At 43.1% G+C, this 103,037-nt stretch overlaps 1 protein-coding gene across 1 annotated transcript; it reads left to right on the forward strand.

The window, feature by feature from the left end:
- Nucleotides 1-3,142: 3,142 nt before the first annotated feature.
- Nucleotides 3,143-78,367, forward strand: LOC137377589 (SH2 domain-containing protein 1A-like). Its single transcript, XM_068047381.1, has 4 exons — nucleotides 3,143-3,589; nucleotides 49,345-49,408; nucleotides 65,233-65,350; nucleotides 75,668-78,367. Exons 1-4 carry the CDS (start codon nucleotides 3,456-3,458, stop codon nucleotides 75,712-75,714), a joined length of 363 nt encoding a protein of 120 aa, XP_067903482.1. The 5' UTR covers nucleotides 3,143-3,455; the 3' UTR covers nucleotides 75,715-78,367.
- The last annotated feature ends 24,670 nt before the right edge of the window (nucleotides 78,368-103,037 follow it).

Raw genomic sequence — 103,037 nt, forward strand, 5'->3', positions numbered from 1 at the left:
AGCAACACCTCCTAGTTTGCAATCCACCGCACTCTACACAACAGGAGCAACAGTGACATCTCCTCCCCCAAGGACAGGGCAAAGCAGTCACAATGCATTCAGCTTGCTCCAGTCTTTTATGCCACCTTTATTCCAACCAGGCTGTCCAGTTACAAACGGGTTACCGGGTGACACGCCCTTCAGACTTGGCTCATAACTTCTGTCAGGAACCTGGGCACAGTTGCAGAGGTGGCATACAAGAGCCATGGTGCAACCAGTGCTGGCATCTAGCTAACAGTTGGTGAGGCCAAGCAACGCTTGTGCTTCCTGAACCATTTGGGAGGCGCTTTTCAGTAAATCGCCGAACAGGCATCCAGATTTGATGTCATTTGCCGAATGCTGCATAACTTGGTTATCTTCAGGGTCCACCAGCTCATACCACCGTTTCGGCAGCAAGAAATGTGGAAAGAGAACCAGCGTGAGGAAGAGGAAAATCAGGAGCAGAATTGATCAGCAGAGCTGCCAGAATTTTCAATTATCAGTTTATCCAAGAATGCTTCACAGGAACCATCCCTCCCATGCCCAATAACCAAAGGTCCTGCAATCCTTATTAATACCATTCTCATTACCACCATTCAATTGCCTTCGTTCAGTCCAGCCTTATGCGTCTTGACCTGACAGCTCTACAAATATTAACACCAACACTAAATCCAGATTAAAAACCAGTTTATCAAAGTACTAAATTCCATCTGTATCTACCATTTATCAGAAATAATTAGGAATCACCATTGTCCATGCGCTTTTTTCCTGTCTTCTGTGTTCGCTAACCTATTATAATGCTCCTACAAAATGTTTCCCCAATGGCTACAGCTTGGAAGTTGGAAGACTGCTGAGCTTCCTTCAATGACATTTCAAATGGTCATAGTGGGTGAGTATTGGGCCTTGAAGGCCTGGCAGCAGATTATATCATCTCAGTGGGGGCCGGGGCAGTCTAGCCCAGGTAATTGTTTGCACCAACAACGACAACTACTTTAGCGCCATGGCAGGGGAATAAGTATGTGATCATCCTGAGTGAGAACAGCAGGTACTTCTCCTGTGGAGCCAAGGCCACTCTGCTATGTTGCGCATCAGCACTGTTCCAGCTCTGTGTGATAACAGAATGCTGGAGTGATTTGATCCTCTGGAAGCCCTTGTAAACATGGCCCCAACACCAAGATGGCAGCCATATGAGTTTCCATGGCAACAGTGTGAGCTGCCATGGAAGCTGTCAGAGATGTCAGCAGAGACTCCATCGTGGTCAGTGCCATGGCACCACAGTCATGTCATGAAGCTATCGTCTCATTTCATACTAGACAGAATGGTCCCCATGCTCTGCACAAAGCTATGGCACAAATTGGAGCTGGACTCCTACATTCTCTTAGCCACTGTCTGCAAGCTCGCTAGTAGTCTGCCCAGTGCCGCTGGCATTTCCTTGTGTAAGTCCAACAGCCTTCTGCAGTAGCCTGAGCCCTCAAAACTAACATCTGAGGAAGCTGAGGCAGTTCTGCAGAAGGGATGCTGCTGCAGCAGCAGAAGAGGCAGTCAAGGACGCTAAATGGGTAGAAGAGCACTGAAGAAGGCAGAAGCTGGAGCTGCATAGGCCTTTGCAGGGACCAAGGTCACTAAAGGTAAATGCATGGTGGCAAGACTGGATGAAGAAAAGGCCTCTACCAGGATTATTTCTTCCATTCAGGGCTATTACTGCTGTTAACTGGTGCTTACTGTCACCTTCCACCAAAATAGGACAAAAATGAGCGAAAGGGCAATGATGAAAGTTTCTCCAAAAACCCTTGGGGATATTTCTCCACAAAAAGAGATGAAAAGCATTCATTGAATCATAGAATGGTTACAGCACAGAAGGAGGCCATTCAACCTGTCATATCCATGCCAGCTCTCTGCAAGAGCAACTCACCTAGGCCCACTGCCCTGCCTTTTTCCTGTAGCCTTGCAAATCTTTTCACTTCAGATAATTATCCAGTTTTCTTTTGAAGGCCTTAATTGAATCTGCCTCAAACACAATTTCAGGCTGTGCATTCCAGATCCTAACCACTCGTTGCGTAAAAAGGTTTTTCCTCATGTCACTGTTGCTTCTTTTGCCAGTCGCCTTAAATCAGTGTCCTCTGGTTCTAGATCCTTCAGCCAATGGGAACAGTTTCTCCTTATCTACTCTGTCCAGACTCCTCATGATTTTGAACACCTCTATCAAATTTCCTCTTAATCTTTTCTTCTCCAAGGAGAACAGACCCAGCTTCTCCAATCTATCCATGTAACTGAAGTTCCTCATTCCTGGAAATAATCTCCAGTGCCTTAACATGTTTCCAAAATTGTGGTGCCCAGAACTGGACACAATACTCCAGTTGAGACTGAACCAGCGTTTTATATATAGCTTCCTTGTTTTTTTACTCAATGCCCCTTTTTATAAAACCCAGGATCTCAAATGCTTTAGTAACTGCTTTCGCGACCTACCCTGCAACCTTCAATGATTTGTACACATATATCCCCAGGTCCCTCTGCTCCTGCACCCCTTTTAAAATTGTACTATTTATATTGCCTCTTCTCGTTCTTCCCACCAAATAAATCACTTCACACTTTTTTGCTTTAAATTTCAGATGCCACCTGTCCACCCATTCCATCAGCCTAAGTCCTCTCGAAGTTTGTCACTCTCCTGCTCACAATTCACAATACTTCCAAGTTTTGTGTCATCTGCAGATTTTGAAATTGACTCCTGGGGGACCCCATTATATACCTTCCTCCTGTCTGGGAAAAAACTGTGTTCACCACTACTCTCTGTCTCCTCTCACTCAGCCAATTTCATACTAATGCTGTTACTATCCCATTTATTCCATTGGCTCTAAATTTGCTGACAAGCCTGACATTTGATACTGTCTCAAATGCTTTTTGGGAGTCCATGTACACCACATCAACCGCATTACCCTCATCAACCCTCTCTGTGAGGGCATCAAAATAAAATCAATTTAGTTAACGATTGCCAAACTTTTCTTTAAAGAGTGGTACCCCTTTAAAAATACGTTCATTGAGTTTTTCATTTATTGCATCTGGAATCCACGTCAAACTTTGGTCATACTGTGCAAAAGTGGTAATACATTGGTGTGATTAGACACTTCCAGCAGTAACTTCAATGATTTTGTTGGGCAAACACCGCTTCACGAGTTGGAGATGCATGATCCAGCGTTTAATATAATGAAAGTAATGGAAAGTAACTAATGACACATCCCGAGTCTCCCTCTGTGTTTTAGTGAAATGGGAATTGTAAGTCATCTGTCCTGTTGTAGAATCATGTCCCCACGCGTCAATGTGACGTGCTATTTTGAGAGGTTGTGAAACAGCTCATAAAGCTCGCATCCGCTTCGATCGCTGCCAGAGCCTAGCAAAATAAAACTAAATCCACGCGTAGCGGCGCTTTGAAAACGAAAAGAATGGACCATCCAATTTATCACGGAAAAATCAACCGAGAGCTCGGGGAGAAGCTGCTGTGCAGGAACGGCAAAGACGGGAGCTACTTGATCAGAGATAGCGAATCTCTCCCTGGGGTCTACTGCCTGTGTGTCTTGTAAGTACCAGCGCTGTAACCGGTGCCTCAGATCCCAGAAAATCCTTGCAAACTCGCTAAAGTCACTGGAGAAATGCAAATTCCCCGCTAGGTGAATAGCAATCGAGTAAAATCTTCCCCACCACACATGCATTGTTCTTAAAGGGACCTCCAGTCCAGGGATAGTCACTGCTTGATTGCAGAAAGAATCAAGCATGACATAACGCAACAAAATTCTCCTGCGAGTTTTTTTCTAAAAGAACAGTAAGACGATCAATTATCAATTTCAAATAATAGTTCACCGATGAGCTTCGAATACTGCCGCTTTAACTAAAATCCCGAACTTACTAGGCTTTATTTTGTCCCATTGCGGAGAGTTGTATTTGCTGTCAGCCTGAGAAAACAGCAGGAGCTCACTCTACCCGGTCTTGACAATTCAATCCAAGGAAGAAGGTATCTTGTTACCCGGGATTTGTCTTTTGCCGCAAATTAAGAAAATACAATTCCGAAGAAGGGTCACTGACCCGAAACGTTAACTCTGCTTCTCTTTCCACAGATGCTGCCAGACCTGCTGAGTGATTCCAGCATTTCTTGTTTTTGTTTCAGATTTCCAGCATCCGCAGTATTTTGCTTTTATTTAAGAAAATAGAATTGTTGTTTTTCAAAGTTAACCCTTAAAATAGCTGTAATTCAAATCTGTTTAAAAACATTGCAAAAAAGTATTTTTCCCACTGATTGGGCATTTTATGCAAGCACCAAAACTCTGGAATGCCCTTGCATGGAATCTGCATTTTTGAACTGACAGCAGAAATAATGTAAGTCATTACAAGAAATGAAAAAAACCTACGTCTGCTGGAAATCTGAAATCAAAGAAAAAATGCTGAAAACGCGCAACAGGTGCATTAGCATCTGAAACAGGAAATGCAGATGAATGCTTTGGTTGGGGAGTCCTCGGATGGATCTCCATCAAAACATTAATTAACCTTTTTTTTTCAGTTTCAAATACTGACAGACGTGTTATTCTGAAGGCTTCTGCGTTGCAGGAGCGGGGAAGAAACAGGAGGCCGGTAACTTGCCTCTCTGTCCGCACTGAGGCAACTACAGAAGTGAGCTTCATGATCCGAAAGAAACAGATTGCAAACCCCCATTTAAACATGAATGCAAATTTGACTAATCTGTGTTCCTGACGTGAAGCTTCATCCACTCCAAGCACATAGAATTATCCAGCACACGAGGAGACCCTTCGGCTCATTGTGCATGGGCCAGCTCTTTTGATGTTAGAGTTTGAGTGTAGAGTGAGTCCTGCTGGATTTTTCATATATGAAACCAAGCCTCACAGTATTGACTCTGAATGAAAAATAGAGAAAACCCCGCTGGGCCCGTTGACCTCAGTGCCCAAATTCTCTGTGGGTGAAACTTCACGGCAAGTTCATAAAATTTACCCATGAAGCTGCTTTTATATTTGTACAGTTTGAAAAAAAATCAAAGTAGGTCACATTTCAAATCACTCTGAATAACCAATGCTGAAGAAACCCAAAAATGAGCATTGCTCCTTGGTGCTGTGAAAATGGTTGGGAACTGCGTTCTCATTGGTAGGGAGATCTCAAAGTAATGTGAAAGAAAAACTAAACTGTTGATAGTTAAAATTAAATTACTGTCGTCTGGTAGGATTTGGTAATTTGGTAAGAAACTGCACACTTCATGCAATTTTTGGAATACAGAGTAACTTTTTCAGATTGTGGATAATAAGCTCGATTGCGCTAATTTTCTTTTTTTTTCTCCCACCCTATTTTGAAGTTATTGTTTCTTGCAGCCATATGGTTCCATGGGTGCTGGCTGCCTTCTGGTATTTTATCCAGTTTGAGCAGCGAATGTGGGTGGGTTAAATCAAAAATTGGAAATCATCCTGTATTCACCTCACCCTGCCATTCACACACAGGCACTTTCCAGCACAAATCACAGGAGCAAGAATGTATGTCAGCGATGGGACAAGGCCATCTATCTTATTAAAGGTCATCTTTCTGATTTATTCAGTCCCCCATCTTTGTATCTAGTTGTATTTTTTTAAATGCCAATATTTTTGATGCCATTATCTTAGTTAATTTTCCCAAACATTTGTCACTCTTTTTACTGATTATTTTTGATAAATTTAACTTTTCACTCATTTCAATTTATGTTCTTTGCTACTACTTTCCTGGTTTGCTCCAAATTTGCCTTATTTATATTTAACACATTTTAAAACTTTGAGGACATCCTCATAAAAATAGATATTAAATAGCATGCGTATCTGGTATAGAGGAGCTGCCTTCTTCCAAGACAATGAAGCTTCAGCTTTACAAATCTTTTCTCCTGGCTAATTATAAAATATACTGTTGACATTGGCATTGAAAATTTCAATAGTGTTTCACTTTTAATTTGTACAATTATGAATATGAATTTTGAAAGTAGGCTATAGGTTCACTTCTCACTGTTTAAAAATGTGCTCTAATTCACTTTTTTTCAAGTAAAAAGATAACATTCTACCACCATCAAAAGAATTTTAGTATCCAAAAGCGCAGACATATGTTTTTAATAATGGAATGAAATATTTCAGCAGACTACAATGTTTTCAGTTAAGCCTGCTCTCTGTCTGTATTGAGCGTGTTGGTTCTGCCTGTAGGAACTCAGTGTCTGAGTTGCTTTTACTAGCATGCTAAATACCAACAGTGTTAGAACTTAAAATGAGGAATTGTGACAACTGATCAAAAAGGAAACCATTTTAGACATGTAGCTTTGTTTTATTTCTTTCTGTCAAAAATTGGGAATTTGAAATAATTTCATGGAATATTATTTTTAGCTGCAATACTACCTCTGTGTTCTGATTTTTTTTTTCAAAGAACAAACAAAGAACAGTACAGCACAGGAACAGGCCATTTGGCCCTCCAAGCCTGCGCCGATCTTGATGCCTGTCTAAACTAAAACTTTCTGCACTTCTGGAGTCTGTATCCCTCTATTCCCTTCCTATTCATGTATTTGTGAAGATGCCTCTTAAACACCGCTATCGTACCTGCTTCCACCACCTCCCCCGGCAGCAAGTTCCAGGCACTCACCACCCTCTGTGTAAAAAACCTGCCTCGCACATCCCCTCTAAACTTTGCCCCTTGCACCTTAAACCTATGTCTCCTAGTAACTGACTCTTCCACCCTGGGAAAAAGCTTCTGACTATCCACTCTGTCCATGCTACTCATAACTTTGTAAACCTCTATCATGTCACCCCTCCACCTCCATCGTTCCAGTGAAAACAATCCGAGTTTATCCAACCTCTCCTCATAGCTAATACCCTCCAGACCAGGCAACATCCTGGTAAACCTCCTCTGTACCCTCTCCAAAGCCTCCACATCCTTCTGGTAGTGTGGCGACCAGAATTGCACGCAATATTCCAAGTGTGGCCTAACTAAGGTTCTGTACAGCTGCAGCATGACTTGCCAATTTTTATATTCTATGCCCCAACCGATGAAGGCAAGCATGCCGTATGCCTTCTTGACTACCTTATCCACGTGCGTTGCCACTTTCAGTGATCTGTGGACCTATACGCCCAGATCGCTCTGCCTGTCAATACTCCTAAGGGTTCAAATGACACCTTTCTGTTTCTACCCCTTTATTTGAATTAATAATTGCTAGCTATTTAATTGAATATAACATTTTACTCATCTATGTATTCATTTAATATATATGCATTTAGTCGTTTCAGCCCACTGAGAAATGAAGAGATAAACTATTATGATTGATCGGTGGGACAGAATGACATACACTCAATCTTAAACTCTCCCCTAGAATACACAGGTGTTCTGCTGTGCTCCAAAAGGCTCTATTTTGGAAATGACAGCAAGCATTTACTTGGTTTACAAATCAGTAATTAAAGCCTATCTTTTTTCCACCAAATTGAAAGCATGCTAATGGTTCAAATTAATTTCATCCTTTGCTTCCCTTCCTCATACAATTGCTTACATATCTACCATAAACAAATTCAAATATTAGCCTATTGTCACTACGAGCAGAACAGTTGTAAAGGAAACGTTGCTATGAAATATGAGCAGAACAAAACAAAACCAGTGATCAGCACTCTCCATAGTACAAAACTAGGTAGACTTTTTGGCATTTTGTAGGGACTTTTTCTTTTTGAACATCAAAAGAATGTTTGCTGCTTTCTTCTGGAAACTTCAGTTTTGCTGCTTTGTCTTAAGCTATCCTTTTATGTGTAATGTTTCACATTTCCCCTCTGAAAATAAAAGACGAGCCATTTTCAAGTTTTGTTCTGAAAATCCATCTAGATATAAACATCAGACTGGCAATCATTTTCAAAGTAGTTTGTCAATACTTTTTAAATATTTTCTATCACTTGCTTTGCTTCTATTATAAATTCACCACATCTTCAGACTGATTAAAACATGCAACTTGCCCTGAAACTGACAAAACCCCACATGTTAAATATCAATCAGCCCAACTGATGTAAGCAGTTTTGTCAGTGGGCAAATCCCAGCTAGGTTTAGCTTTGTATTTGTGCTCTTTCTAACGAATTGTAGATAGACGGTACTTGGATTTTTCAGAACATTGGAGAATTAATCCACAAGATTTGGTGGTTGTAAGAGTTGAATTGGAGGAGCCCATCAACAAAGTAGTCCATCCTAGGGAAAAGCTAGGACGGAGATAGATATATGATCAAAAAGAGTAAGACTGATCACAAACCAATTTAAATGCATGGAGCCATGTTTATTTGTAGAGGTGACATACTTTTTAAAGGACCTTAAGTTTTAAGGCAAAATGAGAGAGCCATCAACTTTTTGGTGAGGACCAAAGTTTCATTGTGAGACTAACTCAGAGCCTGCATTTACAAATCCAAATGGAAAGCAAATATACTTCTTTGCATACAGTATTAGTGCCATACCCTAGTACTATAAGATTGGAGAAAGAATCAATTTTATAAAGTTGTAACATTTATTTCCCCTTGGAGTCAAATCTAGTATTGTTTTCTTCCCATCTCTTTCAAATTACAACAGTAACACTGAAATTTTAAACTAATCACTTTTGAACTCTAGGATTTAATATGTTTAAGTTACAGTTGTTTACAGTTAAAGCAAAAAACATTCTTGCTTGTAAGTAATTTCAACAAGTTGCATTTATATAGCACCTTTAGCATTATAAAACATTCCATGGTGTTTCACAGGAGGGTTATTGAGCAAAATTTGACATTGAACCACATAAGGAGATATTAGGACAGGTGACTTGGTCAAGGAGATAGCCTAAAGGAACGTCTTAAAAGAGCAGAGAGAGCTAGAGAGGCGGAAAGGGCGGAGACAACTGAAGGCACCACCATCAATGGTAGAGTGATTAAAAACGAGAAGTACAAGAGGCCGGAATTTCTTAAATTATGTTAAAAAATTAGAAACTTACTTATGCTCTGTTTGAGCAGAAAACCACTCAATATCCTTAGGTAAGGTAGGGGGAATATTAACAGCTTCTATAAATCAGTGAGGGTATATAACAGTGATCACTATTGAGTGATTCCTGTTGCAAAGTGCATGTGTGTTAATGTCCAGTGAGACTAGGATTGGGCTCAGCTGTGATATCTTCTATGGTGAATAGTCCTAGGCTCACATATGAAGATTGACCAATTGAACCAAGCACTGGAGGGCTATGGTTGTCCATGGACTCATCCTGCAGCAGGAATTAGTATTTTAAGGAGAGGAGAGAAAAGTGGTTAAAAAAAATCAGCATCGCAGCTCTTTTAGAAGAACTCTGGTGTCAGTTAAACCTCTTGTAGAGGAGTACAGGTAATATTGAGGACTTGACACTCTTTCAGTTACTTGATTTTATTAGCTTCCATTTAGTTGTGCCCATTGTTCATACTTCAGCCTTTCTTGTGCCTTTTCCCACTTTATTTTTCCCCAAATTTTCTGTTGGTTAATTCAGTTGGATTTCAATTTCATTCGAGGCCCTCCAGTACCTCATCCAATTGGACATTCTTTATATGCGAACCTAAACAGTTGGCAGACCACTGGGCTGTGGGTGCATCACAGCCATACCTGTTCTTATCCTTGTTTGGTCAAACAGATGCACAACTCCACAAGGATAACTGACTGGTGATCAAGGACATGCACCTTAGCTAATTCTTCCTTGCCTATCTTAAGTATATTGAGGTCAGTTGAATTTCTGCCATTGTTAACCAGTTTCAGCTCAGTTGCTCAGCATAGAGCAGGAATTAGATTTGGGACTTCCATAGGTTGTTTCTTACTCTTCTCACTCTCCCCTTTTCTAAATTGTTCTTGCTCGGTCTCTTTCCTTGTAGTTTCAGAATGTGTTATATTTGCAATTGTGGTCTCCTTAGCCCAGTTGCTGTTCTCATGATTGCCTGAGATTCCACTCTTGCACAGTTATGGGCCTGTAACCGTTTTGAGTATTGCACCTTTTCTGTGAGACTGCATTTTCTCATTAATCACATATAGGAAGTTTTTCAGAAGTGTCTAGAGACAGATAATTACAGCGTATAAGTAGTCCTATTTCCCAAAGTATTAGAAAAATTAAATTTAGTTCAGACCTGAAATTCACAGGCTACTGGGGATGTATGGAAGTACAATTTACTTATTGCCTAAGATGTGCCAAAGGTTTTTTTTATAATAGAGAGCTGAGGTAGAGCTGTTTGTGCAGCAAGTGGGTCTCCGTGGCTAAGGCAAAGTGGCTGTCAGGCTGTAAGGTGAGTACTGTTGCAGGAAGCTATGTACCTCAGCAAATGATTTCTCATTTAAATTTTTGAAAATTGGGTGAAGTCTCAAGCCTTTTGAGGACTGTATTAGAATTTCAGCTGAAAAATTTGAAAAATACCACGAGGTTTTACTTTAAGTTAAAGAAGTTCTATAAATAATTACAGATAATTACACTCCTCGTAAGAAATGAAGAAATCTTAGGGGTAATTTTAATCTAACCGGTCGGGTGGGGTGTAAAACCGGTGTTGAACCTAATAATGTCAGTTTCCTGATGAATGGATTAGGCTAAAATTGCCCCCTTTATGTTTATTAACTTAAAAAAAGTCACAAGGATTTTGCATTTCAATATAAAACTATTGTTTAATGACAATTTATGAAATCAAGTCTTTCATGATCGATCGATACAATGCAACAAACCTGTCTAGCTGAGAGTTATCGTCATGATTGTTCCTTATCATAATTGATGATTTTAAATGATATACTTTAGATCTGATTACTTTAACATGATAATTTTGTAATATCACGCTTCAATTATCTTCAACACATGAAAGGCTGTCAACCAATCACATGCTATCAAGGTGCTAAAAACATGAAGGTATTCCTTAACATTTGGAAAATGTGTTAGCACAGACTTGCAGTATTCATTATTTTGTTATGTTTGGGTTGTAAGTCACTTTTCTTAACAGTAAGAGAGAGGTGTAGCTAAAAGCTACACCGAAACCTCAGTAAAGGTTTAAGCAATATTTCATAGCAAGTAGAATTTAGGTTGTACTATAGGAGTATTTGTGGAAATATAATTGCTTCAAATAAAATATATGAATATGCTTCAACACAAAAGAATATGGAAATTATGCAACTAATTGGAGCCTGTAATTTCCACAATCTTGTATGTTTTCCTTGTTAGCAGTGAGAATGGTAATGATGCTCTTTTAGGAAATTATGCCATTGAGTAAAATGTTACAAAAATTATGTGTATACATAGCACAGGATCTCAGTGTAAGAGCAACTACTGTTAGTGATTGCATCTATTGGGACAAAGTCTTGTTGTTGTTACAACCGAGGCGGGAGGAGTGCACTGTTAATTCAGTCCCACCTCTCCACAGGTCACAGCATATCAATAAATTTTCCCACTTACTGAAACAGCCAATTAGATACTCTATTTGTCCCCAGAATAAAGCACACTAACCAGGTTTCTTTAATAAACAACAAAATTATCCATTTATTATAAAACCAAGTCTTAACCAATAATGAGGTAAATATATGCATGAATTGATATATTAAAGTCCCGTATTTTTATATCCTAGCCCTCACGCATACGCAGGTACATCCAAAAAATGGTTAAATTGGAAAAAAAGAGATTTTTGTTTACAGCTGTTACAAAGAAATAGACAGAATAAAGAAAGTAACTTGTACTGAAAAGGTCTGGAAGGAAGTCCTATGGTTTAGTGAGGTGTCCTAAAGTTGAATAGTTGGCGGCCACTAGGAATCCTTCCCGGCGAGGCTGAGGAGCAGTCTGTTTTGGGTAGGCAGTCAAAGAAATTCAACTGCAGAAGCTTCACATAGGTCTTCCATCAGGTGTGCAGCAACAGGTGTCAGTTCTCACACACATTCGATACAAAGTTCATTTGAAGATGCAAGGTTTCTTCAAATATTCTGGGTTTCTTCAGAAAAATTGCAGGAGGCAATGTACAACTTCATACAAGTTTTTGCTTTTCAAGAGCAGGGATTCTTTAAGGAGAGGTAATAGTTATTTGTTTTTTCTTCTGCTTTTCTGGCAGAGCCATCTCAAATTCCAATTGCCTGCTTTAGTTCAAACCCACTGGCTTTTTAATAGTTCAGTATTAACTACCTTTCCAAGCAAGTCTAATTCATAAATTCTCTCTTGTCACAATGAAGCATCGCTCTTAAGTCAAACCCCCAGTGTTGTTTACTTGAAATCATCTGGTTTCCAGTATTTGCTCACTAGTCAAAACCAGGAACCTCTTGTTGACCTTCCTTTTTTTTTAAAGCATCCATAAAGTTTAGCCATCTCCAGATGTTTCAATGTCCATTAAATCCTTCTTTCGTTGTTAGAATTATAGATTCCCAAGTTTCAACACAAAAAATGGAAATTCCGTAACACTGCGCAATATTAGCACGCAACCTTTTAGTTCATTCCTGTGAAATTCATTTGCCCATTATTTTAAAGGAGTCATTGACCCATTTATTTTCAACAAGCTAGCGGCTTAGTTCAAATAGGACTTCATATGAATACTTTAAGCATATGTCTGCTCCAATTCAAAGATATTAATTTCAAGATATTTGTATTTTTAAACTTGACGTGTCTAGACAAAGTAGTTTAAGCTATCTATATATAACTGCAAGACGAATGTCACTGGTGCGTGACTGGTGTTAGGAAGAATTTTGAAAGACACATTATAAGTGTTAAGCCAATATGCTTCAATGTTGGGCGTAGGTGTGATTTTTCCAGTGGTGTATTGATACCTGCAAAATAAGCCGAGTCACAGCATCAAGTCTACATCATGTTTGTTACTCAATGGTTATTAATCACATTTGCAGAACTTTTAGAAGGAAGTAATTAATCATTGCTGTATTGCTATACTTTTTTCACAATTTTTCTGATTCATGTTATGACCAAGTGCGAAAGGTATCTAGGAGTCTGTTACTATCTTCACCTGGTCTTCGTGTAACAGGGTTTCATTTTAACCACACTGGGCTGAATTTTATTGGGGCGCTGTGCTTAGCTCTCTGCAGCAGTGCCCTTTGAGCTCGGCAGCATGCCCGCATTTGCCGGCCACCACCGAGCCCCCGCAATATTAATCGCGAGGGCTCATTTCCATAGAGGTCGCAGGTCGCCCCCCGCCCACCCCCCCACCCTCCATATTACGTGAGGAGAGGCGGGACAGTCGGCGCAGCGAGAGTTTTGACAGTTGTGCAGCAGGTACTGGGGCCCTATTTAAAGTGCTCCAGCACCTGCTTCCTGACAGCTGTCAAAGAAATACTTACCTGACTGCTGAACAGTGGGGCTGCTGTCAATCTGGCAGCAAAGCAGAATGTGCTGCAGAAATCCAGCAGGTCAGGCAGCATCTGTGGAGAGAGAAGCAGAGTTAACTTGTCCAAGTTCACAGACCTGAACGTTAACTCTGCTTCTCTCTCCACAGATGCTGCCTGACCTGCTGAGTGACCCCAGGTCTTTCCGATTTGCTGCCACATACTTACCCTGCTGTATCCCAGTGTCCTGTGAAGTTGTGATCCTCTCCTCCCACTCAAGTGTAGCATCCCTTCTTGTAGGCATGCCGCACCTGGGTGAATAATCGTACATTTGCACATTCCAGGTAAAGCCTGGCTACCCAACCCGAACCCAACCAAACCCGGCTACATGTGTCGGGTTCGGGTCGGGTTGGGTTTATATTCTGTGTCCAGCCTTCGGGTCGGGTCAGGTTGGACTGTACTGTTTAGCTTTGGCAGTCTTGGTGCCACTTGTCATGTATGCTTATGTGAAAACCCCAATATAAATACATATTATGTATTAAAACTTAAGTGTGACATTTTTAAACCAAACTTTTCACTGCTATGATTAATAAAAAAATTAAAATGTGGGAACACGTGTTTTATTTTTCCAGACTGGCTTTAAGTCTGGAAATTTTTGTGAATTGCATTTCTAAGGCAGTTGTATTTAAAATGACTTTACAGTATGAAATTCAATAACACAAATTAGAGGCTGCCTTCTCTGCCCATACGAAACCCAGGAGTAGATTGTAAGGTCCATTCACATTTCAGTTATAGTGGCTGCCAAAATGGTATGAAATTTACTGGATAATTTGAGTAACAGTCATATGAGTTAAAATTAGCCTCTAAAAGAATACTAATGTCTCATTTTGTACATAACACATGTTTAAAATATAATTTATGAACTTGTTTGTTTTAAGGTTGCAAGTACAGACTTGGAAAAATAGCTGTGGTGCCCTGCCAAACCACCCTGGTTTTAAGCATGTTGATGATTTGTCTTAACTTAAAAAAAAAATTTCAAGAATTAGATCTACACGGTTATTGAAAGCGGACAAAAACAATTAGTCTACCACGGAATTCCATGATGGGATTGTTTATGTAGAAAGTCATGTTGTAGCTGTTGTGTGATGTACATCTGGAAAGCTGCCACATTATGATTGAAAGCGAGTGCCATTGACCACATCAATGGATCTTGTGGACAAACTCCACTAGGAATTATGAGATTAAGCCAAAACACAGGATGCAACTTACTTAATTCTCATTACTGAGTGGGTGAGAGACTAACTTATACTCAAGTTATCTTAGTTTTGATAATCCAATGTTTCAAATGCAAATATTAAAAATGAAAATGCATAGAACCAATATTTAGTGTACTTAGTCTAGACGTTAATTGGCATTGTGCACACTTTTTTCATATATATGGGATGGGGGCAGTGCTGAATAATCACCACTGGTCATCCAAGTAAAAATTCTAAATCTTCCACAGTAATGAATTAAAACACCCTGGCATGTTAATCTGCCGTTACAGTCTATATTTGTCAACCTAATAGTTTGTGTTCCTCGAATGAAGTATTCCTCTGATCCCAAAGGGCTGATGTTCTGTTCCATGGGAGTGAGTAGAGCTTTGGCTATCTGTAGAAACTTTGGTTCATGTCGAAACCATTTTGAAGACATTGAACAGTGTAGCATTATTATTGCAATATTTTCCCATCAAATGTAGACAATTTCAAACAAGCTATAATGGCTGTAGAAGTAATGTTGATTGATTTTCAAAAGCAAGCCTTTGCCCCATTACTTGCCAACTGATTGTTTCACAGTAGCAGACAAGTAACATTGCAGAGAGAAAACCATCTATGAGCTTCACTAAACAAAGTATATCAAATCACATATGTTTGGGAATAGACAGGATGTTAGGTGGTTCTTTTCCCAGAGAATGTCGAGCCTCTGGAATACATTGTTAGCTGGTGAGGTGGGTGCTGACTTTCTCAGTGGCTTCAAGAGGGAGCTCAATCAGCTCCTGACTGTGAGAAAGATTGCTTCATATAGAAGCTAAGTTTTTTTATAGGTCACACGTGGTCCATGTAATCCCCTGGACTAGTTTTCGACTGCCAGGGCAGCAGGGCATTGGAGAGGAATTTTACTGAGTTTTTTCCCCCATTGGCCCAGGATTTTTATGTTTTTTGCCATTCCTAGCAAGTTTAGATGTGAGTAGGAAGAGGGAAGAAGTGTTTCGCCAGGATGGTCCAGCTGTCTTGTTGTGGGGCAGTCTTGATGGGCCAGCTAGTCTTCCTACGTCATTTCTATAAGTTTGTAAGCCAGAAATTTCCCTCTATGTCTACTCAAATTGTACAGGGACCTGAATGCAACAAATGCTACAAGTACCTCCTTCCTCAATATTGTAGACAAAGAAGTAAGTAGCAAAGGATCTAAAATAGACAAAAGTTGGTTATGCTCTCTGACAGCACCATGTCTGGGTTGCTGAACTGTCTGCTAATGCAGGAGTAACGTGGGTGGCTCATTCTCACACTTGTTGACTTATCTTGTCTACCTTAGGCACTCTAGCAGAGTTTGGGAACTCTCTGACACAGTACTACTGATGTAGATTTCCCAATTGCACTACTAATTGCCATTCCCATTAGCTAGTGGTATTTATTTTTTTAAATCTGCAATTTTTTTCTGTTTCAGTAATATGTTTGATATTTTCGGATCAGGTTGAGCATGAAAAGAAATTAAAGGACCTGGGCCCGGGTTAGGTTCAGGTTGGTTGTTTTCGGGTTGGGCCAGCGTCGAGTTTTAATTTTATACCCAAGCCAAGTTTTAATTCCAGGACATGAGACTTAAATAGACTATAAAAGGTATTAAGAGGTTTACAGAGAACACACTGAAACAAATGGGAATGCACAGGTGTCACAGCAATGCAAACACGTCTTTCACTAAATATTCCTCATCAATATGTGTGTCCTTTTCTCTGTGTGAATGATGTGTGCCAGCATGTAGCGGCAATGTCACATCCACTTGCACCGTTGGCCCTTCAGGAGAGCCAACGTATGCAATAACATCATTGCCATGCCACCATTACTCATGAGCGTCTCCATGGATGCAGTGACATGTACATTGGCTCAGTCAGCTGCTGCCTCTAATGGTTTACACAGGGATGCTGCAGATGTGGACTGGTGCACAGCAGGTGAGTGAGGGTGATGTGTGGCTTGCAGAGCTCATGTCGGTTCCTATCTTGCAGAGAGCCTTTGTTTGATAAGCTGCTTCTGTACATCCGTAGCTCACTGCTAGCCCTGCGTGCAGAGCCTGGGTGCCATCTGCCCTCCCATGCGTCTTTCATGTTGTAGGTTCTCAGCATCCTCATAGTCCGAGGAGGAATCCTGTTGATGTCTCTCCTCATCATGCCAGGTCTGGCCCCTATTGGGTGCATAGTTGTGCAGAGCAGCAAAGAAAGGAGCTGGCCTTTTTGGCCCATAGTACAGGGCATCACCCTATCCATACAGGCACTGGAGGCTCTCTTTCAGCATGCCGATCTCCTGCTCAATGGTGGCTCATGTAGCTCAGTGGCTGGCGTTGTATCTCTCCTCTGCAGCAGTGGTGGAGTCCCTCACTGGTGTCAGGAGCCGTATGTGCAAAGGATAGCCCTTATCTCCAAGATGCTATCCCTCCATCTGAGCCAGTTCAGTGAACAGCGGTGGTAGCCGGGACTGGCGCAAGACCCAGGTGTCATGGCAGCGGCTTGAGAAGCGGTCACACATTCGCTGCAAACATCTGCAGTGTTCACATACCAGCTTCAGCTAGATTGAGAGGGCTCCTTTAATGTGACAGGTGGTAGCCTGGTGGGAGGCCTGATGTCCACATGAGTACGAACATTACAACCTATGGTTCTCCGGCAATGGTGCCAGAACCAATGGCCCTCTGGGCCTTGCTTTAAGAGTCTGTCCTGTAGTGGACATCCTCACTGACCATCCGGTGCAGGGACTTGGTGACCTCCCTGATGCAACGGTGCACTGTTGACTGTGTGACCCTCACAAAGGTCTCTGGTGGGCCCCTGAAAAGGTACAGAGGCATCAGGCTTGAGAACCACTGCCACTATGAGGAACAAAGGCATAGGATGTCCACCAGAGCCCATGGGCTGCAGTCATCTTTGAGCAGGGCACAGAGACTTGTCACCACCCTCTCTATATGCACAATCGCCTCTAACACTGGTGCTCTGACATCCAATGGCATGTCATGTGGGGCCTGTAGATGCACGGCAAATGTAATAGCGAGCTCCCCTTGGGGGCTGCTGCTCATGACCGGGGGCCTCTACGTGGATCACACCTGCCTGTTGATATTGCCTCTGGCGCATACAGATCCTCACGAGCAGAGGATCACACAATGTAGAATGAGCCATAACTATTTCCATGTGATAAATGAAGTTGAACTTTTCATGCATTTGAAGGTTCCTAGCAGGGCAGGGATTGCTGTTGATGGGTACATCAGCTGCTTTCCTGGATCAACTATGGCGTGCCATGGCATTGCCCATCTTGGCCAACAGTCAGAGTGGCACAGCATGACCACATCAAGATCCTACTAGCTGAATTGATTGCCCCCACCATCCATACAACCTTAATGCTCCTGCTCTTTCTGGCACCCTCCCCACACACAGGGTGCCTAGTGTGCCATTGCTTCCTCACAAACACAGAGCGTACACTGTTAACAGAGGGATGGTACACAGCACCTCCATTTATGCCAGGAGAGCTTTCCTTCCAGTAATCCCAGACCACTTCCCTTTAAGAATGCAGAGTGAGACCCCTGTGATGCCCCTGTCCCTCCACCCTTTAGGTATGCAGAGTGAGACCCCTGAAAAGAAACTTACCTTCTGCCGCGAAACCTTCTGCTTCTGTTCACCTGCCACCTTTTCCAATCGTGAATGGGACAGCATGTGATGACCGCCTGTTCATCGAAAATTCCGGAAGTGTCAGTGGAGAAGCGGCGGGCTGCATAATCAGCAAAGGTAAGTACTCTTTACCATCTGCTAATTGTGGTTTTGCCACCATGCAGCGGTGGGGGGGGGGGGGGCCACACTGAGGTCCTGCCACCATCAGTAATATGCGGCGGGCCCTTCTCGACATTGCGGGTCAAGGCAGGCCTCTCCCTGCAACATTTTACCGGCCCCCGCGCCGCAACTTGCGGCGCCGAAGAGCCGGTAAAATTCAACCCACTATGTTTTGAGCTCCCTTTTTTGTGAATCCTTGTTGGCAGCTTTTCAATTATAAGACAAAGAAACCAGTTCACACAGGCTTTGTCAGGTTTCAAGAAGATGAAATTTTATTAAAACTTAAAACTTAAACTCTAATATGGTTCACGCCTATGGATATACAACGCGCCCATGCTTGCATGCACATGTGATATCACATGCAGATAGGGACAGAAAAGAGAAGAGAAAAATATAGTCGAGAAGGGTTTGAGGCAATATCTCGTTACAGTGCTTCGAGCTCACTGTAATCCTTTTGTAAGTAGTCTTGCTTTTCGTTAAGACCCAGTAGACTTCTTAAAACCTTGTTCACGTAGGAAATCTTTCTCTCTTTGAGTTACATGTGTTTTCACAAGATTCAATTCCGTGGGAAGGAGATGGAAGCAGGCAGACAGGAGAGGTTATAATTCTTGCTTCAGTTCCAGGAAAGATCTTTACTCCATAAGCACACGGCTTTGTCTGACTTCAAAATCCTTTGTTGGAAGTTCAAATTCTCTGCAACGGCTAGTTAGTCATGTGACTAAAACTGGTCTGACCACTTCTGTGTATTGGGGAAGCAACTGCTGGGTCCCCATTGTTCCAACATTGCTAGTACGATGCAAATGTCCTTCCAGTGAGCGCTTGCACTTTTAAGTTTTAATATTCATATGGCGAAATAATGTGTGCCTCAGTCTTCACAGGTGGGGGGTTTGCCTGACACTCAATAACCACATCTTTCAAACGGGAAGTGAAGAGACCTTTTAAAACTACAGAAAGAAAGAGCTGGCATTTAGATAATACTTTTTATGACTTCAGGATGCTTCAAAACACTTTACAGCCAATGAAGTACTTTCACAGTGTTGTCCCTGTTATAACATAGGGAAATACAGAAGCCAATTTGGGCATAGAAAGGTCCCAGAAACAAAACTGAGATAAATGACTAGATGACACCTCTATCAGCACTCCCTCAGTACTGCACTGATATGTCAGTTTAGATTACGCGCTTAAGTCTCTGGAGTGGGACTTGAACCTACAACCTTTTGACTCAGTGTCGAGAGTGCTACCTCGGAGCCAAATAAATGGCTCTTCAAGTAAAAAAAAATGCAAATATTGGTGGTGAACACTTCACACGTCAAAAATACAAGGACCTCATTTTTAAGACAGGGTGAGATCAGTGCATGCGGGAGGCCTGGGCAACTGATAAACTCACATATTGAAGCCTGGGGAGATTTTGGCCAGGATTTTCTGAAGGCTTTGGAGACAGGTTGGGAGGCAGAAAGGGTGGTAAAATGGTGGCGAAATGCTTTGGGAGGGAAGCCCTATGTGTTCCTGTTCCAGGGGATCTTCCCAGTGGCGGGAACACCACTCTTTTGGCTGCTGGCCAGGCAGAGGTGGGCAGCCAATTAAGCCAATTAATTGGTCTATTGACAGCCATTTTACCAGACTGAAGGCATTTTACCAGTGTCAGAATGGCTCCCCGCTTGTGGGAAGTACGCCAGCTGCACCGAATCGGCCTCCCAGCGGCTTCCCTTTCTTTCCGGAGGCTCAATGGTCCAAGGAGGGGTCCCCCCGGTGGCAATGATTCACCCCTCCAACCGCTGGGGCCTGCTTACCTGGCCCCGGCACGTCAATAAATCTCTTAACAGCCCTCTCCTCTTCGCAGCCTTAGTAGCAGCCACCTTTATCGGTGGCACTGTCAAGGCTGCAGGGCAGCTGGCCCTCTGATTAGGCTGGCTGCTTGGAGAGGTGGGCCACCAGCCTTAATTGAATGGTGGTCCCGGTAGCGACCTCTTAATTGGCTGCCGCAGATAAAATTGCTGCTCTGGACTTGACATCAGGACTCACCACCTGCCGATAAGATCCCAGCCTGTGACTCCCTGGCCCCATATCCATATTTAGGCTTGGATACCAGCCTGAAGCCACAGGAATTGCTGCCTGGCCAGCAGACAGGAGCAGGAATTTTGATGGCAGGAGGTCTTCGGCAGTCAAGTAATTGGTGAGGGAAGGGGATGTTTCCAGAGGTCAGCAGGGGCGTTCCTGCTGCTCCTGCCCACAATGAAACTTAGATATTTAAAAATTTCTTACCTTACTGGCCTTTTTTGGCCCTCGATGCAGCTCCTGGCTGGTTTGGCCTGGTGAGGAATCATCACTGTTCCCCTGCTCAGATCTCAAGTTAAAATGGCAGATCAGCCCTCGATAAAACCATTAGTGACCAACTTGCATTGAAACATAGGAACAGAAGTAGGCAATTTAGTATCTAGAGCCGAATTCGCTATTCAATGAACTCATGGCTGATCTGTGAGCTAACTCCATATACCTGCCATTGCCCCATATCCCTTAATACTTCTAGTTAACAAAAATCTATCAATCTCACATCTAAAATGAACAATTGTCCTTACAACTGCTGCTTGGGGAAATGGTCATTGTTATGATCTGTAGTTTGTTTTCCGGGAAGAATGAGGTGTGCCTCTAAGGCTGGAAAAGGAGCCATACTGCTTTAAGGCAGCAAGCTCCAAAGACTGTGTCAAAGAATGTATTCTCATTGCCCCGGGATACAGCCATTTGGAGACTGTGATTCAAAGAGTGCATTCTGGTTGCCTGGGATACAGCCACTCAGACTGAGCATCGTGATTGTTACTGATTTATGTTTGAAACTAATTGGAAAAGCTGGCTTTTGAGAGACAGTTAACAGACACTGACAGACAGCTGAACCAGTAGGAATGGAATAGAGATCTCTGATAATTTAAACTGAAAGAAGGGAAGTTAGACTGTGACAATCTTTTATTCCTCAAAATTCTAAAGCCAAATTGGTTCATTAAAAAGTGTTTGCAAGTTGTTAATTGTTGAAATTCATCACTGGAGAAGGAAAGCATCACTTACTGCTGAATTAGACTATGGACTGTTCTACTGTTGAAGAACATTTTTTTCCCCCCCATCGGACGGCTTTGAGAACTTCAAACAACCTTAGACTATTCCACATTGGAAGATTTCACTTCGGCAGGAGCGTAATATGCAAGAACTCTAATTTTTCTATTTTAAATGTTGTTTATATCTTAGTAGTGTTCAAGAATTTAGTTTTTCTAATTGAACAGTTAATTTGTTGATTTAAAGACACCTGGTTTGTTTAGCCTCATTTGGGGGTTAATAGTACAATTTGGCTGGGTCTTTCTTTAATTTGGAAAGTTTAAAATTATATGTTAGGCGTTCTGTGGAGGGACGGGATTGACTTAACAGTGCATTTCTTCCACCACAATCAGAGTTGTATATTTTGATTGGGGGCTTTGACTGGAGCGGTTGGTCGTAACACCATGTAAAAGTGCTACCTAAATTCATTCCTAAACGAGCTGGTTTTAAATTTTAGGCCATGTCCCCAGTCCTAGACTCCCCAGCTAGTGAAAAACCACCGCACCCCTCCCCCACCCATCCTGTCTGTTCCCCTTGAAAACCTCAATCAAATCACTCCTTAGCCTTCCAAATTCTAGGGAGTACAACCCCAGTTGAATATTTACAGAGGACCCTGCTGGCTTTGGGTGGGCATCCTTGTCACCTGCATCTTAAAACTGCTGTCCATTAGATTGAAGTGGGAAAGGCATGGGTACATCCTTCGTTCCATTTAACTGCCACCCTATCTGTTTTCCACCAAGTGGGGGGAGTTAAAACTGAGGCCAAGCAGAATTGTTCCTTAGATTCTGGATGAATTCTTAAACTCAAAATCTAGAATTGTCTAAAATGTTAATCTATTGGAATAGAAGCTTTATTTAAAGATATCTTGCAAAAGCAAAGGAAAACTGTAAATCTTAGTTCTGGCAGTGGAATGTAAATTAAGCTCCTCTCACAGTACTTCCCTACAGTGATAATAAAAGACATTCAACAATAACTTGTATTCGTATTGTCATTAGTGCAGCAAAACATCCCATGTGGTTGTACAGAGGTGTGAAAAATCAAGTGCCAAGGCAAGGAAGGAAAGATTAGGAAGGGTGACTAAAAGCTTGGTCAGAAAGTCTTCAAGCAGAAGAGGGAGGTGAAGAGGGAAATAGTTTAGGGTGGATATTCAAAAGATGGGAACCCAATTGGCTGTCAGTGATGGGTAGAAAGACATAATCAAAGCACAAGATGCTGAAGTCAGATGAAAGGTTAATTCAGGGGGTTGGGTTGTCGGGCTGGAGGAGGTTATTGAGAAAGGGAAGGGTGAAGCTGGGGATGGATTTAAAGACGGGGCAGGAATCTTAAACTAGAGGTATTCCTGTCAGGCATTGAATGCAATCTCTGAGAGAATAAGTGCTTTGAACAGCAGTCTCTCAATGGCCATGGCTGGAGCTCTTCAGTTTCACTGATCAAAACCTTCACAGCTTGTTAGTTTTACGGAAAAAACTCTTCTCACTGTGCACTTACCTCGGTGACCCTGACAGGTCAGGAAACAGGTTCTGTGGTTGGGAAATCCAGGATTCAGGGTGAATGGACCTCATAGTTGGATTCTTAACAACCTCAACAAGCTCTTAATTACTTAGCTGACAGATTGAAGGGGGTTCCCCGCTCGTCTTCAATCTCGCCCCCGGCAAATATAAAGAAGACAAGATCATGTTGGGATCCTGACTCGCCATCATTTTCTGAGATGTTCCCTCTTCCAAAACCTGCCTTCAATGCCTGGGAAAATTCTGCCCAAAGAGTCTTCAAAGCTTATAGATACGTTAAGTGAGTGTGCAGCAAAATGGAAGATGGAGATAATGTGGAGAAATGTGAGGTTATTCACTTTGGAAGAATAGAAAATCAGAATATTTTTTAAAAGGTGAGAAAGTTTTAAATGTTGATGTTCAGAGAGATGCCAGTATCCTTGCACACGAAACACAGAAATTTAACAAGCAGACACAGCAAGCAATTAGCAAGGCAAATGGTATGTTGGCTTTTATTTCAAGGAGATTGGAGTACAAGATTAAGAAGTCTTGCTGCAATTGTGCAGGGCTTTAGTGAGACCACACCTGGAGTACTATGCACAGTTTTGTTCTTACCTGAAGGAAGATATAGTTGCCTTAGACGGGTTGCAACAAAGGTTCACTAGATGGGTTCCTGGGATGAGAGGATCTGAGGAGAAATTGAGTAGAATGGGCTTATGCTTTCTGGAGTTTAAAAGAATGAGAGGTGATCTCATTAAAATATATAAGATTCTGAGAGGGCTTGACAGAGTGGAGGCTGAGAGGCTGTTTCCCCTGGCTGGAGATTCTAGAACTAAGGGCAATAGTCTCAGACTGAGGGGTTGGCCATTTAGGACTGAAATGAGGAAAAAAGTTCTTCACTCAGAGGGTTGGGACTCTTTGGAATTCTCTATCCCAGAGGGCTGTGTTGTTGAGTATATTCAAAGCTGAAATTGATAGATTTTTGGGCTCTAAGGGAATCATCGGGAAAGGTTGACACTCAATATATAAACATATATGTGGAAAGATTGCTTGTGATCACTATTTCCAGTGTAATCATAAATGAATTTTTTGGAAGTAGTGAATGTGTAAAATTGCCTTACTATGTTTGCAATTTCATTAACATGTTGGCTTTTCCCAACATTGGGACCAAATGGTGGTCCCGAGCCAGCACTTGCCGGCTGTGAATCTGGCAGTGCAATCTTCCCAGAGGCGGCCTCCTAAGTGGCTACCACACTTGCTTTTGTATTAAAGATGGCAGGCAGACCCCCAATGCTGCTGGCCCAATCAGAGGGCTGGCAGCTCTGGAGCTTTGACAGCCCCATCATGAGATGTGGGTGTAACTGAGACAGGCAGGGATTGTAAGGGCACCTCAAAATGGAGTCGCCCTTGGAGGCATGGATTCAATTCAATAATTATGAGGGCCGGAGCTGTGAGGCCCCTTGAAGTGGAGGAGAAACCCCTCCGCCTGAGTTGGTTGGTCCACGAATGCAGCCTTTCCTGCCTGCGATTCCATCATCAGCATGGAACCTCAGCCTCCGATGGACGCCCCCAGCCTGCTACAGGGAGGCCGCCCCCATTGAGCTGGTGACCTCCGCACAAGGCATGGGAACTGTTTTGCTGCCAGGAAAATGCCAGCGAGACTGCAAAATCACCCTGAATTGGGGCCGTAATCACCTTAATTGGCTGCCCCCTCCATGGTGCAGGCAGCTGATCCGGTTCCCCGCTTGTGCCTGGGAAAGATCCCGGCAACGGGAATGCGTCGATGATCAGTCCCAAAATGGCTCCCCCCATTTTCCCAGCAGTCCCCCACCCCCACCCCAGTCATGCCACCATGGACCGGGAAATTCAATCCATAAAGTCCTGAGAGAATCTTCCCTTCACATATATTGTGATTTTAGTAACCTCATCCAAAGAGCCAAATTCAAAGAATTCCAACCACCAAATTAAGAGAACAAAATTGATATCGTATTAAACTTATTAAAATTAGAAATACTCTTTGACTCTATTTAATTAAAATACATACGCATATAACAGCATAATTACAAGATATTAAACTTAAATTATGCAAATGATAAAATTACATTTCTTACTTTGAATCAAAGATGAATAAATAATACATTATGCAGATAAAGAATGACCTCTTGCTGAGGTAATGGGAGGCAGCTAATGACACGGAACACCAGTATGAGCCAGTGCCTTCATTAAAAGTGAGAAAATTGAGGGTAGGGAGGAGAGAATCTGTATAAAAATTATATAATTCTATTTCATTCGTATCAAACCTGCCTGAATGAACAAATACACCAAACATTTTTACAATTGGTATAGAAGCTTTAAAGGGGAAATTGGAAGAATTTATTTCATTCAATGTTTCAATTAGAGTATGGACTGCATTCATACAATTGGCTATTGAAGTGGACTCAGTTAAATAAACACTTGAGAAAGAAAAAGAGCAAGGATAAGGATGAGATAGTTCAGATGTGGAGGTAGCACTGGGACAAACATGATTAACCAAATGACCTCCTCCATCATCAGAATTTCAATGAAACTTGATAATATTATTTAAATATTCAAAGATCTATTCATGAAGAATAAACAGATTTCATTAGAGCTACATTCAGATTTATTTGCATTGAGAACAAATAGCCCAGACATTTAGTGTAAGACAACACTAAGGTTAAAAGAATGTTACAGAAAAGATGGATTGAATAAAGAAGTAGTGGTTAGGTGATGCAATATTTGAGTTTTAAAAATTATTTTAACATTTAAAAGAATATCCATAGTCTGTAATTTTATATCTATCCCATTATTAAAATGATATGCTGCTTCATTGTTAGAATAACAAAGATGCCAAGCTGCTATTATCTGTTCTAGATTAAATTAATACTATTTATACAAATACAATCACAGCTGTAAAGTATTCTTTTAATCCGCAGGTCGTATAATTAAGATAATTTATACTAAATCATAGTTTTATAAACTGAGATTCATAGACTATTGGGATTCTATAGAGTCTGTAAAATCATCACGTTTTAATCAATCTGGGGCTGTGCATTGTGGACACAATGGGCTGGATTTTAAAGGCCCTCAGCTGCCAGGAATGGTGGCAGGGGGGCAATGTAGATCAGTACAGCAGAGGCCCGCCACCGACCCCGATGTCGGCAGCGGCGGTGAGGCTGCGTTGCAGCCCTCCCGCTGCTTGGCGACAGGACTCACATTAAAATATGTAAATGCCTACTTACCATGCAGCCCGCAATGATTCTTCAAAATGTTGCCATCTTCATTCTTGCCGCCGGCAATGCCACGCCTTCGAATCCCTGTTCGGGGAAATGTGGTGTGACACCTGTAGGGAGGAGGTATTTTTCTGTGTGGGAGAGGGGGAGTAGGGTTAGAACACCTCGGATTGGTCAGTGGAAGATGGGAAGGAGTAAAGGACAAAGGTGTCAAACTTTGGGGAGGGGGAGGGTAAGGTCAAATTTTCAATATAGGAATTCCAGGTGGCGGGGAAAGGGCAGGAATGCTGTGACATGTCATTGTGGGAGCGGGGTGGGGGGGGGCTGTTAGGAGACTGCATGGAAAGATCATCTCATTCATTTTCCCAAAACTCCACGTTAACTGTCCCTTTAAATTTTAAATGTACATAGAGGACTATAAGCCATTTAAACATGGTGCCTGCGCCTGTGCATTGGCGCAGGACGCCTTTGCTGGCGACGGCTCGCCCGCCCCCTCCACATCATCGCGGGGCTCGGGTGCCATGGTTATGCAAATGAGCTGCCGCGTTTGAAATTGCAGTAGCTCTGTGACGTGGTCCCCAATGAGCGCGGGCCACATTTCTTTACGTCCGCTGCGTACTTCGGCGGTGGAGTCTTAAAATGCAGCCCAACGTTTTGAGAATTCTGTATTCCATAGAATTACAGAGATTGTAAGGCAAAGAAACAGACTAATCTGCCCAACTGGTCCATACTCCAGACCAGTCTCCTCTCACTCTATTTCACCTAACCGTATCACATATCCTTCTATTCCTTTTTCCCTCATGTGTTTATCTACCTTCTCCTTAAATGCATCTATGCTATTTGCCTTGTGGTAGCAAGTTCCAAATTCTAATGATTCCCTAGGTAAGAAGTTTCTCCTGAATTTCCTATTGGATTTATTAGTGAATATCTTATATTTATGGCCCTTAGTTTTGGTCTCCCCCACATGTAGAAACATCTCTCTGCTTATCCGATTAAGCCCTTTCATAATCATAAAGACCCCTATCAAGTCACCCCTTGTCTACCAGGTTGATGGTTATCTTGGTGGGGCAAGCTTCCATTGTATTTAGTTGCTCAACAAAGGTAAAAAGTGCAAAAAGCAGGCTAGGTGTGATTCCCAGCTTGATACAACCCCATAGCACACAATTAAAAAAAAAGTAAATATATTGTTTCTTCATTTCTTCAGAGGACGTTGTTTCGTGAAACCATTTGTAAACTGTACATATTATTTTGTGCAGTTAGTCTATCGAAGGCAGTCAGTCTTTCCTCCATCCTTTCTTTGGGTCAAATGGAGTGATAAGTATGACAGCCAATAATGTGTCTGTCAGCCTGTCATAGGCTAACTGATAAAATAGATCAGGCTGAAGGGTGCAGGAATACAGGTATCTCAGCAAATGCATGTTATAAATTATGGCTCCAATAGGGTAGCAGGAGTATGTATCGTTTTTTAATTTGAGTCTATATTTATTTTTAAATTCCATATTTCACATGGAAGAATGTAGAAGTATATTATTTACAGTTTCATTCCTGATTACATGTACTGCTGCTTTAAATGTTATTGTGCAAAGAAATTCAATCTTTTACCATGAATTAATTATTTCTCTAATTGTATCAGAAACTGATTTTAAGCATTGCCTGATGAAACATAGAAACATAGAAAATAGGAGCAGGAGTAGGCCATTCGGCCCTTCGAGCCTGCTCCGCCATTCATTATGATCATGGCTGATCATCCAACTCAGTAACCTGTTCCTGCTTTCGCCCCCTACCCTTTGATCCCTTTAGACCCAAGAGCTATATCTAACTCCTTCTTGAAAACATACAATGTTTTGGCCTCAACTGCTTTCTGTGGTAGTGAATTCCACAGACTTACCACTCTCTAGGTGAAGAAATTTCTCCTCATCCCAATCCTGAAAGGTTTACCCCGTATCCTGAGACTATGACCTCTGGTTCTGGACTCCCCCACCATCGGGAACATCCTTCCTGCACCTACCCTGTCAAGTCTTGTTTGAATTTTATAGGCTTCTATGAGATCCACCCTCACTCTTCTGAACTCCAGCGAATATAACCCAAACCGACTCAATCTCGTCTTCATACGTCAGTCCCGCCCTCCCAGGAATCAGTCTGGTAAACCTTCGCTGCACTCCCTCTATAGCAAGAACATCCTTCCTCAGATAAGGAGACCAAAAGTGCACACAATATTCCAGGTGTGGCCTCACCAAAGCCCTGTATAATTGCAGCAAGACATCCCTGCTCCTGTACTCAAATCCTCTCGCTATGAAGGCCAACATACCATTTGCCTTTTTTACCGCCTATTGCAACTGCATGCTTACCTTCAGTGACTGGTGTACGAGAATACCCAGGTCTCACTGCATATTCCTCTCTCTCAGTTTATAGACATTCAGGTAATAATCTGCCTTCCTGTTTTTGCTACCAAAGTGGATAACCTCACATTTATCCACATTATACTGCATCTGCCATGCATTAGCCCACTCACTCAACTTATCCAAATCACCCTGAAGTCTCTCTGCATCCTCCTCACAACTCACCCTCCTACCCAGTTTTGTATCATCTGCAAATTTGGAGATATTACATTTAGTTCCCTCATCTAAATCATTAATATATATTGTGACTAGCTGGGGTCCTAGCACCGATCCCTGCGGTACCCCACTAGTCACTGCCTGCCTTTCGGAAAAGGACCCATTTATCCCTACTCTTTGTTTCCTGTCCGCCAACCAATCTTCTATCAATCGCAATACACTTCCCCCCAATCCCATGCGCTTTAATTTTACACGCTAATCTCTTATGTGGGACTTTGTCGAAAGCCTTCTGAAAGGCCAAATAAACCACATCCACTGGCTCCCCCTTATCAAATCTAGTAGTTACATCCTCGAAGAGTTCTAGTTGATTTGTCATGCATGATTTTCCTTTCGTAAATCCACGCTGACTCTGCCCGATTCTACCACTGTTCTCTAAGTGCTCTGCTATGAAATCTTTGATAATGGACTCTAGAATTTTCCCCACTACCGATGCCAGGCTGACTGGTCTATAATTCCCTGCTTTCTTTCTACCTCCCTTTTTAAATAGTGGGGTTTCATTAGCTACCCTCCAATCTGTAGGAACTGTTCCAGAGTCTATAGAATCTTGGAAGATGACCACCAATGCATCCACTATTTCTAGGGCCACTTACTTAAGTACTCTGGGATGTAGATTATCAGGCCCTGGGGATTTATTGGTCTTTAATCCCATCAATTTCCCCAACACCATTTCTCTACTAATACTGATTTCTTTCAGTTTCTCTCTCTCTCTAAGCCCTGTGTTCCCCAACATTTCTGGTATGATATTTGTATCCTCCTTTGTGAAGACAGAACCAAAGTATGCATTTAGTTGGTCAGCCATTTCTTTGTTCCCCATAATAAATTCCCCTGTTTCTGACTGTAAGGGACCTACATTTGTCTTCACTAATCTTTTTCTCTTCACATACCTATAGAAACTTTTACAGTCAGTTTTTATGTTCCCCACAAGCTTACTCTCGTACTCTATTTTCCCCTTCTTAATCAATCCCTTGGTCCTCTGCTGAATTTTAAACTGCTACCAATCTTCAGGTCAGTTGTTTTTTCTGGAAAATTTATGTGCCTCTTCCTTGGATCTAATGCTATCTCTAATTTCCCTTGTAAGCCATGGTTTGGCTACCTTTCCCGTTTTACTTTTGCGCCAGACAGGGATAAACAATTGTTGCAGTTCATCCATGCACTTTTTAAATATATGCCATTGCTTATCCATTGTCATCCCTTTAAGTAACGTTTCCCAATCCGTCATAGCCAACTCGCGCCTCATACCTTCGTAGTTTCCTTTACTAAGATTCAGGACCCTAGTCTCAGAATCAACTACGTCACTCTCCATCTTGATGAAGAATTCTATCATATTATGGTCGCTCATCCCCAAGGGGTCTCGCGCCACTAGATTGTCAATTATTCCTCTCTCATTACACAATACCCAGTCTAGGATGGCCTGTTCTCTAGTTGGTTCCTCAATGTATTGGTCCAGAAAGCGATCCTGTATGCACGCCAAGAATTCCTCCTCTACGGTATTGTGACTAATTTGAATAGCCCAATCTATATGCAAATTAAAGTCACCCATAATTACAGATGTTCCTTTATCGCATTCGTCTCTAATTTCCTGTTTAATGCCATTCCCAACATCACCACTAGAGTTTAGGGGTCTACATACAACCCCCACTAACATTTTTTGCCCCTTAGTGTTTCTTAGTTCTACCCATACAGATTCCACATCGTCAGAGCTAATATCTTTCCTCACTATTGCGTTAATTTCCTTTTTAACCAGCAATGCAACTCCACCGCCTTTTCCTTTTTGTCTGTCCTTCCTAAATACTGAATATCCCTGGATGTTCATTTCCCATCCCTGGTCACCTTGCAGCCGTGCCTCCGTCATCCCGACTATATCATACCCGTTTACATCTATTTGCACAATTAATTCATCCACTTTATTGCGAATGCTCCGCGCGTTCAGGTACAAAGCCTTAAGGCTTGTCTTTTTAACCTTACTTGTCCCCTTCCCATTATTTTTCACTGTGGCCCTGTTTGATTCTGGCCCTTGATTTCTCTGCCTATCACTTTTCTTATTTGCCTTACTGTCTTTTGTTCTTGTCTTTGAGCCCCCCTCCTCTGACTTCTTGCAAAGGTTCCCATTCCCCGGCCATTTTAGTTTAAACCCTCCCCAACCACTCCAGCAAATACTCCCCCTAGGATATCAGTCCTGGTCCTGCCCAGGTGTAACCCATCTAGTTTATACTGGCCCCACCTCCCCCAGAACCGGTCCCAATGTCCCAGGAATCTAAAACCTTCCCCCTCACACCATCTCTTCGGCCACGTATTCATCCGATATATCCTGCTATTTCTACTCTGACTAGCATGTGGCACTGGTAGTAATCCTGAGATCACTACCTTTGAGGTCCTGCTTTTCAACTTACTTCCTAGCTCCCTATATTCTGCTTTTAGGACCTTATCCTTTTTTTTTAACCTATGTCCTTTGTACCAATGTGTACCACGATCACTGGCTGTTCACCCTCCCCCTTCAGAATGTCCTGTATCCACTCTGAGACATCCAGTGGAGTGGCTTGGTCAACAAGAAGCAAGGACATCATCTGCATAAAAAAATGAAGGTGTAAAGATAGAGGTCTCAATTCAAATCCCACTGTAGGATATTAATAACAAATATGTTAATATGTATGACATTCGTCCGTAAAGGCATTAACCCTTTAAAAAAAAATCCTTGAGGTAGATTTTAACCTGCTGCCCAGGTGTAAAATGTACAGAACAGATTGTGTGCACATTGTTACATTTGGACGTAAATTTAAAAAATTAACTTATGGAGGAAAACTTTTAAATATTAGACAATTGTAGCTTTAATGAAAGGCTTGTTTTTAACATATGTTTTATAGGTGCGAGTTGGGGACAGTAAACTCTAAGATAGAAATCTACCCCTTTGTCAAGTTATGGAGAAAAACATTTCATTTGAATGCGCTACTTGTGATTATTTCTAATATTTAACAGCACAATTTCAACTGTTAAGAGTGGAGTAGGTGACTTCGTTTACAAAGTATAAAAAGTTGACTTTTATGAAAAAGTTGTTTTAAGATTTAAGATTTAATAACCTACATTATCTTTGCCTACAGACTGCACTTTAAAAGTAATTCGTTGTGTGAAGAACATTAAATTGCAGAATGTGATAAGGTGCTAAATAAAGCAAGTATCATTATTTATTATGATACTTTAATAGCATGATTTCTTTTTAATGACATGGAAGTCAATACACATTGTCTTGGAGACTATGATCCACATTTTAATGGTTATTGGCCATCATTACTGTGAAGGAAAACATTATAAATGAACCTTTATTGCTTTTTGATGTTATTCCATAACAAAACAGCTTTCTCAATAGCTAAGGGTTAGGTGTATTATTCAGTGAGGTACTGAGGCACATAAATCTGCAAGAGCATAGGTTTTATGTCAATCTATGCTGATTTAATTAACTCAGCCTGTGTGGCAGCAGGAATGCTACTGCTCAGTATACTAAGGGTAGGGAAGGGAAAATTAATCAGTGCATTGAGGTATTTCTTCAAAAAAGGAGAATAATTACACAATATATTGTGTGTATTAAATTAAGGTAAATTTTCAACAGAAATCCCTAAAATAACATATTTGAATTACGCTTCAAAAATTGTTAGGTACGATTGGTACTAGTCGTCTAAATTAATGATTTATATATATAAAAAGGCCTGGATTTGAGATCAGTGGCAAAAGAACAGCATTGGGCATTCACTATGTTTACAGCTGACCACAGACATTTTGTGAGCTTTTGAGTGCCAAGTTACATATTATGGAGATCCTTTTTGGTGCGGTGCCCTCTGCAGAGGATATGTAGCATGTGTGAGCAGGGTAAGCAAAAGCGTGTCTCTTCAACCAATCAGATTGAAAAATCCTCTGTATATATTAGCATGTTTAATTCATTGTAAAATCATGTACAGAAAGCAAAATAAGGTGAGGGAAACAAAGGTGGAATTAAAGAGATAAAAGAGACAGAAAGAAAAAGTAAAAAAACAATTCTCCAACATTAATTAAATTCTGAAGGAATAAGACTCCACACTTGTAAAATTAAATTTAGAGGACTGTAGTGGTAGTTTGATAGTAATCAAGTCTTATCATTCCGTTAAAACTTCACTTACACCTGAATGCACCAGCCCTGTGTTTAGTGGGCAAATAGTGGGTACAAACATCAATTTCATATTTGAATGTATTGATGAGGCACTATTGCAGAAAAATTTGTGGATGATCAGGGTAAATTGGACAGAAACTTCCAAATTCCCCCATTTAAATGTGCAAGTGTAGTTGCTGTCTGATTTACTCGATAATTACGTTGCGTGTTCTTATCCTCCTCATTAGTCCTACTGCAAAATCCAGGCTATTATGTTCCTCAGGATACTATCAATGCACCACACACAATGAATTATTTTGAAGTGCAGCAGTTGTAGTTTATGTAAGCAAATAACAATGGGATAAATTACCAGCTTCTCTGTTTCAGTGCATTGAGAGAGAAATATTGGTGGAAAAACTCTGCCGTCCTTTTCAAATCAGACCATCATGTCTTTAACCTAACCATTGGAACAGGCAGACAGCACCTTAGTTTACCACGCAAAAAAAAAACACTCTCTACCAATGCTGCACTCTCTTAGTATTTCATTGTTGAGTTAGAACTATAGAACCATAGAAAAATTACGGCACAGAAGGAGGCCATTCAGCCCATTGTGTCTGTACCAGCCGAAAAAATTAGCCGTCCAATCTAATCCCACCTTCTAGCACCTGGTCCATAGCCTTGTATGTTACAGCACTTCAGGTGTGTGTCCAGGTACCTTTTTAAAAGAATTGAGGGTCTCTGCCTCCACCACCATTCCTGGCAGTGAATGCCAGACACCCACCACCCTCTGGGTGACAAAGTTTTTCCTCATGCCCCCTCTAATCCTTCTACCAATCACCTTAACCTAGCTAGGAGGACCTCTCCACGAGGGGAAACAGGTCCTTCCTGTCTACTCTATCTAGGCCCCTCATAATTTTGTACATCTCAGTTAAGTCACCCCTCAGCCTCCTCTGTTCTAAGGAAAACAACCATAGCCTATCCAATCTTTCCTCACAGCTGCAACATTCAAGCCCTGGCAACATTCTTGTAAATCTCCTCTGTACTCTGTCCAGAACAATTATGTCTTTCCTGTAATGTGGTGACCAGACCTATACGCAATACTCCAGCTATGGCCTAACCAGCATTTCATACAGTTCCAGCATTACAATCCTGCTTTTGTATTCTATACCTCGGCCAATAAAGGTAAGCATTCCATATGCCTTCTTCACCACATGCTCACCTGTGGAATTCGCTACCACAGAAAGCAGTTGAGGCCAAAACATTCTTCCTATAGTGTGGTGTCCAGAATTGGACACAATACTCCAGTTGAGGCTGAATCAGTGTTTTATAAAGGTTCACCATAGTTTTCTTGCTTTTGTATTCTATGCCTCTATTTATAAAGTCCAGGATCCCGTATGCTTTATTAACCGCTTTCTCAACTTGCCTTGCCACCTTCAACGATTTATGCACATATACCCTCAGGTCCCTCTGTCCCTGCACCCCTTTAGAACTGTATCATTTATTTTATTTTGCTTCTTTTTGTTCTTCCAATCAAAATGTATCTCTTCACACTTCTCTGCGTTAAATCTCATCTGTCATGTGTCCACCCATTCCACCAGCCTGTCTATGTCCTCTTGAAGTCTATCACTATCCTCCTTACAGTTCACAATACTTCCAAGTTTTGTGTCATCTGCAAATTTTGAATTGTGCCTGCACATCTCTACATCATTAATATTGATCAAGAAAAGCAGTGGTGCTAATACTGACCACTGGGGCATCCCACTATAAACCTTCCTCCAGTCTCAAAAACAACCATTCACCACTGCTGTCTGTTCCTTGTCATTCAGCAAACTTCATATTCATCGCTTTTATTCCATGGGGTTCATCTTTGCTGACAAGCCTGTTGTATGGCACTTTATCAACTGCCTTTTGGAAGTCCATGATGAGGGGGAGCCAGTGGATGTGGTTTAGTTGGACTTTCAGAAGCCTTTCGACAAAGTCCCACATTAGAGATTAGTATGTAAAGTTAAAGCGCATGGGATTGGGGGAAGTGTATTGCGATGGATAGAAAATTGGTTGGCGGACAGGAAACAAAGAGTAGGGATGAATGGGTCTTTTTCCAAATAGCAGGCAGTAACTAGTGAGGTACCGCAGGGATCGGTGCTAGGACCCCAGCTATTCACAATATATATTAATGATTTAGTTGAAGGAACTAAATGTAATATCTCCAAATTTGCAAATGACACTAAACTGGGTGGGCGGGTGAGTTGTGAGGAGGATGCAGAGAGGCTTCAGGGTGATTTGGACAAGTTGAGTGAGTGGGCAAATGCATGGCAGATGCAGTATAATGTGGTTAAATGTGAGGTTATCCACTTTGGTCGTAAAAACAGGAAGGCAGATTATTATCTGAACGTCTATAAACTGAGAGAGGGCAATATGCAGAGAGACCTGGGTATTCTCGTACAGCAGTTGCTGAAGGTAAGCGTGCAGGTGCAACAGGCGCTAAAAAGGCAAATGGTATGTTGGCTTTCATAGTGAGAGAATTTGAGTACAGGAGCAGGGATGTCTTGCTGCAATTATACAGGGCCTTGGTGAGGCCACACCTGGAATATTGTGTGCAGTTTTGGTTTCCTTATCTGTGGAAGGATGTTCTTGCTATAGAGGGAGTGCAGCGAAGGTTTGCAGACTGATTCCTGGGATGGTGGGACTGACGTATGAGGAGAGATTGAGTCGGTTAGGATTATATTCACTGGAGTTCAGAAGAGTGAGGGGGGAATCTCATAGAACCCTATAAAATTCTAACAAGACTTGACAGGGTAGATGCAGGAAGGATGTTCCCGATGGTGGAAGAGTCCAGAACCAGGGGTCATAGTCTCAGGATACGAGGTAAACCTTTCAAGACTGAGATGAGGAGAAATTTCTTCACCCAGAGAGTGGTGAGCCTGTGGAATTCCCTACCACAGAAAGCAGATGAGGCCAAAACATTGTATGAGGTGAAAGCGGGAGCAGGCTACTGAGTTGGATGATCAGCCATGATCATAATGAATGGTGGAGCAGGCTCGAAGAGCCGAATGGCCTACTCCTGCTCCTATTTTCCATGTTTCTATATCAACCTCATTACCCTCTCTGTTAACTCACCAAAAACTCAATCATGTTAGTTAAACAAATTTATGCTGGCTTTCCTTAAATTAATCCACATTTCTCCAAGTGACTGTTAATTTTGTTCCAGATTATTGTTTCTAAAAGCTTTCCCACCACAAAAGCCTCCGGATTACTAGTCTAGTAACATAACCACTATGCTACTGTACCCAGCTGTGAATACTCTGGGCCTAGCGGATGTCTGTGTATGTGTATGAAACTGTCTTCTGGCCAGACAAGATTGAGTAGGATAAAATGCCAGCATATAAGTTAAAAAATGGTTTAGGCCCAGTTACAGATTCATTATTTTTACCTCAAATATTATGCAGAAATATTCTCATGTTACAATGCAAGAGCACCACAGATAAGATGTATTTTACTTGTAACCACAACTTTAGTGCAAACAGGATTTCCTGAATCATGGAGTCACAAAGTGAAACATGTCAGTTGTTATCCAAGTGTTGAGAGAAAAACATTATCTGCCATGATCTGTGCTTGATTGTTATAGGCAAGAAAAGAGTTTGTATTTGGCAACCCCTGACTAATGGACATTAGCCATGGGAGGAGTTTTAATTTCTTTCTCTTCTCAATAGTAGCAATTAGGTAACTGAAGTAATTACTTTGTAGTATTTCCCATCATACTTTTTATTTTTCATAAGAAGCTTATTTACTGCTCTGAAGAAATTAAAATTTAGCAGAAGCCCTGGGAGAAGACACCAGCCTCTCACCTCTGGAACTGGATTAAATTCAACTCCAGCGAATGGGATGAAAGTCTCCTCTGTCCCTGGATTTTATTGGTCCTAAGTGAAATGAATATTAAATCAAATCCTATAAAACTACTCACAGTTCAGAACTAAATGTTGGATTTGGCTTCAGTAGCATTCTCGCCTCTGAATCAGAAGGTTTAAACCTCATTTGAGCACATAATCTAGGCTGACACTTCAGTGCAGTACTGAGGTGGTGCTGTATTATTGAAGGTGCTGTCTTTCTGATTATATATTAAACAGATGGCATAATTCAAAGAAGAGCAGGGAAGTTCTCCTGGTGTTGTGGCCATTATTTAGCAGTAAGGCTGCTGTTCTAAGGTTGGAACTTAGGTACATTGTCGAGGCAGAGCAGAGTAAACTTTACTCTGTATCTAACTGTGCTATCCCTGATCTGGGAGTGCTTGATATTAGCACTGGGAATGGTTTTGTTCCTTAGCAATAGAATTTCTCATCTTAATGAACACAAAGCATTCATACAAATAGTGCCATTATAAAACATTAAAATGGAGTCTGATTATTATAATACCAAGCTGATAATGTATTATAAGGATATAAGACACTGATATGTAATAGTCCAGAATAAAGGCGGAATAAATTTCCTACAGAAAAGTAAAATGTACTGCTCATAGGAAATGAAAATGGGTAACATGCACTCCACAAATAACAATGAAATAGCCAAAGTCAAAGTTGATGAGGACCTAAGGACATTAATTTCCTCAACTCTCACATTTTGAATCAATGCAGAGCAACAATCAACCAAGCCAATCGAGTGTTGTATTTTGTTGTTTTGTCCAGAGGAAGTCGTGATCAAACTGTCCAGTGACCTCGTCAAATCCCATCTTGAATGCTGTGTCCAATTCTGGTCACCAAGATATAAGTGAGCTATTTGCATGTTGGAGGCAGTGCTGAAAAGTGTTATGAGGATGATCACTCGTCTTAAAGTTCTGAGTTATGAGGGAGGAGTGGAGAAACTTGAGCTTTTAAGTTTTGAAAGGAGGTACCTGAGACATCATTCCATTTATGTTCTTGCTTCTTTTACTTATGATGTGGAAGCATTAGTCATCATTAGTTTTTAGTGTATTTTCAACAGCATCAAAGCAAACATCAGAACTCAACCTATGATGATTCCAGCCTGCTTTTTAATGCCCACTGTCTGGTTTTGGAGTTTTCATATGGCGACACTAATACTGGTATTTCACAATTTTGTTGAGGTTACAGAGTTGCAGATTTAACTGAGGACCTCAGTGATGAGTAAGACTGATTAGAGGATAAATCCTATTATCTCTGCTTAATCTATCTGGTTATCTTAATTTAGCAAAACGGAAGTGCTAAATTTCAGGTGGGAGTTCGTGTCTGGGAGGGCTGCCAGCATTTGTAAAGGAGTATCAGTGGTAACCAACTGCCACTCTGCCCGAGTTTACTGGTAGAGCGGAAAGGGACAAAAAAAAATCTGAAGTGATCAGCTCCATGGGTGTTTTTTTCCCTCCGGGTTCCAGCCCATATTCCAATCTTCAGTCAGAAATTAAGCTTCCAGCCATTTTCAACCTCTAGGATTTTTTGGGACCAAAGTTCTAATTTAATATATATTCTGTTTTTGTTATCAACAGTTTTAAAAAGGCTCGGTGTTTAAAGCCACTGCAGAAAAGAGGAATTACATGGTTACTTGCCTTTTCTGTTTGTTTTTTCCCCTCATCATTCTTTGTCCAGACTTTGCATTTTTCTGGTTGAAATGCTACATAAGTAAGTTTTTCAAAAACTTCTAGTAATGGCATTGTAATTGGAACATCCCAAGGAGACATAAGTGAACTGAATTCACTTACCTCTGAGCTTTACTTACCCCTCCTTCTTGGAATGTGTTCCTGTTTGGAGTCTGCTGCAATATTCTGGTCACGCTCAGTAAGATAATATGACCTTTTGGTCAGCTATGTGGCCTTGTCCAATCTACATCTTCTCCTTTGTTATCTCTTGCCCCACCCCCACCTCACTTGCTTATAACCTGTGACTTTTCTAATATTTGTCAGTTCCGAAGAAGGGTCACTGGCCCGAAATTTTAACTCTGCTTCTCTTTCCACAGATGCTGCCAGACCTGCTGAGTGGTTCCAGCATTTCTTGTTTTTATTTCAGATTTCCAGCATCCGCAGTATTTTGCTTTTATTATTAAGATAATATGCATGTCCATCTGAAGAATGGGTACCATTTGTGCAAACTCTGGGAAGTCACAGATAAACACATCGTCCTAATTGGTCTCAAAACATATAAGGGGAAAAATTCCTGTACTAGATGGAGAGTGAAGATAGTATAATGAATGTACAGTTATGGAAATATTTGCTCTGCCATTGAAAAAGGAAGCACATCACTAATTGTTATGTATTTTCTTCGTTAATAGACAGCATATTGAGACATCTTCATGCTCGTCAAGAGTATTATTGAAGTAAAACCTGTCATATTATTTACTCAATGTTATTTTTACATTAAGGATATTATTACATCTGTTTCAAAAATTCATTGTTATAAGTAAGCCTATAGACCATTATTATGTGTGGTTAAGATATATGAATACGTACAGTTTTCACTTTAGTACAAAAATCAATTGTAACCTGTAGCAGCTACTTTATATTAATACTTATAGTATCTGCAATTTTTATAGGAAAAATTAATTTTGACTTCAAAAGCAAAATTAAAGTAGACTGCAAGAGTTGAATTTTGCCACAGACTTTGAGACCCCGACATCAGGTTCAAATGGGGATTCCGAGCCCACACTTACCGGCAGTGGGACCAGCTCGGTGATTTTCCCAGAGCCAGCCTCCTAATTGGTTGCCTTCAGGCCCACTGTCCAATCACAGGGCTGGCAACTCTGAAGCCTTGGTAGCCTCACTGGCAGAGGTGGGTGCTGTTAAGGCAGATTGGGGGTCAAGAGGTAAGTATAAATAAAATATCAAGGGGGGGCCAAGCAGGCAGGCCCATCTGATTGGAAGGGAAACTCCTCTGGATGGCAGATTGGGGGCTGCCTTTCCTCCCCACAGTACTCTCTTTGGGCCTTGGAGCCTCCAGCTCCAATGGCCTCCTGGACTGGTGCAGGGAGGCTGCCTCCATGAAGCTGGCCGCCTCCACATGCGGCGGAGTGAAAAACGCCAGCAGCCCCAAGAAATTACCCCTAATAGGGAGTTCAATTATTTAAGTTGCCTTCCCGCTTCTGTGTGGCGGGCAGTCGATTTGGCTCCCAGCCCACTACTGGGAAACTTCCCCAATGGCGGTACTGCACTGAGGACCTGTCCTGACATGGCTCCCTGCTATTTTACTGGTCCCGCATCCTCGCCTCCAACCGTGTCATCAGGGGACCAATAAAATTCAGTCCCAAAGTTTTGAAAAATGCATCAAATAAATGTACAAAAGAAAAGTCCCAGAGGGGCATACCCCAAAGTTCTCTGCTAAGAAGTACATTTGTGCCTTCACTGCCCACATATATTTTCAGAAACTTCTCAGAAACTTCTGAATCTGAAACTGCAAAAATGCAGATTTATACGCTTTAGTTTTTCCCTGCAATAAACTAGTAGATATGCCGATAAATTACCACCAACTTATGTCCCACTTATTGATTTCCTGTGTCAAAGGCAAGGTCTTTATATTACGCTAATCAAGGAAAACTTAACCAAATTGCATCTTGCGCTCCCCAAAATATGAAACTTTTGTATCCTGTGCAATAGAAACACAATTTAACTTATTCAGCCACGGAGAAGCAATGTCTTGATTGCAGAGCTGGCCTAGAAACTCATTGGCACCTCATCTGTTTTAATGTCCAGTATGGCAGGTCCCATACGTGTGCTTATTCTATGCTATAAGTGTGCCACCCACCCTATTGGATCGGGCTACTCTGTAGTTGTCCATGGCACGTGCTGGAAGTATGTTAAATATTGATTAAAATATTTAACTTATGGTCCAATGCTCATTGTAGCATCCTTTTGTAATATTGCTCTGCTCCAGCACCTAACGTGCCACATAATAAACTTGCTCAGGAACTTCTGACAGTAACAGACAGGAAGGATCCTTCAGCAGCACTATTTTAAGGGATCATCCGCCATAAAGTGGTGGTTTGTCCTTCTAAGCTTATGGGTGTTTTGGGGCCTGTTTTCTGGTTTATAAAAGTTCATTCTGACTTCTGAGAAGTTGTTTTTGCTGGTGCTGCACTGTCTTTTGGCTGCTCTTGAAACAATTTTACTGTGTTCATTAGTGGTCTAGTAGGTCTGACTTTGGCAGTGAGGAGCAGGGGAGCAGCTAAGACAGGAGATGGCAGGAGCAGCTGGAAAAAGAGGGGTGAGAAGGAGGGCACTGTGCAGATCAGACCCACAGCAGGTCTTCAGAAAGCAGTTATCTTATCTGAGTTTCACTGAGGAGCAATGTCTCAGGTGGTTTCGCTTCACAAAGGTGTTTCTTCATCATCAGTCTCTTCTGCCTTTACCAATTCTTGTTGCACCGCTGCCTGGTCAGGTTGTAGTTCTTGTGTATCTGAAAGGAGAAAGGGTAGGGTTGTGGTGAGGGGAGGGGTGGGGAAGCAAGAGGTGCATGCTTTCACCATGTGTATTGTGTAAATCAGAAGAAATTCTGATGGGGATGTGAGATGTGAGAAGGAGGATTAATATACACATGCCATTCTCTTCAGTCCCGCCACTGGCCACAGCCTCGGTCATGGTTGCTCCAATATTGGCGAGCACCGTCTCCTCCATCATTGTGAGGGCATGTCTGTCCCCATCAGTTAGTTATTGCTGCCTGTGGTTGTGCGCTACCTTGTCCTGCAAGGGACATGTGTCAGTGAGTCTGCACAATGTGTTTCGGTGATGTGGCTGCCATGGTTGAATGTGCAAGCTGTGAGATGTGTGAAGGGGAGGTGAAGATATTAAAGTGAGGTATGCATCGTGGTTGATCGAGATTGCTGAAAAGTGAGTGAAGCGGGGTGCTAAATTAAACAGCATGTGAGGTTAGTGTTTCAGTTTTTAGAATATGGCATTTGAAGATGCATTCATTGACTTTGACCGCTTTTTTGCGGCAATACATCCTTTTCTCAGCTACACGACTAGCATTGACCGCAACAGCTATCGCTCCCACTGCCTTTATAGTGTCTGTTTGGAAGGCCTCCTGGTCCCCTGCAGGTAGAGGACTACTCTCTTCCTGTCCACCTCCTGCATTAAGGCCTACAGTGCTGCTTTGGAGAAACTTGGAGCCCACTATTTGGCATATTGTGCCATTCATGTGGCTTTCTCAGGTCAAACTCACTCTGAGAATGACTTCCAGCACCTGCTCCAGTCAAAATACACCTTCCCTTTGTTATGCAGAAACACCACCACCCTCTGCCAAGAATGAGGCATATTAATTTTGTCGTATAAACATTGATTTTAAACAGTTGCTGGCATGCAGAAAGGACTTGTTAAAAAAATCACGAGACACGGCTGGTAAAACATTTGCATACTAACAGACAGTGCTTGGATAGACAAAGGACTATTCTCTGGTCCACTTAACCCAAAATGCTGAGGTCCCTTTAATTAGAAATCCTTCCTCTGACAGAGCTAGGCCATTCAGACCAGAAAGTCTTTGTGCCAATTCTTGGTCTTTGCTGGGTTAGCTGATCTCATCAGGGGCAGTAGTCAGGAATTACAATCTGAATCTTGGCAGCGTTGGGCACTTTGGGGTGAAAGATATGATAAGGAACAAGTTCTTTCTCAGGGATGGAAAAGCATCAGGTAGAGCTGCTAGTCCCATTTGCTGGGTAATTACAGGTCTAGCTTGGCTGTGATGCCAAGTGAAATTTTTTTTTAATTCATTCATGGGATATGGGCGTCGCAGGCCAAGCCAGCATTTATTGCCCATCCCTAATTGCCCTTGAACTGAGTGGCTTGCTAGGCCATTTTGAGGGCATGTAAGAGTCAACCACACTGCTATGGATCTGGAGTCACCTGCAGGCCAGACCAGGTAAGGACAGCAGATTTCCTTCCCTAAAGGACATTAGTGAACCAGATGGGTTTTTACAACAATCGACAATGGTTTCATGGCCATCATTAGACCAACTTTTAATTCCAGATTTATTAATTGAATTCAAATTCCACCTTCTGCTGTGGTGGGATTCGAACCCATGTCCCCAGAGCAACACCTGGGTCTCTGGGTTACTAGTCCAGTGACAATACCAGTACGCCACCTTTTAGCATGAATAGCATGCTTACATGACTGTCAGATTCATACATGAGGAATGGACTCTTTACTGACGTGCCAGAGTCAACCTGCTCAGCGTGGAAAGAGGGGGAAGAAAGTTGGAAAAAAGAATTTGATATAATATAACTGAAGGTAAATACTGTCACTAGCACTACACCAATAATTATAATTTATCTTCAAATTTCTTTCATTTTTGAGCAAACTCTTGACCAAATCCAGTTCATCTGCAGTTAATTCATTAACTATCTATGTAATGAGTTTTATTCTCAGTAAGGGAAGCTTTTATGCAGCAATATTAGAAATTATTTAGATAGGGCTACCTTAGTATTCTAATGCTCCGTGAGTACTCTTCAAATGTTCTGTTTGTGATGCTATTTTGAGTCAAAGATATTAACTAGAATTGAATAAATACTCAGAACATTTTGAAATAACTTGTTTTGTATAGATTGTGCACAGCTCTGAGATTACACAGCAGCTGTGTTGCAGTCTTAGTAATTGGCTTAGTAGAGCAGAAATCCGTTATCGGCTGATCTAAAGGTTGCTACTCAAACTCTCTCAGGCATTCCTGCAAAGATGGTTTCTTCCCCAGAAATCCTTCTTCCAACCTCTACAGTGGGACGGTGGAGGGAGAAGAGAAGACTTGGGCACCAGCAATGGATCTCTTGTTAGTTTCTGAACACCATTGTGGACTGCAGGATTTCACTTTATTTATGTACTTTGCTAATGGGCTAATTAACACTTACATGGAAGATTTTCTTAGTGCACTACATCCAGTGAAATCATAAACAGATTAATCATTTTGTTATGAATAATGTATAGATGATATCTTGCTGTCTTTTCCAGTTCTCCATTAATATATGGACAGATTTGAGTTGCAAACTTACCTACTATTTTGAAGAGCTTTATTCCTTATAATCATAACATTTCCTTCCCCCTCAAACCATAGAAACAGTAAAAAGGTTGTGGTGAAGACAATTGGGTGGGTGCAGACAACTCTAATGTTAAAACAAAGTGGAGTGAGTGGGTGTAGATACTGCAGTCATGCTGTGTGGAAGAAACAAGAGAAAAGATTGTGAGAAAAGCAGTTAGTGTGAATAAGAAATATGAAGTGTCAAGGCTAGACAGAGTTAGGGAGGGGCCAATGGGCGGGCATGTGTCGGTACCGAGATGACATAAAGAATGATCCAGCTGTACTTGGAATAACAGAAATGTAGAGGTTCAGGCAAAGATCAAGATTAGGACTTGGCAAAGCATGAAGTATGGGGATGTATCAAAAGTAAGATTTAGACATTTGTACATGGAATTTCATTTAAAGTGGGGCAAGCGCATATCAGGAAAGGATCAACAGGCTTCACCATGACTAGAATCTTATTCTATGGTCAATCAGAGTGTTACAACATACATTTAGTGGTTTAATTAGCTCAATAGATTTTTAACCTCTTTTCCTTGCTTATCCCTAGTTACCCTGATAGGCGGCAACTTTCTTCGAATAACAATTGTTTGTACAACTGACTGGCTTGCTGGGACACTTCTGAGGACATTAAAGGGGGAATTTTCCCAGAGAGCCGGAGGAAATTTTGGAGGCAGGCATACTGGCAATTTTGTGCCAGAAGATGGCGTGCCTGTAGCCCGATGTGTTGACACCGCCTAACGATTTTTCCAGAAGTGGCTTCTCTGGGATGGTGGCTGCCCACTCAGAAGCAGCGGTTGGTCAATTAAAACCATGATTTCACCAATTAATTGGCTTTTTCTAGAGCAGTGGCAGTTTGCTGGAGGTGCACAGGACCCTTGCTGTGTCTGCAGCTGGTCATCTCCAGAAGGCGAGAGCACTCTGGAAGGTCGGAGTGTTGAAGTGTTCAATGGTTTAATTGATCTGTGTTTGATTGTGTTAGTTTGTTCACTGATCAGTGTTCACTGTCTTTAATTGCTTAAGCCTGTAGGTGGAGCTTAAGAGTTTAGAAACTGAAACTACATACAAGAAAGTTATGGATAAACAGACTGAGTTCTGATTGAGACAAGGTGTAGCGCTGAGATATTTTAAAGTACTATAAATAAACCTATTGTTTACTTAGAACTAGTGTCATCTCTGCATTGCTCTGAGATAAATCAGATATATAAAATATCCAGCAAATCAGCAAATACATAACAAGCCCTGTGAAATGATTAAGCAGGGTGATCTTTAAATGATCATATAGGTTTCATTCAGCACATAGGCAGGCAATTGCTTTCAAAAGGAAGAGTTTCTCTGCAGATGGATCCACCTGATAGTTCTGGGTATTAAGGTTTGTCTACTGGTTCCAGCATTAATAGCGCGCCTCCATCTTGTGCTGCCCTCTCCCTCTCTGTTCACCTGAGCTTCACACAGCATTCTTAGTGGGGCTTCTGGGTGCCCTACCCTTTGGTTGCTTTGATTGGCCTTTCTGCATCTGTTGCCCACCTGCCATCCCAAATTCTCAATTGGGCACCTCCAGGAAGATTGCATTCGATGACCTGCCACTCGCTCTTCTGGGTTCCCAAACTGGAATTTATCCCGACCTTGGGATCAGCATGCTAGTGGCAAAATAAAGGCCTAAGAGTCAACCGCCTACTGGCGTGGACTGGAGTCAAATGTAGGCTAAACTGGGCAGGGGTGGCAGGTTTCCTCTCCGACTGACCTTGTTGGGATTTTATAGTCACTGTTTTTGGTGTCAGTCCAAAGATGAGCAGATTTATTGAATTTAGCTCTGGAACTTGCTATAACAGTATTCGAATTTACACCCCCTGATTTGCTAGTCCACTACCATAATGGGGAGGTGATGGTGTAGTGGTAATGTCACTAGGCTAGTAATCCAGAGCCCAGGCTCTGGGGACATGGGTTTGAATCCCACCATGGCAAATGGTAAAATTTGAATTCAGTTAATAAATCAGGAATTAAAAGCTATACTGATGGTGACCATAAGATTGTTGTAAAAACACATCTGGTTCACTAATGTCCTTCAGGGAAGGAAATCTGCAGTCCTTCCCTGGTCTGGCCTATACCTGCCTCCAGCTCCACAGCAATGTGGTTGACACTTAAAATACCCTCTGAAATGGCCCAGCAAGCCACTCAGTTGAAGGGCAATTATGGATGGGCAATAAATGCTGGTCTAGCCAGTGCCACCCACATCCCACAAATGAATAAAAAACACCATGATGCCTGAGCAATTCTGTGTGTTCAAAGCACTGATTGTGCAAGCACTAGCACAATGCATAGAAAGGATAGTTTGTTCAAGGTGCATATATTGTGTAGATAGCTATGTCAGAAAGTCTTACACTACAAAGTTTGGCTCCCTAGCACCAGTAGTTTCAGTGCTACAGCTACCAGTTTAGTAGAAAAAGAGCATCTGCACCACTTCTGCCCACTTCTAGCACGACCCATGTGAAATGCCACCTTCTTGAGGGCAGTAGTATTACATATGTATATCAGAGGTATGCCGAGTAGTTAGATTGTGACTGTCAGTCAGTGCCTAATGCCGATTTGATGCCGACTTGCCATTTTAGATTTCACTGCCTCAGTTAATGCCATCTCTTAAATATGCACAGCTGAACATGTGTTCAGCAGCAATAGCAGAGGGACCCTCCAGCCCTACTTTAAAGGGATCATCAACAGATTGCAGGTTAGTTGCGTGTCACTTTCCATTGGCTCTGTTTGAGTTTGTGGAAGTGTTGCGTATTTGGAAGTTTGCAGGGAGGTGCTGCATATGGGGAAAGGCATTGGTTGCTATTGCAGGGACTCTCAGCCTACCGCCTGTTCCCAGTCAGGGGAGCTATAGTAGCAATTCCGCTTGGGCTGCAGCATCAAAAGGAAATGGAGGAGAGACAGCAAAGAAGAGAACAAGCTGCTCCTAGAGACAGGAGGTAGAGGGCTATCAGCAGGTGGCCATACCCACCTAGAATCCTCCGGGAGCACCTGTCCGACCTCCTCAGGAGCAGTGTTTAGGCAGCTGCAATTTGTCAAGGAGATGGTCACAGAACTGTGCCACCTCTTGAAACCAGGCACATAGACTCAGAGCCGTGTGAGGATGGTGCTGACAGTGGTCGTGAAGTTGACTGTAGCCCTGAATTTTTAGGTGAACGGAGCCTTCCAGGCTGGAACTTGTGCCATAGCTAATATCTTGCAGTTCGTCATCCATTGCTACATCTGGGAGGTGACAGAGGCTCTTTATGCCAGGAGCGGGGCCTTCATTGTCTTTTCTCTGTTCCGAAAGGAGCGAGGGGAGTGCGCACATGGCTTTGCCAGGTTGGCACACTTCCCCAAGGTGCAGGGTGCCATTGACTGCATACACATAGCTTTGCAGGAGCCACAGCTCAATGGTGAAATGCATTGAAACCACTCACTGAATGTGCAGTTGGTGTGCAACAATGCTCATCACATCTTGCTGGTAAATGCCCGCTATCCTGTCAGTGGTCATGATGCATTCATCCTGCGTCAGTCCACTGTTCCACAAATTTTCCAGCCAGCATATTGAACCAGAGAGTGGCTGCTCGGTGATGTGGGATATCCGCTGTACACCTGGCTGATGACATCACTCCGAAATCCAGCCGCACATTGCCAGCACTCATATAATGACAGTAATGCTGCCACAAGAAATATCATCAAGAAACGATTAGGGTGCAATGGTTTAACTGACTCACCACTCTGGAGGAGCTCTCCAGTACTCACCGGAACAGGTGTCCCGATTCATGGTGGTCTGTTACATCCTACACAATCTGGAAATCATGAGGACACAGGACTTGCCACCATGATTTGGTGATGACATCAGGAGGAGGAGGAGGAAGAGGAGGAGGAAGGGAGGAGGCAGCTGGCACATCCACATTCCGGACAGTCTGAGAGCGCATCATTGTATTCCGGTTCCCCTAAATACAACCCCAGATCCCCACTATTCAGCAATTCCAAAGCTTACCATCCCTCTGTAATGGACAATCATAGCATCCTGTTGGCCAGAATTCTAAAAAAGAGCCACCAGAATGCAACTATTCCATACCAACTTTATCCAATAAAACATCCAATACTCCATACATTACTTAACTATTCAACTTTGTGCATTACTTTAGTGTCTGTCTTGCAGATTCATTTGTTTGGCCTAGTGCTCCTCTGCTGTGCTACCCCCTTAGCTGTAGCATGGCTGGTGGAAGGCTGATGACTTTCAGTGGGGGGATTGCAGATGGCCTTTCAGGATGACCTCGAGCAGCTATGGCCCTAGAAGGCCCGGCTTTGGACAGCACCATCTTGCCATAGGCAGCAGCAGTCTGGACTGACTGGCAGACAGAGTGTCAGTGGTGGGAGAATGAAAGTTGTCATCCTGAGAGAGGACAGCAGGTTCATGCTCCTTGCTACCACTGCCTGTTCACCGGGGTGGTGCTGGGGGTGGGGGGGGGGGTCGGGTGTGGGGAGGTGGGGTGAGTGCCTCAGATATCAGAATAATCTGTTGGAGCACATATTGCTGGTCAGCTGAGAGACCCTAAAAGCCCCTTTGAGCCCCTATATCCGCAGCCATGATGTCAGCAGTCTGAGCCTGCACGGCACCAACCTGGGCTTGTATGGTAACAAGCTGAGATTTCATGACCTCAGTCTGAACGTCCACTGAAGCACTTAGACATTGGGTGACTTTTGCTTGTGCTACAATGGAAGCTGAGACATCGGCCATCAGATGCAGCATGATGGTTGGGCCTGCAAGTGTTCTCATGGAGTTGACCATCACTTCCATACTGGAAAGCAGGGGCCCTGAGTTCTGCACTAAGTCCTATGGAAAGTTGGAGTCAGACATCCATGCTCCTTGACATTGACAGAAGGCCTGCCAATGCATCAAGCATTTCTGTGTGCATGCCCATCAGCCTATTTCTATACACCACTCTATCAGAGTCCTCATCTGAGTCTTCTGCAGCAGAATGCATGTGTGACCTCGCTTTCTGGGGAGCTGGCACTCATGTGATCCTTTCCCCCCTGGCCTGGCTGCAGCCAGTTTGTGCCCATTGTCTCACCACTTGCAGCTTCTGCCTCTGTCTTAACCTGTAAATTTCACACAGTGCCACTATCCGAGCTAATTGCTGCGAGTGTCAGATTGAGTGACAGTGTTTCTTCCTCCTCAGTCTTCTTCATTGAGGCCTTCAGCCTCTTGCTGCAGTGGCTAGACAAGCAGCAGTTCTTAGGTCTCTGTAGGCATTAAAACGCATTGGCAGGATTGGAGTGAGGGAAGAGGAGAAAAGCAAGAGGTGCATGGTTACAGTAAAATATGCAGCCCACTACCACCTCCCCACCAAAAGTAACATATAATAGATATTTTGTTGATGGTCTAAATAATACCTATTTACATTCACTAAAGCTATGTTTTCTTTGACAGGTGTTCTGGATTAGTTTACACGTACCGTGTTTTCAAGACTCCGACAGATTCATGGACTGTTGAAGTAAGTGAGGAACATTAATTTTTAAATAAACTTTAACATGTTTGTTTAAATTGTGTTTCATATGCTGGTGTCTCAGAGAGGTGCTGGGTGTGCTGGCGATGCCATGCAGGCTTAGCCTTTGGGGACTTTTCAGACGCAGTGGTTGCTGCAAGGAGGGCAAGCAGGAGTTGGGGCAGAGGGACGTAATGAGCTGGATATCCCATTCTGTGGGCTTTAGGGATAGGGTGATGCTGTCCTCTGTTACTTTAGATGTGTTGGGCATTCCCCCTTTTATAGGAATATTGGGGCACTCTTGGCAGTGATTTTGTCAAGTAAGTTTCCAAGTAGGGACCCTGATTTCCTGGTATGCCTATAGTTCATCTTGGAAACTTTCCATTATCCTTTTGTGTTGGCACTTTATCCATAGCTTATAGTTGGAATTGATGTACTAGCTGTTAGTTTCCATTATCTCCTTCATAGTGTCAGGTGATGAACATTCCATGGGATTTAGAACCTTGGTACAGTACAGAAGTCCTTGAGGCGGCCAACATCCCCAGCTTATACACACTACTGAGTCAGCGGCACTTGAGATGGCTTGGCCATGTGAACCGCATGGAAGATGGCAGGATCCCCAAAGACACATTGTACAGCGAGCTCGCCACTGGTATCAGACCCACCGGCCGTCCATGTCTCCGCTTTAAAGACGTCTGCAAACGCAACATGAAGTCCTGTGACATTGATCACAAGTCGTGGGAGTCAGTTGCCAGCATTCGCCACAGCTGGCGGGCAGCCATAAAGGCGGGGCTAAAGTGTGGTGAGTCGAAGAGACTTAGTAGTTGGCAGGAAAAAAGACAGAGGCACAAGGGGAGAGCCAACTGTGTAACAGCCCCGACAAACAAATTTTTCTGCAGCACCTGTGGAAGAGCCTGTCACTCTAGAATTGGCCTTTATAGCCACTCCAGTCGCTGCTCCACACACCACTGACCACCTCCAGGCACTTACCCATTGTCTCTCGAGATAAGGAGGCCAAAGAAAGAAAGGTACAGTACACACAGTATAGGCATTAGGCCATGATATAGCTGTAGGGCTGGCCCTTGACAATGCAACACAAATTTTCCAGCCCTCTTTGTGATCTAAATAATCTTAAATAAGAAGTTACATACTCCATTGCATGCTCCTTTAAGATCAGTGGCATTCAAAGTTACGTCAGTTGTCAGAAACGGAGTCAGCTAACACTTTTTCACCATACTTTGATTGTTTGTTTGTTTGATTTGTTTGATTGTTTTAGTCTGCTTATCAATAAAAAGGATATTAACTCTGTAAGTGCCATCATCGTCTTAGAGTTCCTCCTGGCTAGAAATTATTTTTATAACATTTTAGCTATTTTAACATTCTAAATTTATTCATAAACACCCATTTCAGACAATGAATTGAATTTATTTACATGCACAGAATGGTATCTAGGGGTTGATTTGAACTTTGACTGCGGATTGTAAACCAGACAGTCAGTCATTATACATCCCGCTGGATTTACCTTAACATTGATTTCAAAGGCAGGCTGGTTTACCACCCAGCAGAGAAAGTTCAAATCTACCCCGAGGTTTCATTCTGTGCATATAAATTAATCCAGTTCATCTAATTCAAATTAATCTGGCAGTGAACATTAATATATAACCCCCCTCCTCCCACCGCCACCTCACCCGGTTTCCGAGCTATCTGTTTCCATTTTATTTATGGTGCTCATCTCTTGTTCCTCTTCAGCTGTAAATGTTCTTTCTTTGCTCCACATCCACACTGTGTTGAAACTAAGATTGATCACGTTATCTACACATTATTCTCTTGGGGAATTGTTTATTTCCAATCTACTGTAATTTTAGTCTATTAAAACTCAAGCTTTTGTCCATTGTCACTCCTTTCTGATTTACCTATTCTTTTAATCTGTTTGATCTTGATGGTATCTTTCAGTATGCATCTTGCTTCTTCGACTTGGCCTTTAATAAAAGGAATTGTGCGAAATAAAAACTGCAATTGTTGATATTTTTGCTTTCCTTGCAAATGATAGTGAGGGATCCAAACATTTTATGCAACAGATGTACTGAAAAGATGGCCTCACAGAGGCCCATGAAAAATCCAATTGGAAAGTACTGCTGCTTGCCCTTGCAAGTAATCTTACCCTTGAAGTAGATTACAGTTGAAAGTTAATTATACATTATAGGTGCTGAATCTGGTTATGAAACTGTCAGAAATCAGGAACAAAATATACAGAAACACTATGGATTTTTGTTTTGGTGTTGTTAGTTCATTTTATAGATGGATAAAAGACTGAAACAAAAACAGAAAAGCTAGAAACACACAGCAAGCCAATCAGCATCTGTGGAGAGAACAGATAGTTGATTCTTTTGCGTGCATACCCTTCATCAGAACTGAAAATAAGAGATGAACAAGCATATTAATCCTGAAAGGGGTGCAAACAGAGAGAGAAGTATCAGTGCAATGATGTTACAGGTAGGTCCTTCAACTAATAGAAGCAATAAAGAAATATAATAGATTAAAGAAATAATCTCTTGATTGGACATATGAAGAGCTATGGAGTGAGCAATCTAAAGAAAATATGAGAAAATAGGGGAGATGAAAATCATGGGGATAAGGCAGGAAAGTGAAAGTTTGAAATTGAAATTGAAGATCCTGGCACAGAGTGAGGCCACTAGTTCCCAAAAGAGAAAACAAAAAGCTAAATTAAGGAGGGTGCATGCCTCTACACCAGCATTGTGCTCAGATAAAGGATGTTAGTGGACTTCCCGAAGTTAGTGTCATGTCAAAGGGTTGTTAGTCTGGTGACAATAACCTCCGCCCGAGTGATTTTTAAAACATGCAACCTTTAATACACATTAACACATGACAGTGTGAGACTCTGTATAATAAAAGCAAAATACTGCAGATGCTGGAAATCTGAAATAAAAACAAGAAATGCTGGAAATACTCAGCAGGTCTGGCAGCATCTGTGGAGCGAGAAGCAGAGTTAACGTTTCAGTGTCAGTGACCAGTCACTGAAGAAGGGTCACGGACCTGAAACTTAGATTCTGTATAACTGTGCTACAGTATTACATTAAATGGCAAGCAATTAATACAAGGTGTTTATCTTTTCTCTTTCAAGTTGATCACATATGTAATCTTTCTTGGAAAGGCGGCGCCTACCACCAAGATGTTTCTGACCTTTAAGAGTAATATGTTTCATTTTTATACTATTTGGCTATGTAGGGCTGCATCTACACACAACATATGCATGAGTGTACGTTTGCTGAGGTCACATATTTAGGTGTTTACCCCACTTCTAATCTTCTGGCGTTCATGTCTATTCAGCAAGCTTTGTTTTTGGTCCTGGAAAATGTGTAAATCAATGGACCTTGCATATGTATGGACTATCACCTGAGGTGGTGTTGATCATTCTCTGTCCATTAAGTTGAAAAAGAAAGAATTGCATTTTTGTAGCACCTTTCACAACCACAGGACATCCCAAAGTGCTTTACAGCTAAAGCAGTACTTTTGAAATGTAATCACAGTTATAATGTAAGAAACACAGCAGGCAATTTACACACAGCAAGCTCCCACAAATAGCAATGTGATAATGACCATATAATCCGTTTTTGATTGAAGAATAAATATTGGCCAGGACCTGGGATAACTCCCCTGCTCTTCTTAGAAATAGTGCCATGGGATCTTTTATGTCAGCCTGAGAGGGCAGGAAGGGCCTCGGTTTAACATCTCATCCAAAAGACAGCATCTCCAACAGTGCAGCACTGGAACATCAGCTTGATTTTTGTGCTCAATTCTTGGATTGGGACTTGAACCCCCAACCATCAGACTCAGAGGCAAAAGCTCTACCAACTGAGCCACAAGTCCCCAAGCTACCATTGCTTATACATTTTCCCTTTCCTTCACATTCGCACGCATTCAAAATGTAAAAAAGTGCGTCTTATGGTCCAAATGCCACCCCATTGCACAGATCATTAGCACGTGTTTCAGAGTTATGCACATGTACGAGCAGTTGGCGTAAACCCAATGGGTCCAAGACAAAAAAAGTCTTATGCTGTATGCCTGGAAATGGTAAGGTATGCCAAACAGCATGGAAATGGGGTAGCTGAAAGACATTTTGGTCCTCCTCCAATCAAGAAAACGATACAGGAATGGAAGAAACAAGTGGAAGAACTGATGAAAGTAGAAAAGAGCAAGCACACGTATCATGGACATGCTGCAAATTGGATAATAGACCACAGGAAACATGGAATTTCTGTATCTGCCAAAATGATTGTATGTGAAGCAAGTGGTAGCAAGCAGTGTTAGTAATTCTGGTGGGACAACATCTTGATGCTACAGATTTATGAAAGGACACGAGCTAAGCATGTGTACTAAAACCAGGAAAGCACAGAAGATGCGGGCTGAATACAAAGCAAAGATATTTGAATTTCACAGGTTTGTGATTGATGCAAGGAAAAAACATGTATTGAACTTGGACAGATAGGCAATATGGATGAAGTTCCCCTAACTTTTGTTGTCTTTGCTCTGTAATGGCCAATGTTAATAGTTGAACTTCATGCTGCATTATTTATTTTGTTCCATGGTGGTAAATGTTGATATTAAATACCTATATGCATTGACATGTTTTTCCTGGATTTTTCTTCTTAAAACCCTGATCTGTCTTATAGTCTAGCAAAGATGGTACCAATCCATCTTCCCTCCCCCAGACACAAGCTGACTCATTACCACATCGCCAATTTCCACTACTGAAATGGAGAGTATATCTAAAGTTTGAAGAGACTGAACAACTAGAGGAGACTGCAATGCAATTTGGGAGGAAATGATCAGCATCCACTGCAGAGACTGATCAGAAAGAGGGAATTGGTGACATTAATGTTGGTGTGACAACCTTGGCGGTAATATGAAAGCACACTGGTACATGATGCAGTGTGTGTAGTGCATGTTTCTATTGGTAATGTTAAACCCAAGTTTAGGGGTAGGATGAAGTTCGCAGAAATTCTCAAAAGGTTTTCCAACAGCCACAGAGAGAAAATGATTAAATATTTGGTTTTGCATGCCATTTAAATGGCCTAATGTAGTCTCTTTTTCTTTATGAGCCCAAGCATTTTACATAACTAAGTCATTGTGAAGTTCCTTTTGACCTCCTTGTCTTGAGAGACAATGGGTAAGCACCTAGAGCTGGTCAGTCGTTTGTTAGAGCAGCTCCTGGAGTGGCTATAAAGGCCAATTCTAGAGTGACAGACTCTTCCACAGGTGCTGCAGGTTGTCGAGCTGTTACACAGTTGGCTCTCTCCTTACACTGCTATCTCTTTTCCTGCCAACTGCTGAGTCTCTTCGACTCTCCTCTCTTCAGCCCTGCCTTTATAGCTGTCCGCCAGCTCTGACAATCGCTGGTAACTGGCTACATAAATCCCTGAAAGTTTGAGTGAAGGTAGATAAAGCTATAAAAATGACTAACAGCATTTTATTTTTTATAATATACAATGAGTGCAAGTGTTAAAAAGTAATGATGAATTTATACAAACTGTTGGTTAGGTCCATTCTAGTACTTTGTGAAGTTTTGGGAATCCCATTATGGCAAGAACATTAAAGGCAGTGAGAGTGTACAGTACAAATCCAGCTAAATGATATCAGGCATGGGAAACTACTGTTATGCATATATATTGGGACTGTTTATACTGGAGCAGAAAAGGCAAAGAAGAGTCTTAATACAGGTATTTAAAACTATAACGGGGTTTGATAGGTGAGTTGGGAAAGACTGTTTTTACCAGTTGGGTAGACAGTGATGAGTCATCAATTCAGAATTGTTAACGAGAGAGTGAGGAGAGAAATTCGATAACATTTCTTCACTTAGAAGTTAGTTGGAGCAAGGAATACCTTTGCGTATTAGAGTCATAGAGTTATACAGCACAGAAACAGGCCCTTCGGCCCATCGCATCTGCGCCAACCGTCAAGCACCCATCCAATCTAATCCCATTTTCCAGCACTTGGCCCATAGCCTTTTATGCTATGGCGTTTCAAGGGCTCATCTAAATACTTCTTAAATGTTGTGAGGGTTCCTGCCTCTACCACCCCTTCAGGTAGTGTGTTCCAGATTCCAACCACCCTCTGGATGAAAATGTTTTTCCTCAAATCCCCTCTTAAACCTCCTGCTCCTTACCTTAAATCTATGCCCCCTGGTTTTGCTGATATATTCTTTCCCTTTTGGGTGGAGTTGGTGGACCTGCTACAGTTTGCTTGCATCTTCTATTTCAGCCCTGTTTTAATTTCATCTTTGATTTAATTTGAATTCCATCTTTCCTGTTTTCCTTCGGCAGCTCACTTCCTTTGCTGTTCACATGGCCTTTGGTTGTTTAATATCTCTTATTTCTTTAATACTTCTGTTTAATTGATTGAAGTGATTTGTTATATAATTCCACTACTGTTTCGTCTCTATGTTTATTTGTTGGTTTGTGCTTTACATATACAATGCAGCACTCTGCTTTTTCTGAACCTATCAATATGGCTCTTATTTTTCAGTTCACACGAAGGGTATGCACCAGATATATCAACTGTCTGTTCCTTCCAGGGATGCCGGTTAACCTGCTGTGTTTCCAGCATTTTCAGTTTTGGTTTCGGATTTCCACTATCTGTAGTATTTTGCTTCATATGTGCATGAAAGATGAGCTTGATTCGTGGCTGAAGCCAAACTATAACAATGGTAGGGCTGTGTATAAAGACAGAGGACCCCAATCTCTGTCTTTTCATTAAGTAGAAATTTCTGGAGAAATAATTTTGTAGTGGGTTTCCCTACTGCTAACTTTTCAAAAGTTCTGTTGTCATGGAGATTTATGCTCTCTATGGGAATGGCAACATGAGTTTGTGCTGCCAGCAGTTGGAACTCATTTGAATTCACACCAATAATTGTTGATGATAAATCTTTTCTCTTTTGTCTTCACAACACCATCTAATTGCATTGTTAAAAAACAGTTGGGATAAGCAGTTATGTAATCTCCTATCAGATATGCGATTTGAACACTTTTCAAATTTTACCTTTTGAAATATTTAATTTCTTTCTGAGCCATTAAATGTACAGTTGGTTGCGTCAATTGGAAAAAATGTAAATAGGGATTATGACTTTGTTACTTCCAGCTCAGTGCGAGTGGTTTCACATGGTTTCATTCTGAATTAGCCGTGCCTGTGCAACAATGCCTTTACTTCTCATCTTTAGATTTTCAAGCTCCCCAATGATCTCTCTTTGGCCCCCTTCTCTTCCTTAATTACATGCTAATCCTTTAGCAACATCATCTGCAGGCACAGGGTCAGCTTTCACATGCACATTGACAGCACCTAGCCCATCTCTTCATTTTTCTTGATCCCTTAACTCCTTATGAGTTTTCTAGCTCAGAAAGGCCAAAGCCATAGTCTAATTGCAAGCTCTGCTCCTTAGCTACCGATTCCAGCTCCTCCCTAGCCAATATCTCAGGTGGAATTAGAACATTCATAATCTTTGTATCTTTTACTGAGCTTTAGACCCCATACTCTATCCATAATCAAGACTGCTTATTTCTATAATATTATCTGCCTCTGACCGTTTACAGCTGAAATTCTCATTCATGCTGTTGTCATCTGTAGGTTTGGCTACTTGCCGTGAGTCAGGAGATTGTGGGTTCTAGTCACAGTCCAGTACTTGGGCACATAGCCTAGGCTGACACTTCAGTGCAGCATTGAGAGAGTGCTGCACTGTCAGAGATGCCATCTGTCAGATGAGACATTAAACTGAGGACCCGTCTGCATGCTCAGGTGGATGTAAAAGATCCCCTGGTGTTATTCGGAGAAGAGCAGTGGAGTTCCCCTGTTACTCTGGCTCACTTTTATCCCTCAACCAATATCATTAAAACAGATTAATTTACCATTTATTTCATTATTGTTTGTGGGATCTTGCTGTGTGCAAATTGGCTGTTTTGTTTACCTACATTCCAACAGTGATAACACTTCAAACTTACTTGATTGGCTGTGAAGCAGTGACAAGTTTTTTTTCTTTCTTCTTTCTCATTCCAGCGCTATCCTTATTGGTTTTCCATCCTCCACTGTCCAAGAACTCCAACTTGTCTAAAACTCCTTCATACATATCCAGTTCCATATTCACATCACCCGGCTGTACCTCTACCTCTGCCAGTTGGCTGTTGAAACCCTTGTCCATGCTGTTGTTACTTCCAGACTCGACTTATCCATTGCTCGTGTACTGGTTTCCCACTTTCCACCCTTTGTAAACCTGAACTTATCCAAAATTCTGCTGCCCATATCCTAACCTACACCATATCCTATCCACCCATCAGCCCTTTGCTCGCTCACCTAAATTGGTTTCTGGTTCCCTAATGCCCCCAGTTTGGAAATTTCATCCTTGTGTTCAAATCCCTCCATGTTTTTGATCATCCGAATCTCCATGATCACCTCCAGGTCTACAAAACTCAGAGAACTCTGTGTTCCTCCAATTCTTGACTCTTCAAAGCTTGGAAGGCCATTCAACCCATTGTGCCTGTACTGTCCGAAGAAGAACTATCCAGTTAGTCCTGCTGCCCTGCTCTTTCCCCATAGCCTTATAAAAAATTTTTTAATTACAAGCATTTATTCAATTCCCCTTTGAAAGTCACTATTGAATCTGCTTCCTCCATTCTTTCTGGCAGTGTATTCCAGATCACAACAACTCTCTGGATAAAAAGATGTTTCTTCATGTTGCCTTTGGTTTTTTTGCTAATCCCTTAAATCTGTGCCTTCAGCTTACCAGGCCTTCTGCCGCCGGAAACAATTTCTCCAGAATTACTCTAACAAAACCCTTAACAATTCTTCTTCTTTGGCTTCCTTATCTCGAGAGACAATGGGTAAGCTCCTGGAGGTGGTCAGTGGTTTGTGAAGCAGCGCCTGGAGTGGCTATAATGGCCAATTCTAGAGTGACAGACTCTTCCACAGGTGCTGCAGAGAAATTTGTTTGTCGGGGCTGTTGCACAGTTGGCTCTCCCCTTGCGCCTCTGTCTTTTTTCCTGCCAACTACTAAGTCTCTTCGACTCGCCACACTTTAGCCCCGCCTTTATGGCTGCCCGCCAGCTCTGGCGGACGCTAGCAACTGACTCCCACGACTTGTGATCAATGTCACAGGATTTCATGTCGCGTTTGCAGACGTCTTTAAAGCGGAGACATGGACGGCCGGTGGGTCTGATACCAGTGGCGAGCTCGCTGTACAATGTGTCTTTGGGGATCCTGCCATCTTCCATGCGGCTCACATGGCCAAGCCATCTCAAGCGGCGCTGACTCAGTAGTGTGTATAAGCTGGGGATGTTGGCCGCCTCGAGGACTTCTGTGTTGGAGATATGGTCCTGCCACCTGATGCCAAGTATTCTCCGGAGGCAGCGAAGATGGAATGAATTGAGACGTCGCTCTTGGCTGACATACGTTGTCCAGGCCTCGCTGCCATAGAGCAAGGTACTGAGGACACAGGCCTGATACACTCGGACTTTTGTGTTCCGTGTCAGTGCGCCATTTTCCCACACTCTCTTGGCCAGACTGGACAGAGCAGTGGAAGCCTTTCCCATGCGCTTGTTGATTTCTGCATCGAGAGACAGGTTACTGGTGATAGTTGAGCCTAGGTAGGTGAACTCTTGAACCACTTCCAGAGCGTGGTCGCCAATATTGATGGATGGAGCATTTCTGACGTCCTGCCCCATGATGTTCGTTTTCTTGAGGCTGAAGGTTAGGCCAAATTAATTGCAGGCAGCCGCAAACCTGTCGATGAGACTCTGCAGGCACTCTTCAGTGTGAGATGTTAAAGCAGCATCGTCAGCAAAGAGGAGTTCCCTGATGAGGACTTTCCGTACTTTGGACTTCGCTCTTAGACGGGCAAGGTTGAACAACCTGCCCCCTGATCTTGTGTGGAGGAAAATTCCTTCTTCAGAGGACTTGAACGCATGTGAAAGCAGCAGGGAGAAGAAAATCCCAAAAAGTGTGGGTGTGAGAACACAGCCCTGTTTCACGCCACTCAGGATCGGAAAGGGCTCTGATGAGGAGCCACCATGTTGAATTGTGCCTTTCATATTGTCATGGAATGAGGTGATGATACTTAGTAGCTTTGGTGGGCATCCAATCTTTTCTAGTAGTCTGAAGAGACCACGTCTGCTGACGAGGTCAAAGCCTTTGGTGAGATCAATGAAAGCAATGTAGAGGGGCATCTGTTGTTCACGGCATTTCTCCTGTATCTGACAAAGGGAGAATTATTGCAGTTATAACTTCTCAGCTCTGGTGTCATCCTTTTAAATCTTTTTTGCAGCTTCTCTCTTATATATACTTTTTTGTAATATGGAGACCTGAACATTGCACTATACTGTAAGTCTGGTCTGGCCATGGTTCTATACAAGTTTAACAATGTACAATGAAATTGATCTCAGCCCTATGTGTGGTGATTGTAAAACCATTGATGCGCACATGCAGAATGTTGTTAAATTTTTAATTATGTCCGCTGTTGTAATTAACCATCATTCTATCTAATCTTTGCTTAAAGCTGTCAAACTATTTGCAACGTTCCTCCTCTGATCTTTCAATTTTTGTTCCTTCTAAGATCTAAATACAAAATATGCTGTTCCACTTTTCATCTTCTCTGCATTCTCACTGTGCTAAAATCAAGACTCATCACTTTGTCCCTTATTCAAATTCACTATTTCCGAGGACCTCAAAATTGTGAAATTCTTTACCTGTCCCCTTCCTCCTGCTGTTTCAATGTTCACTTCGCATAAGCATTATTTTTGATTTATCGTGCCTTTTCTGCTTCTCTTTTCACTTCAATGGTATCCTACATTAAAGACCTTGATCCTTCACAATGGACTGGATCCTGTTCATACGACAAAAAAAGCATTTTTGTCCGTAGTGGATTATTTATTGGATTTTGTGATCGCTAGCTGTTTTTTTCTAGTTGCAGGAAATATACATTACAGTCTGGCTGATATTCATGGCTCAAGATGAGGCAGAGTCATGTGCAGTGAAAGGAAACAAAAGCTGAGCATGCTGGAAACACGCAAGTCTGGCACACCATCTATGGAGAGTCATGACAAGTTAATGTTTCAGGCATAACTCTCTGTCTAGTCCAACTGATGCAGTCCATTTTACTCCGTTCCATCTTTACAAAAACAATCTGTTCATAGGCTACTAAGTCCATTAGACACAGGGAGGAGGGGAGAGTTTGACGAGTGACGCCCGATTTCAAAGATTAATGGCAGCCATCATTGTGAGAGCGGATTTGGTGAAGCATGAAGGAGAGAGGAGTGCAGCAGCCACCAGCAGGGCGGGCACCCGGGCATGGCAGACTCACGCTTTTCAGATGCCTCCCTTGAGGTTCTCCTGGAGATGGTGGTTTAATGGAGGAGTATACATCTCCCAGAGAGCAGCAGGAGGAGGCCAGACAGACAGACGAAGCAGGCATGGCTGGAGGTGGCACGTGAAGTGAGCAGCCACAGCGTTGTCACCAGGGTGTGGGTACAGTGCTGCAAGTGCTTCAGTGACCTCGTGAGGGCTGGCAAGGTGAGTGCAGCACGGCATGACATGACTCCAGTTGTGTACTGACCAACTCACCCATGAGCAGATTAGTTTGAGGACACATAGGGCTCCAGATAATTAAAAAGATGTGCCCTGTGTCACAAAGAGATGTGAACCCCCTTTGTAAATTGTGTTGTGCATTTGAGTATTACTATCAACTGCTGTTTTATACAGCATGTTTTAAGTTTTATTTTTATGTTCTGATTGTCAAAACAAAGGAGAGAGGTCAGGTGGGACAGCAACTTGAAAAGGGTCTAGCTTTAGGACCTAGGAGATCCCTATCCAACCTGCCTGGACTCAAAACTGTAACTGTTTGTGACTAGAATCTGTCTTCTATTACACAGTTGTCGTGTGCTACAGAGACTTTTTCCTTGAGAGCTCTCTGCAAGCTTTCTGAGAACTGTCTTCAAGCTGCATTGATTTCTTTCTCTAAAGGCTTTTCAACAAGAAAAAAATTAAAGAGAAGCTACACTTTGACAAATTCAGCAAGTAAAATCAACAAGACAAGCTGCAAGTAACAACAGAAAAGTCTGATTACTACCAATTTCCTCTGCTTCCAAAAAAAGGTGACTTCAGCAATTTAGCAGTCTCCATTATTACCTTTGAGAGTGCAAAGAAAATGAAATTTGCAAGAGAAGCGATATCTCCAACAGCTCCTCCCCTATTCAGCATTTCAAATCGGTGACCTCCAATCTTTGAACTTTTTTATTTAAAAAAAAGACTAGTTTTAACTGAAATCCATATTAGCTAGTAGTTAAGGTAAGTTTCTATTTAATAAATGTGCTTGCCTTTTTTATTGCCTTTAACCTTTCCCTGGATGTTTGTAAGCACGTGTGGCGAAGTTAAACCCCTTCCCAAGGTTAAGAATGTGTTAATAAACCCTACTTCTTTCTTTTAACTTTAAAATCCATGTTATTGAAGTGGTCATTTATTATTAAGGTTTAAGGGAGGGAAAGAAATTCAATCACAAATCTATTTACGGACAGGTGGTTGCAAAAACAGGGAAGTTTGTACAGAAGAAAAAAAAAATTAACTGCCTGTTCAACACCTGGAACACAATAGAGCCAGTGGCAACAATCACACCACGATCACTTGTGGAGAGGACAGCACCAAAATCACAAATGTCTGAGCTGCTTGAAGTGATGAGGAAGACAACATAGTTCTAACTCCCTTGCTTTTGACCTTGGAGGAGAAACGAGCTCACAACTCCAGGGAAAAGGCTCGGTCTGGTGGTGGAATTGTCAATTTTTCTGTTCTAACTTCAACGGAGGAGGAGGTCCTTGACAATGACAGGGTGGGGCCCATCAGGAAGTCGGCGATGGTGAGATGGGAGTCCATCCAAGAGAGGGTGAAATGAGCTTACTATCTCCAGGTGACAGGGACGGAGCTTCCTCCTCCTCCTCAGTTTCATCCATTCCTATAAATAAGCTGTAAATGGGGCAGCTGATGAGATAGGCGAAGTTTCCTGACCAGCTTCTTATGTCTCTCACAAGGCCAGTTGAGAAGGGGGCACCACGGCAGGAAAGAGTGGCATCGACTTCACCCAAGGAAGAAGCAACTGAGCCAACACTATCACATCAGTCAAGCGCACTCTCCACCAGTGCAGATACACTCACTTTGATGGGGACTCATGCATGTTTAGAATGGGTGGCACAGGGCGATCAACACATCACAGAGGAGGTGAGGGAGGCAGAGCCACTGTGGGCAGTACCCCTCGGGGGATGGAGGACAGACACAACCTTACTCAGGTGGATGGACATGCGGAGCTTCTGGTGTTACACACAAGGCACGTTTCCTAGACCAGCAATGGGAGATGTGTGCCCAAATGTCAGAGTTCCCAGTATGAGGGGGCTTTCAGGAGAAACATGCCTGAATTAGTGCAGCCTGCACCTCCCTTCCATCCTGCTTGATGCTTTGAGGCCTCAGCTGGACCTGTGGAAGGCCTTGCAAAGCTGGTTCACCCTGCTAGACTACTTCCTCCTCCTCTGAGGAAATATGTTGCTCCTCCACTTCTCCTTCATCAAGGTCCACACCTCTCTGGAGGGCAATGTTGTGAAGAGCGCAGCAGACCAATACTGTCTGAGAGATCCTTGAGAGAATGTACTAGAGGGCACCCACAACCAGTTAGGGTACTGGAATCAAATGTTGAACAGTCCAATGGCTTGCTGTATGGTGCCTCTTATGCTGAGATGACAGTGGTTGTGGCACCTCTGTGCCTCCGTCGAAGGATTGTATATGTGTTAGTAGCCATCTCTTCAGTGGATAGCCCTTGTCCCCTAACAGCCATTCACATAGTCTCTCCGGTGGCACAAACAGCTGTGGCACCTGCGATTGTCTAAGAATGAAAGAGTCATAGCAGCTGCCAGGATACTGTGCTCAGACATGGAGGAAACACTTCTGGTGGTCACATACCAGTTGTACATTAAGAAAGCGGAATCCCTTCCTGTTTATGAATGCCCCTGGCCGCTCTGCTGGTGTCTTGGTGCAGACGGCAACCCGCTGCATCTGAGGGAGTCCAGCAATGGAGGCAAATCCTACTGCCCTCTGGCCCCATCAGTGGTAAACACAGTATAATCTGATGCTCTCTCAAACAGGGCATTTGCTACCTCCCTTATGCTGTGATGGGCGGCCAATTGTGAGCTGCCAGTGAGGTCCCCTGCCAGCCCTTAAAAGAGCCCAGAAGCTAAGAAGTTCAGCATCATTGTCACTTTTTAATGGCTACTGGCAGGGAATGCCCACGTGCCCAGTGAGGAGTGAGGTGGCCCTCAAACAGGGCACACAACTCTGCTACCATCTTCCTTGATAGGTATATCCTTCAGTGACACTGATACTCTAGATTCAGGAAGCTCAAGTGCTGTCAGTTTACCCTGTGCGAAGGTTATCACCTTCGTTCCCTTCCTGTCCCTCGTGCAACTTCTCTGTGCCTAGGAACCAATGGCCTGTATCTGCCAGGGGGGTTAGCTGCTGCCCATTGCTGCTTGTCTCCAGCTCCAAGTAGCTCAGCCCCATGTCCAAGGATGGTCTTCCTTGCCTCCAGAAGGACTGTCACAACTGCCTGTAGTCCCTTGCTATGCCCCACTTACCCATGTTGTGGCACTTCAAACCCCACCCCCCCCATTAGGTCCAGTGCCTACAGAGTTACCTCTATACAACCTCTGCACACTCAAAGGCCACTGTTTGCCACTGCATGAGCAGCTCTCTGAACCTTTCCCCTTTTATGCACCAAAGGAAAATGGGCCCACCTCTATGACTGCCTCCCTATTGCGATGCCACTCCTACTCAGGGACATGGTTGCAACCCTTCGTGGTTCCCGTGCCTCCAAACAAAAATCTCTTTCTGTACTTTAATAAGCTCTTAGGTGGCTCATTTGCATGATCAATTGCTGAACTGCCACGTTCAGGTGGGTGGCTGATATACAGGTCCCGACGCCTGTTCCAAAATTGCTGAGAAGCGGTACCGTGTCAGAAGGCTGGCATAGCATTCGGGGATCCAAAATGGTGGCTTCCCCCACCACTGGTCCCACCTCCTCATCCAAACAAAAATTCAGCCTGCTGTGCCTTCCAGCATTTCCTGTCCTTATTTCATATTTTCTGAATTTGCAGTATTTTCCTTTTTATTTCTACAGTTTAATACCATGGATAATAGGCTATCCTTTGAACTAAATTCCTTGACCTGATAATTTGATAATTGTTAGCAGGAAGAAATTGTCATAGCATCCCTTGAGTCCATAATAAATGAGCACAGTGCAGCCTAACCAGGGGAGTAAAATATCTTTGAAAACAATTACAATTTGCAGAGTGTGACTAATGAAAGACAAGTGATACTGGTCTTCAATAATGTTTGGCTATATTAACAGGGTTCAAATATTAGTGAACATGAGTTTGAAAATTGGAAGGTTAGGAGTAAGACAGAAGACACACGATACTTCTTTCACCCAAAGGATGAGAAGGCTGCGGAAAATGTTAACAGGGAATGTTGTTGAAGGAGAAAGTATGTGGTGGATTGTTCCAAGTTTGAGCTAAAGGATAGAATATTGTTAGCAGCCTGCCAGGGATTTTCTGAAATGGATGACTGGCGGGCAAGGTTTCCACATGGCAGTGGCTCTTATAATTGCCAAATTTCTGCAGCGAGAAGAAATTAAGATGAGAAAATGGGTAGCTGAGCTTCGTCTGAGACAAATGGATAGGCTTATTTTGCTATGTTGTCCTTTTTCTGTTCTTAAATATTCTTTTGTTCTTATGTATTTATAGACTGCACCTGGAGTCCATAAGAGGTTGTTTCGTAAAGTGAAGAACTTAATTGCTGCATATGAGAAGGAAGACCAAGGCCTTGCAATACCCTTACTATACCCTGTGTACAAGCAAAAAGGTATTTAAACTTTATTTACTGTTATCTGAACGGAATCATCTGTGGTTGGAAATACTTCTCTTTTCATCTATTCTACAACATACAAAGATAAGAACATACGAATTAGAAGCAGAAATATGTCATTTGGCCCCTTGAGCCTGCTCTGCCATTCAATAAGATCATGGCTGATCTGTTTATGTCTCGAATTCCACACTCCCATCTACCCCCGATAACCTTTGATTCCCTTGCCTAACACGAATCTATCTACCTCTGCCTTAAAAATATTCAATGACCCTGCCTCCACCACCTTCTGAGGCAGAGTTCCAAAATCGCACAACCCTCTGAGAGAAAAAAATCTCTCCTCATCTCTGTCCTTAAAGGGTGACCCCTAATTTTAAAACAGCGCCCCCTAGTTCTGAACTCACCCACAAGAGGAAACATCCTGTCCACATCTACCCATTCAGGATCTTATAAGTTTCAATCAAGTCTCCCCTCACTCTTCTAAACTCCAGTGAAAACAAGCCTAGTCTATCCAACCTTTCCTCATAAGACAACCCGCTCGTACAAGAGCACAAGAAATAGGAGCAGAAGTAGACCATATGGCCCATCGAGCCTGCTACACCATTCAATACGATCATGGCTTAGCTTGGGCTTCAATTCCACTTTCCTGTCCGCTCCCCATATCCCTTGATTCCCTGCAAGACCAAAAATCTATTTATCCCAACCTTAAAAGTATTCAATGATGGAGCATCCTCAACCCTCTGGGGTAGAGAATTCCAAAGATTTACAACCCTTTGAGTGAAGTAATTTTCCTCATCTCATTCCTGAATGACTGACCCCTTATCCTGAGAATGTGCCCCAGGTTCTAGATTCCCTGACCAGAGGGAACAATCTCTCAGCTTCTACCCTATCAAGCCCTTTCAGAATCTTGTATGTCTCAATTAGATCGCCTCTCATTCTCCTGAACTCCAGAGAATATAGGCTCAATTTACTCAGCCTCTCATCATAGGACAACCTCCTCATCGCAGAGACCAATTTAGTAAATCTTTGCTGCACTGCCTCCAGTGCAAGTATATCCTTTCTTAAATGTGGAGACCAAAACTGCACACAGTATTCCAAGTGCAGTCTCACCAAAGCCCTGTACAATTTTAGTAAGACTTCTTTATTCCTGTACTCCAATCTCCTTGCAATAAAGGCCAACATGCCATTTGCCTTCCTAATAGCCTGCTGCAACTGCATGTTAACTTTGTGCGTTCCTTGTATGAGTACCCCAAGTCTCTCTGAACATCACCAGTTTCACACCTTTTAAAAAAATTCTGCTTTTCTGTTCTTACGACCAAAGTGAACAACTTCACACTTCCCTACTTTATATTCCATTTGCCATCTTGTTGCCCACTCACTTAGCCTATCTATATCTCTTTGCAGCCTCTCTATGCCCTTTCCGCAGCTCACCTTTCCACCGAGCTTTGTATCATCAGCAAACTTAGATACATTACTCTCTGTCTTTTCATCCAAGTCATTAATATAGAGTGTAAATAGCTGAGGCCCCAGCACTGATCCTTGTAGCACCCCACTATTCACAGCTTGCCAACTTGAAAATGCCCCATTTATGCCCACTCTCTGCTTCCTGTCTGTTAACCAATCCTCTATCCACGCTAATATATTACCCCCAACATCATGAGCCCTTATCTTGCCAATTAATCTCATTGAATGCCTTTTAAATATCCAGGTATACTACATCTACAGGTTCCCCTTTATCTAGCCTACTAGTTACATCCTCAAAAAAGTCTAATAAATTTGTCAAACAGAATCTCCCTTTAGTAAGACTATGCTGACATGTGCTAATCATACTATGCTTTTCCAAATGCAATGTTAAGATTTCTTTAATAATAGTTTCCAGCATCTTCCCAATGACTGATGTTAGGCTAACTGGCCTATAGTACCCTGTTTTCTCTCTACCTCCTTTCTTGAAAAGCGGTATAACATTTGCCAACTTCCACTCTGACTGGACCATTGCTGAATCTAAGGAATTCTGGAAAATCATAGCCAGCGCATCCACTATCTCTGCAGATATCTCTTTGAGAACCTTAGAGTGTAGGCCATTTGGTCCCATGGACTTGTCAGATTTTAGCCCCTCAAGTTTCTCCAATACTTTTTCTTGACTGATATCAATATCCTTAATTTCCTCACTCTTTGTAGCACCTAGGTTACTGTCTATTTCTGATATAGAACTTGTGTCTTCTACTGTGAAGACAGACACAAAATATTTGTTCAATGCCTCTGCCATTCCCGCATTCCCCATGATAATTTCTCCTTTCTCTGCCTCTTAGGGACCAGTGCCTACTTTAGCTTCTCTCTTCCTTTTTATGTACTCATAAAAGCTCTTACCATGTGTTTTTATATTGCTGGCTAGTTTACTCTCATATTCTATTTTTTCCCTTTTTATCAACTTTTTGTTGGCCCTTTGCTGGTTACTAAAAAAACTCCTAATCCTCAGACTTGCTACTATTTTTTGCAACATGGTAAGCCTCTTCTTTTAATCTAATACTCTCCTTAACTTGCTGAGTGAGCCACGGATGGGTCTTTCTGGACGAGTTTTTGTTTTTGAACGGAAGGTACTTTTGGTGAACCCTTTGAATTGTTTCTTTAAATGTTTCCCACTGTTCATTTACCGCCATACCTTCCAGTCTATTTACCCAATTAACCTTAGCCAGTTCTCCCCTCATACCTTCGCAATTGACTTTGTTTAAGTTTAAGATTATTGTTTGGGATTGAAATGTGTCACGTTCAACCTTAACATGAAATTCAATGGTATTATGATCACTATTTCCCAGTGGATCTTTTACTATGACATTGCTTGTTAACCCTGCCTCATTACACAATATGAGATCTAAGATAGTTTTATCCCTAGTCGGTTCTACAATGTATTGCTCCAAGAAACTGTCACAAAAGCATTCTACAAAGTCATCTTCTAGACCACTGTTGCCAGTTTGATTGTCCCAGTCTATATGCAGATTAATGTCCACCACAATTAATTCATTATCTTTTTTACATGCTCCAATAATTTCCCATTTAATGTTCTGTCCAATAATATAACTGCTGTTAGGGGGTTTGTAAACTACTTGCACCAGTGTTTTCTGACTCCTGCTATTCCTAATTTCCATCCAAACTGATTCTATTTCATGATCTTCTGAGGCTGTATCCATTCTTATTAATGTCCTTATGCCATCCTTTACTATCAGGGCTACCCCTCCTCCTTTGCCATTCCGTCTGTCTGTCCGAAATAGTATGTACCCTGGAATATTTATTTCCCAACCTTGATCTCCTTGTAACCATGACTTGGTAATGGCAATTAGATCTTGATCATTTACCTCTATTCGTGCCACTAGTTCATTTATCTTATTACAGACGCTTGATGCATTCAGATAAAGGAACTTCAATTTCATTTTTTTTTACCTCCATTCTCTGCAATGACCTTATTTGCCAATGTTTTTGTTAAACTCATTCTGTTGGGAGTTACCCACATCACTATCCTGCTCCGATGCCCTGACCTCTCTGTTTGGATTTCTAAATTTCCCTTTACCCAAACCCTCCCCACCCCCCTGTTAGTTTAAAGCCCTGGCCACAGCCCTAGTTATGCAATTGGCCAGGACACTGGTTCCAGCCCAGTTCAAATGAAGCCCATCCCAATGGAATAGCTCCCTCTTCTCTGAGTACTGATGCCAGTACCGCTCTTTGCATTTAGTTCTCTAATCTTCTTGACCCTGTGCCAATTTGCACTTGGCTCAGGTAACAATCCTGAGATGATTAACTTTGATGTTCTGCGAATTAGTTTGGACGCTAACTCCTCAAATTCTCTAAGCAGACCATCATTTCTGATTCTACCTATGCCATTGGTTCCCACATGGACCACGACAACTGGATCCTCCCCCTCCCACTCCAGGTTCCTCTCCAGCCGCGAGGAGACGTCCTTAACTCTGGCACCGGGCAGGCAACACAGCCGCCGGTCGCGGCTACAAAGAACACAGGAACATAGGAGTAGGGGGAGGCCATTCAACCCATCGAGCCTGCCCTGCCATTCAATATGATCATGGCTGACCATTCACTTCAATGTCTTTTTCCCACACTAAACTCATATCCCGTTATGTCATTTGTATTTGGAAATCTGTCAATCTCTGCTTTAAATATAGTCAATGACTAAGCATCCACAGCCCTCTGGGATAGAGAATTCCAAAGATTCACAAACCTTTGAGTAAAGAAATTTCTCCTCATCTCTGTCTTAAATGGCTTCCCCCTTACTTTGAAATTGTGTCCCCTGGTTCTAGACTCCCCAACTAGGGGAAACATCTTAGCTACATCTACCCTGTCTATCCCTTTAAGTATTTTGTAGGTTTCAATGAGATCACCTCTCATTCTTTGAAACTCTAGAGAATACAATCTAGAGAATACAATTTCCCCAATCTCTCCTCATAGGACAGTCCCTCCATCCCGGGAACAAGTCTGGTGAACCTTCTTTGCACTCCCTCTATGGCAATAATATCCTTCCTAAGGTAAGGGGACCAAAACTGCACACAGTACTCCAAGTGCATTCTAACCAGGGTTCTATACAATTAAAGCAAGACTTCACAGCTCCTGTACTAAAATCCTCTTGCGATAAAGGCTAACATACTATTAGCCTTCCTAATTGCTTGCTGCACCTGCATGTTAGCTTTCAGTGACTTATTAACAAGGACATCCAGGTCCCTTTGTACATCTACATTTTCTAATCTCTTACCATTTAAGAAATACTCTGCATATCTATTCCTCCTATTAAAATGGATAACCTCACATTTTTCCACATTATATTCCATCTGGCACATTCTTCCCCACTCACTAGGTCTGTCCAAATCCCCTTGAAGCCATTTTGCATCTTCCTCAGAACACACATTTCCACCTAGTTTTGTGTCATCCGTGAACTTCATAATATTACATTTGGTCCCCACATCCAAATCATTGATTATTTATTGTGAACAACTGGGGCCCAAGCACTGATCCCTGCGGTACCCCAATGTGAAAATGACCCGTTTGTTCCTACTCTCTGTTTTCTGCCGGTTAACTAATCCTTAATCCATGCCAATATATTACCTCCTATCCCATATGCTTTAATTTTGCTAACCAACCTCCTGTGGGAGACTTTATCAAAGGCCTTCTGAAAATCTAAGTATACCACATCCACCGACTCCCCTTCATCAATTCTTTTAGTAACATCCTCAAAAAACTCCAACAGGTTCGTCAAACATGATTTCTCATTCATAAATCCATGTTGACTATGCCCAATCAGATCATTATTATCCAAGTGTCCATTTATCACATCCTTTAGAATAGGTTCTAGCATTTTCCCAATGACTGATGTAAGGCTAACAGGTCTGTAATTCCCTGTTTTCTCTCTCCTTCCCTTCTTAAATAGTGGGGTGACATTTGTTACTTTCCAATCTGCAGGAACCACTCCAGAATCTATAGAATTTTGGAAGATGATCACCAATGCATCCACTATCTCCATAGCTACCTGTTTCTACTCTCTGGGATGTAGAATATCAGGTCCTGGGGAATTAGCAACCTTCAGCCCCATTAATTTCTCCAATACAACCTTCTTACTAATACTAATTTCCTTCAGTTCCTCATTCCCCCAAATCCCTTGGATCTCAAATTCTGGGAGATTTCTTGTATCTTCCTCAGTGAAGACAGATACAAAGTAATCATTTAGCTTCTCTGCCATTTCTCTATTCCCCATTATTAATTCTCCTGACTCTGCCTGTATTGGACCCACGTTTGTCTTAGCCAAAAGTTTCCTTTTTACGTACCTGTAGAAGCTTTTGCAGTCCGTTTTTATATTTTTTGCTAGCTTACATTCATATTCTATTCTCCCTTTCTTTATCAGTTTCTTTGTCCTCCTTTGCTGTATTTTAAAATACTTCCAATCCTCAGGTTTACTACTATTTCTGGCAACATTATAGGCTTTTTCTTTTAATCTTATACAATCCTGAACTTCCTTTGATATCCATTGTTGACTGCCTTTACTTTTGGGTTTTTGTGCCTTGAAGGAATGTCTAGTTGCTGTAAACTATGTAATATTTCTTTAAAGGCTATCCATTGCCTATGTACTACCTTTTAATTTTTTTCCCCCAATCCACCTCAGCCAATTTGCCCCTCACACTTTCATAATTTCCTTTGTTCAAATTTAACACCCTGGCTTCAGATTGAACTACCTCACTTTCAAACATAATGTAAAATTCTATCATATTATGGTCACTCATCCCTCAAGGTTCTTTTACAACAAGATTATTAATTAGCCCTTTCTCATTACATAAAACTAGATCTAAAATAGCCTGTTCTCTAGTTGGTTCCTCAACATACTGCTCTAGAAAACATCCCTAACACACTCCAGAAACTCGTCCTCCACAGCAATAGTGCTCATTAGGTTTACCCAGTCTATATGTAGATTGAAGTAACCCATGATTACTGTATTACCCATGCCACATGCCTCTCTAATCTCCTGATTAATACCATGCCCCACATTACCACTAATGTCTGGTGGCCTATAAACAACTCCTACCAATATTTGAAATAAAAACAAGAAATACTGGAAATACTCAGCAGGTCTGGCAGCATCTGTGTAGAGAGAAGCAGAGTTAATGTTTCAGATCAGTGACCCTTCTTCAGAACTGCTTTTATTTTATCCTACCAATATTTGCTGCCCTTTTCTGTTTCTTAGCTCCATCCAAACAGATTCCACATTTTGTTCTTGTGATCTGAGATTCTCCCTTACTAATGTACTGATCCTATCCCTTATTATCAGTGCAACACCACCTTCTTTTCCTTTTTGCCTGTCCTTCCTAAATGTCGCTTATCCTTGAATATTCAGTTCCTAGTCTTGGTCACTCTGTAGCTATGTTTCCATTATGGCAATTAGATCATACCCATTTACTTCTATTTGTGCCTTTAAATCATCTAACTTATTGCAAATGCTGCATGCATTCAGGTGGAGTGCCCTTAACCTTGTCTTCTTGACATTATTCTGCATTTTAAGCCTAGTTGATGCTCGCCTTTGTTTCACCTGCCTTCTAATGTCACTTGCTACTTTTCTACCTCCTGTTGCCAGCCTTAATTCCTTCCAATTTGAGATACCCCTCAGGTTCCCACCCCGTCCATCTTTTACAGGTCCCACTTGCCCCAGAACCGGTCCCAATGCCTCAGAAATCTGATGCCCTCCTTCCTACACCAATTCTCCAGCCAAGTGTTCAATCAATCAATCCTCCTATTCCTATGCTCACTAGCACATGGCACTGGGAGTAATCTTGAGATTACTGCTTTGGAGGTACTGCTTTTTAATTTCCTTCCTAACTCCCTAAAATCTGCTTTCTGGACCTCTTCCCTCTTCCTACCTATGTCATTGGTACCAATGTGGACCACGACCTCTGGCTGTTCACCCTCCGCCAGAAGGATGTCCTACAGCAGCTCCATGACATCCTTAACCCTGGCACCGGGGAGGCAACACACCATCCTGGAGTCACATTTACTGCCACAGAAACACCTGTCTGATCCCCTGACTATCGAATCCCCTATCACTATTGTTCTTCCACTCTTCTTCTTCCCTTCCTGTGCAGCCGAGCCACCCGTGGTGCCACAGATTTTACTCTGGCTGCACTCCCCCGATGAACCATCACTCTCACCAGTATCCAAAATGGAAAACAGATTAGCAAGCAAGGTAGACTCAGGGGACTCCTGCACTGCCTGCCTGGTTCTCTTAGAATGCTTGGCGGTCACCCATTCCCTCTCTCCCTGCATGCTCCGAACCTGGTGGTGTGACCACCTCCCTAAACGTGCTATCCACATAGTCCTCTGCCTCGCAGATGCACAACAGTGACTCTAGCTGCCGCTTGAGTTCCGAAACCCAGAGCTCAAGCTTCTGCAGCCGGTGACACTTCCTGCAGATGTGTTTGTCTAGGAAACATGGTGCATCCATGACTTCCCACATACTGCAGCACGTACATTCCACTTGGCTGAGCTGACCTGCCATAACGTAACTTTAAAAACTTTATATTACAATGAAAAGTAAAATAACTTACCAGTTACTCACCAATCAACTTCTTCCCCTGTACCAAAGAGTGAGGCAGCTACTGGAGGCTGAAAAAAGGTGAAAGAAAGAACAAAAGAAAGAAAGAAGCCCCTTCCCCATGGACCAAACTCCCACTTTACACTCTGTGCACTCAAATTTATGTTCTTCTTAATTTATAGTTCCCCTCCTTACCAAACTCCCTCAATTACCAAACTCCTTAACACTCTGTGACCGCCAGCAGCACTCAATGCAGACAAGCAGCACTGAAAGTCCCCTCAATTTATACTCTGTAAACAATGCTGCATCAGCTCTGCTAGAGCTCTGCTACAGCTCAGAAACCAGTTTAAGCTGGCTACCTAATTAACTAGCTACAGATACTCTCAGAGTGTTAGTATAGCCCTGTTTAAAACTGCCTCTTCTCTGTCATTTACAAGTAGTAGAACAGGCAGCCAATTTCCCTACTGGCAAGAGAGGCATCCTTCCCAATTTTCCAGTGTGTTAGATAACAGAAATTGAATGCAGCTTTATATAAATTCTGTTTCATTAAAGATTAGGGGCGGCACAGTGGCACAGTGGTTAGCACCACAGCCTCACAGCTCCAGCGACCCGGGTTCAATTCTGGGTACTGCCTGTGTGGAGTTTGCAAGTTCTCCCTGTGTCTGCGTGGGTTTTCTCCGGGTGCTCCGGTTTCCTCCCATAAGCCAAAAGACTTGTTGGTAGGTAAATTGGCTATTATAAATTGTCCCTAGTATAGGGAGGTGGTAGGGAAATATCGGGACAGGTGGAAATGTGGTAGGAATATGGGATTAGTGTAGGATTAATATAAATGGGTGGTTGATGGTCGGCACAGACTCGGTGGGCCGAAGGGCCTGTTTCAGTGCTGTATCTCTAAACTAAACTAAACTAAACCTCCTCTGCACCACCTCCAACGCATTTACATCCTTCCTGAAGTAAGGAGACCAAAACTGCATACAGTATTTGAGATGTGGTCTCACCAATGCCCTGTATAACTGAAGCATAACATCCTTACTTTTATTTTCAATTTCTCTCATAATAAAGGATAGCATTCTATTAGCCTTCTTTATTATATGCTGTACCTGCATCTTTTGTGACTCATGCACTTGAGCACCTAGATCCATCTGCACCTCAGAATTCTGCAGTCGTTTTCTGTTTAAGTAATACTCTGCTTTTTTTATTCTTCCTGCCAAAGTGAACAACTTCACATTTCCTTACATTAGACTCCATCTGTTAGATTTTTGCCCACTCACTCAACCTATCTATATTAGTCTGCAACCTCCTTATGTCCTCTTCACAATATACTTTCCTACCTATCTTTGTGTCATCTGCAAATTTAGCTACCATGCCATCGCTCCCCTTATCTAAGTCATTGATATAACATATCGTCACATCCTGCCAATCAGAAAAGGACTATTGGTTTGATACCTATAAAATATGCCTAGTTTAACATTTTCCTATAATCAGGTTTTTGCGGACAGGATTTGTTCAGCAGATTGAAGATATTGTTGAGTTTCACTAAGAATTTGAAAGACATTTTTATTTAAAAAACTTTCCTCCAACTCTGACCACTTGTGCATCCAAAGCTGCACTTTTGGCCTCCGTGCCTTCAACCATCTAGGCAGTAAGCTCTAGAAATTCCACCCTAAGCCTCTCCGCCTCCACATTTCTTTCTTGTCCTTTAGGATTCTTAAAACCTATTTCTTTGACCAAGCTTTTAATCTCCCTTTCAATTATTTCCTTCTTTGGCTCATTGTAAAGTTTTGTCCAACTATCTGTCTGTGATTTGCCTGGGGATGTTTTTCCACATTGAATTTGCTATATAAATGGAAGTTATTGTTGTCATTGACAATATGAGGGATCTCACCTGACACACGCTTTGTAGCTGATACCACTGGATAGCGACCAGCAGTAGAAACTCTAGCTGAGGTTTCCTCCTCTTCAAAAGCCTAGGACAGGCACTGAAGCCAAATACACAACTGAGATCAGCACAGACCAGAACTTGAACCAGGAGCTTTCTAGTCTACATGGCCTAGTACTAGACTGAGGAACTACCTTTAGCCCACAAGCAATGCCGGCATGGACTGGTTGGTCTGAATGCCCTGTTTCTGTGCCGTATATCCCTATGCATAAACTTCACTGTGATTTAAAGGTAACACGTGCAATTCTCATATGGTTTTATTAAGTAAAATCATCATTATAATATTGTTTTTTTACTTGTTTTTCAGGTGTTGAATCGGAAGAAGATTATCTCATGATGCAACCAGCTGAATGATTACATGCTCTTTTTAAAATTACTAACTTGATGTAGGACTGAACTTACTATAAGTGCTGTTGAAATGGGCTGCAGCAGTTAACCTGAATATATCTTCATTGATCTTTGGTGGTTGTGTGCACTGATCAACATTCTAAATATTATTTTCTTTTTACCAGAGTACCAGATGCTTAACCAGCAATTACTGTTCTTGATATATGTTTGAATCATAAGTTCTGGCGTACTTCAATGCTCAAGTTCTTGGTGAAGCAGAGGGCTCTTAATATTTCATTTATTTATTTATCTTTTTCCAAAACTTGTTAAAGGGATCTCTGAACCTTTCATATTGTTCTAAAACAACCACTGGTGTTCAACAGAAAAAAAAAAGTTTATTTTTTTACTGCTTGACTGATCTAATTTTAAAAGATTTTTTGCAAAGGTTGGAGCAATACAAAAAATGAAAACAAATTTCCATTGTAAATATAGAGGCCGTGGCCGGAATTTTATGCCCCCCCAGAGGAGCGGGCTGCTGGTGAGGCTGGGGGCGGGGAGGGGGGGGTGCATAAAATTGAGTGGGAGGCGGGGGGCGCCGTTCCTGATGCCTTCACGCTCCTGCTGCAATTTTACTTGGGGCGGCGGCGATCAAGGCCCTTAAGTGGTCAATTAACTGCCACTTAAGGGCCTCCTCCCGTTGCCGTGGGTATTTTACCAGCAGCTGACAGGCGCCTCAGGCCCCTCGACTTGGCGGCCTCTTTGCGGGCTGGGGGTGGGGGGGGTCATCCTGTTTGGGCACCCTGTGTCCCATGGAGGGCCCCCCAAAGCCCCAACTGCTCCCACTGAAATAAAGTCCACCCCCAACCCCCCCAGCCAACCCCCCTTGCCTCCCCGCGGCCTGGCCGATTGACCCTGGCGAGGCCCCAAAAACTTACCTTTCTTCCGTGGTCGGCATCCACGATCCTGTTGTGACTGTTTGCAGTCCCAGCAGTGGCCACCGCTCCCGGCTCATTGGCCAGCAGCTCTTGGAGGCAGGAATTCCTGCCTCAGACGGGCGGAAGTTCTACCCAAGACCAATTAAGAGCCTGGGCTATGTAAAATCCTGGTATGGCTCCCAGGCCCGGCAAAGGTTGGCTTGCCCCCAACTTTTGTCTGGCCTCCTGCCCAACATAAAATTCCGGCCCCTGACTTCCTGCAGGGGTTGTCCTGACCTCTTGTCTTGGCGAGAGATTGGTCCTGATAATCTCCCTCCAAGGACACAGCAGGAAATTTCCTGCACTTAGTGAAGAACCATTTTCTCTCAACAGATTCTCTCTGTGTCTGGGTGTAAAATGTCTTTCCTCAGCTCAACAACAGTCACAACTGGCATAGAAAGCCTGATGAGCTGGCTCTTCATCGGCGGTGGTGGGATTATAATTATATGGCCACATAGTGATTCAGTTTTGTACATGGATTACACAACAACACTTCATTATGAGCCATAGCAATTTACCATTATCAACTTAGCAGTTTTTCACAATGATTTCCCCCTGAATTTGGTTGAGACATATTACTAACCAGAATAAATTATTTCATGTATTTTAGTGCCAAGAAAAAGATAGCAGTAGCAGGGGTTACTTTTGTTAAAGGTACATATAATATTCAAAGAAAAAGGGATCTCAAGTAGAGTGAAGTGATAGGTGGGCTTGAGATGTGAACATGTCAATATGTGGTTACGAGGCAAATGTTCTTGATATCTGCTATAATGGACTGCTACTGAAACCTTTTTAAAAATAGTTTCTGTGAAACATGCTTGAGTTATTTCCTAATTTGTGTTTAGTTGATCGATATTCTGAGCCAATTTCTTTTGAAGAAGTGGATTGATCTCCCAATAGTCATGTTCCCCCTTCAACCTTTTCTTTCTCATTCGGAGTACATTTTCTTTACTACCTAAGTTGTGAAATGTGATGATACATAACTCTTGTTCTGAACAATTCATCACATAATTTGATTAGATGTTTAGAGATTTACCAACTTGTTTTGCTTTTTCTTTTGTACTTTTCATCTGGAGCTGGTCAGTTGTTACTCTGAAAGCTTCCGAAATGGTGATGTTTAAATGACAAGAAAAGTGGAAAAATTAAAAGCTGAAGTTGCAGTCAGGCTTTTCCATAGTAAAATTTTTATATTTGGACTTTGAATTTTCCCCAATTACTTCCTAATGCAGTGACATTGCATACTGTACATCTAGTATCTTGATCTTCATGTGTCAACCTTGACATGAGTCAAGCATTATTTAAGCACAACTCAACCCTGATCTAACCTAATGTTCACAAATACAGTTTCCAGCAGCTGTCACTAGATAATGATGATGAGCAGGAAGCCTAGGTGATTTTATTCCCCCACTCTCCAGCATGGGATATTGAGACCAATTGTGGTGGGTCATCTGCCACCATGGATGAATGCCACTAACTCAACAACAACCAAGAATCCAACCTGAGACTTTCTGGTCTGTATGGCTCATTCCTATCCCCAGGCATTGTCTTTATCCACTGGACTAGATTGGTTCCTTTGTATTTAAATAATGGCTTGCTGCTCAAGTGACTTTCTTCATTAAAACCAATAAATACACTGTAATGGACAGGCGATAATTTTTTGTTTTTATACCATAAACCGTTGAATTAATAAAAAGAATTTGAGTATATTTGTATGTTCATAGTGCTGCTTGTCATGAGGATCCTTATGCGCCGCAGGCAAAACCTGCAGGCAGGTGAAGCCCACGTAGAGGCCCCCCAAGAAGAGCTCACCACTACAGATTGCCACCCATCTACAGGTCCTGCATGACATACCCGCAAATGTCAGAGCAGCAGCATCAGAGGCGACTGCGGATGTCGAGAGAGGTGGTGACACATCTCCATACCCTGCTCAATGATGACCTGCAGCCCAGGGGCTTCAGTGGACATCCTATGCCTGTGGCCCTCAAAGTGACAACGACTCTTAAGTTTTCCGCCTCTGCATCATTTCAGGGGCCCACCGGAGACCTTTGTGGGGTCACACAGTCAGCAGTGCACTGCTGCATCAGGGAGGTCACCGATGCCCTGTACCGGAGGGCTGGTGACTACATCCGCTTCACTACGAACCCTGAAAGCCAGGCCCAGAGGATCATCGGTTTTGGCTCCATCATGGGATTCCCACAGGTGCATGGGGTCATAGACTGCACCCTTGTGACCATCAAGGTTCCCACCGGGCGACCACCTGAATATGTAAACCCTAAGGGGTTCCACTCAATCAATGTGCAGCTTGCATGCGCTCACCGGAAACGCTTCATGCAAATCTGTGCCCGCTTTCTAGGCAGTTGCCATGCCGCCTTCATCCTGTGTCAGTCCCAGCTGCCGTTCCTGTTCACTGAACTGGCTCAGATGGAGGGGTGGCTTCTTGGAGACAAGGGCTACCACTTGCAGACATGGCTGCTGACACCAGTGAGACACCCCACCACTGCTGCAGAGGGGAGATACAATGCCAGCCACAGAGCTGCGAAGCCACCATTGAGCCAGCATACTTCTGCTGCCTGGATAGATCGGGTGGTGCCCTGCAGTACGAGCCAGAAAGGGTAGCTTGCATCATTGCTGTCTGCTGTGCTCTGCACAACTACACACTCAATAGAGGGGAGGCCTTGCAGAATGAGGACGGACATGAGCAGCACTCATACTCAGACGATGAGGATTTACAGCAGGAAGGTGCATGGGAGGACAGAGAGCTTGTGATGCACGGCAGCGCCTCATTGACAAAAGGTTCTCCACGCAAGAGGAACCACCATGGGTTCTGCAAACCACACAGTACCCTCGTTCAGCTGTTGTGCAGCAGTCCGCATCTACAACATCTTTGTGTCCACCAATATTGGCATCAGCATTCTGAGCTATTGTCCATATTACTGCATCCGTGGAGATGCACTTGAGTAATACTGGCATGGCAATGATGTTATTCCATACATAGGCAGTTCTGAAAGGCCAATGATGTAATGGGAGGAGACACGATTGGTACATGCTAGCACATATCATTCACGCAGTAAAAACAACACACATGTTAGTGAAGAAGATATTGATTTTGATCTTTCTACATTGTTGCAGATTCATTTGTGTCACGGTGGTTTTTGCAAATGCTTGCGTTGCCACTTCTGTGTTAGGAAAGCTACTGATCTCATTGTCCTTTGGCTGTGGATGACTTTGGAGGTCATCCTCTGTGTGCACGAGGCCTGGAAGGCCCCGGCTGGCTGGGGAACTCCTGCGTCAGTGCAGAACTCTCCTCAGACGTCATGGCTGCTGGAGCTTGACCCACTGGCGGAGGGGCAGAGGGGCCGATGGCCACAATGGATGCACCTTGAGGGTGGACCCCAGATATAGCGCGCAGGTTCACCTCCTTCAGCTCAAGGCTCGTTTAACCTCTCTGCCCTCCCAGGAAGGACCAGGGACAGGAGTAGTCTCCATGCTCCTGGTCCCTCTCACACCTTGCTATTGATTTGTGGATCTGATGGCCTCGGCGGGGCATTTTATGTCAATGCATGTTAATGGAATGTGGCTCACCTGGAGGGACACCGCTGTCTCCATGAATAACACCATATGCTCAAATGCCTGGACACGGCAGCTGTCATGACCTGGATGGGCACCCCCATCCTCTGCTGATGGCTGCACATGGCCTGTGGCATCTCTACCAGATGTTGCCATGACTGCTGCTGCTGCTCTAGCATGGCTTGTGTTGTCCACAACAGAGGGTCATCAGCAGCCTGGGGCTCAGCATGGGCCTGGCCACACACAGTCCTCCGACTGTCAGGCACCTCAGCTGTCTCAGCCTCAGTCAGCTGCTCGGGCATGTGTGCAGTAATCTCACCAGCTTGTGAACACAACTGTAAGCCTGACTGGATTCCCACCTAGGTGACTGTATCTGCACTGGTGGAAGGTGCAGGAGTGTCATGGGATGTTGCGTCCTCTGAAGATGTCTCTTCCTCTGAGGTGCAGGAGGTGTCTGGGCCACCATCGCCCACTCAGTGCATTGACCTGCAATGAGAAGAGCAGACTGTCAGTCTTTATGGTGAGCATGTAATGATTGTGACAGCATTGTGTCAAACAGCAGGATTTTATACTGATCATTGTGTATATCAAATGGCTGCATGTTCACCCAGGACCCCAAGCTCAAAGTCACCAAATGCACGGTCCACATCTGTCACAGCCAGTTTGAGGGCCTCCTCCTCATCGTCCGCATGTCTGGCATTCTTCCAACAGTCCGACTTGCCTCACGAGCATTGTGGGCTCTCTTTGCCCAGAGGAGCAAGGAGGCAGAGATTAACAATGGCGAGGCAACAACCTGACACATGAAACTAGAGGGGTGCTGGGCCCAAAGTGGGGGAAGGCTCAGTGTGCACTACTGGGTGAGCCACTCATGTAGGTGCCATGCTCTTAGCTGCAGACAAGGCTAAAGTTCTGTCATACTTTCATCCATTCATGTCACGCCATTCATCCCTGCCCAACCTCCCTGTCTTTGGCATGGCAGTGGCACACATGTGCCATTCTCTGTGGGGACACCCAGGTTCAGTGGGGCCATGATACAAAGTGCCGCTTACTTTTGCAGTGCATGGAGGGAGTGCAAAGAAGATTTACTAGGCTGATTCCTGAGATGGCAGGATTGACGTATGAAGAGAGATTGGGTCGACTAGGTCTATATTCATTAGAGTTTAGAAGAATGAGAGGGGATCTCATAGAAACCTATAAAATTCTAACAGGACTAGACAGGCTAGATGCAGGGAGGATGTTCCCGATGGCTGGGGAGTCCAGAACTAGAGGTCACAGTCTCAGGATACGGGGTATGCCATTTAGAACCGAGATGAGGAGAAATTTCTTCACTCAGAGAACAAAGAACAAAGAACAGTACAGCACAGGAACAGGCCATTCGGCCCTCCAAGCCTGCGCCGATCTTGATGCCTGCCGAAACTAATACCTTCTGCACTTCCGGGGCCCATATCCCTCTATTCCCTTCCTATTCATATATTTGTCAAGATGTCTCTTAAATGTCGCCATCGTATCTGCTTCCACCACCTCCCCTGGCAGCAAGTTCCAGGCACTCACCACCCTCTGTGTAAAAAACTTGCCTCACACATCCCCTCTAAACTTTGCCCCTCTCACCTTGAACCTATGTCCCCTAGTAACTGACTCTTCCACCCTGGGAAAAAGCTTCTTACTATCCACTCTGTCCATGCCGCTCATAACTTTGTAAACCCCTATCATGTCGCCCCTCCACCTCCTTCGTTCCAGTGAAAACAATCCGAGTTTTTCCAACCTCTCCTCATAGCTAATGCCCTCCAGACCAGGCAACATCCTGGTAAACCTCCGCTGTACCCTCTCCAAAGCCTCCACGTCCTTCTGGTAGTGTGGCGACCAGAATTGCACGCAATATTCTAAGTGTGGCCTAACTAAGGTTCTGTACAGCTGCAACATGACTTGCCAATTTTTATACTCTATGCCCCGACCGATGAAGGCAAGCATGCCGTATGCCTTCTTGACTACCTTATCCACCTGTGTTGCCACTTTCAGTGACCTGTGGACCTGTACGCCCAGATCTCTCTGCCTGTCAATACTCCTAAGGGTTCTGCCATTTACTGTATACCTCCCACCTGCATTAGACCTTCCAAAATGCATTACCTCACATTTATCCGGATTAAACTCCATCTGCCATTTCTCCGCCCAAATCTCCAACAGAGGGTGGTGAACCTGTGGAATTCTCAACCGCAGAAGGCAGTGGAGGCCAAGTCATTAAATATATTCAAGAAAGAGATCGATATATTTCTTAATGCCAAAGGGATATGGGGAGAAAGAGGGAACAGGGTACTGAATTAAACGATCAGACATGATCTTTTTTGAATGGCGGAGCAGGCCCGAAGGGCTGAATGGCCTACTCCTGCCCCTATTTTCTATGTTTCTATGGATGCTGAAACGATGTTTCCCCTTGTGGGAGAGACTAGAACTAGGGGACACAGTTTAAGTTGGAAATGAGGAGAATATTTTTTCTCTCAGGGGATTGTGAGTCTTTGGAACTCTCTTCCCGAGAGAGCGGTGGAGGCAGGGTCATTGAATATTTGTAAGGCAGAGGTAGATAAATTCATGACTAACAAGGGAGTCAAAGGGGATCAGGGGTAGGCAGGAAAGTAGAGTTGAGGCCACAATCAGATCAGCCATGATCTTATTAAATGGCGGAGCAGGCTCAGAGGGGCCAAATGGCCTACTGCTGCTCCTAATCCATATGTTCGTATGTGAGGACGAGGTCAAGTTGGTTTGTCTCCCAAGTTGGTTTTCTCACCGCCTGCTGCAGGCCTAGTCTGGCAACTGCATCCTTCAGGACTCGGTCAGCTCAGTCAGTATGGTAGTACTGAGCCAATCTTGGTGATGGGCATTGAAGTCTCCCACCCAGGGTATATTCTGTGCTCTTGCTACCCTCAGTGCTTTTTCCAAGCGGTGGTTAACATGGAGGAGTATTGAATCATTAGCTGAGGGAGGGTGATCGGTTTTCTTGCCCAATGGCAAGGCAGAAATTTTCCTTTTCTAAGATGGATCTGGTGTCATGAGATTTCATGGAGTCCAGAGTCAATGTTGAGGTGGAACAGGACATACCCAGGGATGGTGATGGGAATGTCTGGGACATTAGTTACTAGTATGGTTCTGTGAATATGACTATGTCAGACCACTTACCTGGTTAAGCAATATTGAGATCCAGGGATTGACTAGAGAATACTACTCCCGTTTACTGAATGTGCTGCTACATGTTTTTGCCTTCAGTTACCAAATTGAATATATGTGCTATCTGAATAAGGTTCAAGGTATAACTCAATAGACTATTTAATTAATATGGAATAGTTAAATGGACAGTACTTGTCAAAATAGTGTATTTATAATAATTTATAAACCTTATGGTATATCAAAATACCAAGGTAACCAAATGTCTGAAATGGTTACTCACTTCCTATATGGCAAAACATTATCAAGGCGTTAAATTAGCCTAACTCCTCTGCCAACTAGTTAGGCTCAACCAATTGCAGATATACCCCAAATTGGATGCTCCGAGGCACTACGCTGTTCATTAAACAATTATAGTCAATCTTTAACCCTGACCCTGACAGGCCTCAGACAGAGCTGTCAAGCATTTCGTCAAATTGTTTCAAGATCCTGTGAAGACATTTTAGAACAAAAGACATTCTAGCTTCTTTAATTGCACAGGTTATCTGCTATTTCAAAGTGTTGAATTCGAGAATGCTTGAACAGCAAGCCTAGAAACCCTCATGTTTCGAAAGCATTATGACCAGGTGAGAAAGGGGTCTAGGGTTCCCTCTCAGCCTTCACCTGGTCTTACCGTAACAGGGTTTAATTTTAAACACACCGTGTTTTTAGCTGCTCTTTGGTGAATCCTTGTTTACTGCTTTCCAATTATAAAGCAAAGGAACCAGCACAGACAGGGTTTCTTAGGTTTGAAGAAGAAAAGTTAAAATTTATTAAACGATGTACCCATGCTAACATGCATACGCAATGCACACATGCAAATAGAGACAGAAAAGAGCAGAAAAAAAATAAAGTGAAAAGGTTTGAGGCAATATCTGAAGAGTTTTTGTTCCGGTTCTTCAAGCTCACTGTAGAGTCCTTGATTGGAGGTAGATCTTGTTTTTCGTTGGGACCTGGTATTCTTCTTAAACCTTGTTCACTGGAGACTTTTCTCTCTTGGGATTCATGTGTCTTCATTGGATTCAGAGGCTTGCGAGAAAGAGATGTGAGCAGACAGGAGACATCCTCTCAGCCCAGGAGCAAACAGACTTTCTGGCAAACTCTCTGTGGCTAGTTCAAAAAGCCCTGGAATAGCCAGTTAGTCATGCGACCAGCTGGTCTAACCAGTCCTGGCCCTTGTGGATTGTATCCTCCTTAGCAGGCCCTAGAATGCACTTCCCCGCCCCTTCACTGTCCGGTGATCAACACCTATTGTGAGTTGAATATGTCAGGGAATATACAAGCACCGTCTGTTAGTATGCAAATATTTTTTCCAGCCTTGGGTGATCTGTTCAACAAGTCATTTCCTTGCTCCAGCAACAGTTAAAAATCAATGTTCATATGACAAAACCAACGTGCCTCATTCTTGGCAGGTGGGGGCCTGCATGACAAAAGTTTTGAAATGAAAAGGAATCAAACAATTAACATACTAACCTCTCTATTAGTGGACCAGAAACAGAACTCAAGATGCATACTAATTGTCTGTTGACCTTCCTGATCAAAATGTATCTTGCAGAAACAGAAACCAAAATTCACCCAGTGTACACTGAAAACAATAATGGAACGATTTGAAAAACTAACAGATAAAAATGCTTCATTTTTACCCCAATGATACTTATTTATTTTTTCTCATTGTTTCAATTTGTAGCTTGGTAGCACTGCTTGGTAGGTACCAATTCCAACATGTCATGAGCAGGTAAGGCAAGTATTCATGACCAAGAATCACTTACATTCTGAAATCTCAATTTGTCCCATGTTGCTGTTGGTAGCTATGGAGCAGGAGCCGCACCTCGCTACAAGGAGGGGAGACTCAGCCCCCACAGTGGTGCACTCAGCCAATTTCAGAGCGTCACTGACAGAAGGTTGATTTAAGTTTACCCCCACAATCTCTTGGCCAAGGCTGAAGCACAAAATTGGGAGACCTAAGAACTAGGAAGGGGACAAAATAACTTTAAAAATGAATCCCACCTTCAATAAAAAGCAAATAAAGATAGAATTGTGATTGCTTATCAAAATACTACATATTTTATTATTTTTTTCTCAACTCTTGTGAGCTTTCTAAGGATTGTGCTAATGTCTATCTCCTGGAGAAGGGTGGAAACACAGATACCTATAAACATCTGAAAAGATGGAATTTCTTTGTTGTGGTTCAATTCTGTTAAAATTGTTTGGAGAAGGTGCTAAAACCATTTGAATTTCCACTGGACAGTGTCACTGATTTTAATGTACAGTCAGCATTGGGAAAGCACCAAGGCGGCATTGCCGCCCGACTCAATGGGAGTGCAATTTAAATTGCTGGACGGATAGTTATAACACATTTGCTTGCAATTAAAAGCGATTCAATGGGGTGTTTGAATTAAGTGGGTGACGGGCGGCCCTCACGTGCCTTCGGATCCCTGGCGGTTGAAAGGTGGTAGCACCAAAGTGAGGGCTCAGTGCCGCAATGGGAAGACAACCATGGGAGCAGTGGATAGGGAAAGAGGGGGGAGTGGAGGCCATTGTTGGTATGTAGTGCTGAGTACTCTGCGCAGATGGACTTGGTCTCACGTGACTGGGTCTGGTTTGCAGATTTATGGGTGCAATGGTCCGGTGGGTGTAATGTGGGTTCACTCTGCACTGGTGGGCATTGTATTAGGTGCAAGAGTTTGGTGGGCTATGTCTTGAGTGATCTGCAATCAGCATCTCAGAGCCTGCCCCCGTTGTGCAATACGATGGGCCCTGTGCCTCCATTATGTAAAGTGGCTGCCTGCTGTGTAATTGCGTTCGGTCGGCCATACGCATCACAGCCGTCAACAGCACCTGCTTCCAGGTCCATCGCCAGGATCCATGATGGGAACACTAAATTCAGCCCATTAAATTGAAGGAAAAAAATCTTCAGCTCTGTAGCTTTGATATGTATGCAGACAGAAAACTTTTTATTTTAATATCCTATGATTGCATTAGTAAATTGCCTAATTAGCTGCCTTCAGACAGTGTTGTGCATTAATTTTCCTTTCAGCTAAAAGATGTAAAGCTTGTAGAAGATTGTGGTAGACAATATCTGATGTCCTATGTAAGCAGTCATTTAACTAGAGAAATAGGATCCATTCTTCATTGATTACACAAGCTCAGAAATTCATTTTGCGCATGTTCCTGGTGCAAGTGGATGACCTTTCCAGCCTGCGGACCCGAAGACCGAAGCTCGAGGCTTGCTCTAAATTGGGTCTTGCACTCATTTTCATAAAACTGGCGAGCTGTGGGTGCCAATTGATCCAGGTTGCCGGTTGAAGGCTTCTCAACATAGGCTGGCATGGATGACAAATCAGTCCACAGATAAGGAACATTGGAACAGGCATAGGCCATTCAACTCCTCAAGCCTATACCATCATTCAGTTAGATCATGGCTGGTCTGTACCTCAAATTCATTTAGTATCCAGTGCTCCATATCCTTTTGATACTGTCATGAAAACCTTATATGCCAAATGAGAAATATTAATTTCATCAGTTGAAACATTACATCAGACTTTTAATGGAAAAATCTTACAAGTTTACTTTATAAAAACTGGCAGCCAAGATGGCCATTGCAATTTACATTTGAAACACCAGGAGATTAAATTGGCGACAAAGTCTCACCAAGCCTATCCAGAACAATGGCTTGCTGTCAGTGATTGAATTACCTAGAATGGCATTATCAACACAGTTGTCAAGTCAATCTACACCCATTGACTTTGAAAGAGCCAACCCCTTCCAAGTGTGACTGGTATCTTGAGGCACATAGCACCTTGAACCGCAGAGAAGATTCCAGAAAAAGCCTCATTAAAAACAAAGGGGCTTGATAGTGTCATGTGACTGCATAGTTCAAAAAAACTGTAAGCTTTGTCATACAGACAGCAGACAGTAGTAACTGAAAAGCCATCAATGAAGCAGGCTCTCTCCCTCTCTCTCCAGAAAATATCGAGAAGATCTGGCTGTGACTGGGAACATCCTCAAGCCTACAGACCGCTTCAGCCAGCAACCAGGGGCGAGAATCAACCCGCTCTTCTGCCTTCCGGAGCCCTGAGCAAAGCAAGCCCACCACTGTGTACTTGGCTTAGCGAGGACATCAGTATTACAATTTCAGCTGAGGACTATTGGACTCACATACTGTATTTAAATTCCATTAATTCAGGACTTTAATCCAACCACCAAATCTGTTTTCCCTCTGTAATCTATTTGTGTGTGTGTGACTCTTGTGTGAATGTGTAACGTATTTTTAATATTTTTAATTGTGTTAGAGTGTTCAGTGTAATAAACTTACCTCTTTCTTGTTTAAGCTCAAGAAAACCTGTCTGTTGGTTCTTTTACAATTACATTAGAGTAACAGGAGCAGGTGTTCACTGAGATGGTAAGTTCAACCACTGTGTTAAAGGATAAACACTGTTGTGGTCAAACAAGAGAAGGGGTGAAAGAGGAACCTGAGACCCCCATCCTCACCTGGTCATAACAATACCCTTACCTAACAACAATTTATTGATGTTAGCTTTTAACATTTTAATTGACCCAGCATCCATAACCTTTTTGGGGACAGTAACCTCCAGATTTCCTTTATTCTTTGTGTGGAAAAAGTGCTTATTTCATTTCTAAATGTCCTGGCTCCTATTTGAAGAATATACCTTCTTCTTCTAAAGTCGTCCAACAGAAGAATCATATCTAGCCTACTGAATCTCTTAATCATTTTAAATAGCACAATTAGATCCCTCCCCACCCCCCCAATCTTCTAAACTCATGGGAATACCAGGCAAATTTATGCAGCATGGCCTCAAAATTTAGCCCTTTAAACATTGATGTTCTGAGCTCAAATGCAGGATTATCGCTGTTGCTGTGCAAACTGAGATATACCATAGAGTCATAGAGTTATACAGCACAGAAATAGGCCCTTCGGCCCACCATGCCTGCACTGGCCATCAAGCGCCTATCTATTCTCATCCCATTTTCCAGCACTTGGCCCATAGCCTTGTATGCTATGGCGTTTCAAGTGCTCATCTAAATACTCCTTAAATGTTCTGAGGATTCTTGCCTCTACCACCCCTTCAGGCAGTGTGTTCCAGTTTTCAACCACCCTCTGGGTGAAAGATTTTTTCCTCAAATCCCCTCTAAACCTCCTGCCTCTTACCTTAAATCTATGCCCCCTGGTTATTGACACCTCCGCTAAGGGAAAAAGTTTCTTCCTATCTACCCTATGTATGCCCCTCATAATTTTGTATACCTCTATCAGGTCTCCCCTCAGCTTTCTCTGCTCTAAGGAAAACAACCCGAGCCTATCCAGTCTCTCTTCATAGCTGAAATGCTCCAGCCCAGGCAACATCCTGGTGAGTCTCCTCTGCACCCTTTCCAGTGCAATCACATCCTTCCTATAGTGTGGTGCCCAGAACTGTACACAATACTCCAGCTGTGGCCGAACTAGTGTTTTATACAGCTCCATCATAACCTCCCTGCTCTTATATTCTATGCCTCGGCTAATAAAGGCAAGTATCCCATATGCCTTCCTAACCACCTTATCTACCTGTGCTGCTGCCTTCAGCGATCTATGGACAAATACACCAAGATCCCTCTGACCCTCTGTACTTCGTAGGGTCCAACCACCCATTGTATATTCCCTAGCCTTGTTAGTCTCCCAAAATGCATCACCTCACACTTCTCAGGATTAAATTCCATTTGCCACCGCTCTGTTCATCTTACCAGCCCCTCTATATCATCCTGTAATCTAAGGCATTCCTCCTCGCTATTTACGACACCACCAAGTTTTGTGTCATCTGCGAACTTACTGATCATATCTCCTATATTCACGTCTAATGACGCTGCACCCAAGGTGGTTCAGCAGAAAGGAAGGTTTATCTGACCTTGCCTCATAATTTAACCCTTTATTATAGTAATTCCACACTGTACACCCTCCAAGGCCTGTACATCTTTCCTGAGGTTCGGTGGCCAAAACTGAACATAGGACTTTAGTTGGAGTCTGACCAAAGCTTTCTACAACTGAATCATAATTTTTTCAATTTTGAATTTCAACCCCTCTGAGACAAAGCTTATAATCTTATTGATTATTTTTTGTACTTGCACATTAGCTTTTAGTGTGATTTGCATACATGCACAACCAAACCCATTTGCTCTTCCATAGCTCCTGGTCTCTCACCATGAAGAATTTGACTTTCTCAGATCAAAAGTGGATCACTTCACACTTCCCCACATTAAGATTTATCTGCCATATTTTTGCCCACTCACTTAGCCTGTCGATGCCGCTTTGTAATTGCCTGCTCCACAATTTACAGTGCTTCCTCACTAAGTGTCATCTGCAAACTTGGAGATACAGCCTTGGGCTGGAGTTGTGTGGTTGGTGGGAAGATGACTGGAAGGTGAGTGCTTGTTGGCAGCTGCCCTTGATATTGCTGAGAAGCTAGGAGCAATACTTCTGCTTCTTCTGTATCCACACTGAGGGAAATAAAAAGTAAGACAATCTCTGTTGGGTCTAAAGTTCTGTTAATGGATGTTAAATACCTCGTAGTTGAAGGTAATGGGATCAACAGGTGTTGGGTGTTGATTAGCTAATTGTACTCAGATGTATATATAAAGAAGAGCCAGCCAGCACAGGCTGGGTGTTGTTTGGAGTGGAGAAATAAGTTCTGTGGTAAGCAATAAACAGTTGCTACCAAAGCATCCTAATCTCAGTGTCTTCTTCACAAACAGGCTTGAAAGTTTCTCTAATGACCTCCAGTGGTCCCTTTGTGGTTAGGCCACAATTCTTTCTTTTGGGCCTCCTTATCTCGAGAGACAATGGATACGCGCCTGGAGGTGGTCAGTGGTTTGTGAAGCAGCGCCTGGAGTGGCTATAAAGGCCAATTCTGGAGTGACAGGCTCTTCCACAGGTGCTGCAGAGAAATTTGTTTGTTGGGGCTGTTGCACAGTTGGCTCTCCCCTTGCGCCTCTGTCTTTTTTCCTGCCAACTACTAAGTCTCTTCGACTCGCCACAATTTAGCCCTGTCTTTATGGCTGCCCGCCAGCTCTGGCGAATGCTGGCAACTGACTCCCACGACTTGTGATCAATGTCACACGATTTCATGTCGCGTTTGCAGACGTCTTTATAACGGAGACATGGACGGCCGGTGGGTCTGATACCAGTGGCGAGCTCGCTGTACAATGTGTCTTTGGGGATCCTGCCATCTTCCATGCGGCTCACATGGCCAAGCCATCTCAAGCGCCGCTGACTCAGTAGTGTGTATAAGCTAGGGGTGTTGGCCGCTTCAAGGACTTCTGTGTTGGAGATATAGTCCTGCCACCTGATGCCAAGTATTCTCCGAAGGCAGCGAAGATGGAATGAATTGAGACGTCGCTCTTGGCTGGCATACGTTGTCCAGGCCTCGCTGCCGTAGAGCAAGGTACTGAGGACACAGGCCTGATACACTCGGACTTTTGTGTTCCGTGTCAGTGCGCCATTTTCCCACACTCTCTTGGCCAGTCTGGACATAGCAGTGGAAGCCTTACCCATGCGCTTGTTGATTTCTGCATCTAGAGACAGGTTACTGGTGATAGTTGAGCCTAGGTAGGTGAACTCTTGAACCACTTCCAGAGCGTGGTCGCCAATATTGATGGATGGAGCATTTCTGACATCCTGCCCCATGATGTTCGTTTTCTTGAGGCTGATGGTTAGGCCAAATTCATTGCAGGCAGACGCAAACCTGTCGATGAGACTCTGCAGGCATTCTTCAGTGTGAGATGTTAAAGCAGCATTGTCAGCAAAGAGGAGTTCTCTGATGAGGACTTTCCGTACTTTGGACTTCGCTCTTAGACGGGCAAGGTTGAACAACCTGCCCCCTGATCTTGTGTGGGGGAAAATTCCTTCTTCAGAGGATTTGAACGCATGTGAAAGCAGCAGGGAGAAGAAAATCCCAAAAAGTGTGGGTGCGAGAACACAGCCCTGTTTCACACCACTCAGGATAGGAAAGGGCTCTGATGAGGAGCCACCATGTTGAATTGTGCCTTTCATATTGTCATGGAATGAGGTGATGATACTTAGTAGCTTTGGTGGACATCCGATCTTTTCTAGTAGTCTGAAGAGACCACGTCTGCTGACGAGGTCAAAGGCTTTGGTGAGATCAATGAAAGCAATGTAGAGGGGCATCTGTTGTTCACGGCATTTCTCCTGTATCTGACGAAGGGAGAACAGCATGTCAATAGTCGATCTCTCTGCACGAAAGCCACACTGTGCCTCAGGGTAGACGCGCTCGGCCAGCTTCTGGAGCCTGTTCAGAGCGACTCGAGCAAAGACTTTCCCCACTATGCTGAGCAGGGAGATTCCACGGTAGTTGTTGCAGTCACCGCGGTCACCTTTGTTTTTATAGAGGGTGATGATGTTGGCATCGCGCATGTCCTGGGGTACTGCTCCCTCGTCCCAGCACAGGCATAGCAGTTCATGTAGTGCTGAGGCCCCAATACACCTGAAAATATGAGCATGCATGCATGCTTGCTTCACCTAGCTTTTGCCAAATTTGGCAGTGGGATCCTTAAAACAGGTATTTAGGTCTTGATTTTGTGTGAACTATTCTCTGTTTAACATTATAAAAACTGGCTCAAGTGCCTAATCAAAAGTTCTGGGTTTGAACTCCAGACTGTGAATCAGTCAGGCCAGAATTCTAACAACAATCCACCTCAGTGCCTGAGGGCTAGGAAGGGGAAATAAATAACTCAATGCCCTGTCCTTATGGCGATCTAATGCCGGCTGCTGAAAAGTGTATGTGTGGATGTTGTGAGTGAACAGAAGTGGGATTTCCTGTGATACCCTCCGAATTAGTCCTCTCTCTAGATTAGCCACTCACAGTCCAAACAAATTCTGCTGAATGCATTGACAAACTTTTGTATTGTATTTTTCATGAGGGAGGCAGGCAGAGAAGGAAGGTGTTGCTAGTTTTTCTCATCTTTTTGCATTGCTACATGCAATAAAATTGTACAGATGAGTTAGCTCACAAAATGCTATGGAGTGGTTTTCTAACTCCTCAGAGTAAGAAAACATATGGAAGACCATATGAATTGTACAAATACAGGGCTGAAATATTGATCTCACCCACAAAACCTGATTGATTAGCAACGGTTTCAGCCTGAACTTAATACTGTGAATGGGAAGGGAAAGTGAAATGCTGGGCTGGAATTTCCTTTGTGGTACCTACCAAAATTGGATGGAATAGCAGCAGAGAGTGAGTGAAATTCAGACAATGAAGCCTATCACCAGATCTGCGCAACCTGTATTTCCCTCCTCCTGCATACCACCCCCTGCAACCCTCACCCTCACCCCCCCAGGATCACCTGTGGCTTCTTATTCCTTACTGGCTGTTGCATGCAAGCTTTAATAGATGGGTGGGGTCTGTGGTTCCTGTGGATTTAGCCTGTGTTACCACTGGTTTCTGGGACTGCAGTGGGAAGGTGGCACTGGGTGCTGGGAGGCAGTGGTATGGGCCCTGTGCTACCCCCATGGAGGAAGAGGACTTGTAGAAGCCTCCACTCCCTTGAATGCAAACCCAACACTACAGATTCCAGTTGTGAATAAGTCTTGGGCCATCTGGTTGGACATTTGGGCACTTCTATCCCTTTAATGGCATTCTCACAATACAGCCACTGGGATTTTGTGCCTTCGGAGCAATGGTCACCTTCCTGGTGAAGGGAATCCTGCCATAAGCTTGTCCTGCACATAGGATCACCTTTGACTCAAGAACTGGACTGGGGTTCTAACAGCCTCAGAGGAATGGATAGAAGTCCAGCTTTGCCGGAAACTGACCTTTCATTGGAAACAGTTCTGGTTCATGCCCAGATTTAGTTACCCCATATTTCTGAAGCCAAAACAACGTACAATTGTATAGTGCTTGCCATTCGAGAAACAGGTCTGAAAACCTGTTATGCTATTGGACAGCATGCAGTGGAAAGCTACAAAATTAACACGAGAACTTTTGAAGATTGAGCTGTGTAGAGCAATTGTGCATCCTGGGAGTTTTCATTCTTGCAGAGAATAGACTAAGGGGAGACTTTATGAAGGTTTTAAAGGTTTTATGATGAAGAGATTTGATAATTTGGAAAGAGGTAAGGTTTGCTCTTTGCAGAATTTCAAAGCCTTGTGCATTGATTTAAGATAAGGAGACCGAAAATGAAATATGCAACTCAGGCAAAACAATAATCTACAAGTGGAACAGGCTGCCAGTGCAGGTGGTTGGACAGAAAGCTTCAGGGAGCTTCAAAAGGAAGCAGACAAGCTGCCGACATCTGAAGGGATTCATGGTTATTATATCTATATCAATTATTCATAAAATGCATCATGAAAGAAAGTGATTATTGGATGGGTAAACTAGATGGACATGATCTTCCCCTGCCAGAAATATGTTACTATGTAGAATCCTTCATCAATTGTGACATCCAAATCCAATTTGTCATCTTCTGATCTGTATGGCACTACTATAGATACATTGGATTATCAGAGGAGCTTAAGTCAAATTTGATTTTAATTGTTAAAAATAACACTGCTGTCCTTATTCTAAAGAGTAATGAGCTGGTGGCAGTGCAATAGAATCCAAATAACCTCATTTTGGATTCAGAGACAATGGGGTGAATTTTAACCCTGAAAAACTGGTGTGTTGGGGGTCAGGTGAGATGTTAAAACCTTTAACAATCTCAAACCCAACTTCAACCTACCTCCAACCGGCACACTTCTAGGTTTAATGGAGGTGTGACAAGAGGTGGGCAACAAACCTGCTCACATGAGGCAGGTTGGCCATTTAAATATTATAATGAGGCTGGCACCTCTGCAGGTTTAACCCTGGCTGGCCAGGTTTCCAAAGCCTCGGGCAACCTGACAGCTAAAGGGAGGTGAGGATTGCCTGGTGGGAAAGGTAAGTGCTTTTAAAGCACTGTTTGTGGGCCAGGATGCGCAGGACTGCTTCCCCTGACACAACAACCCCCCCTCCCAAAACTTCACCTCTTGCCTCAAAGCGAGCCAACCACATCAGACTCCACCCCCCACCACCATATCAAGACTTCCCAGGGTCAGGGATCAGACCGTCCCCAAGGATCGAGGATTGGACACCACTAGCCACGCTCCCATGATCATCTGTGGCCTGATCTGGAGTGCTCTCCACCTGACTGGATGTCAAGCCTGCCAATTACGCTGACTTCCATGCAAGTACCATTTCATCTTCAGCCACTGCGGGAGCACCTTGAAGGAATAATCATGAGTGCAGGCCACTGTCAGTAATGTCACTTTGTGGGTCACATGGGTGTCTCTGATGTAAGTAGTCGTGAAATGCTAAGCGATAAAACACTGGGAAAGTTACAGAGTCATAGACATATACAGCACAGAAACAGGCTCTTCAGCCCATCGTGTCCGTGCTGGCCATCAAGCACCTATCTATTCTAATCCAGCACCAATAATTTTCCAGCACTTGGCCCGTAGCCTTGTATGCTATGGCATTTCAAGTGCTCATCTAAATACTTCTTAAATGTTCTGAGGATTCTTGCCTCTACCACCCCTTCAGGCAGTGTGTTCCAATTTTCAACCACCCTCTGGGTGAAAACATTTTTCCTCAAATCCCCTCTAAACCTCCTGCCCTTTACCTTAAATCTATACCCCCTGGTTATTGATCCCTCCGCTAAGGGAAAAGGTTTCTTCCTATCTACCCTATCTATGCCCCTCATAATTTTGTATACCTCGATCAAATCCCTCCTCAGCCTTCTCTGCTCTAAGGAAAACAACCCTAGCCGATCCAGTCTCTCTTCAAAGCTGAAATGCTCCAGTCCAGGCAACATGCTGGTGAATCTCCTCTGCACCCTCTACAGTGCAATCACATCCTTCCTATAGTGTGTGCCCAGAACTGTACACAGTACTCCACCTGTGACCTAACTAGCGTTTTATACAGCTCCATCATAACCTCCCTGCTCTTATATTCTATGTCTCGGCTAATAAAGGCAAGTATCCCATATGCCTTTCTAACCACCTTATCTACCTGTGCTGCTGCCTTCAGCGATCTATGGACAAGTACACCAAGGTCCCTCTGACCCTCTGTGCTTCCTAGGGTTCTACCATCCATTATATATTCCCTAGCCTTGTTAGTCGTCCCAAAATGCATCACTTCACACTTCTCAGGATTAAATTCCATTTGCCACTGCTCTGCCCATCTTACCAGCCCATCTATATCATCCTGTAATCTAAGGCTTTCCTCCTCACTATTTATGACACCATCAATTTTCATGTCATCTGCGAACTTACTGATCATACCTCCTACATTCACATCTAAATCATTAATGTACACTACAAACAGCAAGGGTCCTAGCACCGAGCCCTGTGGTACACCACTGGTCACAGGCTTCCAATCACAAAAGCAGCCCTTGACCATCGCACTCTGCCTCCTGCCAATAAGCCAATTTTGGATCCAATTTGCCAAATTGCCCTGGATCCCATGGGCTCTTACCTTCTTAACCAATCTCCCATGCGGGACCTTATCAAAGCCTTACTGAAGTCCATGTAGACTACATCAACTGGTTTACCCTCATCTACACACCTAGTCGCCGTCTCGAAAAATTCAATCAAATTTGTTAGACATGATCTCCCCCTGACAAAACCATGCTGACTATCCCTGATTATTCCCTGCCTCTCCAAGTGGAAATTAATCCTGTCCCTCAGAAGTTTTTCCAATAGTGTCCCTACCGCTGATGTTGGACTCATTGACTTGTAATTACCTGGTTTATCCCTACTATCCTTCTTGAATAATGGTACCACATTCGCTGTCCTCCAGTCTCCAGAAAATTGCTGCATTAAGGCCGATTCGTGTGTATCCATTTCATGTTGGTGAGCAGCAGGGGAATGGCAAGTAAGGGTTGGCATAGCAATGGAAAGTGCTGGTGAAGATTGTGTTAGATGGAGAGTCTGGAGCCTTCCTGCCCCTCCGTTCTCACCCTTTTGCCCTTGTTTCCCAGAGGTCTGCCTCTGCTCCGGGAGATGTTGCTTCTCATCTCTGGTCGGTGCAAGCTGGGAGAAGCTTGATCCCATTTCCTTTAATGCCCTTCCTTCGTTGGCAATGGAATGTGAGGTCTTCCTGAAACCCCCAACCCCATCCCTATCATGAGCCTGTGAGACCCGTTGGCAAAACGATCCTTTCCTCCCCCACCTCCACCCCCAATCTCAGCCGCCACAAAATGTCCTTGTCAAAAGCGGAGAGATGTGAAAGATAATCCTTTTCGTTGAGCACAACTGGTTGATGACAAATGAGGGCATTCTCTGAACCTTCCCTTTTCAATGTTGCCTCTTGCTTCTGTCCCACCATTCCAGCTCACTCCCTTCCATGTCACTGCCTGCTCCTCCTCCTTGTCATGGCTCTGAAGGTGCTTTGAACCTCCACCTTCGTAAGTCTCTACAAATCTGGCCCCTTAACAAGCTGACAAGTTTGTTAATGGGCTTAATTGACCATCTGCATAGAATGGGTGTGTTGCCTCTTCCCACTCCCAATGTTACCTTTTGAACTTGGAGTGTGCTGATTTCACATTGAGAAACTGGTAGGCCAAACCAAGGGGCAGGTTGAAGTGACTGTCCACCCCCTTTCCCGCCCTCATGAACGAATAAAATTCCCACCCATTTTGCTCAATATGCTTTAGTATTGACCAGGCTTGACAGGTTAGAGAGAAAACGTCTTTGGCCTGAATTTTACGTTGGGTGGGAGGCCCCACCCACCAGCCGAAAAGTCAGAGCTGGGAGCCAGACTGGGATTTTTTGCTCCCCGGGCCCTTAATTGGTTTTGGACGGGACTTCCACCTTCTTGAGGCAGGAAGTCCCGCTAATGGAGCTGCTGGCAAATCAGCAGGTCGGCAGCTCTTAGTTCCAGTTGCGCCACCTGGAGCAGTGGCCACTGCTGGGACTACATCCAGCCATCGGAGGCAAGAGGGAGGATGGCCTTGGAACTCAGGTAAGTTTTTAGGGCCTCACCGAGGACAATCAGCTGGGCCCTGGTAAGGCAAGGGGGGGTTGGTTGAGGGGGTCTGGCGGGGGCAGATTGTAGGGCATTGGGGGTGGTTGGGGCTTTAGGGGCAGCCCTCGGTGGGGCACAGGGTGCCCCCCCCAAATCTGCAAGAAGATCGCCTGGTTTTACTTGCCAATGTTCTTGGGGCCTTGGCCCTCCAGCCGCTGAGGGTAAAATACACATGGTGGTGGGAGGAGACACTTAAGTGGCAGTTAATTGGCCACTTAAGGGTCTTGATTGGCCTGGAGGGGGCGGGCTATTTCTCACCGCCACCGCCCCACATAAAATTGCAGCAGGGGTGGTAACAGCCCCCCTGCCACCTCCCACTCAACTTTACGTCACTCCCCTGCCCCGGCCTGCTTGTTGGGGGGGCTGTAAAATTCCGGCCTTTCTTGGTAATTCAGGACAAGGGAATGCCTTAACTAGTTCCTTAAGAATTAGCCTAAGTGTAGACATATTCCATGTATGTCTTTTGAAAGTTGTTTCCAAATATGTTATCAAGTTAATAAAAGCTACTTGCAAATATATAAAATTATGAAGTTATTAATATTTTTATGGATAAGTTTGTCAATAATAAAATTGTAAAATTCTAACTACATATTTTGTCATGGTCAAATATTCCAGCGACCCGGGTTCAATTCTGGGTACTGCCTGTGCGGAGTTTGCAAGTTCTCCCTCTGACCGCGTGGGTTTTTGCCGGGTGCTCCGCTTTCCTCCCACAGCCAAAGACTTGCAGGTTGATCGGTAAATTGGCCATTGTAAATTGCCCCTAGTGTAGGTCGGTGGTAGGGGAATATAGGGAAAGTGGGGATGTGGTAGGAATATGGGATTAGTGTAGGATTGGTATAAATGGGTGCTTGATGGTCGGCACAGACTCGGTGGGCCGAAGGGCCTGTTTCAATGCTGTATCTCTAAATAAATAAATAAATAAATACATTTCTGTCATAGAAATGAAACCTAAATCTTGTGGGCAGCACACTTGCAAAGCTATTGTCATAGCAAAGCTTCTGATGAATCCATTTATTTTAAATGGGCTGTTGATAGAGTTAAAACAGTAAAATAAATTTTATGTAACTGTGTTGAACAATGTGCTTAACTCTGTTTGCATACCCACTCGATCATCAAACAGATTTCACAAATCTCGAGTTTAAAGTTGCAATACTACTCAGTTTCTGCTGATGGCAGTGCAAACCCTCCAAGTTGGGAACTAATTATCACAAGTGTAACCCTTTAAAGGAGAATTGGTTAGCTCAGCTGGCTAGCCTGTGCTGCTGAAAGATGCTACTTATGTAGGCTCAATCCCTCCAGTAGCTGTGGTAGCCTTGCCCCACACTTGTGAAGTGGTGCCCTTGAAGCTATATGTTGCAAACAGATTCCTTTGGGTCAATAGCTAGAAAAACAATTTATGAATGAGATTATAGTGCTTTGATAAGTTGCTTACTAATGAGGATAAATTTGTTGTTCTTATGTTGAAATTATTTTCAAATTCATTATAATCCACCATCATATCAAAAATGAAAACAATTAGATCTAATTATGCCTGAAATCCACCCTACAGGCAGCAACTCAGAGCTACTTTCTCATTTCCATCCAGAAAACTAACCAACCTGTTCAGTCTGGATCTAACCAGTTATTTCTTAGCTAAATTTAAGGGAACAGCTCAAAATGTTCATACTCAAACTGATGTGAAAGTAATATTTATAAACAATTACACCATTACAATAAAAAATTACAGGAACAGGAAAATGCCATTAGGCCTCATAAGCCCACTCTTTTTCATAGATGAAATCCATCAAATAGCCTTTTCATCACATCCTGTAATCTCTGGTCTCAAGAAGTACATGCAAACTGACCTATACTGTCCACTTCAATTACCTTCTCTGGTAACTTACTCATTCCTTCTGTTACCTTGTGGCTGAAGAAATTCTATCTGACTTCTCTTCTTAATCTGAACATCCCAATTTTTAACTAGTGCCCCTTGGTTTCAAACCTTCATCAGAATGAAAGACTTGTATTTGTGTAGGATCTTATCATGTTTCTAAGAAGTGTGTCAAAGAACTTCATATACAGTTAATTACTTGGAAATGCAGTGAATTAGAATTAGAATTAGAATATTACAGCGCAGTACAGGCCCTTCGGCCCTCGATGTTGCGCCGATCATCTGACCTACACTATTCCATTTACATCCATATGTCTATCCAATGACCACTTAAATGCCCTTAAAGTTGGCGAGTCTTTTACTGTTGCAGGCAGGGCGTTCCACGCCCCTACTACTCTCTGCGTAAAGAAACTACCTCTGACATCTGTCCTATATCTTTCACCCCTCAACTTAAAGCTATGTCCCCTCGTGTTTGCCATCCTCATCCGAGGAAAAAGACTCTCACTATCCACCCTATCTAACCCTCTGATTATCTTGTATGTCTCTATTAAGTCACCTCTCCTCCTCCTTCTCTCTAACGAAAACAACCCCAAGTCCCTCAGCCTTTCCTCGTAAGACCTTCCTTCCATACCAGGCAACATCCTAGTAAATCTCCTCTGCACCCTTTCCAAAGCTTCGACATCCTTCCTATAATGCGGTGACCAGAACTGCACGCAATACTCCAGGTGCGGCCTCACCAGACTGCTGTCATGTAAGAAAAATATGGCAACCATTTTGCAGAAACAAGGTGCATTGGTTAATATCATTTAATATATTCCTGAATATTTGAAAGCTTATGTATATATTTGTGGATAGAAATTATTAATAAATCTATGAGACTGCATACCTGCAGGAGTTTCATTGCTCTATGCAAATTGAGGTTTTAATTACACCTCACCACACTTAACTGCTTTCCCAGCCGGGTTGGTCTTTGAGGCATTTCATAATGCACCATCCTGGGGCTGGTGAGCTGCATCAGAATGGCTGTTTGCACCCCACTGCATATGCGTTAATGAGGCCAAGCCCTTGAAATGGACCAGGGCCTCTCACCAGCATTATCAAGTGGATTCTGAGAATTAAAAATCTACCCCCAAGCATCCTAGGCTTTATTAATAGGGGCATAGAGTATAAGAGCAAGGAGGTTATGTTGAATACTCAGCAGGTCTGGCAGCATCTGTGGAGACAGCAGCAGAGTTAACGTTTCAGGTCTGTGACCTTTCATCAGAACTGGCAAAGGTTAGAAAAGACTTTGGTTTTAAGCAAGTGAAGGGGAGGGGAGTGGGGGAGAGAACAAAGGGGAAGGTGTTTGATAGGGCAGAGGGCAGGAGAGATTAAATAACAAAGCTGTCCTGGAACAAAGGCAAAGAGTGTGTTAATGCTTGTGGTGAAAGACAAAGCATTAGCCCAGAGAGAGTGTTAATAGCAGAATAATGAGCAGCTCTGACTACGTGAAAAACAGGCACATAGTTAAAAACATTTTTTTAAAAGGCCAGTCATGTTCTGAAGTTATTGAACTCAATATTCAGTCCGCCAGGCTGTAGAGTGCCTAATGGAAAGATCAGGTGCTGCTCCTCAAGCTTGCCTTGATGTTCACTGGAACACTGGAGCAAGCCAAAGACAGAAATGTTGGCATGAGAGCAGGGGGCAGTGTTAAAATGGCAAGCAACTGGAAACTTGGGGTTATGCTTTTGGACTGAGCAGAGGTGTTCTGCTCAATCTGCGTTTGGTCTCCCCAATGTAGAGGAAATCACATTGTGAGCAGCATACACAGTATACTAAATTGAAAGACGTACAAGTAAATCACTGCTTCACCTGAAAGGAGTGTTTGGGTTCTTGGATGAGGAGGTGGTAAAAGGGCAGGTATTACACCTCCTGCAATTGCATGGGAAGGTGCCGTGGGAAGTGGATGAGGTGTCGGGGGTAATGAAGGAGTGGACCACAGTGTTGCGGAGGGAACAATCCCTTTGGAATGCTGACTGGGGAGGGGAAGATGTGTTTGGTGATGGCATCACGCTGTAGGTGGCAGAAATGGCGGAGAATGATCCTTTGGATGTGGAGGCTGGTGGGGTGGAAAGTGAGGACAAGGGGAACCCTGTCGCGGTTCTGGGAGGGAGGGAAAGGGGTGAGGGCAGAAGTGCGGGAAATGTGCCAGACACGGTTGAGGTCCCTGTCAACCACAGTGGAGGGGAACCCTCGGTTGAGGAAAAAGGAAGACATATCAGAAATGCTGTTGTGGAAGGTTACATCATCAGAGCAGATGTGTCGGAGATGGAGAAACTGGGAGACTGGAGTGGAGTCCTTACAGGAGGCAGGGTGTGGGGAAGTGTAGTTGAGGTAGCTGTGGGAGTTGGTGGGCTTATAATGAATATTAGTGGACCTTTGGATGTGGAGGCTGGTGGGGTGGAAATTGAGGACAAGGGGAACCCTGTCGCAGTTCTGGGAAGGAGGGGAAGAGCCCATTTTCCACACTTCTGCCCTCACCCCTCCTTTCTTCCTCTATCCTTTATTTAGCTTCCACTAAATGCGTCAATGTTAGTGGCCTCAACTACTTCTTGTGGTGGTGAGTTCCACATTCTAGGCAATATCTCGGTAAAGTTTCTCCTGAATTCCCTATTGGATTTAACAGTTATTACCTTATCATTGTGGTCCCTAGTTCTGGTCTGCCCTGCATGTGGAAACGTCTTCTGTACATCTACTCTATCAAACTCTTTCATACCCTTAAAGACCTCTATCAGGTCTTCCCTCAGTTTACTGTTTTCTAGAGAAAGGAGCCCCAGCTTTTTAATCATTCCTGATAGGTATGACCTCTCAGTTCTGGTATCATTCTAGTAAACCTATTTTGCACCTTCTTCAGTGCCTCTATATCCTTTTTATAATATGGAAATCAGAATTGTTCACAGTATTCCAAGTGTGATCTAACCAAGGTTCTATAAAAGTAACTCCTCTACTTTTCCATTCCATCTCCTTATAAATGAATCTTAGTGTTTTGTTTGCTTTGCTTATGTCCCTATTGACCTGCATTGCTACTTTTAGTGATTTATGTATATGCACCCCTACAGCCCGCAATGTAATGTCCAGAGACACGTCTGAGAACCGTGGTGCAGACTTTGCATGTTGACCCTCCATTTGTCCTGTTGCTGGCTTAGTTGAGACACTTCTAGAGTGCTTCCATTCAGACCCTGGCAGGGTCCCTTTAAATAGTAGAGCTGAAACAAACTGCAACAGGTCGTCATCACAGCTCCCGGTCCCAGTGATCAGGAAACCCGGAAATCATATGCAAATGTCGTGACTGAGTTAAAAAGCCAGTGACAAGCATGCTGCTGGAACTTTCGACTTCCCATCCTGTTGCTGGCTTGCTCACTGTGTGCGGGTCAGAACATTACCATTCAGCACGATATTTCCTTCTGTTTGAGTTGTGCATTTATTTTTCCTTCCTATTCTTTTGCTTTATGCAGTCCATCTGTCTTTGCTTGCTCTTTTGATTTCTTGTCTTCCAATTGATATTCTATTCTACCTCACCATCAAACACTATTGAGATTGAGTTACACTTCATTAATTCCTTTGATCTTTACTTAAACAATTCTTTCTCCTCTCTCCTTTCCTCAAGTGCCTGCTGATTAATTGTAGCTGATCAAAACACTGATCAAAATCCAAAGTCTT

The sequence above is a fragment of the Heterodontus francisci genome, chromosome 15, assembly GCF_036365525.1.
Source record: "Heterodontus francisci isolate sHetFra1 chromosome 15, sHetFra1.hap1, whole genome shotgun sequence".
Taxonomy (NCBI): Eukaryota; Metazoa; Chordata; class Chondrichthyes; order Heterodontiformes; family Heterodontidae; genus Heterodontus; species Heterodontus francisci.

Coding starts and splice junctions, on each gene's coding strand:
- LOC137377589 (XM_068047381.1), top strand. CDS start 3,456: ATGGACCATCCAATTTATCACGGAAAAATCAACCGAGAGCTCGGGGAG. Junction 3,590..49,344: donor GTCTACTGCCTGTGTGTCTT/GTAAGTACCAGC, acceptor TTTCTTTGACAG/GTGTTCTGGATTAGTTTACA. Junction 49,409..65,232: donor CAGATTCATGGACTGTTGAA/GTAAGTGAGGAA, acceptor ATGTATTTATAG/ACTGCACCTGGAGTCCATAA.